Source organism: Thermobia domestica, chromosome 1 (assembly GCF_964235325.1).
Source record: "Thermobia domestica chromosome 1, izTheDome1.hap1.1, whole genome shotgun sequence".
In the NCBI taxonomy this organism is placed as follows: domain Eukaryota; kingdom Metazoa; phylum Arthropoda; class Insecta; order Zygentoma; family Lepismatidae; genus Thermobia; species Thermobia domestica.
Genome location: NC_137454.1, coordinates 121650294 through 121772189, shown reverse-complemented (window position 1 = coordinate 121772189; position 121896 = coordinate 121650294). Strand labels below are relative to the sequence as shown.

General features: G+C 35.7%; 1 protein-coding gene across 3 annotated transcripts; it reads left to right on the top strand.

The window, feature by feature from the left end:
- The first annotated feature begins 9184 nt into the window (after nt 1-9184).
- Brr2 (U5 small nuclear ribonucleoprotein l(3)72Ab) lies at nt 9185-98097 on the top strand. 3 transcript variants are annotated; one of them, XM_081762820.1, is made up of 34 exons: nt 9185-9338; nt 12844-12948; nt 16248-16411; nt 24109-24280; nt 26212-26404; nt 29139-29290; nt 33003-33249; nt 34102-34425; nt 38714-38907; nt 39312-39467; nt 40792-40962; nt 43216-43386; nt 46242-46422; nt 47591-47706; nt 48360-48470; nt 51478-51609; nt 54594-54823; nt 58010-58166; nt 60199-60305; nt 62336-62435; nt 65475-65622; nt 66101-66260; nt 73106-73234; nt 74494-74715; nt 75295-75412; nt 77185-77323; nt 82215-83326; nt 84924-85148; nt 86047-86134; nt 87569-87834; nt 89861-90037; nt 90759-91001; nt 92402-92525; nt 97703-98097. In XM_081762820.1, the coding sequence occupies exons 2-34, from the start codon at nt 12904-12906 to the stop codon at nt 97828-97830; spliced, it is 6402 nt and encodes a 2133-aa protein (XP_081618946.1). In that variant the 5' UTR covers nt 9185-9338; nt 12844-12903; the 3' UTR covers nt 97831-98097. The 3 variants fall into 3 exon arrangements, with proteins under 3 accessions (XP_081618946.1, XP_081618962.1, XP_081618953.1); XM_081762836.1 differs by having other exon boundaries at nt 9247-9402; XM_081762827.1 differs by lacking the exon at nt 9185-9338 and adding an exon at nt 11300-11421.
- The last annotated feature ends 23799 nt before the right edge of the window (nt 98098-121896 follow it).

The window sequence follows — 121896 nt, the reverse complement described above, 5'->3', positions numbered from 1 at the left end:
TAGCTGCAGCAGACGGAGGTAGTGTAAAATGGGAGACCTCTCAGATTTTCAATTGTCGGTGCGCAGTTATGTGGAGTGAGCGTGACGGCAGTAGCTGCTGTGTTAGGTGTGTCGCGTAGGACAGTGTCGAAGGTGATGACGGCCTACACAACACACGGGCAAACCACATCGGGGAAGCGGAACAGTGGGCGGAAGAAAATCATGAGTGACAGGTCACGCCGAGTATTAAAGCTCATTGTCACGCAGTACCGTCGTGCCACTGCGGAGCAAGTGACGGAAGAACTCAATCAGCACCTCCCCCACCCTGTTTCGACAATCATAGTCCGCCGCGAATTACATGACATGAACTTACGGGGTCGTGTTGCACGGGCCAAACCGCTCATCAGGGACCATAACGCTTTCGTACGCCGCAAATGGTGCCGCGACCATGCAACTTGGATCGTTGAGGACTGGAAACGTGTGATATGGTCGGATGAGTCATCCTTCACCCTATTTCCAACCACGGGCCGTGTTTATGTGCGGAGAACGCCCAAAAAAGCTTATGATCTGCACTGTCTCCGCCTAACTGTGAAACATGGCGGCGGCTCGGTGATGCTGTCGGCCGCCATATCATGGTTTTCATTGGGTTCTGTGGTCACACTTAGCGGACGAATCACTGCCAATGATTATGTCGCAATTTTAGGAGACCACTTGCATCCTATGGTTCGGATGTTGTTCCCGGATAATGACGCCATCTTCCAGGATGATAATGCACCCATTCACACAGCTGGCGTTGTTGCAGCGTGGTTTGAGGGACATCGGGATGAAGTTCAACACCACCCCTGGCCCGCCCAATCCCCGGATCTCAACATAATTGAACATCTGTGGTCCGTCTTGGAAACACGACTCCGGCGACGATTTCCACCTCCATCCTCTCTCACAGAACTGGCTGATGCCCTGCACGAGGAATGGTGTAAAATTCCACTTGCTACCATTCACGACCTCTATGCCTTCATCCCACGTCGCATCAAGGCTGTTCTGAAGGCGAAAGGTGGCCCGACACCATATTAATCTGGTAAGTTGCAATTTCGTTCAGGTGTTTCCATTTTTCTGATCACCATCTGTATATATCCACGCAAACTTTAAAAAAAGACTTATATAGCTTACAATTTCCTGTGAAGTCATTATTAAATCTATTTTTTTAAATCCTTATCTTATCGTTGTCATTGCAGGATATACAATATTTATTTTAGATAATACTTACAACTTAAAATACTATATATTCATCATACTTTTAGTGGTTCCATCGACGGTCTATCCACCAGTGAACATTTATTTTTAAAAGAACTTCTACATTAATTTGAACCAACATTTTCATGAAAATTGCTAATAATCTAAGCCTTCCAAATTTAATTCACACCGATCAAGGTTAGTGACTAAAGCCAAGGCCAAAATAAAATCCGATATATTAATTTATTTCTGAACAATATTTTCACCGATTTGGATCAAAATTAGAATGAAAACACTGTTCAACACCAAATTTCTTCCCTGAAAACTAATAGGCGATTCTGAAAGGTTTTATCCCACTGAATTCGAAAATAATAATAGTTTTTACATATCAGGTCTCAATTCTTGGAAAACCCGGAAAATGTCATTACAAGTTTATACATTCTGGGACAAATTTGGATTTGTTATTAAAAATATCCTTTTTATAATAATGATATATATATATATACTACACACAGCATGCGTTATTCGTACATTGTACCTAATATATAAAATACAAACGATCATTAACGGAAAATACGTTACTTTCAGTCCCCGCCGTAGACGAAAGTTGAAAAAATGTGGCGGGAAAAAGTGGAAACTTTACCGTCGGAACTAACTTTCCTCACCTACACATGGCAACATCGGACGGCGGTGATTCCCGGCGGGAGCTCATGTGGTTCGGATTCCACGTTAATCAGTAGGTCCACGTCTCATATAGCCTCGCTGCTGAAAGGGACGCTAAACTAAAATCAACTCAACTTAACTCAACTCGGACGGCGGTGAAGCAACTGAGCATCAATATTGTATGTTTACTTCCTTGCTTGTTGATGTAGTGAGCTGCATTTTCTCTTGACGTACTGTGCTAATAGAAGATAAACAACATTGAAACGTGTGTTCTTGTGACTCATAACTTGTGGATCTTTTGTTGTGAACTGGGTAACATTTGAAAACGTTGTTGTGTTTTGTGTTTTATGGTGGTACAATTTTGAAAATGCCTAGTAAGTGTAAAAATGATCCTGACAACTTCTGCTATGTATAAGTGGACGGATAACTCCAAAACCGAAGCTCACTAAGATAACTCCTGTTGTGAAAAAAGCGTATGAATTGTATTTTTCATCGAAAGTCGACGTAGACAAACCCTGAGCACCGAAATTCTGTTGTAACTCCTGTGCAGTAAATGTAAGGGGCTGATTACGTGGTTCTCACAAGTCTGCGCCATTTGCTACATCAATGTTATGGTTTGAATCACATGATCATGTACACGACTGTTACTTTTGTCTGTCAAATGTAAAGGGAATAACCTCCAAGGGTAAACGATCAGTACAATACCTAGATCTGCAATCAGCTAGAAGACCCATCCCTCATGGTGACGGTTTTCCTGTGCCAGTGCCGCCAGACGTATGGACAGTAGACAGCAGTGATGTTGATGAAAGTGAAGATGTTATGAATACTGAGAGTGAAGACCCTACATACAGTGCACGTACCAGAGAACCACATTTGATAACGCAAGAGGAACTGAACGACCTTATTAGAGACTTGAACCTACCCAAATAACAAGCTGAACTCTTAGCTTCAAGACTTCAAGGTTGGAACCTTCTTCAAAAGGAAACGAAAGTGACATTTTGCCGTGATAGACAACATAACTTCCTCAAATTTTACAGCAGTAGTGATGATTGCATATATTGTACTGACGTGGAAGGACTGATGCAGGCATTTTAAATAAAGTATAAAGTCTATGAGTGGCGTCTATTCCTGGACTCGTCAAAAGAAAGTATGAAGTGTGTTCTCTTCCACAATGGTAACCTTCCATTCCAATTGGATATTCCGTTAATTTGAAGGAGACGTATCAAAATGTGAAACTCCTTTTCAACAAAGTGAGGTATGCTGAGCATCAGAGGAACATATGTGGTGACTTGAAGGTGATTGGTTTTGTGTTAGGGTTACAGTTGGGCTATACAAAGTATTGTTGTTTTCTCTGTGAGTGGGACAGTAAAGCAAAGGATCTGCACTACACACAAAGAGAATGGCCTACTCGTACATTCCTCACTCCCGGAATTAAGAATGTGAAAGAGAAACCCCTTGTTGATCCCAAGAAATGTTTTTCCCTCCCATGCACACTAAATTAGGCCTTATGAAGGTGTTCGTAAAAGGATTGGAAAAGGAAGGACAAGGATTTAAGTATTTCCAGGAAAAGTTCCCAAAAAATATCAAATGCTAAACTAAAAGAAGGTGTATTCATTGGACCCCAGATACTTCAATTGATGAAAGATGATGTATTCGAATCAAAACTGACTCAGGTGGAACGGAAAACCTGGAATTCTTTTAAGAGTGTCTCAGAAAACTTTCTGGGAAATAACAAAAGTGCGAACTATGTGCAACTAATGGAGAAATGTTGTCAAACCTGCACACTATGAGATGCAACATGTCACTGTAAGAGCATTTTCTACACAGTCACCTGTCTTTCTTTCCCGAAAACCTAGGATGTATGATGAGCATGGTGAGAGGTTTCACCAATCCATTCAGACCCTGGAGCAGCGGTACAAAGGAAAATCAGGAGTGTCAATGCTCGCATATTTCTGCTGGAACTTGGCACGTGACACGCTCCCCACATCACACAAAAAGCAATCTTCATAAGTGTTTCTTTTCGTTTGAGTGCTAATGTATAAATGCAATGATTTCATCCGCGGCTTTGCCTCACTTACGTGTGGAAACCTTGTAGTTTTCATTGTTAGGGGCATAGGAGTTTTTCGCGGTTTGACATACAAAACGTCGCACTTGGTTTCACAAATCTCGCATTTTGGGTTATAAAATTGAGCATTTTGTTGCCAAGTAAATTAGTTTACAAGATTAAATATACAATATTATTCAAACTCTAATACAGGCTTAATATACGTACTTCATCAACTTGCGAAAAACCCGTTGCCCCTATTCATTGTTTGTCAGTCTAATATGAATGGAAATGCCACGAAATACAAAGATATGCATTTTCGTTTATGCTTCTGAGATCCAGATGTGCCACGTATATATTTTTTCAATATCTCGTTTTAACATCAAAGTCACAATATTTATTAAAATTCATACATTAAAAAAGCCTTTTAATCTTTATTTACAAATTTCTCAACAACCAGACCACAGCATATCTGACTTCAGATTCGTAATGAGGTCAAAAACTATAAAGAACACCTACTTTCATACAGGAAAGAGAAAAAAGTGAAAATTTGTAGGACAGTGTTAGTGATGTACTTAGTTGGTCTCCCAAATTTAGTTGTTGCTCATCAAGCTCATATTTCAAATAAAAACAAACTCTGAATAAAACAAATACTTCCTATTAATAGCCCTAATTACCTGAATGTCTCTTATGAAAGTAATAGATCTGAATTAAAAAATGTTATAAGTCCACTGGAGTATTTTTTCAATTTTCTTACTTTTTCTTCAGTAGGGACAAAAGCATTATGATATTGAATGTTCTTGTTTAAAAGTGCTTTAGTGTAGTGTCAAACTATTCATATTCCTCGTTGTCTTACCTTAAAATTTCAACTGCGTGAAACAGACATATCAACGTGGAAAAATATGAACGTCTGTAAACTTGGGATGTTTTTTTCAGTTCAGGTTCTCAGTTTGAAATATTTTGTTAAGTACCATTACATGTTCAAAGTGTGAATAATTGGTTACATTTCAATATACTAATGAAATATGAAACTTTTATAGGGAAGTCTTGGCGCAATCATCATTCAAATCGTGAAATGACACCACCTTATTGTGTTATAGGGTGAATGTACCAGAACTCAGCCTCCTAACTCAAATTTTAAGTTTGAATGTAAATTTTTATTTTAATTTTGAACAAAATGAGGCTTCTTTGTTAGATATGTATTCATTATTTAGTTTAGTTTATAATGAAAGGAGAGTTTTTAATGTCATTTTTAGATTTTAACAATATTTATAAATTTTCTAAAAATGCCGAAAAATACCAGTACTCAGCCACTACATTCTAGAAGTCAGCCATTCACGAACCTAAAGTTAGCCAACAAAATTCGAAACTACATGATAAGAACAAATAATGTAATATCATGGAGTTTTTTTTTTTTGTTTCATGGTACTACAAACATAACAGATTACATTCTAGTTATCTACAAAAGAAAAACATTATTTATTTCTCAAACACAGAAACAAAATTATATTGAACAGTCTCTTCGTAAAAATATGAACTACCATGAAGTTAGGAACATTTCAAATAGAACTAAAGTTGTTACATCATAGCCAAATTTCATGACCAGTTTATTGCAATATCATTTGGGCACTCTTCTTAAAAGTTAGAAAACACACACAAAGAAGAAAAAATCACAAAAATATAACAAAAAAATTGAATTATATCTTCATAAAAATTCTACGAAGTTAGGAATATTTCATATAGAACTAGAGTGGAAATATATCACAGCCACAGTTTATCACCATTTGGTTTAAAGGGACAAGTTTTCCCGATAGATGGCACTACAGTTTTCGTATCTCTCCCATGTATTTTTTACCATTCACGAAAAATCACGATTTCTCTTACAAATTTCAACCTACAGACTTCAAATTTTTAGAAAAGTAACTTCATAATCTATCGAAGGCAATAATCCGTGCCGATTTTTTATTTTGAATTTTCTTTATTGTTGAAATGGCTTGATTGTTGAAATGGATATCCAAACCTTTAACAATGAAACTGTTTCAACAATGAAGAAAATCCTAAATAAAAAATCGGCACAGATTGTTCCCTTTAATGGGTTATGAAGTTCCTTCTCTAAAAATTTGAACTCTCTAGGTTGAAATTTGTAAGAGAAATTGTAAATTTTCGTGAAGGGTAAAAAATACATGGGAGAGATACGAGGTATACCTAATGTACATGTGAATTTTAATAATTAAATACAACTTTCTTACAAGGCTGTCTATAATCTTTATTATAAATTAACTAGAAATGTTACAGTTTCGGAAGTATATCACTTCCTTCTTCAGACTACTACTCCAACTGAAATCATAAATAACATTCTGAAACTGTAACATTTCTAGTTAATTTATAATAAAGATTATAGACAACCTTGTAAGAAAGTTGTATTTAGTTTGTGTTTAAGATGGACACAAGGCCTTTTTATCATAATATCCATGTTGGTCAGTCTTCAGAGGAAAATTGATGAATGGAAGGATGACAAAAGAAAGGAAATGTAATAATTAGAATTAGATCGAGCTGCCGTAATTATGACAGTATCCTTTATCTACGATATGCAGTTTTCCAGAAAAAATAGTAAACAATAATTAATAATTTGATTATGGTTATATTAAGCATTTAATTCAGCGTCTTAAAAGCAGCCCTCAACAGAAACTAAATGAAATATGAAGGATTTTAAGACAATAAATGTATACTATAATTAATGGGTTATGAAGAATAAATATTTGAGGATAATAATATGTAAAGAAAGAATGTTTTAAGATATATATATCCTATATATAATTTTATTAAAGGCTGTTTAAGAGTTGTTAGAATTGACCTCGATTATATGTTGATCTTCAGATATTAGTACTGCATAATCTAGTTGATATATTACGTAATCTCACGTGCAGCTTGACTATTCATCTCTGTATATAGGTTACGAATAGAATAATCATGTATTTTACAATGGAAAATTCTCATCCGTACGCCGGACCTCTTATATGAAAATACAATAATCTAATAATGTAACACTTACTGAAGGAGTATGTACATTACAAGTTGCATTGATAAATGTGTGCGATGTCCATCAGCAAATAAAATTACAAAGTTTTTAACGTGATTTTTTTCAGTCATTTGTGTACACAATTTACAAGATAATCATAAAAAGCGTCACTCCTTATACAGTCTGATTCTGATCCCCCCCAAAAAAACAGTCCTTTGGCATACTTTCTATGACGTCACGCGGCGGTCCAACATACGGAATATAACCATTGGAAGCACAGTTTCGTCGTTTGCAGAGAAAACTAGAAGCACAATGATTGTTTCTTTGTCGTTCCCACGTCGGACTTCATAAATATTTTTCAAATCTTTCGGTGCGATAACTTTACTAGCTTCGGGGCAAAGACTAAAATTAGCTCCATCACCATTAAAGATTCAAGTAGGATCTCGAGGAATATCGGATGCGTTAATAGTTCTTTGGAAGCAGTATACTCCTCGAATTCTTTAAATCCCTTCCAAATAAACCTAACGGCACCTAACAGCACAATCCAGCACAACTGTATTACCTGACCAGCGAACGAGTGCGGCCGGTTTTGGAACTAAAATGCAAGCAGCAGTATTTCTAACTGGATTGTAATCAATCTATCTATCACAATCAATCTATCACAGTTGTTTTTGTCCTGTTCGTAATAAACCACTTCACGCAAGTCAGAGGCAAATCCAGGGGGCGGGGCGATCGGGATGATTGCCCCCAGAATAGGATATTTTTTATTTTAAAAGTAAAGCCTAAGAATTTTTACCTTTGTATTATAAATGTAAAATAAAACTTAAAATAGGTAGGCCTTACTTTTTTACGTTACAGAAGTTAAATAAAAAATGGAAGAAATTACTTTTTGGCGTTCTTGCTCAAAAAAAAAAAAAAATGTTCACCTTCGAAATCGCAGGTGGCCATTTCTGTTCTAGAAATTGCAGACAATAGCTGCTTCTCCTAAAACACTTTTACCTTGATTTGACTTCAAACGACCGCCCCCCAAACATTCAGCCTGGATCCGCCCCTCGCTCAAGTTAAGACAAACAGTTTCAAAAGTTATTGAAATTATTTGCAGAGCATCTTAAGTAACAAGCCAAAAAAAAAAAAAAAAAAAACCCTAAAACGAAAAACACACCCTGCATATTAACTTGCGAACAAACTAGCGTGCAGCGTTTTACAGGTTGCTCCTGTTTTATAATGACATCGAATAAAACGTAATCAATTTTTATACAATCTGCTTAATACACGGTAGAAGCTCACTGAATTGTCAATTGTGCTATGTTGTTCTTAAATTGGTAATTTCCATTCATATATCACTATTTACAATACATCTGCATTATTGCAGGAATGGTTCACTACAACCACATAATTTACGGCTTTCTTTATTAAGCGGAAAGAGACTAGGCTATGCATAACTTCCAAACTGAAACTTTTAAAAACCGTTGGACACACTGCAGAGTGAAACTCTCCGCTCCCCTGTCCAAACGCGCTTGCCAAGAAACTGATGTAAACAACAGCAGCGCCATCCTCCCAAAACCGCACTGCTATCCTGGTCAGGTAATAACACATTTGATTAAACATAATTTGAAATTAGTTTTGAAATATTTTAAACAGTGCTGATTTTCACTTGACTGTCAAGACAGCATCGTAGTTTTATTTCGTTTATTATTTATTTAAGTTGATAGCACAAAAGAAAATTTTAACTGCGTAATTCAGAACAAACGTACTATAATCGTTTCGAAATGATTTTGAACTTTTTGAGATAAATATTTTAAGTAATTGAGATTTTCACTTGACTTCAAGCCACATCCCTTCTAATTTTATATTAGCACTCAGCTTACTGACCAGAAAGATAAGAAATCTCAACAGTATGATTCAGTACAAACGTAACACAACCAAGAAACAACTAATCAAGCGAATTTGAAATCAATTTTGAAAATAATTAAAGTGGATTATTTTCACTTTACCATCAAGCCACCATCCCCATTTTGTATTTATTGCGGTTGAAAGACAAAAAAAAAAATGAATGACAGGATATAGCAGAAGTAATTGAGACTATGTTCGATAATAATTATTAGTGTCGTTACTTTGTCTTGACGTACATTTCTTTCCTATAGAATTTTAGTGCATGATAAACAATGCTCTTGTCCTTAATTAAGTATGTTTCGTAAGCGAGAAAATCTGCGGCGAAAGGAGTTCAAATTGATTACTTTTGTAATGTACTGAAGAAGAAGTATAACATCACAGACTACTTTCAAATGTTGATAGCACAAGCTTCGTATTTGTTACGTTGGTGAAAATAATTGCAGATTATTTGTGAAAAAAATGTATCATAAAACAATATTGAACATTTTTGTGTTAGTGCAGTGAAGTAAGGTATTTGTACTTACATGTTTGCTACGGCAAGCTTTCGTTATATTACAGAAAGAGTTGGTAAACGGTAAATTGGGATCATAAAATAATTTATAATTGTTAATTTTATGTACTTTTAGAGGTTTTTATTTTGCTGTTTACATCATAGTTCTTCCTCCATCGTTTATAAATTTTATTACGTTTAATGTGCTATTGTCAATCAAAATTTCTATTGGTAGTTTGATATGTACTGTCCGCAGCAAAAAACCTGCAACATGAGCATGTAAGTTTATTGTGAAACTGTGCGTAATAGCGTAAATAATCAACATAACGTCTAGGTGGCACGAATCACGCGAGGATAAACCTCGGCGACTTTCCCTTCACAAATTTTTTCGAGCAAAAGACTTCGTCGTTTTACAAGAAACTTGTATGCTCATGTTGCAGATTTTTTGCTGCGTTCTCTACATGTGGATTAACAATAGGAACATTTTATGTAATAGTGAAACACATTTGTTCGTAGAAGTAGTATGCCTTCTGTACTCTTCATTTGGCATTTATTCCGTTAAGGGTTAAACTTTACAATACACGCTCCAGCGCACATCGATAAGTAGGATTGCTTTGAAAAGATATAGTATAGTAGGGTAGAGGTAGGAACAGGTTAGCTTAAGATTGGGGAAGTTTTGACTCATTTCCATTAAATTAATAGAGTGTAACTTCTCATTTCTGAGAGTATACCAGCTCGAGCGGACATTGTAAAGTTAAACCCCGCAACTTTTTAATGACAATAATTACGTACGTATGAATAGGTTACCTTAGGTTTGGTTACGTGGTTTCTTTCACTTAGTAAATAGGTTTGGCCCGGCGAGGCTTACTGGAACTTAAATCCTTCTTTTAGATGTATTTGCAGAAGGGGTCCAGTTATTTTTTCTTAAATGTTACAATGTCGATAGTTTCTGTTCACATTATGTTATGTTGGTTTAGGATAGGTTAGATGGCCTATGTTTAGCAGAAGGGGTCCAGCTCTTTTCTCTAAAAAAATGTTACAATTTTGGTGATTTCTGTTCACATTTGGTTAGTTTAGGGTAGGGTTGGTTAGTTTAAGTTAGGTTAGGCTAGTTTAGGTTATATTAGTGTAGGAGTTCCGCATAATTTTCCAAAAAATGACAGGATTTCGCTTATTTCTACTATTATTATGTTAGTTTAGGTTAGTTCAGGTTAGCTTACGTTAGTTTATATTAGGTTAGATTAGATTTGGTTACGTTATGTTACGTCAAAGTACATGCATCACTCATTTCTCCTGTAAATTTTGTGTTTTTTACATGCTTCTGGACCCCTTGTACTAAACATACCCCGGTTAGATTAGTGTAGACTAGGTTAGGTTTATGTTAGTGTAGGGATCCAGCATAACTTTGGAAAACATGATAAATTTCGCTTATTTTTATCAATATTAGGTTAGTTTAGGTTAGGTCTAGGTACTTGCATCTTCCATTTCTCCTGTAAATTTTGTATTTTTTACGTATTTCTGGACCCCTTCTGCTAAACATCCAGCAAATCTACAATTTAAAACCTGTTACATCACAAAAGACTGACAACGTTAAGGAACTTATTTATGTAGGTAGAAAACATATAAGTTATATGTGAACATAGAAACAGCGTTAGAAAACATATTATGCAATTGTAATGCAACCGTCTGCTAGAATAATGCCGCGCTTATCTTCATTTATATCCACCTTCGCTAACGCCTCTCTACGAACACGTAACACGCTCCAATTTCGCCCCGCCTTTAACTGGAATAAGTGGAATGTTTAAATGATCACCTAGCGTGTGTGTTTTTTCAGGAGTAATGATTTGAATCGTATATAAGTTTGTAGGCATCTTATATTATTTATGGCATATAAGTTTGCTGGCAATTAAATCTGTGGTGGACAGGCGCCAAGGAAATAAATAATCTAAAAAGCAGTAGAAAATAGTTACTTAAAGAATTGTAATTTTTGAACAATTATTTTTAATGATATCCCTCAGCTTGACCTGTTCCAAGTGGACTATAGGCATGCGCAAACACAAGATGAGTGTAGAGGGGCTGAGAATACCACCTCCATGAAGAAATGTTGTGAGTTTCATTGTTATATAAATATGACCGCGTATTTTTTATCTGTACGAGAACAGTACAATACAAATGCAAGATAAGGTTTTGAATGTTATAGTGGAGTTTATTTTGGCAGATGTAAACTCACTCACAAAACATTACTCTGAAAATAATCCACTTCGTACTGGAATTTAACGTTTCCTTTGCGTGTGTGTCGTCGTATATTTCACATAAATAATATATATATATATGTTTTGCTGTCGATGAAATTAGTGAGTAAAAAATACCGTTAGATCGGAGTCATAATATTAGTAATATGTCAGCTCACCTATCGGGTGAGGGTGGCCATTTCGCACGAAACCTTGTAGGTAATCAACGGAATGCCATGTTATTAATTGTAATGGTACGAGGCATAACAAACTTTACAGGGACTTCTGTTTGAACATATAATTGTGGAAAACATCAACGAAATTTTCACATAAGAATTCAAATTTATTTTAATATGACAAAATTTGTACTAACTTTTATGTATTCTAGTAGCTTAGTGCTTCAACGAGTACTCATTTTCAAGTATCCGAAGTATCAGAAATTATTTCAGCTACTAGGAATGCAAGAAGATCAATAGGCTGGAATTTTTATCTTGTAATATGGATTCCATACGTTCTGTTAATCAATTAGTTTAATAAATTTTTGTCTCTTCCGAATTTGTTTCGCTTATTTCAAAAACGATGTGTTTATTTCAGGATTTAGAAAAGGAAGACCTTGAAACAGGATTTCAAATTTCTTGCAGAAAATGTTTTGATTGCGGATAATCACAAACAACCCCAACCAAGAATTACAAGATTAGTTGAAGAGTTTAAAAAATGGATAGAGATACACAATTACTAGCGTCGGAAGTCTTGACAAAGGAAACATGTTTATTATGATGAATGGAAATTATTACAGAGAGAAAATAGTTATTGAACTTAATAATTCCGATTATAAGGGGGTTGAATACAGAGATAATTTCAGACTTATGATAAAGGGTACCACGCATACACGATCTGAGTAATTATGATCTTATTACACACATGTTCACTTAAACAGATCGATTATAGTTAATCCGTTATAAGATAATTAACATTTTTGTATTATTAAGAAACCAAATCTCTAGGTGAAGAATTTTTATTACTACTAAAGTGATCATAAGAGTACAAAACAGAACTGGAGCCTGAAATTTCGAAAGCAGTGATGTATGTGGCATACAGTTACATGTTGTTTCAAAGTTCCCGTAACATTTAACCATTTCATGTATTTCTTACTTCTCAGTTTTACTCAACAACTTTTAACTGCTTGTCCTGCAGCCTCGAATTAAGTTAGTAATAAAGCTATGTAGATTTAAAATGTATTCCATACAGATTATTTCAGGTGAATATAAATCTTTCCTTTTTTTTGTTCAAGCAGATAGTGACACTCCTAAATATAATTGAGATTTGAGAGGCAGCTTCACAAAATCCAGCAGTCATGGCGGATGCTGCTGCTCGTCAACTCCAGTATGAATATAAAGCGGTAAGTACAAATGATTCAGTAGTGTTTAAAGAATTTGGTTTCGAACTAACATTTTTGATACTTTTATTGTCTACAGTTGTGTTGAATACATATTTCCAAATCCCATGATAAATATTGGCATGTAATATTTACTAATGGACCCTGTTGAAACACAGTTATAAATAACAGGCACTAACCCTTGTCGCCGTAAATGATTATTACTACTTACCTACATACATCGTTTCGGTCCTCCTATGTGGGACCTTTATGAGTAACTTTCTTCCTGTTGCCTTTGTTTCCTTACTTATTCTTCCTTGAAATATTAGAACACAAGATCATCCGAAAACTCTGGATTTTTCTAGTACCACTTGTAGATGCTCACACATTTTCACTTATAGGGGACGCGGTAACTCAGTGGTAGAGCGTTCACCTCCGGTGCTTGGGGTACCTGGTTCGATCCCAGCTCGCGCCGTGTGGACTTTGTGGTGGAAAAACCGTGTTCATAGGTTTTCTCGGGGTTCTCCCGTTTCCTCCCACTTTCTTCGTTCTATAGATACCACCATTTCATTCATTTCTCATCATCACCGTCTCCTTTAGCCTAACCAGCATACGCGTGGGACGTAAAACTTAAAGATTTCATTTCATTTCGTTCTATAGACTCCTATTCTTGAAACTTGAATTTTTAAGATTCTTCCCTAAACTCCACCCAATTTTTCTAAGTAACTTACAAAAGAATAATAATATCAAACGTGTAGAAAGTAAGCCAGGTAGTATCTATAAAACGAGATTAAATAAACTAATAAACCGTTTTCAAACCTTTTCTAGGCCAGAAATTTGGGTGCACTGTTTGTGATGTCATAGTATGAAGCTTTGATACAGTATGCGTTATATTTTATTACAAGAATGTAAGATAAGAAGTTGTCCTTTGTGCCGCAGAATAGGTTTGATATGTTCAGGCTTAAAAACGTTAAAATTTTGTCATTTATCAGGAAATTCACTGTTATTGTATTAGAACGTGTTTCTCAAGTAGTTGCATTTCTCCGTACAGATTTACTTTAGAAGGGCTTTATAGTTTTGCGAATAAATACTACGTCCGGACATATGCCATAAAACTACAATGTAAAGAACATCAACCAGCCTGTGTTAGGTGGGCACTAAAAAGCAACAATTCTGTCTAACCGAATCAGGGCAGGGGAAGCTGGTGGGCACTGTGGAGAGACGCGTAAACTAGAATGTCGCTAAAACTGTACGTAGGTTAGGTGCTTCCATAACACATTCACTGCAATTACATTAACAGCATCACTGATATTCACATTTATTTTTAGTCTTCGTACATTTACCAAACTTTCTGGTCAATTTCAATGATTCGTATCTCTCCACAGAACGTAATGACTTCTGTTCCTTACCAGCATACGTTGTTATAAACCTGAACATTGAAATGGCACATCTGTCTTTTAATGCGGGTAACTAATGTCTGACGTCAGCATATCTCGATTTACATCCTCCGCAGAAACACTTCGGACCTCACAACAAAAACATAATAATATAGAAAATTCATTTGAAAAGTCATTATTAACGTATAACATACAACAGAAAATGCACATATTCGTATGGAACCATGTTGCCTTGTGTTTCTAGAACCATTTAAATTTTCTTGGACATGGAATCACTAAGACTTCGGAAGTAATTAAAGTCCATGTCAATACATCACATTTTCTTCAGTTCTGTCTGGAGGGTCTGTTGGCTCTGAATTTTCTTCTGTCTCAAGAATACTTTCATAAGATGCCAGCAGTTTTCGATTGGATTTAGATCGGGGCTATTCCCAGGCCATTATAACATTTTGATATGTTGTTCCTCAAGAAAATTCACTACTTTTTAGCCATGTAACAAGGAGCGTTATCATGCAAAGGAAATCACACTTTTGAATGTGGTGCATATCCACTCAATGGTCTTGAAGAACATTGATATATCGGTCTGCGTTCATCTTCATATTTTGTTTTAAGATGTATAAACCTCTACTAACCTTTTCACCTGAAAAACTCTCACACCATTACAGACCAGGAGTGCTTAGCGGTTGGAACCGTATACTTTGGGTCATATCAACCTGAAGATAATGGATATCGAACCTTAATAGCTCTCATTCGGAACAGTTTATACCTGCTTTTGTCGGAAAACATGACTTCCCTCCATGGTGCTGGTGTCCAGTGTGCATATTTCTTTGCGAAAACAAAACGTTATTTCTTTGTGTCGGTGAATAGAGGTTTCTTAGCAGCAGTACGACTCGGCAAATATAGGACTTTCTGGAAACAATTTTGATTCATATGAATATTAACGTTTTCCAAGAGACTCGGGCGCACTTCTTTAAGTTCTGAAGCTATCAGTCGAGGGTTCTTCTTTATTTTTCTCATTAAAAGAGTCAAAGTAGATTTCTTTGTTTTACTTATCATCTCGATACCAAATTTGCTCTTTGGAACCACAGTTGGAAGTAGTCCTTTGGCGGCTGCCAGAACTTTCATTATGGTTAATTTTGCACAACCTGTGAGTTTGCATATCGTCTTGATGGTTACGCTTTTATTTAACTATGGAATAATACTAGTTTTTCTGCACTACTATAATACTTTCAGATATATCGCAATTACCCAACACAAATACAGTAGTAAAGTATCAAACACAAAGTAAACCACACAAAAACACATCGATTTATAACACACACAATAGCAGAAAGTCGCCCTTCCTGTGTCAGCCAATACCATAAAATGAAATGAACTCACTTATCTGTAGTAACACACTATTGCCAGATACGTTCATGCAGACACAATCTTTATTCAAAGAAAACAACAGCATATACAAGATTACAAAGTGATAGCTGTCTTATTACCGCAGTTTTCACATGAGGTCGAAGTGTTTTTGCGGTGAATGTAAAATAGTATCTACAAGACGCAGCTTTTAACGTTTCAAAATAACACACTAAACTTGTTTACTTCGTATGAATTTCATGAAAAGTAACCTATTCATCATTTCTTTCCTGTAAATTTTGCTCGTTTTTCCTACCCTCTTTCACTTAAGCAAATAAGTTTTTGTCTTTTAAACGTTTGAGGTTTAGCTTTTGTCACTTTTTTTCCTGTAATCCACCTTTATTCACTTATATCGAAAATCTCTTTTTGTAACTTATTTTTAATTTCCCGAAAATAGACAAGATAAGAATGAATTAGGAAATTAGAAATGCTACAAACTATACGTGATTTGACAGGTATCTATAAATATACTAATTTTTGGTATTCTGTTTATAACAATGCCGACATTATTATTGTTAATTGCAGAACTCTAACTTGGTGCTGCAAGCCGATGTTCGGCTTATCGAGCGCCGTAGTCGAGATGAAGCTACTGGTGAGGTTATGTCCCTTGTTGGAAAGCTGGAAGGAACAAGGATGGGAGACAGATATCAAAGAACACGGCCTGTTAAGGCGGAAGAAAGAAAAGCAAAGTAAGTAAGACATAATATTTTTTTTTCCATAAATTAATGTCATATCACTACAGCTGTGATTAGAGTGTGATTACTATAAACAGATCATAGCATTTAAGTGGAAGACTATCAAATACTGTATAACAGACTTTTGGGTCAGTATATCTAATATTTTTAGTGTTCGGTGTTGGCGATTTCAGTATCATTTAGATATATTAAATTTCATATAATAAGTACTGATCGCTGCTAAAACTCGCTGATAATTATTTTAAATACATTTTAACGCTCTGGTTGTACGTACATTAATATTTATTGTTGATGCGATAGTCTTCTTTTATCGGTGAATTGGCTAATCCGAGTTCAAGCTTACTTGTAACGCAATATTCTATAATCTGGAGAAAACTGTATTGCATTTGATAATAAGCTGTAATTTGATGGCATAAATTTTCATGTACGTGTCGTTCTAACCGCTAATACATTATGGAAGAAATACTAAAAAGCTGAAGGAATAAGATATTTCGTTCTTGGTATCGCTATCTAGGAAAGTGTTACCAAAATGTACCATCTGTAAGATCATACAACTTTTTGTTGTCCTTTGATCAGTGATTGCAAGTCTTTTTCCTTTCATCAATATAAGATAAATAAATTCCTTATTTGCTAATTTACGTCTCGACATAAGACAAAACTTTTTTTCTAATGTTGCGAATACAAATATAACAAGACGTACGTGTTCATAAGAATGTTACTAACAGTAGCTCAAAGTTTTGCAAATAGTTTTGTGTTTAGAGCATCCATATTATATATATATATAAAACTTCAAGTCAGGAGTTGATATAACCATTGTTTGAAAATGTTTCTCGCTTGAGTAATTCATATTGTATATTACTTAAAGACATTATGAAATAAAAACCCGATTTTTAGAAACTAGTAATGACTGGATTTCTGGGAATAATATAATGCAAATGGAATATATATTAGAACTAATATAAAAAGTTAAATAAGAATGTTTAAAATAATAATTACATAAACAGGTACCTAATGGCTGAATAGCATATACTAGGTAAATGTAATGTACTACTAGAAAATTGATAATCAAGAAAATCACAATAACAAGAAGGTAAAAAAGTGGAGTTAAAATATAGTATATTATAGGAACGAGCGGTACATTTGAAACATGTTAAACACGTACAACGTCGCATGTTGGAGCTTTCTCATGCGATAGTGTAGCCAAATGGAAGGTGTAGGGATTTAGTGTTGGTTGATATAGCTCAAGGAACGGAACAAAGGCGCACCTAATGTCCAGCCTTTCATGGTGGTAAGAAGCTTCTCTCCCAATCTGCATCAATAATTTCCGATACTCAGGCGATGCTCAGACACTTTTTGTTCCTGTGTCAGAACATACAGCATATAATAAACATAGTTGTGCTGGTTGATATGTTTATTCAACCTGAATGTTGCCTCGATCGACCTTTGTGGAGTTCTATCAAGGAAATTATGGGTAGATTCCTCCTGGCATCTCAATCCTCAATTATGAATCACATGCATTAACTGTAGAATGTAGGTGATGAGTTCCATGCTGTGGGTGGGTTTATGTGCACGTTTAGGATTTGTGTACATTTCTCCAAGGAGCCGATGGGTTGATTTTTCTCGAACTTGTTGTCAGGCTAGTGAACAGTCGCTCTGCCTTTTCGTATACTGTCTTTGGGCGTCCAAGTTTAAGCTTATTGCATACAGAACAGGTAACCCAAACTTCTCAACAGCTTTAATATTTCTGCCCTGTATATGAGGAATGCCAAATTCAGCAATTAAAAGACGACTCGTCTGCAGAATTGAACGCACATTAGTGGTACAACCTCATGGTTGCAGTGCGTTTTCTTTTTTAAGTCGAAACACCATGATTTATCTGAAACGGAATATAATAATGTATCTGAAATATATATCAATCAAAATAACCATTTCATTCACGTGCCTCGATAGCTTTACAAAATAATAATAATGAATATTAGAGATGGAAAAAAAATTGCTTTTTTGAATCGATGTTTTTTGCACATAAAAAACCGGCTTTTTCGGGTAAAAAACGAGAATTTTGGAAATTTTGGCTTTTTTCATTTTCATGATTTTTCTGTTTAAATAGCTTTCTTATAGTATACTCTAAAGTAAAATAAGATTTCATGACCTAAATGCCATATTTCGCTCTGAATTCACCATCATGATTAATGGATGAATTAAAGTAAACATAAAGTACGTAGTATTTGAGGGCAATTTTAGAAGCTATTTAACTTTATTTTAACTTCTGAATTATTGACATTCTTTTCTTCTCTAGATCATTTCTTTTTAGTCATCCGTGTTTCACTTCTTAGAACTTAGTACTCGAGCTTCTAGCACATAATTAAACTTATGTTTTTCAATATATACATCAGAGCGTACGTTTTTCAATGTATCTGTCAGAGTGTACTTCAACATTTCCATTATATTGTAGCTGTGCAATGATTTAACAATAATCTTCCGGACACAACCTTGAATATCATTTGATAGAAATAATCAGCATCGGATTTAGAAAAATATTTGGGAGGGTTTTTTCTGAATAATGTTTGTTTTTTCTAAAAATTCCGAACTTTTATTTAAGAGGAGCTTAAGTTTATGAGTACAGGCATAACAAATATTTCGTTTCGTTTGTATATTCAGTTATAATCTTCCAGATACAACCTTGAAGACCATTTTATATTGATAAATCAGTGGCGGATTTAGAAAAGTATTTTGGGAGGGGCTTTTCTTATTAATGCTTAGTTTTTTCTAAAAGTTCCTAATTTTTTTATTTGAGGACAGCTTGAAGTTTATGAGAAAAGGCAAAACTAATATTTAGTTTGTTTTAGAAATTCCGTAATTTCGGGGCAGAGGCTTCAATCCGAAAGACATTCCCACCCTAAGCCTCTTCGCAAATCCATCACTGCTGGGAATTAGTAATAACAAAGATTTAAAAAAGATTAGGAAGGAAGTTGGCCAAGACTCAACAGTACACGCACTATTTCTACATTCACAGATGGAATTAAGAAAAACTTTTGTCAAAACCGTCGAATGCGGGGTTGAATCCCGGACACCTTCACGATAGAAGCGCGAAAGCTCACTCATGTTTGTTGTGCAGTTGTGCTTAACTTAAATGTATTCTCTCTCTCTGTCTTTCTCTAAGGCCACAAAAGCTCTCCATTGACTTCTGTCCTTATCCAATTCAATCCAGTTTCTACTCTGTATTCCTATTTCTGCTAGATCTATCTTAATATTGTCCTCCCATCTGAGCCTAGGTTTTCCTAATGGACGTTTCCCGATTAGATTTCCAGTTAAAACTTTGAAAGCGTTCCTACTTTCTTCCATTCTGAGCCTCCTAGACTTGATGACTGTAACGATGTTTGGTAAACCGTATAAATTATGTAGTTCCTGCTTATGAAGTTTCCGCCATTCCCGTTCCTCTTAGGTCCAAATATTCGTCTCAGAATTTTATTCTCAAATAATTTCAGTCTGCGTTCTTCCCTCAGCGTAAGCGACCATGTTTCACAACCATAAAGCATAACAGGCATGATTATCATTTTATATATTTTAAGCTTTAAATTCCTTGACAGAATTCCCGGCGACAAAATATTTTGAACTGAATAATAAGAATTTCCTGATTTCAGTCGACATTTAATTTCTTTGTGGGTATGATTTTGGTCTGGTAATACTGATCCAAGATATTTGAAAGTATCCACTGTGCCGAAAGTATTAATTGATATTTTAACGCATTCATATACGATCCTTGTGAACTTCCTTGTATTTAGATTTCTCTGCATATACTCATGTCTCTGCAAGCGTTTAATAAGGCTTCTGCATTTCTTTCGATTGTTCTCCTATCAGATGTACATCATCAGCATACACCATAACCTGGTGAATACCATTCAACTCTAGGCCCTGGTTCCTATCTTTGATTTTTCTTATAGCGTACTCCGGAACAAAGCTGAATAAGAACGGCGATAACGCATATCCTTGTTTCAGGCCAGTCTCGACGTGGAAGCTCGCATTTTTCTACTCGGACTTTACTCTGGGATTCATTTAAACACTTACTAAATCTTCGTAACGATATGTTGAACTTTCTTGTTAAAAATTCAGGAACCTTCAGGACAGGGTAAACCGTGATGTTGGTTATATATTCTACAGCCTAGGAAACCATACGCTCAGATGAACCGTCTATTACGTATATGATCCATGAACAGAAAATTCGATACTTTCCCGATTCTGAACAGTCAGTGCATTACAGAATTTGGAGCTTTACCGATTTTGCAAATCCGAAGCACCTGATAGGTAGTAACAGATTATTACGTATGTGATCAATCAGTGAAAAATTCGTTCGAAATATTCATACAATGTATATGAAAGTTAAAACTTAACTGAAAAATTTCAAGAATGTACAGAAACGAAGTTCTTGATATGCAGATTTCTCTCATGTTTTTCTTTATTTTGCTTCAAAAGGAGGGTGTGTGATATTTTGAAGTAAAAATACTACATACAATTTTGCTAGTTATTTGTGTATCATTTTTTTAAAGTACTTATTGTATATAAGAGGTTAAAATATTATAACATATATTGGTTAATCCTTTGGAATTCATAATGTAAATATGTTAAGAATTTTAAAAAATCTTTTTGAAATTCATGGTTTATTGTAAAACGCTCTTTTCCAGGAATGAGAAAATCTCGAAAATAAATCAAAATTCCTGAATTGGGTTACCACTTCGTTAAAGATTCTTAAAATCCAATAAAACAGAGTGATGAATATTTCTAAATATTATACACTATGATAATTTACCAATTTTGAACAGGTAATAAAGAAAAAGAAAAAAAACTAAGTTCTGTAATACTGCTTTGTTCCAACGAAATAACGCACAACTGACTCGGTTCTAGAACATGACATTTAGGTTCTTGCTTAAGCAGTAAACCAGCAGTAAGATTCCGTATTATTACAACCTCTATATATATCACTGTTCACATTGCTATTTAACAAATTAGTTTATTCGAAATCATAAGCTCAAGTTAGGATAACAATTTTTATTATTTTAGGTCGGTTTATCATTACAAAACGGAGACAAGTTTGAAAAAAAAATCCAGTTTGATTAATAACTTAAGACAATTGTATCTTATAACAGTTTCATAAAGTTGCATATCGATACTTCAATTGATATATTTGATAATCACAAGACAGTTTCAGCGAATCGGTACATTAGTTACAATATATCAGACAAGGATTGATCTTGAGTAGCCAACTACGGAACTTTACAATAATTGCTCTTCGACTAAATTCGTATCATGACTGGTTTTACAGACAAGAAAAGGAAAAAAAAAATCTACCAAATACTGATCCATCCATCCCCTTTTTAATTATCTATGAAAAAAAAACTGAACGTTCCATTTCTGAAGACATAATTATCTAACTGTCACTCATATTCTACAATGTCCTCCAATCTGTGTTGCTACTGTATAACTCCAACTGAGTTCTAAAACTGTAGCATATATCAGATATGGCTTAAGCATTTAGCCCGCCCTCGGACAACACATTAAATATTTTATTTATGCACTACAAAGAAAAGAAAGGAAAAGAAAGAAAAAAAAAATAATGGACAGCGAATTATGTACATATGGTATGATTGATGATAAGAAACGTCAGTACGTGACAGGATATTCTCAATACTAATATGGAACGTTATTGTTTTATTTATTTACTTTTTCTTTTTACAACATGCAAGAAAATTCATACTAATGTGGTGGATCAATTCATTAGTTTGTCAGTCATATAAATCTAAGAGCCACAAGGTGAAATCAACCTTCATAAAATATTCCGGAGCTAAGCTAATCATACCGTGAGTTTACAGTAACTAAGAACATGTACCGAATACGCAATAAGGGTAAATTCGCTTATATTTAAATGCATTCCGTATTAAGATTCATTCTATCATGCAAAATTTTGAATTGACTGTAAAGATTAATAGTAACGTGGAGACATTTATGGCAGATAAGTGAGATGCGTAACGCAAATGAAATTTAGCTATCCATAGTACTTATATTGATCATTTTTCGCAAGATTACTTCCAAGAGTTATTAGTTTTTATAAAAATTTTCAAACTGTTGAATTTCACAATACACTCCTACATCACCGACGCCATCTTGGAAGACGAACTTTTATCTCCATAAAGATGTTATTGTTCAAAATAAGAAAAATCAGGTTACCTGGAAGCCAGGTACAATTACTTACAGTCTTAAGGAGCCCGATAACAGCCCACTTTCCCTTCTCCAAAAGCCGGGAATCTCGGCCGTCACCAGTCTTCTCAAACTGAGGTTATATGTCTGCTTCCATCATGGCGATTTGCAAACATTAATGACCAGCGGGGGTGGATCAGAAAAGGTTAAATAAAAATTTTGTGAGAACTCGGCAACCGAAAGAGACTATTAAGGTTATTCCCAGATCACTTTTTGTATATAGGTTAATGGCACAAAATCCAATAATTTCGTAATATACTAAATTTTCGACATCGAGTTCTCTCACCCCCTTTTCCTGCTGGTGTGTTACTTTCTTCTTCTTCTTCTTCTATACCTAACTACTCGTGCATTGCCTATTTTATGTATAATTATTAATTCACACTATAGTTAATTGCATTAATTTAGAAAAATCAGTATATCAACAACTATCATTAAAATTATGTTTGCTTTATCCCAATTTAGTGATTTTACTGTTTATAAATATAATCCTAATACTTCTAATATTATTAATCAGTTGAGTTTGGTAGTACCCAGCAGAAAACTTCACTAAAGCTTCACTGAATTGTCATTATTATTAGGCCTAACGCTAGGCCTAATGCTCTATTGATAATTAAGTATAAAAATACAAGAATTTTGGATTGAAAATCTTGGTGAGTAATAATAATACCATTTGCAAATTAATAAAGTGTGTAATACAAATCCCCCTTCTTCTATTCAACTATTTAATATGATTTTGAAGTGCATTGGTAATGTTTCGTTATTATTATCGTAATTATATTTGTATTACCGTAATGCAGTTCTTCCTCAGCACAATGCACATTGTGACACCGGTTAATTTATTTATACATAATTATATTCCGCCTAACAATATAGGTTTTACAAGTCAAACGTGTGCTCAGATATAGAATAATAGCCTAAATCTATATAATTACGAAATATCAGGGAAAGCAAAGGTTTGCCAAGGTGTGCCAAACCGACCTAACAACAACTAACCTATGTAATTAACACAAACACACGAACATAACAATAATAAAATAAAATTGGCACAGATACACAATACGGGAGCCATCAAACATGTAACGAGTAAACGAGTATCAACATGCATACCGGTATTAATATAATGTAATCGCTACCGGTAAACCGGTACGTTACATTATTTTCGAGATTTCACATTATTATCTGCATCAACCACTAATTAAATGAGTGTTTTGTTGTAGAGAAGCGAAACAAAGTCTGCTTTATCAGTTTAGAGCAAAATTTTCAAAAATGACCAAAATTTCCCAAGCAAAAAAGCGAAGCAGAAAAAACAGTTTTTTTTCCAAAAAAGCAGTTTTTTCGAGTCCTTGCATCTCTAAATATTATTATACATGTAGTACTGCGTGCATAAATAGAAATGAGGCGTAACTGTTTACGCAACTTATATATGTAAAATTGCATTACAGGAGGCAGAAAAGAGATGAAGCAAGGTATGATTTTGCTCGCATGAAAGGTGCTACACTTCTTTCCGAAGGTGTGGATGAGATGGTGGGAATCTTGTATCGACCCAAGACACAGGAAACACGACAAACGTATGAAGTGCTTTTGAGTTTTATTCAAGAAGCTTTGGGAGATCAAGTAAGTGTTTTTAAGAATATTATACTTCAGTGGTAATATCTTTTATTGCATGTCTTACATTTTTAATACGTTTTTTATTGTGAAATTAGTTGATAGTTAATGCCAATATAATACGTATTGTATTGCATATAGTGATGTCTTGATTCTGGTATTAAGTTTTAAATGTATCTCATTTCAATAGCACTAATGGATGTTAGCTTTCCGTTATTACCACAGAATATTCAATTTATATAAGTAACTAACTTACAGGATAATATATGTGTATATGTATATGGTTCATAGTTATATGGTCAAATTAAGCAGGTTTTCAACGTACAGAGGTAGTAAATTTAGCAGGTTTTTCGATATTTTGCTCATAACTCGCAAATATTGTGCAAAACTTACTGAAGAATTAAAAAAAAAAAAAAAAAAAAAATTCGCTCATATTATACGACATCCAAGAAAAGGTAGGAATAATTAATTATGGAGCTAGGGTTGGCTCAGTAGTAGAGCGCTCATCTCTGGTACGTGGGGTCTCCGGTTCGATCACAGCTCCCGTGAGATTCGCTTTATGGTGGACAAATGCCATGTGCGTGGGTTTTCTCCCATTTTCGCGGTCCATAATCGCCGGACGTTAAATTTTAAAAATTGAAATAAAATGAAAAAATGAAATATTTCAATTTTACGTCCCACGGTTATGCCGGTTAGGCTAAAGGAGACGGCGATTATGAGAAATGAATGAAATGGTGGAATGAAGAAAGTGGGAGGAAACGGGAGAACCCCGAGAAAACCCACGAGCACGGTGTTTGTCCACCACAAAGTCCACACGGCGCGACCTGGGATCAAAGGAGGGACCCCAAGCACCGGAGGTGAACGCTCTACCACTGAGCCACCGCGCTCCCCAAATTTTAAAAATTGCAGTTATTTTTAAATATATCTAAAAAAAAAAACTAATTGTGTTGATTAGGTCTGTAAGTTTTTTTTTTTTTTCTTAAGCGGTTTTGGCCATTTGTGCTGTGACCTTGTTCACCAGGTTAAGTCACTCGTGAAGACCAAAACACATTTTGTACAAAATTCCAAATTATAATAAGACCTCTTGATAAAGTGGTGAGATATTATTCCAATTTTGAACCTTGTGCACGATCATTATGTGAGTGTCAACCTTGTATAAGTGGCCGAAACTATAATAATAATAATAATAATAACTTATAGACACATTTCAATAGGGTTAATGTAGTTTTTCATTTATCTTTTTAATAATTTTGATTTAAAAATGCGTCAATTTGTCCCATTAATTTTTTTAAAAAATCTAGGGTTTACGGAATTCAATTTATTACTTTATTATTCGCATGAGAAGTACACGGGTACCTGATGAATGTATTAATTTTTGTGAATAAGTCAGTGCTATATTTGCTGTGTACAAAAGTCGCTGATTATTCAGAAAAGAGTTTTGTAATAATAACTATAAATGCAAAGTTAAAGATCGTGCCCCTTTTGGAACAAGTGAAGGGCCAAGGGTTGTGTATAGAGGTAAAGGCTCCACAATTTCTTGTCTTGGGCAGTTAATGGTGGTGATGTAATCAGCATCTAGCTCTAACAACCATACTACTTCCTCAGATTGCTCAAAGTACACCCTTTAAAGAGGCTGGTGAATCTCAGAACCGCATCGGAACGAGAAAGGAACTAGAGAACAACTGGGGATCGAACCTGGGTCGCCCAGTTGACAGTTAAACACCCCTATCTACACTACCGCTGCTCTTTGTAATACTGAAACGTAAAATTGTAATCGGGACGTCAGCTTCAAACCGAGTGATTTTATAGTGGTAATTTTATTGTGGTAGTAAATTTGTTGTGTATATCAATAAACTCAAAAGATGATCATCCTATTCCTCTGCATCATGTAATTAAATTTAAGCAAACAGGTTAAACGTCATTATTGATTTATTTGACAGCCTCGTGATATACTGTGCGGTGCAGCTGATGAGGTGCTTGCTGTTCTGAAGAATGATAAGCTGAAGGAGCGGGAAAAGAAGAGAGAAACTGAAGCATTGCTTGGTCCATTGGCTGAGGAACGCTTTGCGTTGCTTGTGAATCTTGGCAAGAAAATTACAGATTTTGGAGCAGAGGAGAAAACCCAGATTTCAGGTAATTCAGTTGAAATTAAACAAAGCGCATGGTCATATAGAATTTGTCCAGTTTTAGTTTTTACCGATGAATTTACTTCATAAGGTTGTAGTTTGTTTGCATGTAGAAATATGGATATCATGTTTTACTATCCTTGTATACGCGTAGATATAATTTAGGCCCTCCCTGGAGCCTTCTTGAGTAATATTGTCCCTAGTTTCTTTTCTTTCGTTACATATTCATCCTCAAATGTATTAAAATGTTTCAGTTTCTTTTCTGTATTTTACAAATGGTATTTTTACTTTGGTGTGTGGGTTCTCGTTCGATTTCAGCTCGCGCTAATTTGGCTTTGTGTAAGACAAACACCGTGTGGGGGCTTTTCTTGGGGCTCTCCCGTTTCTTTTTACTTTCTTCATTCCATCATTTTATTCATTCTTACCATCACGGTCTCCTTTAGCCTACAGGACATAACTGGTGGGTAATAAAACTGCAAGTTTTCATTTTCGATAGTGGGCTAATCAACTAGACTCATTATTCTTAAAAATGAAGTTCCAGTCTTTTTTTTTTTAAAGCAAGTAAATCGATTGACGTACTGAATTTTGTATAAGCAGGGCTTGAAAAATCTTGCTTGAAAGCATTCGCCAGCCAAAAAATCTAGCCAGACCATTTTGCAGTCACAGTGTTTATACAAATAAACAAAAATCACTTTGCGACACAATAAACATCAACACTATTATTTAATTTTGTTTATTGGTATGTTTCTCACAAGTTATAAAAAAAGTGACATCTGCTATTTACTCTTAATTCACGTTTTTGATTTACCAGATTTGACTCACCAAATGTAAAAAAAAGTACTCACCACTGGCGAGCAGGCAAATGGATTTTTCAAGCCCTATATATAGGTAAAACTTTCTCATCGAAAACTACAATCAACCAGAGGGCTTTTAGTTAGGTGATGTAATGTCAGCACATCGACTGCTACCATTGTTATTTCTATTATTCTAGACCCGAATTCGGTAATTCTTAATCCAAATAACTTTTGAATTATGATTCTGGATCAGCGTCGAAAATCCAGTACCTCCGCCGTGTGTCGGTCGGACCATGCACACCAAACCAACATGAGCTAATTATGCGTCAAATATGGGAGTACATATATCTAATAAATATTTTACTTAAATGTGGTGGAGGACCACTGAAATATACTCGATTCTTCAATTGCAGTATTTGTGTACATACGAGGATAAGTAAATATATAAGTTGCAAATGAAATATCTTCAAGTTGGTGGAATGTGAAATTGATGTATAAATATCACTCGTTGCTCTGATCCTTTCCACAAGCGTAAGCGTAGGTGGCAGCACTACTTTATCGTAGACGGCTCTAGTGGTCATTGTCTTGTGCGGTGGAGGGTCTTTCAAGTGTCAAGTAGGTAAGATGTCAGATGTGTTAGCTGATTGTACTGTGTCGAGCAACGGGCCGCAATTCGATTTCTGTGGGCCCAGGGCAAATCTGAGGAAGTACACAAGGAAATGGTACCTGTTGACGTAACAGATGTTTCTCCAGGAAAGACGTTTACAACTAGGTAGAACATTCCAAGCGGCCAAGTGAACTTTGTGGTGGACAAACACCGTGTGCGTGGGTTTTCTCGGGGTTCTCCCGTTTCCTCCCACTTTCTTCATTCCACCATTTCATTCATTTCTCATCATCACCGTCTCCTTTAGCCTAACCGGCATAACCGTGGGACGTAAAACTCAAAGATTTCATTTCATTTCAACATTCCAAGCTTGATGAACCCGGTATCAGTGATAGCGATCGTTCCGGTCGTTCGACAGAATTTCAGTGATGCTACCCTGAGGGAAGTAGAAGAGATGATCCGGGCCAATTGACGTCTGACTATCGATGTGATGGTTTTACAGCTAAATTCCTCACATGGAACAGTGTATAGGATTGTGCATGACAAACTCAATTTTCACAAAGTGTGTGCATGATGGGTTCCCCGTAAGGTTACTAACCAACACATAGTACTCTCTGACCAACACTAAGAATGGCTCTGTCATTATTATATCCAATGAGGTACAAAAGATGGTAGTGAGTTTCTGAACTGCATCGTCACTGGTGGCGAAATCGTCAATCACCGTATTGAACCGGAAACAAAGCATGCCAATCTAGAATGGAAATGTCTTTCGCTACTCAAAACAAAGAAGTTAAGGCCGCCCAGTAAGCACGGAAGGTGTAATGGTTACCGTCTTTTGCGTAGTCAAGGCATGCTACTCGTGGAATTTCTGCCCCCAGGTTACATTGTCACTGAGCTACGTATTACCGAACTCTGACGAAGGTACAGTCAGCCATTCATAGGATCATACAGGTGTTTTTGGAGCTGGAGGGAATTACTGCAATCCGCCATTCAGCCTGGATTTGGCGTCACCGGACTCCTAACTTTACGGACTACTGAAGAATCACCTGAGTGGTCACCGGTTCCAGGGCGTGGCAGAGGTCTACAGGAAGTTAACAGTTGGCTTCTACACCAATAACGAACATTCTTCGCTGCTGACTTCGAGGAAGTCGTGAAACTGTGGGACAAGTACCTAAATGTACGATGATGATTACGTGGAGAAATAAACGCAATTTCATCAGGTAAACCTTTACATCTTTCTTTCTACATCATTTTGCTACTTATATATTCACTTATCTTCGTATAAATGAAAAGATAGTTTTTAAGTTAGATTATAAATTTGCTTTTTTGCTTTTTTAATGCAGACGAAAATATCGATGAGACATACGGAATTAATGTTCAGTTTGAGGAATCCGAAGAGGAGGATGATGAAGATATTTATGGTGAAGTGAGAGAGGATGAAGACGAAGAGGAAGGCGAAGAAGCAAAATTGGATGTCGCCATTCATGCTGAAAATGTAAGTACATGCATGCTAGATATGTCAGTTAAATCGACAGATTGGTCTCCACTTCATCTTCGTTTCTAAATCACAATGTGTTATGGAGCAATATTGTTGTATCTTTTTTCTTTCGATAGCAATCCCATACTCTTATTATATGTACTGTACAGGGTGATTTTTATAGGGTTTACAACTTCAATCAGTTATAATTTTTTATTGGGACCACACACAGACTTGGTTTATATGTCATTATACTGCAAAACACTTCAAGTTTGACTTACGTAGTGAGTAGTTGCAAAGTTGACCACACACGACGCCATCGGTCAGTCGTTGAAAATGGAAACTTTCAGTGGTGCGGAAAGAGCTAAGTGCGTGCTTTGGTTTGAAGAAACGCAGTCAGCAACAAGTGTACAGCGTAAGTTTCGCACACAATACGGCAAGGAACCAACCAGCAGACCAACAGTGTACAAATGGCACCAGGCATTTGTTAAAACAGGTTGTTCTATGCAACACACAAAGGCTCCAGGGCGCTCGCCCGTGACTGACGATATGGTGGAAGCAGTTAGGGAGAGTTTTTTTCCGCAGTCCTCGAAAATCTACACGAGGTGCATCACAAGAAACTAGTATCCCTCAGACCACTTTTTGGCGTGTATTGCTGAGACGTTGGTCCATGAAGCCATACAGACTGTCCTTGGTTCAAGCACTGAATGAAGCGAATAAACATACCCGACATGAATTCTGTGTTAGCATGTTGGATCGCATTAGTGGTGATGAGTCATTCTTGAACAATGTGGTATTCAGTGACGAATCAACTTTTCACCTTTCCGGCCGAGTCAACATACACAGCTGTCGTATTTGAGGCACCGAAAATCCACATGCACGTGTGGAGCTGGTTCGTGACAGCCTCAGAGTGAATGTGTTTTGCGTTGTTTCCAGAGCAAAGGTGTATGGACCATTCTTCTTTGCTGAGAGCACCATCACCAGCATCGCCTATTTTGATATACTCCAGAACTTCCTTGTTCTACCGTTAGATGAAGACCACGATGGCCGCTTATGGTGGCAACAAGATGGCGCCCCGCCGCACTACTTGATATACATAAGGAAATTTCTTGATCAGCCTTTTTCCAGATAATTGAATAGGTCGTGATGGACCAATTGCCTGCGCCATGGTCTCCAGATTACATGCCACTTGACTTCTTTCTTTGGGGGATGTGAAAGACAAGATGTACACCCCTCCCCTACCTGATAATGAACTAAAACATCGCATCACGACAACCATCGCGGACGTTAGCCCTGAAAAGCTGGCTACTGTTTGGCAGGAAATCGACTTTCGTTGGGATGTGTCCAGGATGACCGCAGGTACACACATTGAGCCATAATGGATTTGTCACAAAAAAACTTGAAGTGTTTTGCAGTATAATGACATATAAACCAAATCAGTATGTGGTTCCAATAAAGAATTATAACTGATTGAAGTTGTAAGCCCTCTAAAGAATCACCCTGTATATTTAATATAAAGCTGAATATTTGTTTGTTTGTCCGCTTTGAATCGTTTGAAATGAGTTTCGGAATATAGTTAGTGCCTACCATGAGCCATATTTTTAGCATGTCATTTTGATTAAAATATGTCTCCTAAGGAGAAAAGGAGCTCAAAATTTATTCCGAATATAGAGTATCTCAGGAACTCCCTAAGTTCGCTGTACGTGACTCGGTAACTTGAGTAGTTGATATCATTTTCGAAAATCCCGCTTCTAAGAGGCACTTTCTATAATATTTTGATTTCCCCTTTTTGTTTTCGTAAAATGGAAAAATAAGGAAACTAGTTGAACCGCTTAAAATACATTTTAAAAATAGTTAGCACTTTAGTCGCCATGTTTTTACTATTATACTTTCATTAAAATGTTTCGGGTTTGAGCTCCGGTCCAGTCAGTCACTTTTCCACTCTTTGTGCGTTATAGAATTCACGTCTACAGAAGATCTAGTATGTTAAACAATCGATTGTTTCCTCCTTCATTAATATCTAGGTATAAATAACGGTTGAATTTTTGAACATGCTTAGCACTTGCGTGGAGCTGAGTTTTTATAATTTTATTTATTTAAATGCACATTCTAATGGGGAAAGCGGGTTCAAATGTTTTCTACAAACCTATTCCCGTGCGAGGACCGGATACTTCAACTAGTATTTGATAAATAGTGGAAATAACTGATTTTGTATCGCCAATTCCTCTGCAAATATGAATCATGACACACAAAGTACAAAAATATGCACGATTGGATTGAGGATTAAACCCAGGTCTTCGGGCTTACGATGTCTGTGCGTAAACCACTGTGCTTCCCAGTTCGTTCCCTAAACAACTATACATTCTACCTCTTTTGAGATCAGTGCTCAGCCACTTATACCACTTGAACTGATGTGTTTGGAAAAGCTAGTGATTACATTGCAGGGGGTGTTGAACTGCAGGCTCCTTACGGCATACATTGTTAGTTAATAATTTCTCCAGATAGTGGTAATATTCCCTTTCTCGTTTGTTTCAGCTTTGATTGTTTCTTGGGATATTGATAAAATCAGCATGTATTGGTCAAAGATTCACGTCCACTGATGAAAGTTGGAAGGCTAGTAGGAAACACTAACACACTTTTCAATTTAGGTTTGCTGTTAAAAGGAAAAGAAATCTAAATTGTATTATTATTATTATTTAAATAATAGTTAATTATTGTGTGATAATGTACTATAATCACAAAGTCTCATCATGATTTTTTTTTTGGGGGTGCTTCAGTCAGACAGTTCAAGTGTATATATAACCAGTATAAAAAACTGGGTACACTGTAGTCTAATGGTTAGAGTGTTGGACTCACGTCCACATGATCTCGGGTTCGATTCCAGGCTGGTGCTTCCCAATTTTCAGCGTCCACCCAGCGTCGTGAGGCAAACTGGGGAGTCACATGAATGAAAGATGTGACGGCTACTAGGTGTAGAGAGCTCTCGATACGCCGGTCAGTGACAGGTCGCGCAGCGCGCTGACCACGTGCTGGTCGCTAGGTTGGACATATCAGACGGTCGCTGACAGATGGCGTTGGAACGGCTCAGGCCCTCAAGTGGGCTGTTATGCCAAGTGGTTTGGTTTTTAATATAAAAACTAGTTCATTACCAAGGCCGTTTTTCTTTTATTCTCCATCACATAGATGTCATTTGTAAAATATAAGTTTCATATCAGTTGTGTATTCTCCACATATTTCTGTTCATTAATTCTACAGCCAACAAAGAGTTATTTACAGTTACGTAGAAATGCAGAGGATAAACAAATATTTAAATCTGTACAACATACTTTTTCCAATAAGCCCATTTCGATTCAGTTGTAGAAAGTGAATAACAGTTACCTGAATTTCGTTTCAGTTTTACTCGAGGAAAGATAAAGAACTACGTTTCTCAAGAGCAAATTGCGTTGTAGTTTTGAAGAGTGAAGTTATCTAATTTTCACTCAGAGGGTTTCACATGAAAGGATGAATCTTAATACATGTATACAGTTTAGCAATTTTTAGATATCATCCGTAAAAGTGTCAGCGAACACTCTGACTGAATTACAAAACTTTCTTGATGCAAGGTAAGAATCACATTTGAATTTATGTATTTTATACCATCTTTCAACGATTATTATCATATTATGGAGTAAGTAGCTTATAGCATTTCTTGTACGATTTACAGTTATCTTTTAATGTGTTGTTTTTACAGTTGGGTGGAGCGGAAGAAATGAAGAAGGAAAAACCTCTTCATCCATTGGATATTGACGCTTATTGGTTGCAAAGATGTTTGTCCAAGTACTATGACGATGCAATGGTTTCGCAGGCCAAAGCAGCTGAGGTGTTGGAAGTTCTTAGGAACGCTGGAGACGACAGAGATTGCGAAAATCAACTTGTGCTCCTCTTGGGCTATGATTGTTTTGAGTTTATTAAATTATTGAAGAAACATAGACAAATGAGTAAGTCTGCTGATTTCTTTTATTATTATTATTATTATTTAGTATAGAGGAGAGCAATAGAGAGATCTCCGAACTTTTAGTCATGCTTGTAGTAGCAACGTGGGCAATAATTAACTGTTTTATAGTTCAGTTCATCTGTATTTCATGAGCTTTATATTAAAAGTAATTAATATGATTCTCAAAATTTGTCTCGTTTGCAAAAAATAAATTTACTGCATCTTAATTATACTGTAATTGCATTACAATGTTCCGGCAAAAACAGTATATTGTAATTACAGTACAATTTAGATGCAATAAGTAAGTTAAAAAAAATACAGAATACTGTATTTAATAGCATATAATACGCACCTCTATTTTCTGTATTCGGTGTTGAGGGAAAATATTTTATCTGCACATTTTTAAATGTAAAAATGATATTTTAGCAAGGAACCTCCATGTAGAATCGCACGCATGCCTGGGAAGGTCTACAGAATATGTGCGTCCAAAGAAAAGCGTACATACCATGAAGCGATAAGTAAGGTATTGTATCCAAACTATTTTTTCTGAGTCATTGAACTGTACGTAGGTGGAATGCTGTTGCACACCGTAAGGAAACAAGGAAGGCGTCAACTTACTGAAGTTATAATAATAAAAATTTCTGTGTCGACGTATAAAAAATCACGTCCTATACACCTGTAAATACAATATACAAATACGCATCAAATTATATCTTTAATTATAACCACATCAGTCAATTTTATATCTCAGAGTGAATATATATATATATATATATATATATTTGTTTTCGAACCTGTACATTTCCCTAAAAGTTCAGGGGAAAATCCTAATTTAATTTTTTCTTTCGTTTTTAAGTCTTGTACTGCACATTGCTGGCATCATCTCAGAGTGAAGCGGAACGACAGCGCATTCGAGACAAAATGAACGAGGATGCCTCGTTGGCGAAGATTCTTCGTCAGCTGGACACAGGAAAAGAAGAAGACGGAGGGGATGAGAGTGCTGTCGCACGAGCAGCAAGGCGGAAGGAGCAATCAGACGAAGCAGGAGAAGATAGTGGACAAGTACCTGGAGCAAGACAAGTCTTAGATCTCGAAGATCTTATATTTAATCAAGGATCACACTTTATGGCAAATAAGCGATGTCAACTACCAGACGGTTCGTTCAGGAAACAGAGAAAAGGTAAACTGTTGTTTACAATGCATTTATGAGAATAATTGATAAGCAAACTCGTATAGTGTTCTGCCTTTAGAAATCATAATTATCTCTTTTAAAATCGTACACTCAAACTAGGCGGTGTTATCTATTTGTGTAGAGCGCGTAAGGTTTCTTGAGAACCTACTGAGCAGATAGGCTCCCACGGAGTAAAAATATTGCCAAGTAATATTCCATGAAAGGTAAAACTATAGTAATGTGATAGATCGTTTTTCAATTCTACATTTTCATAAATTATTGTGCCTAGTATGATTTATTGTCTGAACAGGACTTAATCAAGTGAATGGTACTAGTCACCGACACATGTGAATAAACGCTGTTATTGCTAACGAACAACTGTCGTAACAATGTTTACTAACGTTAAACTGATGTAAGAGGAATTGAGGACTTAGATGGTAATTCTTCTGAAATGTTGGTTTTGACAGCCTACCAAATAAAAATAAACATTATGTAAATAACATACTATAGCAACAAAAGTTTCATTAAAAATAATGTTTTTAAGTACATGGTACAATTAAAGTAATATTAAATTTGTGTTGCAAACACACTTTTATTTTTAATGGAAACAAGTTTCCCACGGAACCAATGGCTTGTAAAAACAAAAAGAAAGATTTTAAGAAAATATATTGAATTTTGAGTATAGTATGCGTTTTTCAAGACAGAGTATGTTACAGTTTTATTCTCGAAATAATATTAGGTTACTTCAGAGAGTTTAATTTTTATACACCAGACATTCTCTTTATACCTTCCCATCCTTTTTAAAAGTTACCTTTATTTACATGTATTCGTTCTTCTGGAGTAGATTGGTTAACACGTATTTCTAGTAAGTCCGATTCCGGGTTCAATATCTGGTGGAGGCTCAAGCCTTGGGAGAAAGGGTTAGCGATAGTGGTTTCCTTAAAAGTTCCGATGTTACGCAAAGCACAATATAAAATCAATGAATCATGTTGATATTTAAAAAATGAATAGGGCGTTCTTGTAGTTAAAATGTACCCTTGTATTCACAAAAATTGAACACCTCACCTAGTATTCATCCTAATAGATAATGTATTTGGTCTAGGAATTAATTCGTGCGGGTGGACAAGAGATGGCGCAACGAACGGAGCGTCCCACAGTTCCGTGTATCCACACATGTGTTGCAAACCCCTGTCATTGCGTATCGTTCGTAGTATAGGGCAGTGGATTAAAGCGTCAACAACACCAGTTTGTAGTTAAGTGAACATGGCGCAATTTGTGCCTGATAAAGTGTTTTTGCGGGGTGTCCTGCTGCATTACTTTAACATGCAGAAAAGTGCGACTGAAAGTCATCGTATTTTGGTGGAAGTGTATGGTGACCATGCTCTAGCTGAGCGAACGTGTCAGAAGTGGTTTGCACGGTTTAGAAGTGGTGATTTCGGCTTGGCAGACCAAGAGCGAGCTGGACAGCCAAAAAAATTTCAAGACGAAGAATTGACAGCATTGCTCGAGCAGGATTCGTGTCAAACGCAGGAACAACTTGCAGCAGCATTAGGCGTTGATCAAACAACAGTCTCCAAACGCTTGAAAGCCATGGGAATGATTCAAAAGATGTCACATTGGGTTCCACATGAATTGAAAGACAGAGACGTTGAAAGACGAAAAACCATTTGCGAATTGCTGCTTCAACGACAGAGCAGAAAGGGGTTTCTGCATCGAATTATTACGGGTGATGAGAAGTGGATCCATTACGAGAACCCTAAACGAAAAAAGGCCTGGGTGAAACCAGGTGAACCAGGTCCATCACAACCAAAACGAGATATTCACTGTGCAAAGGTTATGCTGTGCATATGGTGGGATATGAAAGGTGTGGTGTACTATGAGCTGCTGCAACCGGGTGAAACTATGAATGGAGAACATTATCGACGACAATTAATGCGTTTGAAGCAAGCTCTGGCCAGAACACGACCAGAATGGGAGAACAGACATGATAAACTTATTGTTCAACATGATAACGCTCGCCCACATGTCGCAAAACCGGTCAAAACCTATTTAGAAAATGTCGGATGGGAAGTTTTACCCCACCCGCCGTATTCACCAGACGTTGCTCCTTCGGACTACTACTTGTTCGATTGCATGAACAACGATTTGATTGGACAGCGGTTTACTTCTTCAGAAGATATCGAAACATGGGTCTCTGACTGGATCGCTTCCAAGGATGAGGACTTCATTCGCCACGGAATCCGTACATTGCCTGACAGATGGGCGAAAGTGGTGGCTAGCGATGGACAATATTTTTCTTAAGGTATTTATGTATTTTGTGTTTGTACTACAGCTTCAATGTGTGCGTACCAACCGCACGAATTAATTCCTAGACCAAATAGTTTAACATTGACTTGCAGCAACGCTTCATTTCAAACTATTCTACCGTTTCACCGTGATACGATCACAAATAACAGACAACATCGCTTTCAGTGTGAAGAAGAAAGAAAGAAAAAAAAAACTCCTCAAATGGAAATCTTCAATATCCCTGGGGCACTTGTACCCTTATTTTTGATGGGAGGTCTATATACCAAATTTCATCTTTTTAACTTGACAGGCTCGTGAGATCGTGAGATACTATATATATATATATATATATATATATATATATATATTAGGGATGGCCAATTCTGGAATTTTTACTTTCCGGAATTCGGAAAGTAAAATCGGAAAAATTTCGGATTCCAGAAAGTTTTGGCCATCCCTGATATATATAAAATTGTGAACCGCTATCAATCTTGGGACATACCTTTAATCAAAGTAACGGTCACAAACAACAGACAGCATCAATTTCAATGTGAAGAAAGAAATTATACAAATGTCCCCTTTAGAACGGGAATTCTCAGAAACGCTGGGACACGGGTCTACTTATTTTAAATGAGAAGTTTATATACCAAATTCCATAGTTACTCAATTTTTCGCGTAAATTTTCTTCTTGTATTCCCTCCATAGGATACGCATTTTACTCAAAGTATCATGATAAAGTCTCAGTTCGCGGTAGGTAATAACAATATCCAAGAAATCATTTCAATCGGTTCTGCCGGTTTCCTGTGATTCATTCACAAACAAGATCAGTTTTATTTTTATATAATCAGGGTTGGCAAAAACCATGGTTTTTATTAAAAAAAACCAAAAAAAAAAAACGTTTTTTTTTTTTTGGTTTAAACCAGGTTTTTATGGTTTAAATAATTTGCTCTATATATTCATATCATATATGGACAGAAATAAGTTTGTTTCGCCTTGATGTTATTATGCAACAACTGGGTTATGCTGGAAGGGGTCACATAAGCTTAAAGCGGAATAAAAACCGCTTCTCGAGTTACATCCGAGAGAAATTGTCCTCCATTTGAACTCGGAACCAGGACTAATTGGCCTCAAATGCGATACGTCTGCCGAATCACCACGAAGGAATCCTGATAAAAATACGTTGTACTGATCTTTACATGCTTCTTAATATAACTATCAAGAGTCATTTCAGAAGGACGAAAAGATTAACAGTTGCACAAGTGAAACCATTACACAGAATTACATATGAACAATTTCAAAGTACTACGGAGTACAGAAGAACTAATTTAGTTCAAGTTAGTTAACAACGACCTTTATTGGTCCAAATTAAAGAAATACACCGACTTAATCTGCATATCAATAAGAAAAGTGAATAAAGATACGAATTATTTGAGTCCACTTTGGCTCAGACTCATTTATACATAACTAGATACCAAAGATACTTATTTCACTAAATGCCTTTCGTGGGGTCTGTATGACCCCCCCCCCCCCCACACACACACACACAAAGTACGGCATTTTCGATGTATTTTATCAATAGTAAACATTGAAACGAAACAATATTTAGAATTTTTCTTCGATTGCAATTACATAACAATAATAATAACTACAAAAAATCACAAAATAAACATTTATAAACTTAAAAAAAAAAAGTTGCTTTTGTAGTATAATCTTTTTGAGTAATGAATGGGGAATTTAGGTCTGAATATAATACGAATAATATACGGGAGTGAAACGTGATAACCCACAAATGTGTGTTCATCAAGATTTTACACACTTACACTTTTGCGAAGATTTTTGTTTTTTGGTTTAAACCAGTTGGTTTTTTTGAAAAAACCAGCTGGTTTAAACCAGCCAACCCTGTATATAATACATTTAATTACTTCAAATATATGAATAATTTGTCACCTCTCTATGTAAGGAAGTTTACTGTTGGAATATTAATCTCCTAATTTGTGTTATATTTTTGTAGGTTATGAAGAAGTCCATGTCCCTGCATTGAAACCTAAACCATACGCGCCAGATGAGAATTTGATTCCAGTGGACAAACTACCAAAATATGTTCAACCAGCGTTTGAAGATTTTAAAGCATTGAATCGAATACAAAGCCGTCTGTATAAAGCAGCATTGGATTCCGATGAAAATCTTCTTCTTTGTGCTCCTACGGTATGATTTTTGTTTATGTATACATATATATATATATACACACTCCAACTCCACACAAGTAAAGTTAGGCACTAATTGTGCAAGAGAAATTTTGTTGCATTTATTTGTTTATTTATTTTTCATTTTTGGAAGAAGAAAACTTGATTCGGGAAATGACCCTTCACTGAGTTTACACTAGCAACCATGCACATCAAAGATGAACATGTTATCTACCCAAGTGTTCTGTATATTTTGAATGTTTTTTGTGGTTATTTTCGAACCGAAACCTATTTTTCTATTATATCACTGTGTATGTAAGTTTTATTGCTTGACAACCCCTCTAAGTTGTATCAAAATATGTTAACGTTGTATTAGACACTGGATGTATTGTTTATAAATTTATTTATTTCTTTTTAATATTGTAGGGAGCAGGAAAAACCAATGTTGCTCTTCTTTGTATGATGCGAGAAATTGGAAAACACATAAATGCCGATGGGACAATTAATGCTGATGAGTTTAAGATAATCTATGTCGCACCAATGAGATCCTTGGTACAGGAGATGGTTGGAAGTTTCGGGAAAGTAAGTATTTGGTGTATTTATAGAAAGTTTCGACATTTAGCTCATTACCTTTGCTTAATTTGTAAGAATGTTTTCTTGTTAGATTAGACACTATCCGTTTATACTCGAGCAGACTTTTCATGATACTTACGGAGAACTCTTGTGCTCTTGCTTGTTGTTTACATTTTTCAGGTTTGTGCAAGTTATGATATTTTTCTATAGGAAGAATAATGTTCAACTTTAAAGTATGGTGCAAGAAGCTTAACTTACATAAAAATACTGAAGATTCTGACCAAAACACAGATACTGCTACTAATGTTTGTGACAATTCTGGCAATATATCATCAGACACATATTCTCTGTAACTGTACATGACTGTGACACAGATTAGTTTGGTCAGAATTTATTTTTATTTAATCAATATATAGTTCCAAAGATAGAGTAAACATCATTCAGAAGGAATTTAGATATGATCACTAGAACTAGTGTCCTGAGTACTTCATTTTTAACACTTGTTGTATTTGGTTAAATTAATAGTTGTTTTTAAGACTGTCCTCAAAATCTAGATATGTATAAGCGCAACTTACGTAATTGACTATGCAATTTGAGCATTACAATCAAATCTTCTAAATATGTAAGTTTTTTTTTTCTCCTAAGAATAACTTGTTATTTATCTATTCTTTACGCTATTGCGAAGTTACCTCAATTAAACAGTTTCTTGTATACTTAACAATAAATATCCATGGAACAGATATATTACTAAAAGCCACTATATGTATAAGTAAACTCAAAGAGTACTTAAACTTTGCTCCTCGTTGGTGTGTTACGATTATGGAATTGTTGTCAATCATCTTATTTTTGTTACCTTCACTACAGCATTGTTAAGACACAAGTAAGGAAAACGGGTTTTGTAGGGGTAAGATGAATGTGAATTAATTACAGGCGTAACAATTGTGTATACTAGAACAGTATACAAACAAGCAAATAAGAAAATAAATAAGAATAAAAAATAAATAAGAAATGGAAGTCTCAAAATGCTTATAAGTTAGTACACATAATTGCTAGCTGTAGTTGATTTTCATTCATCCTACCACCATTTTGTTACCTATGTCTTGACAACTTGCTAATGTGGGCAGACAAACTTCGACAATTGGTGATCATTCCATAACACAGTAGAGAACAACAAAATAAGTACTTTTTGAGTTTATTTAAAGCTAACTACTGCAGCGGTTACTTTAACAATGGGTTGCATGTGTTATATAATAATAATAATTAGTGTGGTTTTGTTCAATGAGTATTTGTAGTATTAATTTTATTTGACTCATATAATATTCTTTTCTTGCAGCGACTAAGTTCTTACAACTTGACTGTGTCTGAGTTGACAGGAGATCATCAACTAACAAGAGAACAGATTCAAGCCACTCAAGTAATTGTGTGCACTCCCGAGAAATGGGATATTATAACTAGGAAGGGAGGAGAGAAGACATTTACTCAACTTGTACGATTAGTCATCATTGTAAGTTGCATAACTTAAATCATTTGATGTTTTCAACTAGGTATAATATAAGAATGAAAATATGTTTACTGCCAGTTATTTTAGGTGCAACTGATTTTATTATTTGGTTGCTTCTTTAACGTCCCGTTTCAACACTAAGAAAACACGAACGTACAGTTTAATGTGGAATCCTAACCACATGAGATACCACGAGAATCGAACCCAGGTCTCCCGCTCCAGTACCGCGAATGCTTATCATTTAGCCACCAGGGAATTCAGTAGTTTTTTTGTTAATTGAATGATAAGCCAATAGCCCCCCCTTCCTCTTCACTGCGCAGTAGTTGGGTGTAGATAGCGTGCAATGTATCTGTATTCTCAATCGACTATTTAGTCTGTAGACAGCGCTTAGCTGAAAGACTAGTTACTGTAAGAAAAACAGTTCATTCAAATATGAGTAACATTGGAACAGATACTTCGAGAAAAATGTGGCACTTAGGATGGAAAAAATTACTGTAATCTGCATGCACTATACATAAAAGTAAGCTAGGAAGAGAACATCTATTTATATGGTACAACAATAGAGATTGCGGCAGTTACTGTTTTTGGACTTGGTTGCTTATGTCTATATTTCATGAGAATTTTCCGGTTGAAAACATTCTAAATATATGGTATTTGTTTACTTTTTACACTGGTTAATCGTCAGTCTATATATTTACTCAGTCCTCAAACAAATTTTGAATGTTCTTAGTGGATCAGTAGATTACATAATATCAAGAAGAATATTATTTATTTTATTTCTAAGGATAGCATAATATTTTGAAATTTCTGGCAGTTGAAAGTATTTCATACATGAGAGAGAGAGCCAGATGTTCGCATTTTGTGGCTAGGTTTGAAACGATGAGTAAAGATGAAAAATGAAAAAGAAGAAAATGAAGAAGAGTGAAATCCTTTACAGTTATATAAGTTGTAAGTTGAAAGTATAAGTTGCAAGTACAGTTATATGAGTCGTAAGTTGAAAAATATGGATGACAGATTCAAGCTACTTGTAAACGTTATGTAAAGTGATGAAAAAGTGACAACAAATTAATTATTCCGAGATAACTCACAGGTTAAATGTTGTCTATCTTAATGATCATCTCTGTAACTGTTACGAACAGCAATATTTCAGCGAAATAAAGTTTATACTGCACAGCAATCCATAAAGATTTTTCTGTCAGGCGTAACAGATATAATTTACCAAAGCCTGCAAGTTGAGAATTGTACATTATCTGAATGACGACATCTAGCTCTAATTCTGTAAGTCGGTGCTGAAGTGGTTACAAGCTAATAATGTACTCACGTTCTCAGATGAGACTTGTCCGGGAAGGTGAACCGACGTAACTGCCGAGTATAAGCATCTGAAAACCAACGAGAAGAATAACCCTAAAGTGAGTATGTTGTGCGTTATGCCAATGGGCCACCTAATCGGACCGTTCTTTTTCGAAAAAAATATACCATGACAGGCACTTCCTATCTCAACATGCCGCAGACTTTCTTTTTTTCCCAGCTAGTTGCACTGAGTATCAGGGTTGAAGTGCATTTTTATCAAGAAGCTCTAAGTGTTTCGCTGTCATAGTCAGAATTCCTAGACCAGGAATTCGGAAGCAAGTGGATTGAGCACTTATGGCCCGAAAAGCCGCCTGACCTGACTCCATGGTACTTTTGGCTGTGGGATATGTTAGGCTGAAAGTATATGTGGAGAAACCAAGAGATCTGGGTTATCTTTAAGCAAAAATATATGCAATTATTGCGGACATTTCGGATGAGCAACGGCGGAAAGCCATTTTAGGTTTCAGGACGAGATAACAGGAATGCATCAATGTGAATAGTGCCCGATTGCAGGTGTGGCGATGAAGACCACAGACATGCAGTTCGGCTAGACTTTAAACACTGTTTTGCAATACAAACTTGATTTCACTGAAATATATCTGTTCGTTACAAGGTTGTAATGAATTAAGATGTGACAACTATATAAGCAATGAATTACTAAAAGAGAGACAAAGCTGCAGTTCTGGTAGTTTTTTTAATTTAATTATTTATTTTTTTAAATATGAGAGTTTCTGAAATAAACCCTAAAACTAATTTTTACTTGACCAATCTTTATAAGTATTTATGTTTTATTTTGCGATGATAGGAAGTAAGAAGAGAAAGATGATTAAAAGTTTAAAATGATGTATTGGTGGACATTATACTCACATCGGTCATGCGTAACTTAATTTATTTTATTTCTTTTAGGATGAAATCCATTTGTTACACGATGAGCGAGGACCAGTTCTAGAAGCTCTTGTTGCACGAACAATTAGGAACGTAGAAACTACTCAGGAAGATGTTCGTTTAATAGGTCTGAGTGCTACCTTACCTAACTACCAGGATGTTGCTACATTCCTTAGAGTGAAATCAGAAACGGTAATACCTCATTTTTCTTATTTTCAATTTAGTGTTTAAATTCCAATTCTAATAAACACAGAGAAAAGTCAAATTGCCTTATTAAATCAAACAACAAAGAGAAGGAGTAGAACTTGAGTTTCATTCTTCTTTGCAGGTCGATAATACGTTGTTATGTACAATTATATATTTTCCTAATCGTATACGTTACATGCAGTAAGTGTTGCACGTAGTATTTTGTCGTTATTTGATATCTTTCATGGAAGAAAAACACTGTTTTAGTTAGCACTTTCAAAATGTCACAGAATAAGATTACAAAACAAAGAAATATTTTTTTAAATGTCCATAGTAGAAGTTTGCCATGTGAAGCCATATCAAATAGTTAGAATGAAGATTAATAGAACTCACTGAAACTGGCTCCAGATTTTGCTTTCACTGAAGAAATTGCAAAATAGTTGTAGATCGAGAAAGAATAAGTAATTCTTGCTCTGTTCTTGTACTAGAGATGAAATAACAGAATTCACACAGTAGTACTACTAAATTATGTTACTAAATTATGTTAATAAGTAAATAAAGAGGACTGGGGCGATATTCGCTACAGATCTGCCTACGTAAATATACAGTATCAGTGTACTACTGATTTTTAAAACAAATTTCAGACAGTTAACTGTCTGAAAGCTGAATATTATAGCGGGAAGGAAAGTTCTGGTTTATATATAATAACAGTTAAAATAAGGGGCCTGCACTGTAACAAGACTCGTCTCAATGAAAGTGATTAAATATTCTATTGGGAGTATTGCAGGTATTGAATAAATATTATCAAAGACCTACCTTGAGCAAGGGTTTAAATTTGTATGAAATCTAAACCATATGTTCGCCTGTTACTGGAGAATGAAATACTAAAGATGTAGCAACTATTGCATTTCCAATTCATATTTAATTAGGTGAATAATTTTAAAATCACGTAATGAACGTAAATTGAGGCATTATTTCACAAGCTCCATCTCAGAGTTTAGGAAATGATTTACACAGCATAGCAACGCAATAAGAGTATTAGAACAGACATAAGAAATAGTCATCGTGTCCTAAAATTCATACAGATATAATAATAATATAAAAAGTATAAGGAACTTCGTATACATTAGGAATCAGTTCTTCAGGAAATAATCGTTCGAATCACCAAAGCGCTGATTTATCTCTGACACTAGAAAATCGTTTCAAATCCATTCTTGACTTCGGGCTCCTGTTTGCCTATCATTTATCCATGAGACTCAGAAAATCCAGAAACTGGGGTCTTGTTGCCATCTATCAAACCAGGGAAGCGCTATACTGCTTACAAGCTAGCGAATTGGCTCGTAAACTTTTTGGTGAGATTTAATATTATCTTTTAAAAAGAGTCTTAAAGTAAATCAATAAATTTGTAAACTGATTAATGCGAATCATACTAATGTGTTTTCAATAGATGTAGTTGATACGATACCCCTTTATTCCGACCAAACTCACCTTCAAATACTTAAAAACTGTTCTGTGAAGATGATGAACACTCTTGAAGATTAATTAAAGTTGTGTTCTATGACATTCAGTATATTCTCTTGGGAGGACTGTATTATCAGTTAGAACGACTAGTCATGAAAAAGATATTATCACCTTTTCTGGTTTACCTAATTCCACTACGTGTGAAAGTAAAATCCATAACTCACAGGAAGTAAGTATTGTACTTCAATACCGATGACATAACATCCGTTTACAAAGAAGGCTCACAACTGGAGTTAGTAAATTAAACGAGATTTGGCATTAGCCTATCGCATATAACAACTGAAATCAAATTGACTAAAAAAAAAAGATTGATTACTTATTGAAGATTGGTAGTTTTAATGGATACTCTTTATCTACTATATTACATTTGTATTATCAAATAAAAAGGAATTTTTTAATCGACAAACGTGAAGCAGAGATAGTTGAGAATAAATGGATAAGATTACACATTCTCCTACGCGAAGCATTAAAGTCCTAGAAAACTAGAGAATAAAATTTAAGAGCTATTACATAAATCCGAATGACATTCAGAAGTCGAAGTACATTCTGAGAAATTAAATAATAAATAAATAAAAGCATTTGAGGAAGGGATCTAAAAATAAAGAACATCGTATGTATAGAAAACAATATCTGGGGATCACGTCTTTTCAGAGCATTTGAAAGAAATATATCACCATATTACAGTATATATTCAAGAATTGTACAGTATTTCGATGTAAAAATGAAACCGAAACTGCTTTTTGAAAATTGGTATATTGTTTTAAAATAGCCAATATTTAAACTAAACAAAGGTTGTTTAAATAAGAAATGAAAAATGGAAGACAGCAGTTAAAAAAATAAAATAAAATAAATACTGGCAAATCAAGAAAAAAAAGCAACCGTCATGTGTCAAACAGAAGAATAAAGAACGTATCCTCACTACACCACTTAACGAGCGGGCCTTTGTTGTTTTAGAGAAGAATATGTTTCTGCATTGTTCTTCGCCAGCGAGTTCGTCCCTTCTGTATATTCATGATTGTATATATTTTATTTACATTTTAGTATCCATGACCAAGGCTTCAAAAGAAAAACTGAAAGCTTGGGAGTGCAAGAATCATTAGGAGTTGGAATTTGAATTGTGGGAGATGAGTGACGATAATATTCCTGAGCATGCTCATACATCGAGTAAATAAAATGAAAGTTACTAGCTGGAAAATTATGCAGTGTGAGATAGGGACTATAAAATTGATAATTTTACAGTTTTGTTGGTTACTGTAGATGTGACAGTGATGTGTATTCTGTACACAATCAATTTTTTTAATAATTGACCATTTACATGTAATTATTTTTTATTATTGCAGGGGTTGTTTTACTTCGATAATAGTTTCCGCCCTGTTCCATTAGAGCAGCAGTATATTGGTGTTACTGAGAAAAAGGCTCTGAAGAGGTTCCAGGTGATGAACGAGATTGTATATGAAAAAGTTATGGAGCATGCTGGGAGAAATCAGGTCTTAGTGTTTGTTCATTCCCGGAAAGAAACAGGTAATCCATGTTATGTAAAACGAAGTTAGAGTTATCAGTAGCTATTACTGTCTACTTTCTGTTTATCATTTAGCAAAACACAAGAAGAACATAATTATGATCTGTTATTTTACTAGAAGGAAATAGAAAAAAATGAAATGAAATCTTTGAGTTTTACGTCCCATAGTTATGCCAGCTAGGCTAAAAGAGATGGTGATGATAAGAAATGAAGGAGAGGAAACGGGAGAATCCCGAGGAAACCCATGCACACGGTGTTTGTCCACCACAAAGTTCACTTGGCGCGAGCTAGAAGGAAATAGAATGCAGAAGTAATAGCTACTGATATTTCCTTAGTTGCTATTGTTTTCGTTATGTCACGTAAACCTAAACTGTCTATACGTCTGTTATCAACTGGTTGATTAATTGAAATTCCTTTTCAATGTCGAAGCTATATGAGAAATAGATGCACAGCTTAACGTAAAGCAAGAACCTAACCATTTAGCCAGATATATCCTAGCCAATATGAAACTAGTTATATGATAGTTAATATCATTTCATAAGCAGTAAAGCTTATTAATGAAATGAGATGTAATAGTAATTGTGTTAATGATGTTGAATACCTACATCATTATTGTTTTTTTTAGCCTATTGATTTATATGGGGAATTATTTTTCTGTTTCTTTGAAATTAATTGGAATTTTAATTCTTTAATTTCACTGATTTCTTCAAATCTGTTCAAATGTCCATTACTTCGTAAAAATTAATATACAATTGTGATATTTAATGAAGACATTTAACCTAAGTAATATTAAATTCATATGTAATGCCAATTCATTTTGAAAAAGAAAGGGACTTTAGCTGTACTTGAAGTAGAGTCAGTAAATTACATTTCATTTTAGAGAAAAGAGAAAAGATAATTCCCCAGATCAATGAGCTATAAAATAAAGATGGCGTTAGATACTCAATACAGTTAACAAAGAATTCACCTAATGAGAAGCAATGCTGCTGTAACACCTTGCCTTGCCTAATACAGGTTTCTTGTCGTGTTTCTCTTTATGACCAAAACTCAAGGCGTTGTAAAAAGCATTTTCAGAAATTATATTCTTAAGAAAGTACGAATTATTTGCTTGTTATTTTGTAAATAGTAAGTTTTATTTTCATTCTTTTTTATTTTAACTTCTCAATTTAGGTAAGACTGCTCGAGCAATAAGAGACATGTGTTTAGAGAAAGACACATTAGGTCAGTTTTTGCGTGAAGGATCAGCCTCAATGGAAGTGTTACGAACAGAAGCTGAACAGGTTAAGGTAAGGAAACACTTTAATTTATTATATTGTCATAATATAAAAATGACTTAAACATTATTGTAATAAGATTTTACGTAAGTACAGTATAGTAATTTTGATTATACAATACGTTACCAGACACTTAAACAAATATTTGATCAGATTCTGGAATTATATACCGGTAAAAAATGAAATCAGAAGGAAGTGATAGAGTGTGGCATTCATTATGCGGCACCTTCTGCAGCGCATAACGTAGCAGCACTCAGGACCAAAGCCAGCACTATGGTGTGAGGAGGCATAGCTTACAATGACTGTTCATCTCTGGTGTTTCTATAGGGGACATTGAGCAGCTCATCATACTGAGTCAAAACACCTTCCGTGTCGCTCTGTTGCTTTTTTTACACCCCTAGGGAAATGCCCCATTTCAAAAGGATACTGACCTTCCACTGCCCGCTCGTATTACTCATCATGCTCTTCAAGCCCTGCGTTACGTCCTCTAGTCTATGGGATCACCAGATATGTACTCCATTGGCCATGTGTTAGACTCCGTATATAAAATTTCGTTCATTTGAGATCATTGTTTCTGAGTGTTCAATTTTTATTTTTTACTAGTGTATATCTTGAAAGTATATATAAATTTGTTAGCTAATGTGACTTTTCATTATTTTTCACAGAATCAAGAACTTCGGGACTTACTTCCATATGGCTTTGCTATACATCATGCAGGAATGACAAGAGTAGATAGGACACTAGTGGAAGATTTGTTTGCAGATAGACATATTCAGGTATTTACGATAAATTAACTTTAAAACAAGGAATATTCATAATTTTTTTTATTGATCAGAAAAAAATTGGATGCATTTTGAAAAACCTTACAAAATATAAATTGTTCATTTCATATAAAATATATTGAGGTTACGTGTTTTTAAGTGAAAATCTGTAGTTTTGCTTCTCAAGTAGCGTGATTTTAAAGATGAAAGTCAATGTACTCGTTGCAAAACCTGGATTTGAAGTAAATGAACACTTAATTTCCATCGTATTCAGGCCATGTGAATGGAAAGTTCTCAAAGGAACCCAAGAACAAACAAAAGTTAAAATTTGTTACACAATGGTATTATTAGCAACGAACGACACATTTTTGAGCGTCACAGTTTTATTTTTTTTTCATTTTCTCGAAAAACTACTTGTGAGAATTTACCCTGAATCATATTATTTAGTTTGACTGATTTGTGTATTATCTTTGAATAATATTTTAGTTAAACAGAAATTAAAATTTTAGGCTATATCTCACTAATTATACTAACTACTGACATCTGCTAGAGTCATAATGCAGAGTTTAATAAAAATATATTTCAGTATATGTCATGGTTCTTGTACAGCATCAAGTTTTAGATTTACAAAGAAACTAATTTTCTTCCATTTTCTCGAAAATTACGCATAGGATTTTACAGTCATGCATACAATTTTGTTCAGTTCAATAAGGTGTATCGATTGGTATATGTTTCATCTTCGGACAATAAAGTCTAACATTATAGAATTTAGTTTTAATAGATTCGAAAATTAAAATAGTGAATTCTAACATATATACCTGACATCCTTAGCTGTAGTAACATACATTTAAAACTTACGTATGTTTAATTCACTTGAGATAACTTTTAATGTTTTTTTTTTTTTTTTTTTTCCAATGGGAAAACCAAACATTGCTTGGCCATTATTCTCTGCGTAATTTTTAATAATAAAAATATGAGGTTGAGTTGATAAAATCACCTTTTCCTGCGAGTGAGCGTGATAATTTACAAATAGTATTGTGGATGCCGTACAGTACAAGGTAACCAGAAAAATTCTTGTAGTTCATAATTGTCAGAAACAGACATACAGCGCATGGTACTCAGCGTTAGATCTCGAACGTTCATGCAGCTGCGCAATACCCTGGCAATAAAACTCGCGGCTCTTCGAAACAAAGAAGTCCGTGAGTGTGTGACGCAGGTCTGCCTTATTGCCGAAGGATTTCACACGTAGGTGATTGTCCGGGAAATGGAACACGTAATAATCTGATGACACTAGGTCCAGAGAATGGTGGATGCCACAGTATCTTTCAGCCTAATAGCTGACTGGTATTTCTAGTCGTCCTAGCTAGTGTGGTGTCGCATTCTGGTGGAGGTTCAGCACACCCTTTCAGTTAACCAACACTGGCTCTTTCTGCTGCAATGAATGTTGCAGCTGTTGCGAGTATAGATTTTGCAGTCATAGGGTGGTTTGGTAGTAGGAACTCGTAATTCACCACTTGGCGACTATCCACCAGACACAGACTATTGTAAGTTTCCGTATGTCTTCACACCAGGCTGTAGCCATGTGTTTACTACACGTGTTGGCAGTAAACAAATACAACGCAGACGAAGGTACCGAAGAGGAGTCGCCCATCATCGCTAACAGTCGGCAAGACGAAGATCAACGAAGGTAGTCGACATTTTAGGATAAAAGACATCAGCACACCTCAAGAATAATCAATTTCTCCAGGTTGATCAAACCATCAAAGCCCTAAGGCGCCTGGCTATTGCGAACACCTTACCCTCTCACGACGCTTGGCCATTGGGTTCCTTTTCTCTCTCACGACGCCCGGTCACCGAGAGACACCTAATCACACAAACTCTCATTCCCTCTCACGACGCCTGGTCAAAGAGAGTAACCTCACCTACAAAAGCCCTAAGACGCTTGGTCATTGGGTTCCTTCCACTTTCTTACCTAATATATTAGAGGAAACTACTTATTGTAATATATTTCTGTATTCAGGAGGATCGTTTATAATAAAAGGTGATGGGTAAGTCCAATCTCCCGTGTACGATAATTGCTCTACCGTACATAAGCAAAGAGAATTTTACAGTGTAATTTTGCGTGAGTGCAGAATTATCTTAAGCTGTGAGGTATAGGGTTACATGGTGACAACTAGTGTGTGGTACGTTTGGGAATATCATATTAGATCCACTTTTCGTCACTCATGAGCACTTGACCAATATGGATGGGTTGCGGTACCGAGACAGTAATAATAAATAGGCTGCCACTCGTTGTTCCTTGTTGGCTCCCGACAATGTATGGAGTATCCACTTGCTAACTTGTACACCTTTCCAGTGCAGGTGAAATCTACAGTTTCCTCGGAAACCTGGAAGCGTTCAGAAGTTCAGCATGCGTTTGACTTGTCTTCCTCTGTGACTGCCTTCAGGGTCTCGTCGCTCACTACAGACTTGGATCACAAAGGCTCAGATGGCGCAACCTGAACTTCTAGAACACACGCTTGGCGATACGTTAGTTCACGGCATCCTCCCGTCTGACGTATTCGACAACTCGATGCGGCTGCTGATAGACGACCCTAAAGTATACAGCAAACAATCACGAACTACTTCGATACCTTCATTTTTCTTCCCACTGGATGAACTGTGATTGCTGTGTGTGGGTAACGTGCCTGTATTGGCTCAGGTCAATTAGTCATTCTAGCTCTGTTGTTTTTCCGGCGCATAAGTCACTTTTGTTTCTTTCCTGTGAGTGCTTCATTAAATGGGACGTCAAAAACGGCAAGAATTTTTTGATTTCTTTGTATTGTTGTGCAGTGTTTCTTGTAAACTTTCCAGTCATATTATATAGATATGAAATTCCAATCACACCGTAATTTACTGTAAGTGTGTTGGAAGTACTAGAACAATACTCTTGCATGTTAGAGAATTCCTCTGTAATGGAAATTTAGTACTCGTTAAATGCTTACATGATATATTAGATATTTATATACTTTTTCTCTTACAGGTTTTAGTATCAACAGCTACCTTGGCTTGGGGTGTGAATTTGCCAGCTCATACTGTAATCATAAAAGGTACTCAGGTATATAATCCTGAGAAAGGAAGATGGGTAGAGCTTGGCGCTCTGGATGTGTTACAGGTTAGAATAATGCTTAATTTTGCGATGTGTATTGGATATTCAATAACTTTTCCTCAACAGTTGGTACATTCTAGTGCTTTACAGAATGCTAATTGTTCCACTTAAGCCTTCACTATAGGATAAAATTGTGCTTAATTAGAAACTAAAATTGTTTACACTTAACGTATTTATTTATTTTCTGAATTTGCCCAAACTCCATAACATACTTTTTAAGCAATTATTCAAGAACTTACCCAACAGTCCCGTAAACAACATCTACTAACATGACTGTGTTTATTAGGAATTAGCATAATACGCTGAGATATTTGCCGTTTCTTATAAGGAATTCTCTTTGCGTCTCGTCTTTCTACAACCATTACAAATCTCATAAGCAAGGTAACATATCAGGATAGCTTGACGCACAGATTGGTATATATTTCTCTTTGATAATTCAAATATAACAAATTAATCCTTACTACGAATATATGTAGTGAAAAAAAATTAATAACAATATCATGTAATTTTATGCAGAATATAAATTAAGTCATAGAAGTTACGTTTATGTGCAACAATGGCAGAATTTTAATAAAAGGTAATAAATTAAGGCAAATAATTTCACTTCACCACAGCTGTGTCAAAAACCGTCTGAACACCAAATACTACTTCCCATGGTGTTTGTCCATATCTCGGCGAAGTTCAGTCCAATATGGGAGCATTCTGAAACGAAAAAGAAGCTCTAGTTTCGGTCCTGCCTGCCTCGTGTTTCAGCGCAAGCATTGGAACACGCCGTTTGGGAATGGGACAGATCAGTCCTTCTCGGGAGGAGGAACACAGTGTAGCAGCTAACTACCCAATTTAACGATGAGTCAAGCCAAAAACATACGCCCATAACAATGTGCGACAGAAGCCCTCCAGTGTTACCTGATCCTTGTCTGGATTTAGTACTTCAACAATGACCCATCTGGTGCAACGAACATATGACAGAAGAATACAGGAAAATCTTCTGAAGAATGGATTCCGATGGGACATGATTATTTATCAGTAAATGATTGTCTTTTACAGAGAGACTACACAAATTTAGATTACTTATGGCTCCTCCGGTAATTGTTTATAATGTACAGTTAATACATTGAGGTTTCACTGTACTAGGAATCATCTGGGGTATCATTTGTGAAGATTGGGTATGTGTGTGTTTGGCAAAAGCTTCATAAGGCCCTGGAGTCCTTGGGCATGTTGTCAACGTTAAGGTGTTGTCATGTTAAGATGGCAAGAACCAAAAACGAGACTACTAGACTTGGTATATCACAACCTAGGATTGGGATATGGTTCTAGGAACACCGTGGGAGTTTTCAGTATCTTCTATTCCCTTAGACTCCTCGGACCACATCCCGCTGTGTACAGTGAGATGGCTAGAACGGCACTTTCAGTTTCTAGAAACACGTTCTACCTCCATCTTGCCACTGAATTATGCATTACACAGTCCTTGCTCCACTGTACCAGCGGACGACTCTCAGCATTGGACCCTGCCATGTCAAATGGCTGCTGTGCGGAAGGCGAAAAGAGAACGTATACGGTAATAGGGAGGTGGTCATAATGCAATGATCTGTTGGTATATACAGGGGTTGCACAAAAAATCTAAAACGTTTGCAAAAGTGTGAAAATCATACCTAGTATGGTGTGGGGCCTCCTTTTGCGTCCAAAACAGCTTGGATCCGACGTGGAATGGACGTATACAGCTCCTGAATCGTGGTGTGTGGAATTTTGTACCATTGTTCCTCCAAAACATGCTCCAGTTCCTTAAAGGATGCTCGTGGAGGGTAATGAGACGGAACACATCTTTCTAAATCAGACCACAATAGCTCAATGATGTTCAGATCTGGTGATTGTGGGTTCCAGGGGAGGTGTGATAGCTCCTGGTCATGCTCCTCAAACCATGATTTCACCATTTTTGCAGTGTGACAGGGTGCCAAACCATCTTGGTAGATGCTATCACCATCAGGGAACAATATTTGGGCCATGGGTAGAACCTGGTCCCTCAAAATGGCCTCATATGCCTTAGCATTCATCATTCCATGCAGGGCTATGTTGGGACCTGCAGGAAACCACGATATCACTGCCCATACTGTAACAGAACCACCCCCATGCTTTACAGTTCGGAGCTGACAGTCTGTATCATAGGCCTGCGACGGTGTTCTCCATATGTAAACACGACCGGTTGGAAACAAGGTGAAGGTCGACTCATCGGGCCACATTACGTATTTCCTCTGTTTATGAGTCCACGCCTTGTGGTCCTTGCACCACTGGATACGCCTCTTCGCGTTTACTGCTGTGACCAGGGATTTGGCGATAGCGGCCCTGCCATGAATTTTCATTTTGTGAAGTTCCCGTCGCACTGTTTTCGATGAAACTGGGTTCTGTAGGCCCCAATTGAGTTCAGACGTAATTTTCATTGCAATGGTCTTTTTAACTGTTACAATCAATTTTAATGCCCTCCGGTCCCTATCTGACATCTGCCCTTCGACCACTGTTGTGCCTTGCAGACGTCGTTTGCCCATGAATTGTGTATGCCGTCGTGACATTGGACACAGTGCCTTTCGATACCCTCACAATGTTCGCCACTGTTGCCACTGAAGCTCCAACCAGACGGGCACCAACGATCATGCCTCTTTGGAAGTCTGTCAGGTCGCCCATTTTACCGCACCACTTTCACACCAGGACACTCACAGGTGAACTGGTTACTGCTGACGGAAGAGGAAGGTTCACATGACGCATTGATAATAAAAAACAATCAGCAACCGCAACACGTGTTGTATAGTGGAGGCCAAACTTACGTGTCCTGTATGAAGTGTTTTTAGATTTTTTTTTCTTTCTTTTGTCTACAGGGGTTGTATATAAAAGATAGATTGTAAGTAAATCATTCACAAGCTTTGGGAATGTATATGTATATTTGGCGTTGCACTTTTTAATTTCTGAAATTATTAATTTTGTCATTTTCTGTGTGATAGATGTTGGGCCGAGCTGGTAGACCTCAGTATGACACGAAAGGCGAAGGTATTCTTATCACAAACCACAGTGAGCTCCAGTATTACTTGTCGCTTCTAAATCAGCAGCTGCCAATCGAGTCCCAGTTGATGACCAAGTTGCCCGATATGCTGAATGCAGAAATTGTGCTGGGTACAATTCAGAATGTTCGAGATGCAGTGACTTGGTTGGGATATACATATTTGTATATTAGGTAAGATGTAATTTATTTATTTATTTTTCAAGAAAGAGCGATATTTTTAACGCAAGTGGGACTTATAATATTGTAATTTAGTGCGTCTGTCCGTTACTCCACATAATCCTTGAATGTTGTTTTTATTTATTTATTTATTTATGTATTTGCAATAGATACCTAGAGGGATTATCTCCACGGGTTCGTTAGTGGAGAGAATCTGTTAACATCTTTACGGATAACGCTGACTTAATGGCAGCTATCCATATCCTGTTTTGTAGTATTGAAACAAAGGTAATAGAAGTTATACATCACGCCGTTAGATGGCAGCAAACCTCCAGCGGATGACATCTGCTGGACGAAATTCAAACTTCTAGTTGTGATGATCCTTTTTTGCTACGTACCAGAGTTTATTTTGTTGCTATATCCAACTAACTTAACTTATTTTGTATAGTCAGCGACAAAAGTTCTTTCCATTTGGTAAAATTTATTTTGGAAATAACGGTGGAACGTACACCGTTTCACCGAGTTCCAAGGCTAGAACATACAGAAAATTATATATTTGGTCTAGGAATTAATTCGTGCGGTTGGTACGCACACATTGAAGCTGTAGTACAAACACAAAATACATAAATACCTTAAGAAAAATATTGTCCATCGCTAGCCACCACTTTCGCCCATCTGTCACGCAATGTACGGATTCCGTGGCGAAAGAAGTCCTCATCCTTGGAAGCGATCCAGTCAGAGACCCTTGTTTCGATATCTTCTGAAGAAGTAAACCGCTGTCCAATCAAATCGTTGTTCATGCAATCGAACAAGTAGTAGTCCGAAGGAGCAACGTCTGGTGAATACGGCGGGTGGGGTAAAACTTCCCATCCGACATTTTCTAAATAGGTTTTGACCGGTTTTGCGACATGTGGGCGAGCGTTATCATGTTGAACAATAAGTTTATCATGTCTGTTCTCCCATTCTGGTCGTGTTCTGGCCAGAGCTTGCTTCAAACGCATTAATTGTCGTCGATAACGTTCTCCATTCATAGTTTCACCCGGTTGCAGCAGCTCATAGTACACCACACCTTTCATATCCCACCATATGCACAGCATAACCTTTGCACAGTGAATATCTCGTTTTGGTTGTGATGGACCTGGTTCACCTGGTTTCACCCAGGCCTTTTTTCGTTTAGGGTTCTCGTAATGGATCCACTTCTCATCACCCGTAATAATTCGATGCAGAAACCCCTTTCTGCTCTGTCGTTGAAGCAGCAATTCGCAAATGGTTTTTCGTCTTTCAACGTCTCTGTCTTTCAATTCATGTGGAACCCAATGTGACATCTTTTGAATCATTCCCATGGCTTTCAAGCGTTTGGAGACTGTTGTTTGACCAACGCCTAATGCTGCTGCAAGTTGTTCCTGCGTTTGACACGAATCCTGCTCGAGCAATGCTGTCAATTCTTCGTCTTGAAATTTTTTTGGCTGTCCAGCTCGCTCTTGGTCTGCCAAGCCGAAATCACCACTTCTAAACCGTGCAAACCACTTCTGACACGTTCGCTCAGCTAGAGCATGGTCACCATACACTTCCACCAAAATACGATGACTTTCAGTCGCACTTTTCTGCATGTTAAAGTAACGCAGCAGGACACCCCGCAGAAACACTTTATCAGGCACAAATTGCGCCATGTTCACTTAACTACAAACTGGTGTTGTTGACGCTTTAATCCACTGCCCTATACTACGAATGATACGCGATGACAGGGGTTTGCAACACATGTGTGGATACACGGAACTGTGGGACGCTCCGTTCGTTGCGCCATCTCTTGTCCACCCGCACGAATTAATTCCTAGACCAAATATATACCGAAAACTGTACTCAAAATGTCCTTCCATTCGGAAGTTACGAAACTAATTTCATCAAACGGAAAGAACTTCTGTCGTTGTCTGTACATTCACGTTTAAGAATATCGCAATCGCCTTCGTTTTTTAAAGTAAAATTTTGTGATAGCCATTAGTGTAAACATACTATTTCAAAACTTAATAACACCATGGAATTTTTGAATTCTACGTAAGGGTATGTATGTAGGATTGTAAAACTTAAATAAGGACTGCATCATTTTTGTACAGTAATTTGAATTTACGAGAATATAAAACCAAATATTTGTTATTTCTAAAGTACTTCACGACGTTATGTGAAGTAGTAAATAGTGACAGAACGACAGTGTTTTCTTTTAAGAACGATTTAAAATATTTAATTTAGTAAATATTGTATAGGAAATGAGTACCAAATGGTGTACCGTTTTTCCATAACTCTCGCAGTTTTAGTTTTTGAGTTATCTATTTTTGTGACTTTTCATCGTAATTCCATTCCATATCTACACACCACTGCAATCTTTATATCCTACTATCAAAAGCATAGGAGATTTTTTTGGAGCGGGGAGGAGGGTATAGTCTAGACATTAAAAAATGGCACTTCCGAGGACATTTCTGCACTCAAAACGTCTACCTCGCAATGAATCTTTCAGTTTTGAAAACGTCACTGGGGAACAGTTCTTGGGAACAGAATGGATGAGGTACCACTTTGACGTTCTTATCCTGTAAAAATAATTCTTATTTAGAGACTTCCTTCTCTTCTTCCAGCTGTTGAAGGACCTACGTGAAAGGATCTTGACAACGTCAAGCGTTCTGTCAAAATTCTTTCCACGATACACTGAGAGAATCCTGTGAGATTACAAATATCTCAAACAGTTAGCATTCTTAACTTTATAAGCTTCAACCTGGAACAATGTTTTCTGTGGTGTTTACAGAAATCGGGCTTCCAGACCTTGGCAAATCGTCAGTTGACCCTTCCCCATAAATTCACACACACTTTTCCGCAAGTATAGTGTGTAAGGGCAGTGTCTCCACAAATATCCTTCAAGTGGCGACATATATTGACACCTTTTTCATAACATTTAGACAGAAACTTTACTAGGCACCTCTTCGGTGAAATTCATCATTTCGTGTTAGTATCAAAACAGGCTTTTTCTCACAGGTGAATTTATTAAAAATAAACATACTAAGGTTTAAAGTCTAAAGTTCATCATATGTAATTATATTATCGGTTTTTAAAGCATGCCAAAATAGTATGTAATTTTGGTACGCTTCTCGTATATATTACCTGATGTTTTGGTTATATACACATTGACTTTTTTCCTTTCTTTGTTTTCTTCTTCAGGATGTTGCGCTCACCAACACTATATGGCATTTCACACGATCGTGTAAAGGAAGATATGTTGTTGGAGCAATACCGTGCAGACATTATACACACAGCTGCTCTTCATCTTGATCGAAGTGGACTTATCAAGTATGATCGAAAGACAGGTCATTTTCAGGCACGTAAATGTTATTTATTTGTTTTTTATTTATTTTTTCAGAAAATCTAAATTATATTCTCATTCTGAAAGTTTATGGTGTTGCAAATAGCTACGAATAAAAGTCACTTATTAAGATTATGTAATCATTAGATTTTTCTATCTATAAAGAATAAGATATCCAAAATCATAATCGAGATTTCTTTCTTTTTTTTAAAAAAAAGAAAAAGCAGATCTATATTCTTCCTTGAGGATGATGAAACCTTTTTTCTTTTTTGTAACTATTTTTTTTTTTTTTTTTTCATATTTCGACAAGATCCTATTGGTTCTTCAAACTTTTTCGGATAAAGATGGGTAATAGAAGGTTTTCTTTTTCACCATATTGCAGGGTTGACTGGTTTAAACCAAGTGTTAAAAAAATGGTTCAAACAAATCTATAAATAAAATTAAAAAATGCCACAAATCGTGTGAACTTCATTGTGACGTTTCTACATATCTTAAATCCTCTATCTTTTCTCATACGTTACAAACTCAGTGAATTTGAATGTAAATGATGTATTGAAAATCAATAGTATTTTCTTTATATGTATATGTATGAACAGGGACGTACTAGCGTCGTGAAAAAGGCAGCGGCCATACCAATTGTTCGGTATTAGGTCATTCTTACAGACATGTCGTGTTATGCCTATAACGACATATTATTTTAACTATAATATATGAAATTGAAATATAGAGTAAACTTTCAATTATCTGCAGTCTTGTTCCGTTTTTTTCTTTTCTTTCTTTGTTTTTCTTATCTTTTTAACTTCAATCTCAAATAAAAGAGAGGTGTTTTAACACACACACACACACACAATAATAATAATAATAAGTTAACCGATTTTTTGTCAAAGAAGTAAACCAACAAGCTTGTAAGTACAGAAGGCTACTGTTTATTATATTATAATTGAAGAGATTAGAGGATTAAAGTGTCATGTTATATTTTTCGAAAAATTTAATTCTAGTGGTAGATTAAAATGTTGTATTACTCTTATTTCACATCACCTCATTTAAGTAATTCCTCTTTTGGATGAAGAGATAGAAATTTTTAATATCTATAGTGATCCACTAATAAATACAGTCGTAAAAATTTTGACCTTAATTTTCTCTAAATGTAATTTGTTACATATCAACTTCATCCTCTGTCCCCTTCAATTGTGTATATAGACTCCTTACTATAATAAAATCGAATTTTCGTGTTGATTTCGTGCCACCCGATTCCGCGGATGAATAGGAGTGTACTGTACCTCAAACAAAAGCTTAAATTATTTTCATTTTCATTTAACGTTTATAAATATTAACTTAATAACAAAAGCCTTATCTTATGCAAAAAGCAATAAATAATTGTGAACCTGGATGTAATAGTGGTCTAACCAACAATAATTTAAAAACGGGAAAGGCAGGCTTTTTCCGTTCCATTCTGAGAACTATTTTTAGAGAAGTCAGTCCATATGAAATTATCTAATGTTCGAGTCCAGGTGAAGGATAATTTCTCTCGGTTGCAAATCTAGTATTGGTTCGGATCCCATTTTAAGCTTAGGTCCCGTCCTTCATAATCCAGCTGTTGCATAAGAACGTTAAGTGTAAATAAACTTATTTCTATCCATATATAATCTAAATAAATAAAGCACACATATTTAAAGAAATATAAAAGAGTTTTGCTTGCCGTATTGCTGAATGTTAGCACCGTCTCGCATTGGTGCTGTTAGAATTTATATTATGAGTTTGTTTAGTTTACTTTATTCATTCACTCTACTTTAAATGGGTACAATTCCGTATCCTAAAACTTATTGTCAAGATTGGTGAAACATTATGACAACATAATTCGATTATCTTAATAATAATAATAATAATGATAAATTTTCCTTTATCATTATAAAATCAAATAAGTCTATACTTTTAAATGTGCTTGTATGCATTAGGTTTGATTTTTACTGCCTTATATTTATATTTCTGTACTCAACTAATTCAGCCTTCATAATTTTTCTATCAAATGTAAAATTTTCTTTTACAGGTAACGGAATTGGGACGCATAGCGAGCCATTATTATTGCACACATGATACAATGTCTACTTACAATCAGCTACTAAAACCAACACTCAGTGAAATAGAGTTATTCCGGTAAGTAAATCTTGGCTAGAAAGTTTTAAGCATCAACTGATACTCATGTCTCATGAAATTATGGTGCCGAAAAGTTCTTTAATTTAACAAAAGAAACCCTGACCAAAGCTTTAAACCCACTATTTTTTAAACTATAATATGTAATGGTTTCGGATATCTAACATATCCTTCCTCAGACACTATAGAACATAAATGAAAATACAGACATATATATAGTCATTGTTATGAACTTTTTTTTTTTAATTCATTTAACTTTCTTGAAGCTTTGGTCAGTGTTTCTTTTGTTAAAATAATCAATCCAAAGCCATGAATAGTCTTGCTATATTCTGTAATTTAGTAGTTCAAACCAAATATAAAACAAATAGATATATTTAGGCGTAATAAGTCAGAGTATGCAGCTGACGGATGCTGTTTAAGAAAATGAAAGGTTGCTTTATTGCGTCATTGCGTTGTAAAAACTTACTCTTTATCTTCCTATTTTTTAACTGCTTATCTTCTTCCAACGGCGTATTTTCATGACAGATCAACTATTAAATTTATTAATCTATTAAAGGCATTAAGATATAATATTCTCACTTCAGTAATGAAATGAACTTACCTATTTTTGTATATATTGTTTTTCAGTCATCTGTGGAGTGCTTTTTAACTAAACATAAATACATCTACAAATAACAATATAAAGAAAATGTATGCAGCATTTCTCTATTTTATTAAACAAATTCAATGCTGTAATTTGTTTGTTCCAGATAGAAAGATCCTTTCCAGCACAAGCTATGTGAGATGTGCTCATATATGTCAAAATAAGGCTTTGAACCGCATGAACCCCACACCGGTTTACCTGCATTAAAGGAGAGTCGAGCTCTGAATATTATAAATGTATATTGCACAGTCTTCGTTAAAGATAATTAGAGTAATAAAACTTACAATAAGTCCCAGGTTCGATTCCCGGTGAGGGACTCGGTCAAAAAAAGTGTTAAAAGCTTTTTTTGCAGCCATCCTGAATGAGATTTACCTGGGTTTTCCTTATTTACACCAGGCAAATGCCGGGATGGTAACGAACATAATGGTCCCAGGCCGCTTCCTTCCTTCCCTTTCCCCTAATAGTGTGCTCGCTGAGGGACGTCATCCCCCATACGTGACGGGCTAAATGGCCATAGATGCCGAAAGCCCAGAAATCTAATTCCTAATCCTAATTCTAAAACTTAAAATAAGTTTTGAATTTCACTAAATATTTTAATATGAATTCACGTTTATGCACTTTTTTCATCACGTTTTTTGTGTTCAGTGCAACAATTTGAAATAAGTGCAAAGGTATTAATTTGCGTAAAAACTAAAACAAATGATAAAACTTTGAACGAGGTTTTATTTGTGATCTTAATGCTTGATACCTTATCAAGGTAAATCCAATGATGCAGTGTCTTCAGAATATATTCCCTGTTGGGAGTTTTCGTCCTACGCTTGTATATTCTACCAGATTTTATATCTGTAGATACATTTAAAATGTAGAGAGAGAGATAGCTTTTTTGTATGTAGTCTGTTTACACTTTTCCGCGGAAACAAATGAAGCATGAAAGGTGTCCTTTAGTAGGAAAGTGTAGGACACTTCCGTGCGTATTATTATTATTTTCCCATTCAGTTAGTCTGTGAATGAGTGAATAAGCGTTTCTCACTTTTCACTTGCACAAGCAGATTTTCACTTGCCACGAAGTGATGGAACAACTTGAACAGCGGCATTAGATTGAATTTTGCCAAAAGCGTGGTGACACCTTATGGAAATCATTCGAAAGATTCATTAGGCTTACAGCGACTATGACAGTAGGCTTCAGTAACACTTCTTCACGTAATTTACAACAACTACGGAAACCATAGCAACGTTTTCTTTTATTTCAATTATACCAGTCATCTAGAACTAGTAATTAACTCAAAATACGTATCGTAAACATTTCTTACGGTTGTAAGAAACACAATTGCTTTAGTTAACGTCAGGCAATGTTAACATAAAATAATTCTGTGTAATTTTTATTTTCCAGAGTATTTTCTCTCTCAGGAGAGTTCAAAAATATAACAGTACGTGAAGAGGAGAAATTAGAATTACAGAAATTAATGGAAAGAGTTCCCATTCCCATTAAGGTAAGTCAGATCTTAATATAAACTTTAAAATCAAGCTCACTAGTTGCATGAAAACATTTCGTGAAAGTTTTTTTGATCAACTATTTTTAAACCATGGCACAATGTGAAGCCCATAGTGCTCAAAGAAACGAGTTATTTAATTTATATTTATATATCACATATTAGTGCTCTTGTAGTCCAGTTGGTGGTGAGCATGATCAACAGGGCGGGCTGGTAGTCGTATTTTGATGTGACCCAGCATTGTGATACCTATCTGAATGAAAGAGATTGAAATTCTGGTCCAGAAAGGCGAAGTATAGGCTCTGGGAGTCGATCTTCTGCCTAGATATTACTTATGTATTAATTGTGTGTCGTATCGCTGCAGAAATTTCAGTGTAGTTTAGATTACACTAATTTAGAATGTCTTTGCAATGTAGGTTTCAGAAATCGTGCAACAATTTGTATTTTATCTTAATTAATTTGAAGTTACCACATCCATACCCAGTGGGAACTTATATGTTTTGGTTTCCACTTTAAGCTGTAGACCCACATACAATATAACCTCGGTACGGAGAAGGGGTGGTAAATTCAAAATCAAGGAAAACAGATTAAATGTGTAAGTAAAAAATAATCAAAAAATAAAGTGTTAAAATCAATATGAGCCCTTCAAATACAGAACTGGTCTTTCCATAAGTGGTCTTTAAGAAAACAAGAAAAGCTCCTATAGTGCAAAGTATGGATTTGGCAAATATTGCGTTTTTCAGTCTTTTCAAATTATCTGGCAACGAAATTATAGAAGCTTTCATTAACTCGAATATCATCAATATCAATATCATCATAGTACATGGTTATCGTACGCGCCTTTGGCGCTGGAGGTCCAGGTTCGATTGTCAGTGAGAGTTTAGATAGTTCGTATCCCACGTTAAGCTGTACGTCGACATATCACCCAGCCTTGTGCTGAACGGAACGCTAAACTTCAAATCAATCAATAACCCAATTGAATTCAGGACCGAGACTAGGTGAAACGTCTGGGATTTCGTATTAATTTGAAATTTCTTTTCTTAGAAGTATGCTCAAGTATAAAAAGAATCCTTCGGACATTTTATAAATTGGGTTGGACCTTAGTTACAATTGAACAACAACAACAAAAACAAAACAACATCATCAATATCATCTTCTACTACTACTACTACTACTACTAACTACTACTACTACTACTACTACTACTACTACTACTACTACTACTACTACTACTACTACTACTACTACTACTACTACTACTACTACTACTACTACTACTACTACTACTACTACTACTACTACTACTACTACTACTACTATACTACTACTACTACTACTACTACTACTACTACTACTACTACTACTACTACTACTACTACTACTACTACTACTACTACTACTACTACTACTACTACTACTATTATTATTATTATTATTATTATTATTATTATTATTATTATTATTATTATTATTATTATTATTATACCAAAACCGGAAATGGATCAAATTTACTATTACTTCAATTTCAATACTAATTTCTTTAAAGCAAAACAGGTAAGAAATATCGCGATGATTTTTTTTCAGTCGATTCAGCGTCACAAAAATATATGCTACATATTCTCCTTAACTCTCTATATAAACCGAAAATGGTTCATATTAACTTCTACTGTTTCATCCTTTATCCCCATAGAACAGAAATGGTAATAGCGACGGGCGGTTTTTGTAGTCTGTTTAGAGTTTCAAGAGAACATTTTATCCTAATGCGCAACACACTACCGAAACCACAAGTGGTTGAAATTTAGTAGTACTTCCTTTTTCAAGTTTGATTTTCATAGAGTAAAAACTATAAGCGATATCGAGAAGCTTTTTTTTTTCTTTTCTTCAATCGATTCAACGTCCCAAGAATAGGTTCTATTTGCTTCCGTAACCCTCTGTTCTAACCAGGAGTGGTGTAAATTAACTATTTCCGGTTTCAAAATGTATCGCCAAGAACCAAAATAGTAAGGATAGCGAGTACGCGTAATAGCTTTTTGGTATGGATCGCTTTCTAGGAATAGATTCTATTGCAACCAGTAGTTATAGATGTACTACTTCAAGTTTGAGTAGTGAATTCCCATAGTTTGGAAATCTACCATACTTCCACTACAACGAAACTCACTTGTTCTGTTGTTGATGTTATTATTATTTGAGACATTGTGGAAGTTAGATCGAAATATGCTTACTGATGTAATAAATAGTAGTGTAACTTGCAGATGTTTTAAGGGAACTTAAATATACTTTTTAGTCGATGAAGGACTCTTGCCAACCAGATAAATGGTGTGGTGATGCGTGGCCAGTATATCGACCGTAAGCTGTTATTTGTGAATTTCTTGACCCATACGTAATCACCAAACAACATCGAAACTTTGATTTGACATTCTAAGATGCAATAAATAATTCAGTAGTTACTAGATGTATAAAAGAAGTATTACGTCAGAACTTTTTTAAAAAAAAAAAAATCGAAGAGTGAAAATTTGACGTAAAACGAGATCCACTTAATTTCATTTCTGTGTTCTCCCTTGATATTATATTTCCAATCATTCCTGTTTCACTTCCTATTGTTGGTATTTTTCTTTTGTTTTATTGCCAAATTATCTATAATAGACGTTCCCGGTAATATTAATGCAATAATGAGAACAAGCTTAAAATTATAAACTTGAATACAAAGCTACTACTATTTTGTCGCATCTGCATCCCTGAATCCATTTCGTATTCAGGGATTGAAGAAGCCCCTGAATATGTTAATGTGTAATATTTTTATTTCCTGGGCAGTGTTGATTCTGTGATTTATCATATTGAATTATGTGACCCCAAAGTTTATCTAACATGTTACTATCCTGTTCTAGTTCTAGATTCTAGTTCTTGGTTCTAATAAAATATGACACGTACGTAATTTCAGTTTGTGAAGCCATATGTTACGAAAATGAATACGTTTTAAAGCTTTTAGAATCATTCATCAGTTATAATAATGATTCATTTGTGTGTTTGTATTTGTTTTAGGAAAGTATAGAGGAACCTAGTGCCAAAGTAAATGTCCTTCTTCAAGCTTATATATCCCAATTAAAACTGGAAGGATTTGCTCTCATGTCAGACATGGTATACGTTACTCAATCAGCTGCTCGTTTAATGAGAGCAATATTTGAAATTGGTAAGTACTGTTCACTAGAAAAGGGAAAATATCTAAATCAAACCCATATATAAATGAAAGTAACCGTTATAAAACCTGTATACAAATATGAAAATTACATAAAGTATATAAAGCAGATATATGATAGTACATAAATCTGATAAAGATTGTTGCCTTAAAAGTTTATACAATAAGAAATGATTAAAATTGCTGCTTTTAAAGATGAAAAGTAATTGGAATACAGAATCTTCAACAAGAACAGAGTTCGTAGTACAACGTAAGAGTTTATTTTAGAGATGTGCACTCTAGAACATATTTCAGTAATTATGTGTACAAGCATTTCCTGTCTATTTTGTTGTGGAAGTTGATATATTTTCGTTATTTTTTTTCTTTTAGTTACATATTTCACAGTTTTCTAACATGAAACTACTTCACAACCAAATAAATTCCAGTTGGTACGAAAACTCAGTAATTTAATAATAAATTATTATCTTTATAGTTTTGTTCCGAGGTTGGGCGCAGTTAGCTGACAAAGCTCTTTCTCTGTGTAAAATGGTGGATCGACGTATGTGGCAATCAATGTCTCCATTACGGCAGTTCAGGAAGATGCCCGAAGAGGTTGTGAAGAAAATTGAAAAGAAGAACTTTCCATGGGAAAGGTTAGTTCTCTCTTTATTCATTTATTTATCTTTTCAAATGTTAGAGGTTGTTTCCTATTTATCTCGCCCGCTAGATGATGCTCGTGTAATCGTCAACAATTAGTACTACGTTTTGCAATATTTTGGTAACACATTTTAAACGCGTCCTTTTCGACGCTTCTACAACCGTAAATCACGATGAATTATGGTGTAAATTGACTTCAAGATATTCTTCTCTATGTACCCAGATTCATCCCAGTGTACAGCTCAACCTTGCTGTATGGCTCGTAGTAGAATGGAAGTTCGTTGCTACAGGAATTGCATCACTTCTTGCCTTTCCTAGCTCTTTTAGCACACGTGCAATGCCATTCCTTGACATGGTAAATCTATAATGAGCTCCTTCGTGGCTTTTGGCGTGGGAGACCCGGGTTCGATTCCCGGCGTGAGTTCATGTGGTTCGGACCTCACGTTAAGCTGTAGATCTATAACTTATATATCCTAACAACCAGTGATGTCATTTACTTCACTCTAGATGGCGCTGTTACTACTTGTAAAAGATTGTCATTATAAATCTGAAACAACTTTGTTAATGTAATTCGTTATTATATTATTAGTTAAATCAGAAGTAATTTGTAAGATAACCTGATTTTGTACTTAAAAAAAAAAAAAAAAAAAAAAAAAAAAAAAAAAGAATAATTGATTTTTAACCTTATTACTAGCTTTCGGCAAGCTGGGAGCTTCGCCTCCAGACCACGGTGTTTTCACGGCCTACGGCCTCGCACCGATTGTTATTATTATTTTTTTTTTTAAATACCATTTGTACTAGTTAAAACACTTTTTCATTTGTTCTCTAGTTATAGATGTTTTACAATGGCCGTGAATTTAAAACAAGGAGGTGTACCGGTAAAAAAAAATGATTAAAACAAGACTTGTAGTTCTGTCTCTTAATTAAAAGTGTACAAGGATTAATAAACACTTCTCATTTTTCCTCTAGTATCACTACTAAGGAAGTTACAGACCCTTTTATATTTTCAAACAGGCACCATGTTAAATCAAGATGGCAGAAGTAGTAGCTGAAAACAAATGAAACCAACTACTCTACCAAGCAAATGCATATGCCATATATATATATATAGGATCATTTATCTTGATACGCCCTTGTAATTTTAAATTTAATAGATAGAAAACACTAGAATTCCGTATCTTGCAGATGTCGTCAGAGAGACAATGTGAAACGAAAACATACTATCTCACACCTATTATGCAATGTTGCAATTAAGGATAGTACAGTATCACAAATATCGAAAAACAATCAAATTTTGGAGATTTTTACAATAGTAATAAGTAACACTACTTAGGGCGGGGAGATTTGCTGTGGCGAAAATAACCTCTGGTTTTTAGTAAAATACTAGGTATTTGCCCCCGAGGTATTTTTGCGAAAACCCGGGGTTTTTCAGTGAAGAGATTTGCTCATTATCAACCGTGGGGTGAAATACCCAGGGTTTTTCTTGAAATCCACCAACTTGCTGTACATGTGACTGAAAAGTATTATTTTTCCTGTCTGTCTATTCGAATAGAACCCAGCGAACGTTTCTTGCTTTCCTGTGAGCAGGTTATATCTTTCTTCTGCAGTGTTTTTAGGATTTGGAGTTGAGTTGAGTTGATTTTGAGTTTAACGTCCCGTTCAGCAGCGAGGCTATATGAGACGTGGACCTACTGATTAACGTGGAAACCGAACCACATGAGCTCCCGCCGGGAATCGAACCCGGGTCTCCCACGCCAAAGGCGCGTACGCTAACCGCTTAGCCACGGAGGAGCTCCTTTTAGGATTTGGAATAGGCGTTAACGTGTAGCTTGTACAGCGGGGGACACTTCTAAATGGTACAGCCATATGAGATTTACGGCTAAGGTGTACCATTTAGAAGTGTCCCCCGCTGTACAAGCATAACCACCGTCAGTTATTAATAATCCAGGAAGGTTTCTTTCTTTGGCTATGACTCTCAGGGAACAGTTCCTCCAAACTGTTGAATCATGGATGGAGCCAGGCCAACGTGCAACGATATTTAATATTTTCATATTAGAATCACAAATTAGCAGTGTATTGATACTATGTACTCCTTTCCTGTTTCTGTACAACTCTGCAGTTGGACCAGAGGGTGACAGAATTGGAATATGCGTGCAATCAATTGCTCAAAATGCACCAAGGAATTGTGAGTCCTCATAGAACTTCAGTTTCACTGCAGGCACTTCTGTTCCTGCAGGCATTTTTATAAACTGAGGCCTTCTTCTAGCTATAATTCCAACTACACTGTGAAATATTTTTCCTGCAGTTGTGCGATGCACATTTACCAAATCACCACCAACTCATTGAAAAGTGTCTGTGCGGAGAATGCGTAATGTAATCAATACCTGTAAATCTGCGGAGCAGTCATGCTTACGTACTGGTTTGTGTAGATCATCTTCAATAAAATACATTAATGCTCGGAAAGTTTCTTTGGTATAGCCAAAACGATCTCCAAATTCTTCATTACTGTAGACTGCCAAAGGATCTACTCTGCTACGTATTGTATAATTTCTTTGGTGTGGCTGGTTCTCAATAACATCACCCACGTAATCGATGTGGTCTATTTCGTCCAGGTTGATTACAGAAAATTATTCCGTCTGAAAAAACACTCCTACCAGTAGGATAAATTTCCCCCAGTAAAGTGTTAGGTATTTAAACCTTGGGTTTTTTCACTGTAGACCAAATATCTCCATTTTAAAAACCCAGAGATATTTAACTCTCCAGACGAAAAACCACTGGTGTTTTGCTGGTGTTTTTTTTACCAAAACCAAGGGGGCAAAAAACTCGGGTTTTCTTGACACACACCAGCCAAATCTCTCCAACTTTAAAAACCTAAATGAGAAAACCCAGGGGATTTGAAAACCACTAAGAAAATCTCCCCGCTCTTAGTGTCGAATACTACACTCATCATATTACGTATTTCAAACAAGTAGAAACAAAGTTATAAGGAATTGAAAATTTGACTTCTTTTGAAGGAGTTTATTTCGAAAGAGTGTGTAAATAAGTATCACATCCAATTACGTCGATGATTTTAAATAAACATAATGATCATAATTCAGTTTACAGCAATTTGATATATCATTCCGAAGATACGGATTTGATATATTACTTAAAGTAGTCTGGGAAAATTTAAAGATATTTTGATTTACTTTGCTTCTATAACATGACAACAATACTTTTTGGCATATATAATTACAAGTTTTCGGAATTACATAATTTTAAGCAGTGGTGCAAACTTTAATAGCTTTTACCATATCTCTAGAACGGTTTACGGTATCACGGGATTATCTCTAGAACGGTTTACGGTACGGTTGCTGTAAACGGATTATAATCTTCACATCCATTGAAAAGCATCTATGAAATTGCATAAGGTACTTATCTAAGCATTTTTTCGAAATAAATGCTTTCAAAAAATACAATTTTTTCAATCAATTTGTATCTGTGTTTCTATTCATTCAAAATCTGTCATATTATAATGATAGTATTATATAATAAAGTACTTTGGATGTACATTGCCCCGTTCGTCTCACTTACGTAATTACACTATAGTGACCACTAAGATTTTGATGTATGTGATACTGGAGCGTCCTTAGTTTGCAACACTGAATAGTAAATCTGACGTGAGATTTTGTTTATCATGTAGATTTGAAATATCCAATAAAGAGACCTAAAGTCATTTACAAGAATACACCTTTATGTTGGGTTGGTAACACTGTTAACGTGCTGGTATCACTGAGTATACCAAACAATGTCCTCCGACTGATATTTGCATAGCAAAATTTCAGCGTTTTTTTTATCTATTAGTTAAAAAGTTACAAGTTCGAATTAAGATAAATGATCTGTCCTATATACATATAATTCTCCCTAATTCCCTTGTATACTAGAAACCTAACATTTCGAACTTTTCTTGTTGGTTACACCGCAAACCCCAAAACTTTGCAAAATTTAAAGATACTTCAGCCGCTGGAAGTACTTATACATTTTGGTGTGTGGAAATAATTCCGTTTAAAATACATGAGATCAAAATTTAAAAACCCCATAGAACTCCCTAAAAACAATTTTTTTTTTTGAACAATTATCTTTGTTAGTTTTAAAACCCTATGAGCATGCCAAAGTTGAGTTTCTGTTCTAATTAGAAGCATCTAAACTTTGAGGTTTTTCATTGAAAAATAACTTCATTTAAATAACGTGAGAATTTTTTTCTTCTTCCCCTTAGATCCCCTAAAAACTAAAGATATTCACTTTTGAAAATTTGTTTATCCCGGAAGACTACAAACGTGCCAAATTTGATCATTGTAGTCCTACCGAAAGTGACTAATGATTTTATGATGTAGAAGGTATCCCATTTAAGTAATATGGGGAAGATTTTGCCTTTTCCATGAAGCCCCAATAAAGTTGGAAAGTTTTATTTTTGGTGATTTACGTAGATAATCCTATCAAAAACCTACAGTTATACCTAATTTCAAGTTTTTATTCCAATTACCTAAAACGTAAGATTTTATGTCCAAAAAACGCCCATTTAATTGTGTTTTATACCCTGAAAATGTAAAATATATACTTTTAACAGTTTTCTTGTTGTTTTCTGTCCTAGAACTATAAATATGAAAAATTTCGATTTTCCACATAAACCAGAAGAATTTTATGTCAGTTTCTGTTGCTTATATTGATTTCATCCTATATTATTACTAGAGACCGGATGTTTAGGCACTAAAAACCTAGAAAATAAGCAGGCAAATAGGCACTTAAAATGTAAAAAACTAGGCAGTAAAATAGGCACTAAAATGTAACTCGAAATAATGGAGATAAATAGTAAATATGATTAAAAATAGATTCAAGTCACAGATAATGTTCGATGAATATAGAAACATACCTGTTTGTTAATGTCTTCTTTTACTTTACGGTATATATATTGTAATGTACTATGTATTTGTGTCTACAAACACCTAATATATATATATATATATATATATATATATATATATATATATATATTTGGTCTAGGAATTAATTCGTGCGGTTGGTACGCACACATTGAAGCTGTAGTACAAACACAAAATACATAAATACCTTAAGAAAAATATTGTCCATCGCTAGCCACCACTTTCACCCATCTGTCAGGCAATGTACGGATTCCGTGGCGAAAGAAGTCCTCATCCTTGGAAGCGATCCAGTCAGAGACCCATGTTTCGATATCTTCTGAAGAAGTAAACCGCTGTCCAATCAAATCGTTGTTCATGCAATCGAATAAGTAGTAGTCCGAAGGAGCAACGTCTGGTGAATACGGCGGGTGGGGTAAAACTTCCCATCCGACATTTTCTAAATAGGTTTTGACCGGTTTTGCGACATGTGGGCGAGCGTTATCATGTTGAACAATAAGTTTATCATGTCTGTTCTCCCATTCTGGTCGTGTTCTGGCCAGAGCTTGCTTCAAACGCATTAATTGTCGTCGATAACGTTCTCCATTCATAGTTTCACCCGGTTGCAGCAGCTCATAGTACACCACACCTTTCATATCCCACCATATGCACAGCATAACCTTTGCACAGTGAATATCTCGTTTTGGTTGTGATGGACCTGGTTCACCTGGTTTCACCCAGGCCTTTTTTCGTTTAGGGTTCTCGTAATGGATCCACTTCTCATCACCCGTAATAATTCGATGCAGAAACCCCTTTCTGCTCTGTCGTTGAAGCAGCAATTCGCAAATGGTTTTTCGTCTTTCAACGTCTCTGTCTTTCAATTCATGTGGAACCCAATGTGACATCTTTTGAATCATTCCCATGGCTTTCAAGCGTTTGGAGACTGTTGTTTGATCAACGCCTAATGCTGCTGCAAGTTGTTCCTGCGTTTGACACGAATCCTGCTCGAGCAATGCTGTCAATTCTTCGTCTTGAAATTTTTTTGGCTGTCCAGCTCGCTCTTGGTCTGCCAAGCCGAAATCACCACTTCTAAACCGTGCAAACCACTTCTGACACGTTCGCTCAGCTAGAGCATGGTCACCATACACTTCCACCAAAATACGATGACTTTCAGTCGCACTTTTCTGCATGTTAAAGTAATGCAGCAGGACACCCCGCAAAAACACTTTATCAGGCACAAATTGCGCCATGTTCACTTAACTACAAACTGGTGTTGTTGACGCTTTAATCCACTGCCCTATACTACGAACGATACGCGATGACAGGGGTTTGCAACACATGTGTGGATACACGGAACTGTGGGACGCTCCGTTCGTTGCGCCATCTCTTGTCCACCCGCACGAATTAATTCCTAGACCAAATATATAATATGTGTGTGTGTGTGTGTGTGTGTGTGTGTGTGTGTGTGTGTGTGTGTGTGTTATAGGCTATATAGGCTATATCTTCCTAATGAAGGCTTATTTTGAAGAAAATGCATAGAATAGGCAACATTAGGCACTCAGACAATTATTTAGGCAGTAACGGACGATATAGGCAAAATAGGCAAAATAAAATGGGCTTAAATCGTAACTATAACTCACCATATAAACTTTAAAACGCTATTTTTGATCATATCTTTAATATTAAAGAATAGGCATTTTGCCTAACATCCGGTCTCTAATTATTACAATTTGAGTAAAAGGTAGTAGATATCATTTTTTAAAATCCATGCGGGCACGTAAAGCATTTTCTTTCTAGATGAAAGAAACATGTTGTTGCCTATTTCCTGCAATTATTTAATTTCAGCAAGGGCGAATCGTGTAAAATTATCATTTTAAAGTAACTGTTTTATTTTATTTTATTTTATTTTTTCATATTCTGATTAATGCTTTTTTTTTTTTTTTCAGATTATATGACTTAGGACCAAACGAAATCGGTGAATTGATTCGAGTTCCAAAGCTTGGAAAGACAATTCACAAATATGTTCATCAGTTTCCTAAGTTGGAGCTCTCTACACATATCCAGCCAATAACAAGGTGAGTTAATTATTTGTAATGAAATTATAAAGAGCTTTAGACTAATTTAAGAGCCACCCATGTAGTGAAGCAGCTACATAATAAATAAAAGCAAAGAATACTGTATGTTCATTATATTTGTATTGAGAAGATATCAATGAAAGGATATTCCACTTAAGCTAACGTTTGAATTTCTTGTTCGTTTGCATTACTAACTATTCGGTATATTGCAAGCATTAAGGTGAATTAAGAGTAAAATAGTAGTATAACTTGAACTCTGGTATAGGATTTTATACAACTTACAACTAACATAAAAATCAAAACTGGAAATGAAATTTATTGGGAATAACTGCGAAAAAATGTTACTTTCCTTAAATTCCTGTACTAACCTTTTTTTTGCATAGTTAGTATATTACCTTTATTCGCCGAGTGATGCCCGCAGTAAAATGAACGATATTAATAGTGAGAAAAACACAAAATTTAATTTACAGTTTGTTGTGAGATTCGAACCAGAGGTCATCTCCCTTAGAAGCGAACTCGGGACTTACGCATGGAAATGAAGGTTGGTTATTCACTGTACTTCCCAGGATTCCTTGTTTAACAATCAGTATTTCGAATCATATTTTATTTATTTATTTATTTATTTATTCTTAGAAAAGTCAACAGAATCGAGATCTCACTGTATTTTTAACGTAGTGGAACTTAATGTAGATATTAGCTTCTGCGGGCATGAATGACAGTTAATAATTTTGGTTTGATATACAGGACTACTTACCAAGTTTTCTACATCCTTTATATGGCTGTTCTTTTCCGTACTCTCTTCTGAAGCGTGTTACATGCTATAAGAGACGAACATTTCGTATATTGTAACACAAAAAAACTTTTCTTGCTTTACTTCCATTTTGGACAGGTACTCAACTCATGCTGCCACCTGGAATACACAATACAAACTTAGTGAGTTTGCGGTTATTTCCATATATTTCTCATGTTTGTATGTGTAATACTTTTGAAAGTGTGGCCTTTTGGAAACGAATGAATCATTTATAGTAACCCTGTATATTTCTCTTTCCGTTCAAGTGTAGTTATGGTGCACTGTAGATTTAAGTAATGTAAATTTCATGCTAAATTTTGTACTTACTGAAATGTGGAAATTACACAATTTATAACGGACATGATACGTGACAGCATAATTTCTTCATTATTCGTGTAACATTTAAAGACTAAGAAGAAAGTAGTTAGTGTTTATTACTCTTATTTCTGAATATTTCTGTTTGTTTCAGATCGACCTTACGTGTGGAATTGACAATAACGCCAGACTTTCAGTGGGATGAAAAGTTGCATGGAGCTTCAGAAGCCTTTTGGATTCTCGTAGAAGATGTGGACTCAGAAGTTATTCTTCATCATGAATATTTTCTCTTGAAATCAAAGTTTTGTCAAGATGAACATTTGGTCAAGTTTTTTGTACCTGTTTTCGAACCATTACCACCACAATATTTCTTAAGGTATTTCCTTTAAATAAAATAATTGAAGATCTGTAGATTATAGTTGCAGTTTTAGACTACTAGTAATAACTATGCAAAATTAGGTCAAGCTGGACACTACTATTGATTCCAAATTCACATAAAATGGAAGTGATATCAAAGTAAAATCTTGTAACTTATGGTTCAGTTTTACTTTAGATAGAAAATAGGATTAATATCTAGAACGTAGTGTTCTAATTCGTCCAAACCTTATGAATGTTACAGCTGAATTAATTCGATTATAATGCGTATTTGCAAAAGCAAAATGTGTTAAAAACGTTAACGAGTTTATGTTAGTCGTACATGCTTGTAGTTCAATTAAAAAAAACTGTGCATAAAGTTCATTGGATCTTACAAGACATATGATTAGATACAAGGTAAGTAACTGTCATACTTGTTTAATATTTATTTATATACTTCATTCGTTGTAATTGATATTGTGTAGTATTAACTGATGTTGATCAGTCTAAATTTTACGTTAACGTTATAGAGTTCTCTAAATTTTGCTTTAAATAAACTCAGTGATAGTGGTACAGTCAATTTATTACATCTCTTTTATAGGATTGTATCTGACAGATGGATAGGCGCAGAGACACAACTGCCAGTTTCATTCCGTCATCTAATACTGCCTGAGAAGAATTTGCCCCCAACTGAATTGTTAGATCTCCAGCCTCTGCCCGTAAGTAGTTGTTTTGTGTAATTCTTATATTTCAGCATTATCTTCTATTAGTGGCGTAGTGCACAGAGCATTCAATCATCTACTGAGAATCATAAAGAGTAGAGTAATACGTTTTCACTTTTACTGTCAGGGAATCTGTCAACATGATATCAATTCCTACCCTTCAAATTTGAACGGGGGTTGTTAATGAAAACGGAACCGAGGGTTCCGGTCCCGGAACCTAAATAAACGCTTTTAGTTCGGTATGCTTCGGAAAGAGAAGCGAAATACATTTCGACGTATCAGTTCTTTTCGCGGAATTGAAAATCATAATTCAGTGTATTTGAGAAGAGAACCGTTTGTAAACATACTTAACTCAAGGTCGTGACAAACTGTAAAGGGTGTTAAGCTGTGAAATGGCAACTTGAGAGAACTACCTACAGCGGTTTGTTACAAAACTTTCTGTGATCTCTGCAATTTTGGTTTAGGTACCGAGTTCGCACTTCTTTTTAAAGGAAAATCGGTTTCGAAATCGAAACCCAATTACACCTATTGATTCCATTACCGTTATCAACTCTGGTTTGAATTGCGGAGTAATAAATCAAAGGTTGAAGATTATATAGGAAACGTAGTTGATGATAAATCCTCTTCGCACAAGTAACTTAAGTTTTCAGTGTAAAATACGAGAAAATAATAAAAATATTATTACATAACACTAAAGAAGGCACACTATAAGCACTTTCACTAAACCCTACATCAGATATGGAGGGGAGAAAGTAGAAAGAAAAGAGAAAAATAAAGATAAGTAAAGTTGTGATGTGTCCAATTGGGTACCACCGTATTCTTTGTGTTGCTGCATTAATTTAAATGATAAACCTAGTTTGTCAATTTATCAGGTATTCTAGTACCCTGTTATTTAGTAATAGCAAACCACTGACAGTGGTCTATTACTAAAATATATACACAGAAATTTAACTAATTCTTGTCTAGCCAAAAGCAACAGGATATGGGTTAATGTTTTCATTAGGATTTACAAATTAATACCATTAGATGGAAATCATAAAATAGGGAATTGTATACAAATCAGAAATAGCTAATGGATTTAACGAAGACAAGCTACATGAAAGCTCAAGTTTTTTGGATAGCAAAGAAGCAGTTGTGAAACAGTTGATAACATAACATGAATCGGTCTTCTGATTTCCGAAAATATCTCATAGATTCACACACATATTTAAGAAGTATTATCTAAAACTAGCCCTGAAACCAGTTGCTTTAAAAAAATAAAATGAAAGTCGTTTAACTACTTAGAAATTTAATGACGATAATTTTTGCACGTACCTTTGTTGCGTTTAGTGAGGTTAAATCTGCACAGCTTTGGTAGTTCTTACCAGTGCCTTTTTAACAGAGCTGGGTTATTCACAACACATCTTGTCTCTTTTATATATATATATATATATATATATATATATATATATATATGTATATAATTGCACTTTTGTGCAGTCAGGTAATTCTTTGGGTCTCTTGTTTGCAACATAGTGTCAGTGTGGTTTAGTTAGCCTCTTTGTGGGTATTTTAATTCTATCCTGAAACGCAAATCGCCATGAAGTTGAATTAGTATATAATAGGATATCCAATTAAAGCCTTATGCACATGGAGTGAGTAATCTGATCTAAACTACCGTTTATCGGGAAAAATAATTAATTTTTCGTATAATCCTTTCAGGTAACAACTGCTAAATTTACACTTGCTGATTTTAGGATTTATGTATAACATATCTTTTGTTTTTATAGGTGACAGCTTTAAGAAATACTGCATTTGAATCATTGTACCAGGACAAGTTTCCGCAGTTTAATCCTATTCAAACTCAAGTGTTCAACGCTGTCTACAATTCTGATGACAATGTTTTCATTGGAGCACCGACTGGTTCAGGTTCGTAGCCTTTACTCATAGTTCTAATATTACGAAAAAACTCCCAGTGGTTGAAATAGTCATCGAGTATCGCGAAGCAACGGACGAGTAAATTCTGGTATAGAAAGTCGGAAATAGTGGCGATAGGAGCCTGTATTCTGATCTCATAAGTGATATTAACAAGCCGTTTGGTTGGCATAAAAGCTTATGAAGCACCAGAGAATTTTTATGGAAAAAAAATCTCATTTCAGGAAGTAGATTCAAGGAGATTTTTCGCACTACCCGCTTCGAAAGTGCAGTCTATCCTCGGTATGGGAGATGATGATTTAAATGGCTGTCATTGAATGAGTTAAATATTGCTAATACAGGAATACCTTGTATAATGTGGTTTTTATTCGAGTAGACTATTTGGTTGTAATACGACTATTAGCAATGCTAGTGAAATCTGCAAATAATTCCACCACTAATAAGTATATCTGTTCCGTAAGAATACGTCTATCCTTCCAATAACATGCACCTATAATACTACTACCTTAATGCAATGTCTAGCAAAACTCTTAACAAAACAAACTATCACTTAATAACCGCTAAATCTATCTAATTCATTATTCTAATATTAATCTTATCATTCATCGACGATCCTTATTTACGTAAGATAAATATCGATGAATACATCTTCCATTACTATTATCCAATACCCTATTCATGTACTTACATATCTCTGTAACTGTTTAAGGTTATCCGTTTTCACATAATCCACATTAATCATAATCCCACTTTTTCTTCTCTGTCTAGCATCTCTTTATTGTTACCTTTCTTCGCAACCTACTAAATCTTTTAAATTAATTACTCGATCACCATCTACAAATTATTTTCCGATTTATTGTTAGAATAGGGAAATTAGATTAATGTATATCAAGTTATCTAAAAAGTATTGAGTCTTTGGAGATCAAAATTGAGAATACGTTTATTGTGATTTACAAATAGCATTATGAGACTACATATGCGTCATTTTGTTTAATAATCTTCTGTCATTTTTTTAAGGCATCATCATAGTCCCGTTGTTATAGTACTTCTTTGGTTTCTGGTCAAAAAATTGACATGTGGTTTTCACAGGCTTCTTTTGAAACTAGCATAACACGATTCAGGAAATTCTACAGAAGCGGAAACAAATGATAATCTAATGGTGCCACTTCTGGGTTATAAGGTGAATATATTAAAATCTCCCAGCCAAGTTCTCTGTTTGTGATGGGGCGTTAAAGATGTATATGGTCTGACGTTGTCAAAGTGGACAGTCAAAGTACTCAGCTGTTCTATTGACTATTCCGGCCGTTTCTTTTGAATTCCTAGGTGCACTCGCGCTAACTGTCGATAGTATAGGTCCGAATCTATCGTTGTTCCCGGTGGCAGCAGCTCATGATGTACGATGCCCTTCTAGTTCCACTAAACGAACAGTATAATCTTCCTGGATGTCAGTATGGGCTTTGCCACAAACTGGAGCATCTCCTCGTTTCGACCACGATCTCTTTCGCTCATTATTACCATTTCACTTCTCATCATTCGTATTCACGGGAATTTTCTGCATTTGTATTATTATTATTATTATTATTATTATTATTATTATTATTATTATTATTATTATTATTATTATTATTATTAATATATTTTTAAAGTTGTTATCCTAAATTTTTGTGATGAACAAATGCAATTTAAACCCATTTCAAGTAGGCCTCGAACCTCTTGGTTTTGTATAAGCTAACATTTCTTCAAACTACTTAACTGTGTTATTTAACGTATTCCTGTACAAGCTAGGACAAACATAAACAAACCTAATTTTGTTTCTAACAAAATAGATATTCATTTTTAGTTATAGTTTCGTACTATATTTGCAATACTATCTATTTCATAAACCGTATAACGCTTTAATTCAGAAATTAAATTATTATCTATGTAATTCTTGAGTTCAAAGTTTGTTGTATGGGAAGAGGTGTTTTTTAATTGCACGTAAAAGTTAAGATATGAATTCTGAAAACTTTTAGAAGTACGAAAATATTTTACTTAATGCAGTCCTCTTCTACCACATGGCTGTCGAGGATTTCCAGAGAGCTCAGATCCTTCATTCTTTCCCATGGAATGTCGTGTCCCTTGGAAATCTATTCTATACCCCTTTTCCAAGTTTGTCTTGGCCTACCCCTTGGTCTTTTCTTTCCTAACTTTCCCGATCTTACTCACCACATTTGTTTTGGAAACCTTTCTTCTTTCATCCTGATGATATACCCGAACAATCGAAATTGAGCATGTTCAATATGCAACTGTATTGGTGTAACTTTCACTGTTTGCCTGGTGGTTCGATTTCTAATTCTTTTTTTTTTTTTTTTTTTTTTTTCTGCCACTCTTCTCAAAAATTTCATTTTTGTTACCTGTAGTTTTTGTTTCTGTCTTTCACTTCGTACCCATGATTCACACACACCTATACATAAATGTAGGGACGTGTCCTGGTCAGTAGACTGTTATTTTGTTTCCTGGCTTATTTCTTTCTTTCTTTAAGAATCCTCTGATAATGATACTATAATGCCTGCCTATATTTCTTATTCTGCAGTTCAGTTCTTCTTTTGTCTTTCAGTTTTTGTTAATGACAACTCCCCAGATTTTTGAATTTGTTGACTTGTAATAAATAACTTTTCTCCCTTTAGGAATATTATGCATGGTTTATTTGTCCTTCTGGTGCTCATTGCTTTCGTCTTGCTTTGTTTATCTTCGTATTTCGTTTACTCAGTTCGTGGTTGATTATATCCAAATTTCTTTGTCAATTAGCTTGTAAAATTGCAAAAATAACTGTCATCTGCCTGTAGTTCCGTCATTTTTATGGGTTTGAGGTTCCAGTTACCTACTTGGGCTTTCCTAGCTTTCCACTATATTTTTTTGGACAGTGTCGTACATTAAGATTATAAAAAAGGTATGGCGATATCATTTTTATCAGCTCTCTGTTAACCTTCTTTTCCTTCAGGGTTTCCACAGTTCTTTCCATGGGACTTTGTCAAAAGCCTTTTCCAGATCTGTAAAGCACATGTATACATCTTGATTGTATTCTAGCTTCTTTTCCATGATCTGCTGTGAAGCAAAAATATTGTTTTGACTTCTCTTCCTGGTCGAAATCCACTCTTGCATTCTTCTAGGTTACTTTCGATTTCTTGCCTTAGTCTAGTTCCCAGTATTCGTAAGTATAATTTCCCTTGAATACTTAGCAGCGATATTCCTCTACGGTTTTTGTATTCCCTATTATCTCCTTTCTGAAAGATCGGAATTAAAATGGCTATTTTTTCAGTCTTTAATACGTTTCTCTTTTGCCATGTCTTCTGCATAATCTGTAGGACTATCTTCTGATTTCCTTCCGCCATCCTTCGCATTTTCACTTTCTGCATTGCCCTTGTTCTTCTTTTGTACTGTTTCGATCCTTCGTGTCTGACACTTCTTATGAGTCTGTTGTCTCTTCTTGTTGTTGGTGGTGATCGGCTTGTAGCAATTCTTGAAAATAATTCTAAGTTCTTTCACTTTTCCATTATTGCTTCTGGTTTTGTCAGTAATATATCTTCATTGTCTTTTCTTTTATGAATTTTAAATGACATTCTGTTTCTTTCCTCATATTTTTTTGAACTTGAATTCCTTTGTAGTTTTTCCATTTGTCTGCCAGATTCTTCCCATTGTTTTCTTAGCTTCTCTGATCTTTATTTTAACTTTGTCTCCTATAAGCTTCAAAATTTGTAAAGTTCCCACTGTTAGATATTCTTCCATTCCACTTTCTTCTTCTCTATCTCGGCCTTAATTTCGAGTGTGTGCCAAGCTTTTTCCAATTCTGTGTCGACTATCATCTGAAATCGTTTTCTCTTAGTTTCATCTTTTAGTTTGTAGCTTGTGATTTGCGTCTCAGTTTTCGTATCGGTTCTATTTTGCTTTGTTTTCGCTTTCTTTTACTGTCCCCGAAAGTAGCATGTCTAAAGCTACTAGTTCATGGTCGCTGTCTATTTCGGGATCTTGTTTAACTCACACGTCTTACACGTATTTCTTCATGTTTCTTGAGATTATCATGTAATTTATGATTATTTTTTTTTATTATTTATTTATTTATAGTTTCTCTTGAGTTTGAGTCTTTATTTTGAATAGTTCTTTGTAGTATTTCGTGGAACTCTTCCTTTTTCTCTGCTATATCATCTTCGGCCGGATCATACCCAATTACTAATGTCAAGTATGTATTCTGTTCTTGTTTCTTGTGGAATATGCGTGCTGCTCCTGCTCTTGCTCCACTGTATAACAACAAAGTTGTCCATTTGTACTACCACTGATCTCTTCTTTTTTTGTTTCTGTCAGAGTAGGTATTTCACTTTATTTCGTGGCTAATTCCCCCTTTTTTCTTCTTCTTCTTTGAGACCTCACATTCTATATACCAGTAAATACTGAATCTTAACCTCACCAATTCACTGTAATTTTGATCCGTCCGACTTGCTCTCCCCTATTTCTTGAGGGATTCGAGTGAGCAGGGGTTTGGCCTACCGTACTCTAGTATGGTGAAGGGACTGCTTTCCGTGTGTGCACATACGCATCGAAAGCGTAGTTCTTCTTGGCTGGTCTTAAATTTTGTGCTTTCATTTCTTTTTCTTTTAATTTTACTTGGAGCTTGTTTATCCTCACTCCAACCCTTATCCTTTTATAACTGGCGTGAGACCGGCTATGACTGAGTTAAGTACGGAAATACCAGTATTTAATTTATTATTTATTTATTAATGTAAGATATTGCATTGAACTAAAATCTAAATTACTTATACCAGTGCTATTACCTAACTGAAACAGTTGGTGTATCGAGGTAGCTTAATAATAGTATTATTGATTGCTTACTCTTTTCTGTCTTTCTTTTTAGGTAAAACCACCATAGCTGAGTTTGCCATTTTGAGATTATTGTCTCAGAACGCAGATGGTCGATGTGTCTATCTTGTGTCACGAGAACCTTTAGCAGAACTTATATTCTCCGAGTGGCATCAGAAATTCGGACTAACTCTGGGAAAGAAAGTGGTGCTTCTCACAGGAGAGACAGGAACTGATCTGAAACTTCTAGCCAAAGGTCAGATCATCATCACGACGGCTGAGAAATGGGATGTTCTGTCTAGACGATGGAAGCAGAGAAAGAATGTTCAGAATATTCAGTTATTTATTGTAGATGAACTTCAGCTTATTGGCGGAGAAGATGGACCAGTATTGGAAGTTGTGTGTTCCAGAATGCGGTATATTTCGTCACAAATAGAACGTCAAATAAGAATAGTGGCTCTGTCAGCATCTTTAGCCGACGCACGGGACGTTGCTCAGTGGTTAGGGTGCAATGCAAATGCGACATTTAACTTCCATCCTAGTGTTAGACCCATTCCATTAGAACTTCATATTCAAGGATTTAATATTACTCATAATGGTTCTCGTCTAATAGCTATGGCTAAACCTGTATACAATGCTATTCTCAAACACAGTCCTCATAAGCCAGCGATTGTGTTCGTACCTTCACGTAAGCAAGCCCGATTAACAGCGATTGACTTACTAACGTTCGCAGCTGCTGAGGGCCAGCCGAGTAGATTTTTCCACGCTGAAGAAGACGACATTCGCCCGTTCCTCAATCGAATGACAGACGAAACGTTAAAGGAGACATTATCACAAGGTGTAGCATACCTACACGAAGGTCTCACTTCCGGTGATCATCGTCTAGTGGAACAGTTATTTGATTCCGGTGCTGTTCAAGTTGCAGTGGTGACATGTAGCCTGTGCTGGGGAATCAGCATTTCAGCTCATCTTGTGGTAATCATGGACACTCAGTTTTATAATGGTAAAATCCATGCCTATGAAGATTATCCAATCACTGATGTGCTACAGATGGTTGGTCGAGCGAATCGACCGTTGGAAGACGATGATGCTAAATGTGTGTTGATGTGTCAGAGCTCAAAAAAGGATTTCTTCAAGAAGTTCCTCAATGAGTCTTTACCTGTTGAGGCAAGTTATCAAATAATAATAATAATAATATAAATGTCTTACTATCTTTATCTTCGAGTGAACCTAATTTGGATTATTAAACGAAAACTACCAAAGACTACTTTTAGCACGTTGATTGCCATATGTATGGAATTTCATATACACGGCTATCCCGTGCAACGCCGCGTGTATTATTTTCCATACACAAATAATATAGGTCACTTCTGTCACATTTGTTTTATGTGTGTGTCCAGTTACATACATGTGATGTAGAAGTCAAAATTTAATGTCCACGCCGCGTGCATGCAAAGCCATACACAGAGGAAATCATACATTTATGCGCCTAAAACAAAGACGAAAACAAAATATCACTGACAAATTGTTGCCAGTGGCGCAACGGTAAACAGATATGGTGGCAGTCAAGGTGTTAAAGTTTCGTTGTTTTATCTAAACCACCAAACTTTCGATCCAGCTCGTGGGTTTTCGGTGCGATGCTTTTCTCGAAGTTTTAGATCATATTACTATAATTGAGTTCTTATTAGTTCGCTGTAATTACATGCTAAGATATAGTGAGATGTCCTCATCAGTGTTCAATAGCTGTATACAATCGTTTGTATTGTTAAATTGCATAAAATGTATACAAGGTATCTCAAAAGTCCCCTAACATAGAGTAACTGTTATTATCAGAGCTACAACAAAATATAAGAGGAGAAACCGTCTCCAAATATGATGTTTTCAATCTAAAGTAAAGGAACTTTTAAAATCGGACCAGCTGTTTGGGCTGTACATTTTTTTAGGGGCCTATGTTAAATGAAAATGCAACGTTGCCATTTACCTGGACCCACAACATAAGTGAATGAAGCTACTGTCTTTTACACTAACGTGTCGATGGCCAGCCCCCAAAGCTAGATGAAGTCGCTGAATGCATTGTTCTGGTGTTAAACTGCATTAGAAATCATGAAAAGTCATTGCCCGAAACTCCTGGTCTATTCTTCCGAATGTCATTTCTTAACACTAGCGCCACTTAACTAAGTTGTAGTTTGCAGAAACTTTTCCAGCAGTTCTCGTGTGTGGGAGGAGGGGGTAGCGGTAATACCATCAGTAAATTACTTAATGTCATAATAGGATGCATATTAATAATAAAAGTTCAAATTGTATTAACTGAATCATAATTGTGTTGGGACCTGAAAAAGCTAGATTTAATCTAAAAGGGAAAGTTACTTTTCATAATATGGGTTTGCTTAGTGATTACAGGAGCAGCTTATAATGTTTGCAGCAGCCAGCTTTCAAACAAGCTGAAAAACATACTATGAGATTTTTTTCTAGTTCTTACAGTAGAGGATTGTAATATTTTATTTGTTTATACTAAGAAAGAAAAATTACTGTTTCATTCAATGAGGTATTTCGGAGAATAATTTTATATTTATAATAACTCATTCAGATTGGATGTTTTTCATCTCTTGTTGTTACTTATTATTATATTTTTAAAATAAAAAAGTAGAACATTTCCTGTGTAGCAAAAATGCATAACAAATTAAAATTGTTGGAATCATTTCCATATTCTCCTTCCAGTCCACCTTCTGAGACTTTCATTTCGATTATTTTTTTGTGTTTGTAGAGTCATCTTGACCATCGCTTGCACGACCATTTCAATGCGGAAATTGTAACAAAAACAATTGAGAATAAACAGGATGCAGTGGATTATCTCACATGGACCTTTTTGTATCGACGTCTCACTCAGAATCCCAACTACTACAATCTCCAGGGAGTATCTCATCGCCATCTTTCAGATCACCTGTCCGAATTAGTAGAGAACACTCTTAATGACCTGGAACAGTCCAAGGTAAGTGGTTATTATTATTATTATTATTAAGTATTCTGCCTTTTCGCAGGTCCTAGGACTAATGTTTTTTAAGGTTTGGACCTGGAAATGTTTCTTCCATGTTTCTGAAACTTGAGCTTCCTCTTTTAACTCCCAGTATTGACTTCTATTTTTCAAATCATCCATTATTTGTGTTCTTCTTGCTATTCCTCGCTTTCCTTTCATCTTTCCTGTTATGGCGGAATGAAGAAGACAATTTCTTCGTAAGATGCGTCCAATCCAATTAGCCTTCCTACGAAGGATGCTGGTTAGAAACGTCCTCTTCTCTCCTACCGTTTTGAAACATCTTCATTTGTTAGTCTCTCAGTCCATTTTATCTTCCTCCGATACCACATTTCTAAGCTCTCTAAATATTTCTTTTCTAACTTCCCTAATGTCCAAGTCTCTGAACCATGCAGTCCAATGTTCCATATACGTATATCACTTGACCAACTTATTTCTTAGTCCTAGCCTGCTAGTTAATAGTGATCTTTTCTTGTCAAATGCTCCTTTGGCTATGACAGTTCTTGACCTGATCTTTTTGGTGCAGTAAACGCCTCTGTCAAAATATTTGCCAGGTACTTGAAACGAGAAAGAAATGAACATTGTTTCGTCTACATAGCTAACGTTAAAAATGTTACATGTACGGAATATGTGTAGTTATTTTTAGAAATTTTCTTAATTTATACCAAATATTTTAGTATGAATTCTTCCCGAATGAACTTTGTCGTCACTTTGTGGTTTTTAAAAACAAAGTATAAAATGAAAGTAAAGTTGAAATAATGTTAAAAATCATTCTAAAAGAATTGTAAGTGAAGCTAAACTTATATTTTGAAATAGCATTATTTTGCTTGTAATTATGGTTTGTTTTGATTTTCAGTGTATAAGTATTGAAGATGAAATGGATTGTCTGCCGCTGAATCTTGGAATGATTGCTGCATATTACTACATTAATTATACTACTATAGGTAAGAGTTCTTTTCTTTAACGTTTAAAAATAGGAAGTTAAAATCTGTAGTCTAAGTGGAATACATCAAAGGAAATCTATTAAATAGAAGTCTTTTACCCCAGAGAATTAGTGTAACTAACTGTAAAGATATTTTGGGATTTCATTTTAACTGTGATTTATTAAAATATAAAGTGCTTTTTTTTATTTTTATATATTTTATTTTATTTTTATTTATTTTTTTATTCTAAGGATCTTGCTGTTTCTTTCAATTGTAACGAGTATTTTAAAGCAAACAAGCGTACACGATCAGAAAAAGTCACGCTTCGAGCAAATAGTTCGGGCTTTAAAAAAAATAAAACTAAAGAAATCAACGTGGGAAGAGCAGATTTAAGTTTAAATTTCTCTCTTAATAAATACTGTATTTACACGATTCGAAGACGAACTTTTTGTCGATTTTTTGCCTCCAAGATCAAGATGCGTCTTAGATTTAAGTTATGCAAATTTAGGCCAGATTAGATGGAATTTTGCCAAAAATTGCTAATCCCTTTAGTCGCGATTCTGTAAAGAATGTGTATTTTGTGTGTACGAACAGAATGCAGAACTAAAATCGTGCATATTACGCAAAATAAAAACACTCTAAAATTAGCCCGCAAACCAGTGGCAAATGAGAGATGAATCATTCTTGTGAATTTACGACAGCGGAAATTGTTCCTTCCCTTCCCACATACCGTGGCTGGTGTCTTACTCCGTTTAAAGAGCACAAACAAGTGTGTATACATACTGGTATAATATACATATTGGTATAATATGATACTATAATACCGATAATGGATTGCTATAAAACTGATGCAAAGAGCTCTCTCGTGGCTAAGCGGTTAGCATACGCGCATTTGGCGTGGGAGACCCGGGTTCGATTCCCGGCGGGAGCTCATGTGGTTCGGATTCCACGTTAATCAGTAGGTCCACGTCTCATATAGCCTCGCTGCTGAAAGGGACGCTAAACTAAAATCAATCAATCAATCAAAACTGATGCAAGCAAGTGCTGTACCGTAATTACATTAGCAAAAAGTACCAGCAGATGCACATAAATATACCGTAAATTCCAGCCAGTAAGTTCAGTTTTTCTTTATTTTCCCATAACATTATTTGTTTTCTCATGTTTATTAATCTTTTTTTTTTTTCATTCTTTAAAATCAATGCAGAGTAGTTTTTTTTCATTTTCTCCAAGGGTGCGTCTTACATTTGAGGGCGTCTTAGATTCGCGTAAATGCGGTAACTGTATTTTCCTTCGTTCTTTAGTTCGTGTAATTAGTCCGTTGCAGGTTAGGTTATAATGATGATATGTATTTTATTTACTGACTGCTGAAAATAAAATTTGCACTGAACTAGTTAGCCATACGCTAATCTATTAATATTTGTTACATTGTTACATTCTTGTGTTTTATCGTAACAGAATTGTTTAGTTTGTCGTTGAACAACAAAACGAAGATCCGAGGTCTTTTGGAGATCATATCATCGGCTGCTGAGTACGAGGACGTTCCTGTGAGGCACAAGGAGGACACAGTGCTTCGAAGCCTTGCTCAGAGGCTACCCAATAAGCTTAATAATCCAAAGTTTAATGACCCTCATGTGAAGACCAATCTGCTTCTTCAGGCACATTTATCACGCTTGCAATTGGGCGCAGAGCTACAACAGGACACCGAAATTATTCTCAGCAAGGTAACTTTTGTTTGTTCGTTTCTTTGCTTCCCTTTGGCGTGCATTTTAGAGATTACCCAGGGCCGGATCCGGACTTTTCTGATGGGGGTATACAAATAACTACCACTACATTAGATTTAAATTTGAATTTTTTAAATGCTTTTAGGCATCTGTAATGTGAATGAGGAGTTGCCCTGGAAATGCTATGCGTTTGCTCTCGGTGAAACCTTTTCCTTCAGCCTTCAGAAAATTGACTTAAACTATTGATTTTGCAAAACTTTACTTACTTTTAAGCTCAAACGGAAACATAACAGCAGAAATTTTCGAAGAAAGTGTTTCTATTTTCACTGCTAGCTTCACGCTTTAGGTAGTGTATGTTTACAACGAAGGGGGAGGGAGGTGCACGTACATCTTTGTACCCCCTAAATCCGGCCCTGAATACACCCATACTCGTCTATGAAACAAATCTGCTTCACTTATATGATGTTTCGGAAATAGATTGAGGATATTCGTTGTAAAACGGGTTCACTCCATCAGTAATACTACTTACTGATTTGAAAGTATTCCATCAGTAATATTTTGAAACATAGGAAGATAAAGAAATCCTTGTCCGAAATTTACACTTGCAAGAAGTGATGGCTCTAAGCATGACTTTGTCACGTTGCGTACAGCATTTGAATTGTAAATTGCGCACAGCAACGCAGAGTAAAGCGATAACCATGTAAGCGATTTCGCAACTAATAATATTAGTAAAATGGGATAGTGAATTTGTTTCGATGCTATGTATTGTGCATGATGACACGTGCCTTTTTTCTGGTCATGTAAAATTCGTACTACGTGTAATTAACTCTTCAAAATCCTGACAATTTACGCGAGATTCCACTTCATATTAGGAAACTTAATATGTGGTTTGCATATCTGAAAGTTCGCATAATTTATGGTAGCCCATTCATGGACCACCAACTTTGGTAGACAATTGAGCGTTCGATCCCACATTCTGTAAGTTTGTGAATTCTCATGTTTCTTCACACTTTCGTATTCCACCAATTATTTTATCATTATCCACTATTATTTATTATATGACTAAGGGCATAACTGTGGAATGTAAAATCCATTCCTCCCCCCCCCCCCGGCCTGTTCCTCGTAAATCAACGCCCCAATATAAAGTGTATTTTTTGATATCACTGTGTATATGGAATCTTCTAATTTTCTCAAATAACAGGTAAATGACAAATACTTTGTCCCACAAGATTGTGGCGTAGATCATATTTTTAATTTCTTGTGCCCTATAAACGCTCAATAATATTATTTTTGTCCGCTTCATTTGTTGGTCTTAATGTTTTGTCCTCTCTCGGGCTAGGGGCTACCGCGTGTGCCTGATACACGTGGTTTTAGGTTCTATTTCCCGTGGAAGAGCACAAAAAGTTTAATTTCACAGTCATTCACTTTCATTAATTTTCCATCTACTTTAGCTTATAACCGAGGAAGTTAAACTAAAAAGATTCATTTCATTTTGGGTTTAACTTCATGTGACTTCTGCGTGTGCAGGGACATATTTAAAGAAAAATGACGGAAGTAACCTATAACGATAGACGAACTGATGAAGTTATGTTTGGTATAAAACCATTTTAAATGTGATTTTTATATGCAAGAAATGCACATAGGCGTAAGGATATCATTTACAAAGTTGAAACCTTTCTCAAATTATATTTCCATATTACGTTCTCCTGTTGTATTGTCTTCCATTTCTTAAGTACTAGTGATGCTACATATAGGAAGATGTAATGTTTTATACTTATATTTACAAAACTAACATGTGAAAGTTTCCGTAACACCAGGAATAGCATTAAATTCTAAGAAATGAGTACCAGTTTCAATCCATAATTTGTTCATTTTTAAGTTTGTTCTGTATCTAAGTTAATATATGAGAATTGAGGAACATGGTTGCTGCTACCTCTTGCTAAAATCTGAATTTAACATTTGTAACGGAAAAGTTCTTTAAAGCTGTGGGTTTTTCATACTGACACCCGACTATTTAATTTTGTAGGCCATCAGATTGATCCAAGCTTGTGTGGATGTCCTTAGTTCCAATGGTTGGCTTTCACCTGCTGTGGCTGCTATGGAATTAGCTCAAATGATGACGCAAGCAATGTGGAGCAAGGATTCCTATTTGAAACAGCTACCGCATTTTACGCCGGAGATAATTAAACGTTGTACAGAAAAGGTAAATGATTACACTGATAGATGATCTATTTATTTTAATTGCATGATCTTATCACGTTTTATTGTCTTTGTTCGTAATCTTTTATTTGCTAAAATTATCATTTTCATAACATAACTAGATCTCACACTTCATAGTCAGGCGTAATTTGAGTTTTTAATAGCTACTACGTATATTTTGAACTGAAGACTTATTGTAATGACCCGTGTAATGTTGGCCAACAAATTACTTTATTTCTCCTTTTCTTTTTCCTCCTTTTTACTTGATATAAAGGCCCTGTCGACCAGAAAAATTACCCTGGATTGTGTTCTCTTTTTACAATTTATTGTTGACTTTTTTTTTTTTTTTTTTTTTTTTTTTAACTTTGTTCACTATATATTGTCATTATGCTCTGTAAACTTCCTTCCGATTGTTAGTAGTAATGACACTATACTAAGGAAAATGTAATGTTTTATACATTTAAAATTTAGTAAACTTGTATGTAGCAGTTTTCATAACACCGAGCATCTTTCGGAAAATAGAATTTTTCCAGTTTGAACTTTGAAGAAAGAAAGAAAAAAACAATTTAAATTTACAGAAATTGCTTCTATTTTCTAAATTTATTGAACTAGGATAAATATGTCTAGAAATATAAAATTTAACGTAAAAGAAATGGGTATGTCTTAACGATGAAATGCATCCTGATGGCTTGATCATATTAATATTGGTTCACGTATATCCATAGCGTGTTGAAACAGTGTTTGATATAATGGAGCTGGAGGACGATGACCGCATCAAATTACTTCAGTTAACTGATGCCGAGATGCAGGATGTAGCCCGTTTCTGCAATCGCTATCCAAACATTGAACTGAATTATGAGGTGCAAGATAAGGATCGTATCCACAGCGGTTCTACAGTCAATGTAGTCGTTCAGCTAGAGAGAGAAGATGAAATCACGGGACCTGTTATTGCTCCCTTCTTCCCACAGGTAAGTACAATAACATAACATTTATTTATTATACCTTTGTAGATGATCGGTAAGATGTGTGTGAAAATAAACTGGAAGTTGAAAAAAACATGTAAGCTGACAGCGTGGTAAATTCGTAATCTGACTTTTTAAACTAAAAGTTTTACGTAAAATGAAGTATTTAGTTTAAATTAATGAAATCTTAATTTAACATTCCACTGTAAACTAAAGGAGATAAACGACAAATTCAAATGCATTATGAAAGAATTGGTGGAATGGGAAATGAGTGAAACCAAAGAGTAGAATCAATGTATCATAAGGCGGAAACGGCTATTTTTTGGAAAATAATTAAAAAAAAAAAAAAAGTACGATTTTGGTCATCTTCCATTGGCATTTTACAGCAGATTCTACAGTTGACGAAGAGAATTTACCCAATGAAATTAAATTTCTAGTTTTACGCCCCACTATTATGATCTTTACGCTAACGGAGACAGATGACCAATAAAAATAAGTAACTCACTATGGAAGAATTAGCGAAATGAGAATGTGAGTGGCAATAGGAAAACCCACAGCAACGATGTTGTCCACCACAAACTCATGTGGGCTAGGATCGAACTAAAGACCCCTTTCACCAGAAATGAATGCTCTACTATTGGCCACTGTCATAACTGTCATATGTGACGTATGCGTGTGATGAGGAAACAAAGTGGCCGTTGCATGCTTGACATTTGAGGAACGGAAGTCCATTTTAAAGTGATATTTCAAGTCTGAAAATGATAACGCTAGTTGAAGGCGTGAGTTTGAAACAGAATCTGCCACATACTTGACAGATATACGCGTTTGTGACAAGTTTGAGACACACGTTACCATTTATGATGTGTATAGAAGGGAAAGTCCGAAAGACTTCGTGCAACTATAAATCCTGCTGCTTCGGGTATGGCTATGCTGTAAGAAAAGTTTGCAACCACCTTGGGCACCTTCAGTAGCTGTACAAGTGCAGGAAACTTGCATGATGTTTTGTTGTAATAAGTATTAAGCTTGTGATCTATAATTAAGTTTAGCACTAGTACACAATATAGTTTTCTTCAGTATGTTTACATTTTTTTATAGACTCTATAGTTACAAAAAGAATTAAATGAAAGGCTGTAATTGTTACCAATATTGGACGCAAACTATAACATTTTCAAGAAATTCTTGGAAAGTTTGTTATGGTTAATCATCATAGTAATCATTTTTTGATAATATATTCAAGATTTAAGTATCGAACCTCATTGTTACGAATTAAGTATTTCAAAACAGTCTTCCTGTTCTTTGATGACTCTTTGATACCTAGAAGTCAAAGCACTTGCAGCAGCTTTCTAAACTGTACGGACAATTTATAATCTCGTAACTTACATTAGACTGTTTGCATTTCTTTTCAGAAACGTGAAGAAGGTTGGTGGGTAGTCATTGGAGATCCAAAGGCAAATTCTTTGCTCTCAATCAAGAGATTGACGCTGCAGCAAAAGGCTAAAGTAAAACTAGACTTCGTTGCTCCAAGTCCAGGTAAAGATTAGTTTGTTTTTTCACCATGTGACACATAGATATAATAGTTTTATATGAGTAATTCGGAACATTTATTTGTTAAGATACTCAATGCCGTCTTTGTCGTGCAGGGAGAACGCTGATTCTTCTGTACTCCCTGTAGAACAAAAAGATGTAAACTTTGTTCACACATTTGTATAAGGTATGCCCAAATGAGAAAGACACTACGGTTATATCTAATGAATAGTTTATTACAGAATATATGAAGTACAGTTAACGTGTGACGTAACATCTATAGATAATTGCCATTGATATTAATGCATTGATCGCAGTGCTTAGAAAGGGAGTGGATGGCTTCAGTATAGAAATTCCTGGGTTGCTGACGGACCCATTGTTCCACAGTGCTCTGCACTTTCTTGTCACAGGTGAACCGTTGACCTTTCAGTGACTTTTTAGAGACTGAATATGACGGTAGTTACATGGGGAAGTATTGACTTTACGGAGGATGTTCGAGGACTTCCCATCGAAATGTTTTCAGTAGGTCGTTGATTGGATATCAACTCGGTGCGCTGATCTATAGGAATCTATAATGCACTTGATCGCGTTAAATAACTTTTCCGAAGTTAGGAAACAGCAGGCAAAGCCGTTCAGCCGACGTACAAATTGGGAACCACACCGCGCCACATATCGGCAAACATATTTGTCCACTTCGATTAGATGCAACGCCGCTACAGCCTAAATCTCCTTTTCATTTGAGCTGCCCTTTATATAACATTTTCTATCGATTTGTCTCTTTTTCTGGAGTTAATATCCATCAAAATTATGAAGCTATCGTTCTCGAAGGTGAGTTTACAATCGGCTCCAGTTGTTTAATTTCTAATGTAATTTAATGTCTTAATAGTATCGGAGTAGATCAGCTGATTTAAAAATAGGTTTCTGCAGTTGAAGATAGTTTCTTTTCCTTAAAGTCAGAGAAAACACTGCATGTGGTTGATCAATTCATTCGAAGGAAGAAACTTGAATGAAGAGAAATTATGATGGAGTATGTACTCTGGTTTAAAGCCAACTACACAATGTATCAACAAGAAAGAAGAAAATCCTTACGTACTGTTATGGTCGGAAGTTCTGTAATGAAAGTATTAAGCATAAAGAATCGTAAATAGTTGTATATTTTGCGCTTATAAGTATGCTATTTAAATATGAATGTGAAGAAGTTGAAACTTAGGGCATAGTCTTAAAAAAAAATCGTTCATTTTGTTTTTATTTTACGTATAACTTAGGAGTCAAAGGTCTGTACGCCATAATATTTGACAAGTTTGTATAGTAGGTCAAGGTCTACTACCACTATGCCAATTTGATCAAGATCGGATATGTTCGGTTAAACTCGTACGATATAAGTTCAGAGAAAAATCAAATGAAGGATGGAAACATTCAAAATTGAACCCTTAACATAATGCATTTCATTATAAAAAATGTGTCACCTATGATACTTCAAATTGTGACACATGAATAAGTCTTAGAATTATGTTGATTTCAGTATACTTTTTTCTCTTTTGTTAAGATTTCGTGACATTTCTAACCCTTTCGGACATCTGTTTTTAGGTATTAAAAAGTCTTTTAATTTTTGTCTCCGGTTATGTCTTCTGATGACATTTTATTTATGGTTTTATTTATTTATTTATTTATTTTGTGACATGGTTTTCGAGATATTTAATTTGCAGAATGTGAATATTAGAACATGAGTACCATACTGCACCTAACTATGCTGAAACAACGTAGAGTTCAATATTACGTTTATTGGTCAAAACTTTACCTTAGGACTAACAAGATACGAAGCGCATGTTTAAAAAATCAATATTTTTTTTTTTTTTTTTTTTTTTAGAAAAAGAAGAAAATGACAGACGAAATTTATTGTGATTGATACACAAGTATATACCTTGATATTTTTCGACGTAGTCACTATGAACCTCCAGACATCTCTGATATCGTAGGACAAGCTTCCGTATACTCTCTGTGTAAGAATCTGCCATCTGACAGTACAGCCAGTTCAGAACTGATGTCTTGAGCACTTTCCTGTTATTGAAACGCTTCGATACAAGGCACTTCTTCAGGTGAAGAACAAGAGAGAAACCGGTTGGGGCAAAGTCGGGACTATAAGGGGGATAATTAAATAGTTCCCATCGAAATTTTTTAATTGTCTCAACAGTACGAACGGCTGTGAGAGGGCGGACGTTGTCATAGATCAGAAGAATTCCAGAGCGTAGCATTCCTCTCCTTTTGGATGGCACATCGCAGATTATTCAGTGTTTGGCAATACACATCTGCTGTAATTGTTTGTCCTGATTTCACAAGAATGGTCCCAAAACACGGTTGCCATGATTTTTTGAACTGAATATGTTTGTGTGAATTTCTTTGCTTTAGGAGAACCAGAGTGTCGCTATTGCATTGTCTGCTGGTTCGATTCCTCAGTGGCGTTTGGTATCCAAGTGTTATTCCCTGTCACTATGTAGATAGAGGACGTCCCCTCCTTCTTCCCAGCTCGGCAGAAAATCAGGTCTAGCTCTCATTTTTTGTTGTTTGTGTGTGTCTCATCATTTTTGGCACCCTCCTCCCACACAGTTTGTGATAGCCCAGCTTCTCAGTCACAGTGTGATGCATTGTTTTCGCAGACACTTTCGGAAACTTTTCGACGAGTTCAGTTATTGTGAACTGGCGACGATAGAATCGTATTTTCTCGTTAACGCGTTCCACCAGGTCGTCCGTCTGAACACTAGATCTTCCTCTACGCTCATCGTCATGACCATTTGAACACCCTTCCCGAAACTCTCTACCCCATTGCCTGACCTTCCCTTCACTCATTACCTAAACTTCACTGTCGATCCATAAATGGTATGCAATTCCCAAAGTATGTCAGCTGCATTCTGTTGTTTGTGGGTCAGAAATCGTATGACACATCTCACTTCATTTGGCGCAATTTTGTATTACGGCAGCTATTTCACATTACTGCTACTTGTACATACTCAACTCCATCGAACAATTCTATTTCTGTTGTAAGCACAGAAAACCAGCGGATACTCCTACCCATACTCAACTTCATCAATCAGTATTGCCAATCCTGCGTACAAAATTATCGTACTTTTTTATGCGCCTTGTACAGGAAAATTATATTCCTTGATGAACACAAACATGTACAAATAGTTTAAATTGTACACTGGTTATAGCATAGAAATTGAATACTCACAAGTTTTTAGTAATGGCTACATTGCTATACATATACTCGGGAACAAAGCAATCCATTATAATTCATACCAGCGGTAGGTTTGATGCCGACCCTTCCTCAGAGCACATGAATTCGCCTGCTCTCCCCGCACACGCAGCGCCAGCAGCTCCAAATGAGTGCTCGTGGACTACAGTCACGCTGCGTGAGTCATGTTTACGAAGCAAGATCAAAGGAGCTGGTTGAGAATTGAATGTACTAGAGGTAGGAATGCAAAACAAAGCTACGAAGTATTGCAAGATGTTTGCGGTGCAAGTGCATTACCATACCGTACAATATCAAGGTGGGTCAAAGCCTTTAATGACGGACGACAAAATGTCACAGACATGCCTCGCTCCGGCCGTCCTTCTGTAAGTGAAGAAGATGTGTAGAACGTGAACGCTTTAGTACTAGCGGATTGGAATGCCACGATTCGTCAATTAGCCAACGATACAGGACTAGCTTATTCGTCTGTGCTGAAAATTCTGAAGAAGAATCTGGGATTGCCTGAAAGCGGGTTCCACATGATCTGACTGGACAACAACACAAGTGGCTGCGATATGATACCGCTCGAACACATTTGGAGCGGTATCAACGTGAAGGTGAGGCCTTCTTACGGCGGATCATTGCTATTGATGAGACCTGGGCTAGAGCGTATGAACCACAGCTGAAACGGCAATCAAACGAGTGATGTCATCCTGGGTCGCCGAGAAAACAGCTCGGAATATCCCAACCAATGTGAAAGCTATGTTCATCATTGCATACGACTGGGATGGTGTAATCATAAACCACACCGTCCCCCAAGGACACACCATTAGTGTAAAGTACTACTGCAATTTTCTGCAAAACAGTCTACGAGTAGCTGTAAGACGAAAACGACGCCACTTCCTGACGAACCCACATCATTGTGCATAGCAATGCAAGGGCACATTCAGCAGGTGCGGTCACTAATTTGTTGCATCGTTGGGGCTGGGAAGTGCTGTATCACCTCCCGTATTCTCCAGATTTAAGTCCCTGTAATACAACCTCTTCCCGGAGATGAAGGAACCACTTCTTGGACACGCTTCCGTATAGTTGATGATTTCCTCGCTCGCCCGATACCTCCATCCGCACTATCCAGAGATTAGGCATTGCGAATGGCATCCAGCGGCTTCCATATCGCTGGGAACGCGTGATTCACAATGCTGGTGATTACATCTTGGGCCTGTAAAAACTTCGAACTTTGCAAGTACTCTACTTCTCAAGATGTATCGTTGTTGCCATTACTAAAAATCCAACCCTTGTATTTATATTATTATATTACTAGTTCTGCTAAAATATTGCCATAGAAAGTTAATGTACAGTTGCGACCATCAGATCTAAAATGGTTAATGCGAATAAAATTAAGAAACTATGGTTTTAAATGTGTATGTGTCCAGGCAAATCTTTGAATGTAATCAGCAAAATTAGAAATATGTCCAAATTATGTTTTATTTAATTTCTTGAAGTCAAATGAAAAATGAAGTTTAGTTTATACAGAAACTGAGAAACATGTGATACACACACATTTCTTTCTGCAAAAATAGTGTTATATTGATTGAAATCACTCATTCAGTTTCCCGTATATTTTATTTTGGTAGTAAGATAAACTCAATAGTGCATTTGCTATCCAATCAAACAACTATTTTGGTGTTATTTATTCATTGAGAACTTTAAAACAAGCATTGGAAAGATCTCGGAAGAAATTATTGTAATTTGGATAATTGATTCCATATTAAGTTGAAAATAGAGTACTTTAAAAGAAGAGAATACGGAAGAAAATCTTACATTAAACAAGGCTCTCTAAAAAGACTTAAATTGGTTGAAGTTTTAGTTATATAGTCGATAACTAAAGTTGTTACTTTTGCATGAGCAGGTATATAACTTATAGAATGTAGCTAATATATTTATCTTTCCTTTTTAGGTCACCATGCATATACTTTGTACTTCATGAGCGACGCGTACCTAGGCTGTGATCAAGAATACAAATTCTCCATTGATGTAGGAGATTTTGAGTCAGGCGATAGCGACAGTGACAGTATGAGTGAATAAAAGGGATATTGGATGTGTTGAGACGTACTTAGGGTACGCGATTATCTCCAATTTGTTGCACACTGTTGTGAACGTATCAATTCCTTTTGAGTATCTTAGTTACATCGACGCGCTGACTGAGACACTTACAATTCAGGAAAGCATTTTCTCTTCTTTGTTCTGTGTTGATATTAGTAAGACGTCGACAATTATTCCGTGCAGAAATATGTGTAAGTGATTTTAATGTATATAGATAAGGAAAATAAAAGATTTATATTACAAGAACAACTGTAAAGATATTTGGATTTATATGTATATATATATATAAGATTGTTACCAAATTGATTGGTCTATAGGTTAATAATTCTTAATTTTTTCGGTGGATAACACTGGAAGAAAGGATTGGTTCACAGTCTTAATTGTTATGTCATTTTGTTGCTAGGACAGTACCTGTCAAAACGCCGTTGATGTGCAACCGAGTCCGAGTTAGCGTGGTATGGTGTTTGTTTGGTAAACATATCAAGTTTCAAACCAAATAAAGAGCATGTGCGGCATGTACTGCTTTACGTGTTCAATCAAAATAAAAACACGAGTGAAAGCCGTCGTATCCTTGTAGAAATTTACGGTGACAATCTCCTTACGCAAAACGTGTGTATGCTTTGGCTTAGGCGGTTCAAAATTGGTGATTTCGACTTGAAAGACAAAGATTGCCCGAACCAGCCGAAAAAATTCCAAGACGCCGAATTGCAAGCACTGTTGAATGAAGATGATACGCAAACTCAACAACAAATAGCAGAGAAGTTAAATATTGGTTACCAAACTATATCTGATCGTCGTCATGCCATGGGAAAGATCCAGAAAGCAGGAAACTGGGTACCGCGTCATCTGAACGACAGACAAATGGAAAAGCGAGAAACAATATGTGAAGTGTTGCTTTCTCGGCTTGAAAGAAAGTCTTTCTTGCATCAGATAGTCACTGGAGACAAAAATGAATCTTACTTCAAGAACATAAAACGCAATCAATCATGGCTTGACCCAGGACAACTATCTTCATAGACCACAAGACCGAATCGCTTCGAAAAGAAGAAAATGCTGTGCATTTGGTGGGATCAGAAAAGTATGGTGCACCATGAGCTTCTGAAACCGGGTGAAACAATGAATACCGTACGCTGTGGTAAACAACTTATCAGTTTGAATCATGCATTGATCGAAGAGCATCCAGATTGGAGTACAAGACACGGAAAAGTGATTTTGCAACAAGACAACGCTTCATCACACACAGCGAAGGACGTCAGAAACACCATTTCTGTACTTAGGTGGAAACTCTTGCCCCATCTACCCACTTATCAGACCAGGCCTCTTCGGACTACCACTTGTTTTCAGCGATGTTTCGCGCACTTTCCAAGCAACACTTCAACAATTACGAAGTTGTCAGAAAATTGCTTGCTGACTGGATCATCTCAAAGTGTGAACGATTTTTCGGGACAGATGGGCAAAAGCTAGTGATGGCGCATACTTTGAATAAAGCATTTATTACTTTTCTCCCAGGGTACAATTGTTTTCTTTAAGAAAAATTAATAATTATAAACCGACACTCCTAGTAAGAGAAAAAATACCTGCAGAAGATTCAACTTCCCTGATTAATACAGCGAGGGTCTTCGTGAACCAGCAGGATAACTCTGATTCATCGTGAATGGTTTGCGGAGGAATATTGTATCATTTCTTATACAGAGGATATCTGTTTTGATGTCTGAGCTCCAGAACAGACCACAGGTATTTAATAATATTGAAATCTGGAGATCGGGCGGACCACAAAATTCGTAGTTCATTGTGATGTCCATGAAACCACACCTCAGTAACTCCAGCAATGTAAACTGGCGCATTGTCAGTTTGGAAAGTTGCGTTATTGGCCGGAAACAACATTGAACCATAAGACGCGCATGGTTACCTAAAATGTCTACATAATTACGCAGTATCATAAGGGCGTCGGTAGGGAAGAGACCGTCCACCGTAAGACTGTTGAGAAACTGGGTGAACTTCCTAAGATCTATATTTTAAATTAAATTGAAAGTAGAATACTAATAAGCATCCTAAAATTAAGAAAATTTTAATAATTTCTACTGAACCTGTTTTCTTGTCCTGTTTATTCTCGACGGTGACTGCACCTTAACATCGTCAAAATTATTGGGAAAAACTTCTTCATATTATGTAGAAGTTGTAAGTGTTAAGTTTTTATTAACTTGGTATATCTGTCTACGTCAAATCTTATAGTCAGTTTTTCACTCATTTCCGATTGTTAAGTTACTTGAGATTTTGTGCATATCGATATCCAATAACAATATAAAAATCATAAATCGTAGCATGTGTTGATGAAGGTAGTCCAGAATTGTGAAAACCGCTAAATAGAACTGAAATAGTATAAGAAATACGAAAGTTGTATGTATGTTCTGGGACAGAGGGGAATTCTTTAAGGCACATGACAACGTCGGTGAACATATCAATCGTCTTTGACATTGACAAAGTAGTGCTATACAAAATCTCTTTTTTATCTTAGCATTTTCCTTAGCACAGTATAACGCTGAGTGAAGATGTTTCATAAGGTTTAAATTTCGTCATTTTCTCAAACGAGTAGCATGGAGTGTATTTTTTTTTTCTCTCTGTAAAGTGTTGGTACAAAGAGTATGATGGGGATTCTCTTCCGTAGCCATCAGCAGAATTTGGAAAGAGGAACATATTTTGGAAACATGTGAAGTTTCAAACTACTGTTCAGCAAAATTACAAAATGAAGATTTTAGGGGAGCTCTCTCCACACCCCCACTGCTTGCTTTGGGCAACATAAGTTTTAGCGGAGCCATATTGTGCCTTTTCAAATAAGATTTCGTAAATTTTCAATGGTAGAAGAAGTAAGGATACTGTGCCCCAGGGACTGCTGCGGATCTAGTTGATTTCTGAGTTATGCTGATTTCACTCAAATTTTATTGAATGGAAATGATTCTGACTCAATTAGATTACAACTACTATTAATACACCAATTTAGTTCTTGCTTTAAACATACATGAATAAGAATATTTTTGCCTATATTTAAACTTAAATACAGAAATTGAAACTCCAATTAGCAAGTAACTTTGACGTCAATATTGTTATATGTGGCTGCATAACTCATGGAAAGCAATATTCGCTGTAGTGTAAAATTGAAGATTACTGAACGTTTGAGATCAATTCTAAAGAGATGAAACTGTGTATTTTTATACATTATTAGAAAAAAAATATATCGTACTTTTGTTTTGAAACTGTTTCTCCGTACTTCAACTTTCTTTATAAAGTTCTTTGCTTAGATGTCTCAAAATTGTGAAACATGCCTATTTAGAGTATCTAGTATTTCCAAAGAAATTCCGTGAACGACCTTTGCTAAGGCATGTAGTTTGCAAACATTGTTGATATGAATTTATTTTTTCCTGTTTTTGTCACCATTCGTGGTTATGATAAGAGATACTTTGGTGTCTTTGGAAGTTCCCTAAACTTTCTGAGGCTTTTATTGAAGGTTACTAAATACGATGTATACTAATCGCTTGTTTTAATGCTCTAAAAGGGAGCAGCAACGATCCAAAGTCGTCCGTAAGTTCCAACACTAAATCAGCACCGCAACTAGCAGAACAACCGTTCTTCGCACGGGAGAATACGTTTCACTTTGGACATAAAGGGCTCAATTTGGATTTAAATTACATCGCAAATGTTACTGCTCGTCTCAGCGATCCCGAGAATTACGGATTCGACATTAATATCGGTGATTTTCGATCATTTATATATATCCTCCTCCCCTAATTACGGGACTGAATTTGAATTTAACGGCATCAAAAGTGTCACTGTTCATCTCAGCGATCCCGAAAACTATGGATTTGACACTAATATCGACTATTTTTTAACATTTTTAAATATCTACCGTTTCCCCTAAGTTCCACTGTCAAAGTGAAATGGTAAAAAACACCCCAGGCCAGAATCTATGTTGAAAATTTGATCGAGATCGGTCGGGTGGTTCAAGGGTTATCAAGTCACAAACATAGTCACTTTCATTTATATACACTGGTCAAAAAAAAAGGGGGGATCAGATGAAAACTCATGTAAAACTTCTTACGAATAATGTGACAACATTGTATCTGATCCAGTTCGGATTAAAATCGACTAGCATGAAGGCACAACGTGCAAACGAACCGTTTGGAACACCTGTGCACGTGATCGGTGACGTGGCGCTACCAGAGGTCATTTTGTAGTGTGGCGCTGCCAACACATTCCAGCTCCAGGATACCTCTGTTCTCATTGTGTGTGTTTAGTGCGATACAAATCCACGTAGTAAAATGGCGCGACAACGTGATTTGCCAGAATAGCTGGTATGGCAAGCTGTCGGCAGGTTGGAAGCTTGTCAATCACAGCGAGAGGTGGAAAGTGCCATAGGAGTGGCACAAAGAGTGATTTCCCGATTATGGAATCGATTTCAAACAACTGAAAGTGTTCCAGAAAGACCAGGACAGGGCCGTCCACGAGCAACCACAGCCAGAAACGATCGTTATCTCCTGTTAACAGCCCGTGGAAACCGACGTCAGAATGCAACTCTGCTCCAGCGAGCCTTCCGAACAGCAACAGAATGTACAATATACACTCAAACGGTCCGCAATCGTCTTCGAGAAGGGGGCCTCTACGCACGTAGGCCTATGGTGTGTGTCCCATTAACTGCACGACACCATGTTGATCGAAGAATGTGGGCGGAGGAACATTGTGGGTGGGGACACAATGAATGGGTCAATGTTATGTTCTCTGTGTTCTCTGTTACGTTAAAATCGCAATCATATTCCCAATCTTAAAAACAGGTCTTTTACTGCTTTAAAAAAATGTTATTCACAGTAAGATTACCAAATTACAGTAATCTCTCCAAAAACTTCAAAGTCTCCAAAAATTTCAATCAACCAAAAAATTGCCCCATTATTTAAAAAAAAAAATAAAACCAACGAGGGAGCACCATAGCTACTTAAACCAAATACAGTAAAAAAAAAAAGTAAAAGCCAGCGAGGGACCAAACAACGCGTCATCCAATTTAAAAAAAAAAAAAAAAAAAAAAAAAACATGCACAAACATTCAAAAAGTCGAAAAAGGCCTTAATTTCAAAAACAATTAAAAATTAATATTTTTTCGTTCTATAAATACAAATATATAAAATTTTCGTTTCTGCTAAATTAAAATCTTCTGTTCTCCATAAAAGTTATTATGGTACCTTTTTCACCAAAAGTTCCACTTAAGTATGTAACAAAAATTTGTATAATATGTTTCTTTCCAGCTACTTAAAAATGCAAAAAGCCATCAAAACATAATTGCAACTATCATACGTGTTAGTTGTAAAAGTAATATTTATTATTAATACACCAAACCTCGAATAAAACTACAAAGTGCCTAAAACCAAAAGTCTCATATTATGTACTTAAAGTAAACATAATTTTATTCAAATTAATCAATTCTATCATAAAATTTTAAATAAAATTAAAGCGTGTTCTACCACATACATTTAATTTTTTTTAAATAACAATTTCTTCATTTACATAAATTTTTCTTTATGCAAATTGTGTCGGCTTTCAATCATGCCGTCCACTCGGTACTCACTAGCCTTTTTCCACGCTTACACAGACCAAGTGAAGTTTGTGTTCATGCACGAAAATAGTATATATTGCCAACTGCAGACATAACAGAGGTAGCGCCAAGTGCTTTTTTGGAATCGATTCAACGTTTCAAGAAAAGCTGCAATTTTTTCCGCATCTCTCTACTAAAACCACAAGTGGTAGAAATTTACTACTGCTTCCGGCTTCACTATGGATTTTCATCGAGTAGAGACGGTAAAAAATAACGAGAAGCAGTTTTATGTATTTAAATAGGTATAATCGATTACGCGTTCGATGTTTAATCTCTGACTTCAATAACCTAGTGCAACCGGAAGTTGGAGAAATTACTACTACTTCCGGTTTTGTAGAAATCTACTACCACTTCTGACTTAAATATTAATCACCACATAGCAAAACAGTAAGAGATAGCACGAAATGGGCTCTTAATATGGCTTCAGCGAACCTAGAATAAGTTCCCTCTCTGCCCTTATTCCTGTATTACATCTGGAAGTAATAGATCTAAAGTTCCGTCTCTGCCCTTATTCCTGTATTACATCTGGAAGTAATAGATCTAAAGTTCCGTCTCTGCCCTTGTTCCAGTATTACGTTTGGTAGTAATAGATCTAAAGTTCCTTCTCTGCCCTAATTACTGTATTACATCTGGAAGTAATAGATCTAAAGTTCCTTCTCCCCCCTTATTCCTATATTACATTGGAAGTAGTTTTAGTATTGACTGCGCATGGTTTGGAAGTTCATCATAGTTTCACAATGTGAAACGAACTCACGTCTTATCTTTTTGGATCAAAAGATCCAATATACTGTACGTATTTCAATCAAAAATTTTCTTGTAGGCGTTATATCTTAAGAAATACATATTGTACAGCCAAATCCAAACTGTCACTTAACTCAGTATGATGTGCTTATTCCATAGAAAATATGAAAACTCGATTTAGGGGTCGTTCAAAAATTTTCTGGCCCCTGATCTAAAGACTAATTTTTGGCCAAGTTCGCAATCTTTTGATCTATTTGTTTGGATCATTCCTAAAAGTCTTGTTTAAATGAGAGATCGATAAGCCGCCGTAACAGATATTCATTGCAGATGGTTTGGAACTGAAATAACCAAGTTCTATAGTGCATGTAATGTATATTTGAAATGTTAATGGATATTTCTATCGTCACTGCATATAAATGCATAATTTATAGAATTATTACATTTACCTCTCTTTAAAATTTGGTTCACTAAACCCACTTTCTTGAAGGAAGAACTGCACGTTCGAAGGCATTCAATCTAAAGGTAATATGTGTAACTTGTATAGGTCATGGCATCCACAGAATCGCTGAAGTGATACGATCACATTTTCCAGATATAAATAATCAGATTTCTACAATGAAAATTGTGAAAGGGTCTTTTCCTACGAAATTGTTGAGAGGTATTCTGCCTGGAATACCATTGCACTTGGAGTCAACATTAGCACGTAGGAAACATGAATAGAATCTACCCTCTAATACAATAAACAATTGGATGGTCTGGAAAAAGTAACCTTTAAGATAGAATCTGAACCTCCGTAATGGTTTCAAAATTCAAGGTTCTCCCACAGAGAATCGAACTCAGGACCCAGTGTACCAAACCAACGATGAGGGCTAATTTTAAAAATCGTGTCACTTAAGTTCTAACCAAAACGAAACTTCTGGCCCATCTAGTTTTTTTTTTTTTTTTTTTTTTTTTTAATTCCATATATTGCGTTGTTTTAGTTGCAAATAGAAATGAGCTACGGGTACTCACGAAGTAGTATCAAGAGTCAGTTTGCACTTATCGAAGTTCATTTCAATCAACTTCCAAAGAGAATAACACAATTGGAATAAGGTGGCTTAGAACTTTCTACGCGTTAGAACTAAAGTTCTTACGGCTACAATTGGAGAAGAATGAAAAATCCAGATTCAATTGTTATCTTTAAAACAAATGTATTAGATGTAACTCTAACGCCTCAAGGAACAATGAATCAAGAATTTCTGATTTCTCAGCAAGTGATATTACATCATTGAAATAGTGTCCATCAACAAAGACCGAAAGAATATTATCTGCGTGTATAAGTGTTCTTAAAGTGAAAGGCGAAAGAATCACTAAGTATTGAAACATACATAGTTGTTTATTGCTATTAAAAAATTCAGTAACTTTGCATATGAATTTGGAGTTTAATCGTAATTTTAATACAAACGAAGTACAAATTTAAGGTAGAATACAATTAATACTGGATATTAATCTTTGTCCTGCACATTTTTCTCTTCACTGCTTGTTTAACTGCATATTTTTAAGCAATTTTTAGTGCATACTTGAATACATATTTCAACATTTTTTTTTTTTTTAACTCGTACCGGTATCAACCTGAAGTCTAGTGATGTCGTATATAAGACCAAACTTAAAAATGCCCCAGATGTGCTCAAGAGCGTCACTGAGAATCTAAAGAAAAAAAAATCCAATTCATAGCAAACAGCAAAGAGAAAAATTTGTATCATATATGTTACGGCAACACTCGAAAAGAAATGGGAACACAATACCCCGGTAGGCTACTGACTTTAGAAAAGTCTATGATAAGGTTAGGAGGAAAACATTGTACAACATTCTTACAGAATTTGGAATATGGTCTGAAGCAAGGAGATGCACTGTCGCCATTATTGTTCAACTTTGTTGTGGAGTACGCTATAAGCAGTGGTGCCCACAAAGGGGGGCTATGACGCAAACTACGTCATTGAAATATTTGGGGAGGGTTAAAATCTATATAAATATGTTTGAGGAGGTGTAAAAATTAAACGAAAAGATTTTTTTTTCATGGAAGAACACCTATGGATAGACAATTGAGGGAGGGTGCGTCATAGACATGAGGGGGGTGGGCACCACTGCTATAAGAAAAAATAAAGATAACAAACAGGGCCTAGACTTGAATGATATTTACCAGTTATTGCGTGTTGATGTTGTAAATATAATAGGGGATGATAGAAAAGCAATAGAAAGAAATGCAGAGGCTTATTAAACGCTTGCAGAGACATGGGGTTTGGAACTAAATGCAGAGAAAACTAAATACATGGAAGTTCACCGCGATCGTAATACTGCAAATTATGGATGCGTCACAATATAAAATAATACTTTTGATAAAGTGAATATTATCAAATAACTAGTATCAATGTTAATAGACCATAATCATATCCACGAAGAAACTAAATATCAACTGAAAGCAGGGAATTCGTGTTATTATTCAGTTCAAAATCTTTTGTCATTACTAAGTCTGTCGTGGAATTTGAAGCTTAAAATACCGGTATATAAAACTATAATCATGCATGTCGTGATGTATAGCTGCGAAACATGATCCCTTACACTGAGACAAGAACGCAAACTGAAAGTATTTGAGAATAAAATCCTGAGGCAAATATTCGGACCCAAGAGGAACAGAAATGGTGAATGGCGGAAACTTCATAACGAGAATTTGTATAATTTATACCATCTATGTGTTAAGATTTATCATTTTCTATTTTCTTTACCACATTTTAGTTATTAAAATTAAAAATCAGTTTACCGTAGAATAACATCTATATATTTAACTTTTTACTTCCATAATTAAAGGTTTCTAACAAAAAAAAAAAAAAAAAACTTTTTCAATTAGAACCCACTGAAAGATATACACAACATAACCAGAAACACTCTGTTTTTTTTTTTTTTTTTTTTTTTTTTTTTTTTTTTTTTTTTTTTTTTTTAAGGCATGTGTATTGAACCATAGCCGTTTCTACTTCAACATTACGAAACATTGTTAGGGTCATCAAGTCTAGGAGGCTCAGGTGGGCAGGTCATGTAGCCAGAATGGAAGAAAATAGGAATGCTTTCAAAGTCTTAACTGGATATCCAATCGGAAAACGTCCATTACTGAGACCTAGGCGCAGACGGAAGGACAATATCAAGATGGATCTCGCTGAAATAGGAATATGAAGTAGAAACTGGATCCAGTTGGCTAAGGACAGAAGTTAATGTAGAGATTTTGTGAACGTGGCATTGAGTCTTCGGATTCCATATGCCAGAGGAGTTAGTTATTTAGTTATATGTTACGACTCACTCTCATAACTGCCCGATTATCTCACCCATTGGAAGACTTCACTTAGAAAAAAAAAAGCAAATAAAATCTACAGTGTGATTCTTTAAAGGGTTTACAATTTCAATCGGTTATAATTCTTTATTGGGACCACATACAGACTTCGTTTATATGTCATTATACTGCAAAACACTTAAAGTTTGACTCACGTACTGAATAGTTGCGGAGTTGACATGTCCATGAAGTTAGCAGGCCACCTATGACATGCCAGAACTTCGACTTCACACATCGTTAGTGCTTCGTTAGTGCTCGTTAGTGCCGCAAACCACATCGTTAGTGCTACGAAAATAACGTCTCAATTTTAATAGTCACTATTGGCCTGCTAACTTCATGCCAGCAGGCCAACATATCATAATCACACGGAGTTGACCACACGCGGCGCCAACGGTCAGTCGTTGAAGGATACTTTCACAGGTGCGGAAAGAACTAAGTGCGTGTTTTGGTTTGAAGAAACGAAGTCAGCAACGAGTGTACAGCGTAAGTTTTGCACACAATACGGCAAGGAACCAACCAACAGACCAACAGTGTCAGCCATTTCTTGAAACAGGTTGTTCTGTGCGACACATAAAGGCTCCAGGGCGCTCACCCGTGGCTGACCGTGTGGTGGAAGCAGTTAGGGACAGTTTTGTCCTCAGTCCTCGAAAATCTACACGACGTGCATCACAAGAAACTGGTATCCCTCATACCGCTGTTTGGCGTGTATTGCGTAGATGTTTGTTCATGAAGCCATGCAGACTGTCCTTGATTCAAGCATTGAGTGAAGCGGATAAACATTTCCGACATGAATGCTGTGTTACCATGTGGTATTGCATTAGTGGTGATGAGTCATTCTTGAACAATGTGGTATTCAGTGACGAATCAGCTTTTCATCGTTCCAACCGAGTCAACACAAACAATTGTCGTATTTGGCGCACGGAAAATCCACATGCGCACGTGGAGCTGGTTCGTGACAGCTCCAAAGTAAACGTGTTTTGCGCTGTTTCCAGAGCAAAGGTGTATGAACCATTCTTCTTTGCTGAGAGCACCATCACCGGCATCGCCTATCTTGATATGCTCCAGAACTTCCTTGTTCCACAGTTAGATGAAGGTAACCACGATGACCGCTTATGGTAGCAAAAAGATGGCACCCTGCCACACTACCTGATACACGTAAGGAAATTTCTTGATCAGCGTTTCCCAGATAAGTGAATAGGTCGTGGTGAACGAATTGCGTGGCTGCCTCGGTCTCCAGCTTACATGCCACTTGATTTCTTTCTGTGGGGGGCTGGTGAAAGATAAGATTGAAACATCGCATCACAACAGCCATCGCGGACGTTACCCCCGAAATGCTGGCTACTGTTTGGCAGGAAATTGACTTTCGTTGAGATGTGTCCAGGATGACCGCAGGTGCACACGTTGAGCTATACTGGATTTGTCACAAAAAACTTGAAGTGTTTTGCAGTATAATGACCTATAAACCAAGTCTGTATGTGGTTCCAATAAAGAAATATAACTGATTGAAGTTTTAAACCCTATAAAGAATCATCCTGTATTACACTTGCGCATACCGAAGGAAATGTCTGAATTGTTCTTGGCCAACTACATTCAACACATAACTTGACAAGGAATAAAAGACTCCTGCCTGAAGTACAGGCACAGTTTTGTCTAAATATTAAATTAGAGAGAAAATATTTTTTTCTATGATAGTTTGTTGATTTTCGTTTTGTCCTATATTTGAACTCATTTTTTCTAAGTCGATCATCAGGATAGTATTTATCGTAAGCGATCAACAAAATTCAAACTGAAGGTTTGGTTGTAAGAAATAATAGTAATAATAAAATAAATAAATAATTCATGTTTAGAAGAAGAAACAGCAGGCCACATGTAAATTACGTGAAGGAGTTTGGTTTGTGTGGAATGATATTTTCTGGATATTGAAATGATACTGGTTAAAAATTTCCGGTTTTAGTAGAGAGATGTACAGTAGATGAATATGTTCTTGGGACACTTAATTGATTAGAGAAAACCACTTCCTTTACTATCGTATTTACTCTATAATAGTGGTTTCCAACCTGGGAGAGCGCCTCCCTGGAGGACATAAAAAACGCAAGATACTCACAGAAGTATAGTATAAAATTGTGAATAAAGCGCCACTTTAAATGACATTTACAATTTAGCTTTAGCAAAATTCAATGATGCGACACTTTATAATGGTAGGACGACGGAGGAATGAATTGGTTGAATTATATTGTAGCATCCATTCAACAGTGAGGCTATATGAGACAAAAATCTACAGCTTAACGTAGAATCTGTACCAAATAAGTTCCCACCAGCGTTCGATAAGCCAATAGCCGGAGGGAGCTGGAGAGAACTTCAAATATGCAGAGTTTACAAAAGGAGGCGTGAAGTATTCAGAATTTATGAAAGGGGTACCAGGTAAACAATTGCATACTACTGCTCTATAGCGATCGACATATAAACAGGAAGTGGTTAATTTCTGCTACTTTCGGTTTGAGTAGAGGTTTAAGAGAAGATACCTTTCTTAGAACGCTAAGTCCATTTTTAAAACAATCTCCTCGCTGTCTTATAGTCTTTGCTCCATAGATTAATATTGAAACCGGATGTTATAGTGGATTTATATCACTTCCGGTTTTAGTATAGACTTAAGGATGGAAATGAAATGTATTCTTGGGACGTTTAATCGAATTAATGAAACCACTTCTTGCTATATATTAACGTTTCTGGTCTATAGTGATCAACGTTAAATTCCGGAACTGGTTGATTACTACCATTTCTTGTTGATGCATGACCTCGATCAACGAACTCGTTTCCTACCGTTTGATTCTTTACATCGTGGCCAAAACTAACGGTGATACATTCAGTAATTCTTTAGATTTTTCGTCTCTCAGACGGACAGGCACACGGATAGAGTAAATATAATTTATGAAAGAGTTTTAATAATCTGAACTTCTTCAAATTTCATACAACAAATCCGTTATTAAATGTTAAATTGAGGCAGTAAATGATGAGGCGACTTTTTTTTTTTATACCTATTCTGTAAATAAACGTGTATTAATAATACAAGATTAGCTTTTAAAATATCAATGAAAGACGATTTTTTTCCGCTACAGTGAATGTATTGGTTAAAATACCTTTTTCAGTTTCGTACGTTTGCAGTTTAATCGTAATGTTGAAGTTCGAGAAATAACTCAATAGTTGAACGAATGGTAAGGGTTGACCTGTTTCAATAAATCAGACTAGTCTTATCAATATAGAATTTATTTATTTATTTCAAGCAAAAACGAAAGGAAACATGCTGGATTTTATCAGTAAACAAACTCAGTCTGTGGCCGTGATAAAGAACATTGACTTCACTGATAAAAGAATTTTCAGTTTTACAACACAAATCTGTATTAGCAAGATGTGCATTTTCTTTTTCTTCTTTCGTTGGTGTTAATTTATCTTATATATTTAGATATCTGATAGTCCTTGAGAATGTACCATTAGCCAGAGTTCATGTGCTAACGAACTCCAGAAGTAAATGATCCTTGAAATGATGTGAAAGAGTATCTAAGAATATCGATTTGGTCAGCTTTAACGAATATTTTACTGATAATCTTCAATTAATCTAACCCTGGGTTTCTCAACCTAAGGGGGTCGTCGGAGGGTTTCATGGGACTCGCGAAGATAAGCGCAAGAGATAGATATAATTAGAATTGGAATTTTTTTAAAAAATATATATATATATATATATATATATTATTTTGAATTTTGTTCTGATAGGCATATTTTTATTTTTATCATACTGTTAAGAACAACAAAAATAGGTCTACTAAACATTTTCAACAGGTGCAGTGCAGGGTTGTTTAAAAATCAATTTAAATGAAAGAAGTGCGATATGAAACTAATGAGAACTACATATCGAAATACCAGAAAAATATAAATGCAATAACTGCATATTGAAATACAATTAAAATTCAAAGCTAACGAGATACCTGTGTAGCGTTTGTTGCAAATAGCTGTGTTGCGTTTGTTGATAAATCAACAATGGACAAATTATTTTGTCGGTAATAAAAGGGGTTGTTTTTGTTTATTACCCTTTGTTGTTCTTTGCAGAATATACTCGTAGGTGTATGAGTGAATAGACTTCTTTCCAGCAAGCTGGCCACAATGAAGATAGATTTTTGGTGTCAGATTTTGTTTCCTGAATTTTAAATGTAAATAAGTTGCTTTTAACAGTTTTTGTTGATATTAAACACGTACACAACAATGTACCAGTGAATGCGAATGAAACGCATCATGCATGTACTGCTGCCGTGTGCTTCCGCTCTCGGTTTCCGTGTCAGTACAGTGTGTGATGAGCAAAACAAAGGACCTGAGTGCATTTGAGCGTGGTGAAATCGTTGGGGCCAGGACTGGTGGCTCGATTTCGGATGTGCCTGCGGCACTCGGGTTTTCAAAGGCAACTATGTCAAGGGTGTATTGTGAGTGCCTGGCTTCTGCTAAAACCGCATCCGCATGGGCAAACTACCGCGGTCAGGGGCGTGTCGACGACAGGAGTAGGTCGCATCATAACAGCCGATAGACAGGCCACAGTGCTTCAAATCACGGAGAGGTTCAATGCAAGACAACAACGCTGTGTTAGCAGGCACCCAATCCATAACCACCTACTCGCCATGGGGTACAGAAGACTTCGGCCCACGCGAGTACCCCTTCTAACCGCACAACACAAGAAACAACGTCTAGCATGGGCAAAGGAACACCGCCACTGGACAGGATCCCATCTTTCAGCAGGACAATGCGCCGGCACACCGCTCTAGGATGGTAGCAGACTGATTTGATGAGCACTCCTCTGATCTGGCAACACTTCCCTGGCCATCACCGTCACCAAACCTCAATCTCATCGAACAAATCTGGGACGCCACGGTACGACGCCTTCGAACTGTGGACCTCTTTCAACAAACCTACAGGCTCTGTGGGAGACTTTGCACTTCAACACTTCAGGCGCCTAGTGGAGTCCATGCCGAGCGGGTAACCGCCCTTATCAGAGCAAAAAGTGGTGCAACACAGTATTAGGCAGGTGTCTCTAATTCAACTGGTGATCAGTGTACTCAATAACTTTTTTTTAACAATGTCCAAGTTTCTTTTAACAAAAATTACAAATAATTTTATTTTTTAAAATCATATGACCCAAAATTAAGGGAGTTATGAAGTTTTAAAATTTTAAAACATCCTCCATTTTGAAACATTATGACGGATCGGATTCGATATTTGTAATATGGATTAACTGACCAAATTTGGTTTTAATTCATTCGGTTTTAGAAAAGTGACTGTATCTATTTCTATATCTATCACCATTAATTTAGGCCACGATGTAAAGAATCAAACGGTAGGAAACGAGTTCGTTGATCGAGGTCATGCATCAACAAGAAATGGTAGTAATCAACCAGTCCCGGTTTTAACGTTGATCACTATAGACCAGAAACGTTAATAGATAGCAAGAAGTGGTTTCATTAATTCGATTAAACGTCTCAAGAATACATTTCATTTCCATCCTTAAGTCTATACTAAAACCGGAAGTGATATAAATCCACTATAACATCCGGTTTCAATATTAATCTATGAAGCAAAGACTATAAGACAGCGAGGAGATTGTTTTAAAAATGGACTTAGCGTTCTAAGAAAGGTATCTTCTCTCTTAAACCTCTACTCAAACCGAAAGTAGCAGAAATTAACCACTTCCTGTTTATATGTCGATCGCTATAGAGCAGTAGTATGCAAGATTGTTTACCTGGTACCCCTTTCATAAATTCTGAATACTTCACGCCTCCTTTTGTAAACTCTTCATATTTCAAGTTCTCTCGAGCTCCCTCTGGCTATTGGCTTATCGAACGCTACCATTGCCGGTGGGAACTTATTTGGTTCAGATTCTACGTTAAGCTGTAGATTTTCGTCTCATAGAGCCTCACTGTTGGATGGATGTTAAAATATAATTCAACTAATTCATGCCTCCGTCGTCCTACCATTATAAAGTGTCGCATCATTGAATTTTGCTAAAGCTAAATTGTAAATGTCATTTAAAGTGGCGCTTTATTCACAATTTTATACTATACTTTTGTGAGTATCTTGCGTTTTTTATGTCCTCCAGGGAGGCGCTCTCCCAGGTTGGAAACCACTATTATAGAGTAAATACGATAGTAAAGGAAGTGGTTTTCTCTAATCAATTAAGTGTCCCAAGAACATATTCATCTACTGTACATCTCTCTACTAAAACCGGAAATTTTTAACCAGTATCATTTCAATATCCAGAAAATATCATTCCACACAAACCAAACTCCTTCACGTAATTTACATGTGGCCTGCTGTTTCTTCTTCTAAACATGAATTATTTATTTATTTTATTATTACTATTATTTCTTACAACCAAACCTTCAGTTTGAATTTTGTTGATCGCTTACGATAAATACTATCCTGATGATTGACTTAGAAAAAATGAAGTTCAAATATAGGACAAAACGAAAATCAACAAACTATCATAGAATAAAATATTTTCTCTCTAATTTAATATTTAGACAAAACTGTGCCTGTACTTCAGGCAGGAGTCTTTTATTCCTTGTCAAGTTATGTGTTGAATGTAGTTGGCCAAGAACAATTCAGACATTTCCTTCGGTATGCGCAAGTGTAATACAGGATGATTCTTTATAGGGTTTAAAACTTCAATCAGTTATAATTCTTTATTGGAATCACATACAGACTTGGTTTATAGGTCATTATACTGCAAAACACTTCAAGTTTTTTGTGACAAATCCATTATAGCTCAACGTGTGCACCTGCGGTCATCCTGGACACATCTCAACGAAAGTCAATTTCCTGCCAAATAGTAGCCAGCATTTCGGGGGTAACGTTCGCGATGGCTGTTGTGATGCGATGTTTCAACCTTATCTTTCACCAGCCCCCCACAGAAAGAAATCAAGTGGCATGTAAGCTGGAGACCGAGGCAACCAGGCAATTCGTCCACCACGACCTATTCACTTATCTGGGAAACGCTGATCAAGAAATTTCCTTGCGTCAAACAGGTAGTGTGGCAGGGTGCCATCTTTTTGCTACCATAAGCGGTCATCGTGGTCATCTTCTAACTGTGGAATAAGGAAGCTCTGGAGCATATCAAGATAGGCGATGCCGGTGATGGTGCTCTCAGCGAAGGAGAATGGTCCATACACCTTTGCTCTGGAAACAGCGCAAAACACGTTTACTTTGGAGCTGTCACGAACCAGCTCCACGTGCGCATGTGAATTTTCCGTGCTCCAAATACGACAATTGTTTGTGTTGACTCGGTCGGAAAGATGAAAAGTTGATTTGTCACTGAATACCACATTGTTCAAGAATGACTCATCACCACTAATGCGATACCACATGGTAATACAGAATTCATGTCGGATATGTTTATCCGCTTCACTCAGTGCTTGAATCAAGGACAGTCTGCATGGCTTCATGAACAAACATCTACGCAATACACGCCAAACAGCGGTATGAGGGATACCAGTTTCTTGTGATGCACGTCGTGTAGATTTTCGAGGACTGAGGACAAAACTGTCCCTAACTGCTTCCACCACACGGTCAGCCACGGGTGAGCGCCCTGGAGCCTTTATGTGTCGCACAGAACAACCTGTTTCAAGAAATGGCTGACACTGTTGGTCTGTTGGTTGGTTCCTTGCCGTATTGTGTGCAAAACTTACGCTGTACACTCGTTGCTGACTTCGTTTCTTCAAACCAAAACACGCACTTAGTTCTTTCCGCACCTGTGAAAGTATCCTTCAACGACTGACCGTTGGCGCCGCGTGTGGTCAACTCCGTGTGATTATGATATGTTGGCCTGCTGGCATGAAGTTAGCAGGCCAATAGTGACTATTAAAATTGAGACGTTATTTTCGTAGCACTAACGATGTGGTTTGCGGCACTAACGAGCACTAACGAAGCACTAACGATGTGTGAAGTCGAAGTTCTGGCATGTCATAGGTGGCCTGCTAACTTCATGGACATGTCAACTCCGCAACTATTCAGTACGTGAGTCAAACTTTAAGTGTTTTGCAGTATAATGACATATAAACGAAGTCTGTATGTGGTCCCAATAAAGAATTATAACCGATTGAAGTTGTAAACCCTTTAAAGAATCACACTGTAGATTTTATTTGCTTTTTTTTTCTAAGTGAAGTCTTCCAATGGGGGAAATGATCGGGCAGCTATGAGAGTGAGCCGTAACATATAACTATGTAACTAACTCCTCTGGCATATGGAATCCGAAGACTCAATGATACGTTCAAAAAAGCTCTACATTGACTTCTGTCGTTAGCCAACTGGATCCAGTTTCTACTTCGTATTCCTATTTCAGCGAGATCCATCTTGATATTGTCCTTCCGTCTGCGCCTAGATCTCAGTAATGGACGTTTTCCGATTGGATATCCAGTTAAGACTTTGAAAGCATTCCAGTGTAAGGGATCATGTTTCGCAGCTATACATCACGACATGAATGATTATAGTTTTATATATTTTAAGCTTCAAATTCTTCGACAGACTTCGTAATGACAAAAGATTTTGAACTGAATAATAACACGAATTCCCTGCTTTCAGTTGATATTTAGTTTCTTCGTGGATATGATTATGGTCTGTTAACATTGATACTAGTTATTTGCTAATATTCACTTTATCAAAAGTATTATTTTATATTGTGACGCATCCATAATTTGCAGTATTACGATCGCGCTGAACTTCCATGTATTTAGTTTTCTCTGCATTTAGTTCCAAACCCCATGTCTCTGCAAGCGTTTAATAAGCCTCTGCATTTCTTTCTATTGCTTTTCTATCATCCCCTATTATATTTACAACATCAACACGCAATAACTGGTAAATATCATTCAAGTCTAGGCCCTGTTTGTTACCTTTAATTTTTCTTATAGCAGTGGTGCCCACCCCCCCTCATGTCTATGACGCACCCCCCCCTCAATTGTCTATCCATAGGTGTTCTTCCATTAAAAAAAATCTTTTCGTTTAATTTTTACACCTCCTCAAACATATTTATATAGATTTTAACCCTCCCCAAATATTTCAATGACGCAGTTTGCGTCATAGTCCCCCTTTGTGGGCACCCCTGCTTATAGCGTACTCCACAACAAAGTTGAACAATAATGGCGACAATGCATCTCCTTGCTTCAGACCATTTTCGACGTGAAAGCTCGTTGACGAGGATTTTGCTATTCGGACTTTACTGTGAGATTCATTTAAACATTTCTTAATTAATCTCAATAGCTTTTTCGATATTCCAAATTCTGTAAGAATGTTGTACAATGTTTTCCACCTAACCGAATCATAGACTTTTCTAAAGTCAGTAGCCTACCGGGATATTGTGTTCCCGTTTCTTTTCGAGTGTTGCCTTAACATATATGATACAAATTTTTCTCTTTGCTGTTTGCTATGAATTGGATTTTTTTTTCTTTAGATTCTGAGTGACGCTCTTGAACACTTCTGGAGCATTTTAAAGTTTGGTCTTGTATACGACATCGCTAGACTTCAGGTTGATACGGTACGAGTTTTTTTTAAAAAATATTGAAATATACATTCAAGTATCCACTAAAAATTGCTTAAAAATATGCAGTTAAACAAGCAGTGAAGAGAAAAATGTGCAGGACAGATATTAATATCAAGTATTAATTGTATTCTACCTTAAAATTGTACTTCATTTGTATTAAAATTATGATTAAACTCCAAATTCATATGCAAAGTTACTGAATTTTTTAAATAGCAATAAACAACTATGTACTTTTCAATACTTAGTGATTCTTTCGCCTGTCACTTTAAGAACACTATACACACAGATAATATTCTTTCGGTCTTTGTTGATGGACACTATTTCAATGATGTAATATCACTTGCTGAGAAATCAGAAATTCTTGATTCATTGTTCCTTGAGGCGTTTGAGTTACATCTAATACATTTGTTTTAAAGATAACAATTGAATCTGGATTTTTCATTCTTCTCCAATTGTGCCCGTAAGAACTTGAGTTCTAACGCGGTAGAAAGTTCTAAGCCACTTTATTCCAATTGTGTTATTCTCTTTGGAAGTTGATTGAAATGAACTTTGATAAGTGCAAACTGACTCTTGATACTGCTTCGTGAGTACCCATAGCTTATTTCTATTTGCAACTAAAACAACGCAATATATGGAATTAAAAAAAAAAAAAAAAAACTAGATGGGCCAGAAGTTTCGTTTTGGTTAGAACTAAAGTGACACGATTTTTAAAATTAGCCCTCATTGTTGGTTTGGTGCACTGGGTCCTGGGTTCGATTCTCTGTGAGAGAACCTTAAAATTTGAAACCATTACGGAGGTTCAGATCCTACCTTAAAGATTACTTTTTTCCAGACCATCCAATTCTTTACTGTAATATAGGGTAGATTCTACTCATGTTTCCTACGCGCTAATGTTGACTCCAAGTGCAATGGTATTCCAGGTAGAATACCTTTCAACAATTTCGTAGGAAAAGAACCTTTCACAATTTTCATTATAGAAATCTGATTATTTATATCTGGAAAATGTGATCGTATCACTTCAGCGATTCTGTGGAGGCCATGACCTATACAAGTTATACGTATTAGCTTTAGACAGAATGCCTTCGAATTTGCAGTTCTTCCTTCAAGAAAGTGGGTTTAGTGAACCAAATTTTAAAGAGAGGTAAAAGTAATAATTCTATAGATTATGCATTTATATGCAGTAACGATAGAAATATCCATTAACATTTCAAATATTACATGCATTATAAAACTTGGTTATTTCAGTTCTAAACTATCTGCAATGAATATCTGTTACGGCGGCTTATCGATCTCTCATTTAAACAAGAATTTTAGGAATGATCCAAACAAATAGATCAAAAGATTGCGAACTTGGCCAAAATTAGTTTTTAGATTAGGGGCCACAAAATTTTTGAACGATCCCTAAATCGAGTTTTCATATTTTCTATGGAATAAGCACATCATACTGAGTTAAGTGACAGTTTGGACTTGGCTTATGTAGTTCTTAAGATATAACTCCTACAAGAAAATTTTTGATTGAAATACGTACAGTATATTGGATCTTTTGATCCAAAAAGATAAGACGTGAGTTCGTTTCACATTGTGAAACTATGATAGATTTCCAAACCATGTGCACTCCATACTAAAACTGCTTGTAGTAGATCTATTACTTCCAATGTAATATAGGAATAAGGGCGGAGACGGAACTTTAGATCTATTACTTCCAGATATAATACAGGAATAAGGGCACAGATGGAACTTTAGACCTATTACTTCCAGATGTAATACAGTAATTTGGGCAGAGACGGAACTTTAGATTTATTACTACCAGATGTAATACAGGAATAAGGACAGAGACGGAACTTTAGATCTATTATTTCCAGATATAATACAAGAATAAGGGCAGAGACGGAACTTTAGATCTATTACTTCCAGATGTAATACAGAAATAAGAGCATATTAAGCCATATTAAGAGCCCATTTCGTGCTATCTCTTACTGTTTTGCTATGTGGTGATTAATATTTAAGTCAGAAGTGGTAGTAGATTTCTACAAAACCGGAAGTAGTAGTAGATTTCTCCAACTTCCGGTTGCACTAGGTTATTGAAGTCAGAGATTAAACATCGAACGCGTAATCGATTATACCTATTTAAATACATAAAACTGCTTCTCGTTATTTCTTACCGTCTCTACTCGATGAAAATCCATAGTAAAGCCGGAAGCAGTAGTAAATTTCTACCACTTGTGGTTTTAGTAGAGATGTGGAAAAGATTGTATCTTTTCTTGAAACGTTGAATCGATTCCAAAAAAGCACTTGGCGCTACCTCTGTTATGTCTGCAGTTGGCAGTATATACTGTTTTCGTGCATGAACACAAACTTCACCTGGTCTGTGTAAGCGTGGAAAAAGGCTAGTGAGTACCGAGTGGACGACATGATTGAAAGCCGACACAATTTGCATAAAGAAAAATTTATGTAAATGAAGAAATTGTTATTTAAAAAAATTAAATGTATGTGGTAGAACACGCTTTAATTTTATTTAAAATTTTATGATAGAATTGATTAATTTGAATAAAATTATGTTTACTTTAAGTACATAATATGAGACTTTTGGTTTTAGGCACTTTGTAGTTTTATTTGAGGTTTGGTGTATTAATAATAAATATTACTTTTACAACTAACACGTATGATAGTTGCAATTATGTTTCGATGGCTTTTTGCATTTTTAAGTAGCTGGAAAGAAACATATTATACAAATTTTTGTTACATACTTAAGTGGAACTTTTGGTGAAAAAGGTACCATAATAACTTTTATGGAGAACAGAAGATTTTAATTTAGCAGAAACGAAAATTTTATATATTTGTATTTATAGAACGAAAAAATATTAATTTTTACTTGTTATTTAAATTAAGGCCTTTTTTGACTTTTTGAATGTTTGTGCATGTTTTTTTTTAATTTGGATGACGCGTTTTTTGGTCCCTCGCTGGCTTGTACTTTTTTACTGTAGTTGGTTTAAGTAGCTATTGTGCTCCCTCGTTGGTTTTATTTTTTTTAATAATGGGACAATTTTTTGGTTGATTGAAATTTTTGGAGACTTTGAAGTTCTTGAAGACATTGTTGTAATGTGGTCATCTTACTGCGATTAACAAGATTTTTTTTCAGTAAAAGACCTGTTTTTAGGATTGGGAATATGATTGCGGTTTTAATTTTAATTTGCTGTGAATGTTTTTGCATTGGATGAACTTTTGATTTTTGTGCATTTTTTATTTTTAACTATTGCACTTTAGTTGGGTGTATATTGGTTATATTTTGATTATTTGTTTTTATTTCCTTTATAACAGAAAGGAAGATGACATTGTTTATTGCAAACGAGACTGAAGCACTGTTGTAAATGTATTTGGTATTGATTATTTATAGACAACGTTTTGTGTTTGTATTGTTGCTTTGAAAATAGTATTTTGTAATTGAATTAACGATGCTTTTTACATAAAAATTTTGGTTACTTTTGACGTGTTAAGTTTTAGCACACTTGCTAATAACACTAACTTATATTTTACATTAACGAAAATTACTTAACTTGTGAATTTTCTACACACAAACAGAAAATACATGCTGATGTTTCCTAACGAAAAAGGCGCGAATTTTTTAAGATTTAACTTGAAGCTTTTGATTTTGACAGTTTTAAGACAAACACTGAATTAGCTTTTTTTATTTTATTTGGTTTTAAAATAAATCCTTGTTTTTTATGGGCTTGTCTTTAAGTTTTGTTAAATTTTATGACGGGGGTTGGTTGAGGTGAGAGAGTTTGCAACTGCAGTTTTTGAACTAAGTGACTTAGATTTTTATTATATTTGTTTTACACATTATTTATAAATTTATTAGAGTTCTTTTAGTTTTTTTACCATTTTTATTGTTTAGCCATAATTTTTAGCTTTTATTTGATGTTTGTTACACCATATTTATTTTTGATTATTACACTGAAATTGATATAAAATATATATTATACACCTGTATTTTAGCAACACACATGGTTTTTGACCGGTGCCATCCGGTACTGCCCTTTGGTGGTGCTTTTTTAAATGTTTTTTTTACCTGTTTGGAGCATTGTTTTGTGCATGATATGTAAAAGTTTTGTTGATATTATTTAAACTAAACATTAGATTAAGTAAAACACTATACTAGAAATATATATATATATATATATATATATATATATATATATATATATATATATATATATATATATATATATATATATATATATATATATATATATATATAAAGATATATTTAGAACAGGGATGCAAATAAGCTACAAAATTTTACTATCCGAAGAAAAAGATACTAGCCCACATCTCACATCCCAATCGTGATTATTACAGTCTTTATAACTCTCCTGCACCGATGAACCACTCGCCCCGGGCGAGTGGGCGAGTACTTATTTGCATCCCTGATTTAGAAGCTTTATGACTGCCATTTTATATTTATTGAGATTTAAATGAATTTTGCCTTTGTTGTGATGGTTTTTTACTTAAGACGTTTTTTGCTAGTGGTTACCATGTTATTGCCGTTCCAGGTAATATGTATCTTTTTTAAAGTGACTACCCGGAGATACGACCATAATTTGAAATAAGTTTGGTTTTTAAATATTATAAACATACTAAAATATACGAATTAACCTACACTATATATTTTGATAACAACATGTTTAAGAAAATTTGTACAAGAATAAAGAATTACTTGTAGAAGTTTATTTACATGAAAAGGGTG

What these genes read in the sequence shown, in the direction of transcription:
- Brr2 (XM_081762820.1), top strand. Translation starts at nt 12,904, where the DNA reads ATGGCGGATGCTGCTGCTCGTCAACTCCAGTATGAATATAAAGCG. An exon ending in TTGTACGATTAGTCATCATT is followed by an intron (nt 40,963 to 43,215) that starts GTAAGTTGCATA and finishes TATTTCTTTTAG; the next exon opens with GATGAAATCCATTTGTTACA. An exon ending in TTGCAGATAGACATATTCAG is followed by an intron (nt 48,471 to 51,477) that starts GTATTTACGATA and finishes TTTCTCTTACAG; the next exon opens with GTTTTAGTATCAACAGCTAC.